The sequence below is a fragment of the Cinclus cinclus genome, unplaced genomic scaffold, assembly GCF_963662255.1.
Source record: "Cinclus cinclus unplaced genomic scaffold, bCinCin1.1 SCAFFOLD_36, whole genome shotgun sequence".
Classification (NCBI taxonomy): Eukaryota; Metazoa; Chordata; class Aves; order Passeriformes; family Cinclidae; genus Cinclus; species Cinclus cinclus.
Genome location: NW_026912055.1, coordinates 1847989 through 1992167, shown reverse-complemented (window position 1 = coordinate 1992167; position 144179 = coordinate 1847989).

Below are 144179 nucleotides of genomic sequence, written 5' to 3'. Positions count from 1 at the left end.
CAAAGCTGCCCCTTTCTCCAAACCTGGCTGCCATTGGAGTGCCAAACGTGCCCTAAAATGACATCTGCCAAGTGGGCGCTGGACTTTTCCTTCCGGTGAAAATTGCCACCTTACAGAGCCAACTTGCCTGTGACCTGACCGGGGATTTTACACACAAAAATTCCAGATGGTCGAGGATTTCTCCCAGACCAAAGACGCCTCTTTCTCCAAACCTGGCTGCCATTGGAGTGCCAAACGTGCCCTCCAAAATGACATCTGCCAAGTTGGGTCCTGACTTTGTGTTCCTGTGCAAAAGTGCCACCATGCACAGCCAATTTGCCTGTGGCCTGACCAGGGATTTTACACACAAAAATTCCAGATGGTCGAGGATTTCTCCCAGACCAAAGCTGCCCCTTTCTCCAAACCTGGCTGCCATTTGAGTGCTAAACGTGCCCTCCAAAATGACATCTGCCAAGTGGGCGCTGGACTTTTCCTTCCGGTGAAAATTGCCACCTTACAGAGCCAACTTGCCTGTGGCCTGACCGGGGATTTTACACACAAAAATTCCAGATGGTCGAGGATTTCTCCCAGACCAAAGACGCCTCTTTCTCCAAACCTGGCTGCCATTTGATTGCCAAACGTGCCCTCCAAAATGACATCTGCCAAGTGGGCGCTGGACTTTTCCTTCCTGTGCAAATTCCCACCTTACAGAGCCAACTTGCCTGTGGCATGACCGGGGATTTTACACACAAAAATTCCAGATGGTCGAGGATTTCTCCCAGACCAAAGCTGCCCCTTTCTCCAAACCTGGCTGCCATTGGAGTGCCAAACGTGCCCTCCAAAATGACATCTGCCAAGTGGGCACTGGACATCTGCTTCCTGTGAAAATTGCCACATTACAGAGCCAACTTGCCTGTGACGTGACCGGGGATTTTACACACAAAAATTCCAGATGGTCGAGGATTTCTCCCAGACGAAAGACGCCTCTTTCTCTAAACCTGGCTGCCATTTGAGTGCCAAACGTGCCCTCCAAAATGACATCTGGCAAGTGGGCGCTGGAATTTTTCTTCCTGTGCAAAAGTGCCACCTTACAGAGCCAACTTGCCTGTGGCCTGACCGGGGTATTATACACAAAAATTCCAGATGGTCGAGGATTTCTCCCAGACCAAAGCTGCCCCTTTCTCCAAACCTGGCTGCCATTGGAGTGCCAAACGTGCCCTCCAAAATGACATCTGCCAAGTGGGCGCTGGACTTTTCCTTCCTGTGAAAATTGCCACCTTACAGAGACAACTTGCCTGTGACCTGTCCGGGGATTTTACACACAAAAATTCCAGATGGTCGAGGATTTCTCCCAGAACAAAGATGCCCCTTTCTCCAAACCTGGCTGCCATTTGAGTGCCAAACGTGCCCTCCAAAATGACATCTGCCAAGTGGGCACTGGACTTCTGCTTCCTGTGAAAATTGCCACCTTACAGAGCCAACTTGCCTGTGACCTGACCGGGGATTTTACACACAAAAATTCCAGATGGTCGAGGATTTCTCCCAGACCAAAGACGCCTCTTTCTCCAAACCTGGCTGCCATTTGAGTGCCAAACGTGCCCTCCAAAATGACATCTGCCAAGTGGGCGCTGGACTTTTCCTTCCTGTGCAAAAGTGTCACCATACACAGCCAATTTGCCTGTGGCCTGACCGGGGATTTTACACACAAAAATTCCAGATGGTCGTGGATTTCTCCCAGACCAAAACTGCCCCTTTCTCCAAACCTGGCTGCCATTAGAGTGCCAAACGTGCCCTCTAAAATGACATCTGGCAAGTGGGCGCTGCAATTTTTATTCCTGTGCAAAAGTGCCACCTTACAGCGCCAACTTGCCTGTGGCCTGACCGGGATATTATACACAAAAATTCCAGATGGTCGAGGATTTCTCCCAGACCAAAGACGCCTCTTTCTCCAAACCTGGCTGCCATTGGAGTGCCAAACGTGCCCTCCAAAATGACATCTGCCAAGTGGGCGCTGGAATTTTCCTTCCTGTGAAAATTGCCACCTTACAGATCCAACTTGCCTGTTGCCTGACCGGGGATTTCACACACAAAAATTCCAGATGGTCGAGGATTTCTCCCAGACCAAAGCTGCCCCTTTCTCCAAACCTGGCTGCCATTGGAGTGCCAAACGTGCCCTCCAAAATGACATCTGCCAAGTTGGGTCCTGACTTTGTGTTCCTGTGCAAAAGTGCCACCATGCACTGCCAATTTGCCTGTGGCCTGACCAGGGATTTTACATACAAAAATTCCAGATGGTCGAGGATTTCTCCCAGACCAAAGCTGCCCCTTTCTCCAAACCTGGCTGCCATTCGAGTGCCAAACGTGCCCTCCAAAATGACATCTGGCAAGTTGGGTCTTGACTTTGTCTTCCTGTGCAAAAGTGCCACCTTACAGAGCCAACTTGCCTGTGGCCTGACCAGGGATTTTACACACAAAAATTCCAGATGGTCGAGGATTTCTCCCAGACCAAAGCTGCCCCTTTCTCCAAACCTGGCTGCCATTGGAGTGCCAAACGTGCCCTAAAATGACATCTGCCAAGTGGGCGCTGGACTTTTCCTTCCGGTGAAAATTGCCACCTTACAGAGCCAACTTGCCTGTGACCTGACCGGGGATTTTACACACAAAAATTCCAGATGGTCGAGGATTTCTCCCAGACCAAAGACGCCTCTTTCTCCAAACCTGGCTGCCATTGGAGTGCCAAACGTGCCCTCCAAAATGACATCTGCCAAGTTGGGTCCTGACTTTGTGTTCCTGTGCAAAAGTGCCACCATGCACAGCCAATTTGCCTGTGGCCTGACCAGGGATTTTACACACAAAAATTCCAGATGGTCGAGGATTTCTCCCAGACCAAAGCTGCCCCTTTCTCCAAACCTGGCTGCCATTTGAGTGCTAAACGTGCCCTCCAAAATGACATCTGCCAAGTGGGCGCTGGACTTTTCCTTCCGGTGAAAATTGCCACCTTACAGAGCCAACTTGCCTGTGGCCTGACCGGGGATTTTACACACAAAAATTCCAGATGGTCGAGGATTTCTCCCAGACCAAAGACGCCTCTTTCTCCAAACCTGGCTGCCATTTGATTGCCAAACGTGCCCTCCAAAATGACATCTGCCAAGTGGGCGCTGGACTTTTCCTTGCTGTGCAAATTGCCACCTTACAGAGCCAACTTGCCTGTGGCCTGACCGGCGATTTTACACACAAAAATTCCAGATGGTCGAGGATTTCTCACAGAACAAAGATGCCTCTTTCTTCACACCTGGCTGCCATTGGAGTGCCAAACGTGCCCTCCAAAATGACATCTGCCAAGTGGGCGCTGGACTTTTCCTTCCTGTGCACAAATTGCCACCTTACAGAGACAACTTGCCTGTGGCCTGACCGGGGAATTTACACACAAAAATTCCAGATGGTCGAGGATTTCTCCCAGACCAAAGCTGCCTCTTTCTCCAAACGTGGCTGCCATTTGAGTGCCAAACGTGCCCTCCAAAATGACATCTGCCAAGTGGGCACTGGACTTCTGCTTCCTGTGAAAATTGCCACCTTACAGAGCCAACTTGCCTGTGACCTGACCGGGGATTTTACACACAAAAATTCCAGATGGTCGAGGATTTCTCCCAGACGAAAGACGCCTCTTTCTCTAAACCTGGCTGCCATTTGAGTGCCAAACGTGCCCTCCAAAATGACATCTGGCAAGTGGGCGCTGGAATTTTTCTTCCTGTGCAAAAGTGCCACCTTACAGAGCCAACTTGCCTGTGGCCTGACCGGGGATTTTACACACAAAAATTCCAGATGGTCGAGGATTTCTCCCAGACCAAAGCTGCCCCTTTCTCCAAACCTGGCTGCCATTGGAGTGCCAAACGTGCCCTCCAAAATGACATCACCCAAGTGGGCGCTGGACTTTTCCTTCCGGTGAAAATTGCCACCTTATAGAGCCAACTTGCCAGTGACCTGACCGGGGATTTTACACACAAAAATTCCAGATGGTCGAGGATATCTCCCAGACCAAAGCTGCCCCTTTCACCAAACCTGGCTGCCATTTGAGTGCCAAACCTGCCCTCCAAAATGACATCTGGCAAGTGGACGCTGGACTTTTCCTTCCTGTGCAAATGGCCACCTTACAGAGCCAACTTGCCTGTGGCCTGACCGGGGATTTTACACACAAAAATTCCAGATGGTCGAGGATTTCTCCCAGACCAAAGATGCCTATTTCTCCACACCTGGCTGCCATTTGAGTGCCAAACGTGCCCTCCAAAATGACATCTGCCAAGTTGGGTCTTGACTTTGTCTTCCTGTGCACAAATTGCCACCTTACAGAGCCAACTTGCCTGTGGCCTGACCGGGGATTTTACACACAAAAATTCCAGATGGTCGAGGATTTCTCCCAGAACAAAGCTGCCCCTTTCTCCAAACCTGGCTGCCATTGGAGTGCCAAACGTGCCCTCCAAAATGATATCTGGCAAGTGGACGCTGGACTTTTCCTTCCTGTGCAAATTGCCACCTTACAGAGCCAACTTGCCTGTGACCTGACCGGGGATTTTACACACAAAAATTCCAGATGGTCGAGGATTTCTCCCAGACCAAAGATGCCTCTTTCTCCAAACCTGGCTGCCATTTGAGTGCCAAACGTGCCCTCCAAAATGACATCTGGCAAGTGGGTGCTGGACTTTTCCTTCCTGTGCACAAATTGCCACCTTACAGAGCCAACTTGCCTGTGGCCTGACCGGGGATTTTACACACAAAAATTCCAGATGGTCGAGGATTTCTCCCAGACCAAAGCTGCCCCTTTCTCCAAACCTGGCTGCCATTTGAGTGCCAAACGTGCCCTCCAAAATGACATCTGCCAAGTGGGCTCTGGACTTTTTCCTTCCTGTGCAGAAGTGCCACCTTACAGAGCCATCTTGCATGTGGCCTGACCGGGATATTATACACAAAAATTCCAGATGGTCGAGGATTTCTCCCAGACCAAAGCTGCCCCTTTCTCCAAACCTGGCTGCCATTTGAGTGCCAAACGTGCCCTCTAAATTGACATCTGCCAAGTGGGCGCTGGACTTTTCCTTCCTGTGAAAATTGCCACCTTACAGAGCCTACTTGCCTCTGACCTGACCGGGGATTTTACACACAAAAATTCCAGATGGTCGAGGATTTCTCCCAGACGAAAGACGCCTCTTTCTCCAAACCTGGCTGCCATTTGAGTGCCAAACGTGCCCTCCAAAATGACATCTGGCAAGTGGGCGATGGAATTTTTCTTCCTGTGCAAAAGTGCCACCTTACAGAGCCAACTTGCCTGTGGCCTGACCGGGGATTTTACACACAAAAATTCCAGATGGTCGAGGATTTCTCCCAGACCTAAGCTGCCCCTTTCTCCAAACCTGGCTGCCATTGGAGTGCCAAACGTGCCCTCCAAAATGACATCTGCCAAGTCGGCGCTGGACTTTTCCTTCCTGTGAAAATTGCCACCTTAAAGAGCCAACTTGCCTGTGACCTGACCGGGGATTTTACACACAAAAATTCCAGATGGTCGAGGATTTCTCCCAGACCAAAGCTGCCCCTTTCTCCAAACCTGGCTGCCATTTGAGTGCCAAACGTTCCCTCCAAAATGACATCTGCCAAGTGGGCGCTGGACTTTTCCTTCCGGTGAAAATTGCCACCTTATAGAGCCAACTTGCCTGTGACCTGACCGGGGATTTTACACACAAAAATTCCAGATGGTCGAGGATTTCTCCCAGACCAAAGATGCCTCTTTCTCCAAACCTGGCTGCCATTTGAGTGCCAAACGTGCCCTCCAAAATGACATCTGGTAAGTTGGGTCTTGACTTTGTGTTCCTGTGCAAAAGTGCCACCTTACAGAGCCAACTTGCCTGTGGCCTGACCAGGGATTTTACACACAAAAATTCCAGATGGTCAAGGATTTCTCCCAGACCAAAGCTGCCCCTTTCTCCAAACCTGGCTGCCATTTGAGTGCCAAACGTGCCCTCCAAAATGACATCTGCCAGGTGGGCGCTGGACTTTTCCTTCCTGTGCAAATTGCCACCTTACAGAGACAACTTGCCTGTGACCTGACCGGGGATTTTACACACAAAAATTCCAGATGGTCGAAGATTTCTCCCAGACCAAAGCTGCCCCTTTCTCCAAACCTGGCTGCCATTTGAGTGCCAAACGTGCCCTCCAAAATGACATCTGGCAAGTGGGCGCTGGACTTTTCCTTCCGGTGAAAATTGCCACCTTACAGAGCCTACTTGCCTCTGACCTGACCGGGGATTTTACACACAAAAATTCAAGATGGTCGAGGATTTCTCCCAGACGAAAGACGCCTCTTTCTCCAAACCTGGCTGCCATTTGAGTGCCAAATGTGCCCTCCAAAATGACATCTGGCAAGTGGGCGATGGAATTTTTCTTCCTGTGCAAAAGTGCCACCTTACAGAGCCAACTTGCCTGTGGCCTGACCGGGGATTTTACACACAAAAATTCCAGATGGTCGAGGATTTCTCCCAGACCTAAGCTGCCCCTTTCTCCAAACCTGGCTGCCATTGGAGTGCCAAACGTGCCCTCCAAAATGACATCTGCCAAGTGGGCGCTGGACTTTTCCTTCCTGTGAAAATTGCCACCTTAAAGAGCCAACTTGCCTGTGACCTGACCGGGGATTTTACACACAAAAATTCCAGATGGTCGAGGATTTCTCCCAGACCAAAGCTGCCCCTTTCTCCATACCTGGCTGCCATTTGAGTGCCAAACGTTCCCTCCAAAATGACATCTGGCAAGTGGGCGCTGGACTTCTGCTTCCTGTGAAAATTGCCACCTTACAGAGCCAACTTGCCTGTGGCCTGACCGGGGATTTTACACAATAAAATTCCAGATGGTCGAGGATTTCTCCCACACCAAAGCTGCCCCTTTCTCCAAACCTGGCTGCCATTTGAGTGCCAAACGTGCCCTCCAAAATGACATCTGCCAAGTTGGGTCCCGACTTTGTGTTCCTGTGCAAAAGTGCCACCTTACAGAGCCAACTTGCCTGTGGCCTGACCGGGGATTTTACACACAAAAATTCCAGATGGTCGAGGATTTCTCCCAGACCAAAGCTGCCCCTTTCTCCAAACCTGGCTGCCATTTGAGTGCCAAACGTGCCCTCCAAAATGACATCTGCCAAGTGGGCGCTGGAATTTTCCTTCCTGAGAAAATTGCCACCTTACAGAGCCAACTTGCCTGTGGCCTGACCGGGGATTTTACACACAAAAATTCCAGATGGTCGAGGATTTCTCCCAGACCAAAGATGCCTCTTTGGCCACACCTGGCTGCCATTTGAGTGCCAAACGTGCCCTCCAAAATGACATCTGTCAAGTGGGCGCTGGACTTTTCCTTCCTGTGAAAATTCCCACCTTACAGAGCCAACTTCCCTGTGACCTGACCGGGGATTTTACACACAAAAATTCCAGATGGTCGAGGATTTCTCCCAGACCAAAGACGTCTTTTTCTCCAAACCTGGCTGCCATTTGAGTGCCAAACGTGCCCTCCAAAATGACATCTGCCAAGTTGGGTCTTGACTTTGTCTTCCTGTGCAAATTGCCACCTTACAGAGACAACTTGCCTGTGACCTGACCGGGGATTTTACACACAAAAATTCCAGATGGTCGAGGATTTCTCCCACAACAAAGCTGCCCCTTTCTCCAAACCTGGCTGCCATTTGAGTGCCAAACGTTCCCTCCAAAATGACATCTGGCAAGTTGGGTCTTGACTTTGTCTTCCTGTGCAAAAGTGCCACCTTACAGAGCCAACTTGCCTGAGGCCTGACTGGGGATTTTACACACAAAAATTCCAGATGGTCGAGGATTTCTCCCAGACCAAAGACGCCTCTTTCTCCAAACATAGCTGCCATTTGAGTGCCAAACGTGCCCTCCAAAATGACATCTGCCAAGTGGGCGCTGGAATTTTTATTCCTGTGCAAAAGTGCCACATTACAGAGCCAACTTGCCTGTGGCCTGACGGGGATATTATACACAAAAATTCCAGATGGTCGAGGATTTCTCCCAGACCAAAGATGCCCCTTTCTCCAAACCTGGCTGCCATTGGAGTGCCAAACGTGCCCTCCAAAATGACATCTGGCAAGTGGGCGCTGGACTTTTCCTTCCTGTGAAAATTGCCACCTTACAGAGCCAACTTGCCTGTTGCCTGACCGGGGATTTCACACACAAAAATTCCAGATGGTCGAGGATTTCTCCCAGACCAAAGATGCCCCTTTCTCCAAACCTGGCTGCCATTTGAGTGCCAAACGTTCCCTCCAAAATGACATCTGCCAAGTGGGCGCTGGACTTTTCCTTCCTGTGCAAATTCCCACCTTACAGAGCCAACTTGCCTGTGACCTGACCGGGGATTTTACACACAAAAATTCCAGATGGTCGAGGATTTCTCCCAGACCAAAGCTGCCCCTTTCTCCAAACCTGGCTGCCATTGGAGTGCCAAACGTGCCCTCTAAAATGACATCTGGCAAGTGGGCGCTGGACTTTTCCTTCCTGTGAAAATTGCCACCTTATAGAGCCAACTTGCCTGTGACCTGACCGGGGATTTTACACACAAAAATTCCAGATGGTCGAGGATTTCTCCCAGACCAAACCTGCCCCTTTCTCCAAACCTGGCTGCCATTTGAGTGCCAAACGTGCCCTCTAAAATGACATCTGCCAAGTGGGCGCTGGACTTTTCCTTCCGGTGAAAATTGCCACCTTACAGAGACAACTTGATTGTGGCCTGACCGGGGATTTTACACACAAAAATTCCAGATGGTCGAGGATTTCTCCCAGACCAAAGACGCCTCTTTCTCCAAACCTGGCTGCCATTTGAGTGCCAAACGTGCCCTCCAAAATGACATCTGCCAAGTGGGCACTGGACTTCTGCTTCCTGTGAAAAGTGCCACCTTACAGAGCCAACTTGCCTGTGGCCTGACCGGGGATTTTACACACAAAAATTCCAGATGGTCGAGGATTTCTCCCAGACCAAAGCTGCCCGTTCCTCCAAACCTAGCTGCTATTTGAGTGCCAAACGTGCCCTCCAAAATGACATCTGCCAAGTGGGCGCTGGACATTGCCTTCCTGTGAAAATTTCCACCTTACAGAGACAACTTGACTGTGGCCTGACCGGGGATTTTACACACAAAAATTCCAGATGGTCGAGGATTTCTCCCAGACCAAAGATGCCTTTTTCGCCACACCTGGCTGCCATTTGAGTGCCAAACGTGCCCTCCAAAATGACATCTGCCAAGTGGGCGCTGGAATTTTTATTCCTGTGCAAAAGTGCCACCTTACAGAGCCAAATTGCCTGTGGCCTGACCGGGATATTATACACAAAAATTCCAGATGGTCGAGGATTTCTCCCAGACCAAAGATGCCCCTTTCTCCAAACCTGGCTGCCATTGGAGTGCCAAACGTGCCCTCCAAAATGACATCTGCCAAGTGGGCGCTGGACTTTTCCTTCCGGTGAAAATTGCCACCTTACTGAGCCAACTTGCCTGTTGCCTGACCGGGGATTTCACACACAAAAATTCCAGATGGTCGAGGATTTCTCCCAGACCAAAGCTGCCCCTTTCTCCAAACCTGGCTGCCATTTGAGTGCCAAACGTGCCCTCCAAAATGACATCTGCCAAGTGGGCGCTGGACTTCTGCTTCCTGTGAAAATTGCCACCTTAACAGAGCCAACTTGCCTGTGGCCTGACCGGGGATTTTACACAATAAAATTCCAGATGGTCGAGGATTTCTCCCAGACCAAAGCTGCCCCTTTCTCCAAACCTGGCTGCCATTGGAGTGCCAAACGTGCCCTCCAAAATGACATCTGCCAAGTTGGGTCCTGACTTTGTGTTCCTGTGCAAAAGTGCCACCATGCACAGCCAATTTGCCTGTGGCCTGACCAGGGGTTTTACACAAAAAAATTCCAGATGGTCGAGGATTTCTCCCAGACCAAAGCTGCCCCTTTCTCCAAACCTGGCTGCCATTGGAGTGCCAAACGTGCCCTCCAAAATGACATCTGCCAAGTGGGCGCTGGACTTTTCCTTCCTGTGAAAATTCCCACCTTACAGAGCCAACTTGCCTGTGACCTGACCGGGGATTTCACACACAAAAATTCCAGATGGTCGAGGATTTCTCCCAGACCAAACCTGCCCCTTTCTCCAAACCTGGCTGCCATTTGAGTGCCAAACGTGCCCTCTAAAATGACATCTGCCAAGTGGGCGCTGGACTTTTCCTTCCGGTGAAAATTGCCACCTTACAGAGACAACTTGATTGTGGCCTGACCGGGGATTTTACACACAAAAATTCCAGATGGTCGAGGATTTCTCCCAGACCAAAGCTGCCCCTTTCTCCAAACCTGGCTGCCATTTGAGTGCCAAACGTTCCCTCCAAAATGACATCTGCCAAGTTGGGGCTGGAATTTTTATTCCTGTGCAAAAGTGCCACATTACAGAGCCAACTTGCCTGTGGCCTGACCGGGATATTATACACAAAAATTCCAGATGGTCGAGGATTTCTCCCAGACCAAAGCTGCCCCTTTCTCCAAACCTGGCTGCCATTGGAGTGCCAAACGTGCCCTCCAAAATGACATCTGCCAAGTGGGCGCTGGACTTTTCCTTCCTGTGAAAATTGCCACCTTACAGAGCCAACTTGCCTGTTGCCTGACCGGGGATTTCACACACAAAAATTCCAGATGGTCGAGGATTTCTCCCAGACCAAAGATGCCCCTTTCTCCAAACCTGGCTGCCATTGGAGTGCCAAACGTGCCCTCCAAAATGACATCTGCCAAGTGGGCGCTGGACTTTTCCTTCCTGTGAAAATTGCCACCTTAACAGAGCCAACTTGCCTGTGGCCTGACCGGGGATTTTACACAATAAAATTCCAGATGGTCGAGGATTTCTCCCAGACCAAAGCTGCCCCTTTCTCCAAACCTGGCTGCCATTGGAGTGCCAAACGTGCCCTCCAAAATGACATCTGCCAAGTTGGGTCCTGACTTTGTGTTCCTGTGCAAAAGTGCCACCATGCACAGCCAATTTGCCTGTGGCCTGACCAGGGGTTTTACACACAAAAATTTCAGATGGTCAAGGATTTCTCCCAGACCAAAGCTGCCCCTTTCTCCAAACCTGGCTGCCATTGGAGTGCCAAACGTGCCCTCCAAAATGACATCTGCCAAGTGGGCGCTGGACTTTTCCTTCCTGTGAAAATTCCCACCTTACAGAGCCAACTTGCCTGTGACCTGACCGGGGATTTCACACACAAAAATTCCAGATGGTCGAGGATTTCTCCCAGACCAAAGATGCCCCTTTCTCCAAACCTGGCTGCCATTTGAGTGCCAAACGTGCCCTCCAAAATGACATCTGCCAAGTGGGCGCTGGACTTTTCCTTCCTGTGAAAATTGCCACCTTACAGAGCCAACTTGCCTGTGACCTGACCAGGGATTTCACACACAAAAATTCCAGATGGTCGAGGATTTCTCCCAGACCAAACCTGCCCCTTTCTCCAAACCTGGCTGCCATTTGAGTGCCAAACGTGCCCTCTAAAATGACATCTGCCAAGTGGGCGCTGGAGTTTTCCTTCCGGTGAAAATTGCCACCTTACAGAGACAACTTGATTGTGGCCTGACCGGGGATTTTACACACAAAAATTCCAGATGGTCAAGGATTTCTCCCAGACCAAAGCTGCCCCTTTCTCCAAACCTGGCTGCCATTTGAGTGCCAAGTGTGCCCTCCAAAATGACATCTGGCAAGTGGGCGCTGGAATTTTTATTCCTGTGCAAAAGTGCCACATTACAGAGCCAACTTGCCTGTGGCCTGACCGGGATATTATACACAAAAATTCCAGATGGTCGAGGATTTCTCCCAGACCAAAGCTGCCCCTTTCTCCAAACCTGGCTGCCATTTGAGGGCCAAACGTGCCCTCCAAAATGACATCTGCCAAGTGGGCGCTGGACTTTTCCTTCCTGTGAAAATTGCCACCTTACAGAGCCAACTTGCCTGTTGCCTGACCGGGGATTTCACACACAAAAATTCCAGATGGTCGAGGATTTCTCCCAGACCAAAGATGCCCCTTTCTCCAAACCTGGCTGCCATTGGAGTGCCAAACGTGCCCTCCAAAATGACATCTGCCAAGTGGGCGCTGGACTTTTCCTTCCTGTGAAAATTGCCACCTTAACAGAGCCAACTTGCCTGTGGCCTGACCGGGGATTTTACACAATAAAATTCCAGATGGTCGAGGATTTCTCCCACACCAAAGCTGCCCCTTTCTCCAAACCTGGCTGCCATTGGAGTGCCAAACGTGCCCTCCAAAATGACATCTGCCAAGTTGGGTCCTGACTTTGTGTTCCTGTGCAGAAGTGCCACCATGCACAGCCAATTTGCCTGTGGCCAGACCAGGGGTTTTACACACAAAAATTTCAGATGGTCAAGGATTTCTCCCAGACCAAAGCTGCCCCTTTCTCCAAACCTGGCTGCCATTAGAGTGCCAAACGTGCCCTCTAAAATGACATCTGGCAAGTTGGGTCTTGACTTTGTCTTCCTGTGCAAAAGTGCCACCTTACAGAGCCAACTTGTCTGAGGCCTGACTGGGGATTTTACACACAAAAATTCCAGATGGTCGAGGATTTCTCCCAGACCAAAGATGCCTCTTTCTCCACACCTGGCTGCCATTTGAGTGCCAAACGTGCCCTCCAAAATGACATCTGGCAAGTTGGGTCTTGACTTTGTCTTCCTGTGCACAAATTGCCACCTTACAGAGCCAACTTGCCTGAGACCTGACCGGGGATTTTACACACAAAAATTCCAGATGGTCGAGGATTTCTCCCAGACCAAAGCTGCCTCTTTCTCCAAACCTGGCTGCCAGTTGAGTGCCAAACGTGCCCTCCAAAATGACATCTGCCAAGTGGGCACTGGACTTCTGCTTCCTGTGAAAATTGCCACCTTACAGAGCCAACTTGCCTGTGACCTGACCGGGGATTTTACACACAAAAATTCCAGATGGTCGAGGATTTCTCCCAGACCAAAGACGCCTCTTTCTCCAAACCTGGCTGCCATTTGAGTGCCAAACGTGCCCTCCAAAATGACATCTGCCAAGTGGGCGCTGGACTTTTCCTTCCTGTGAAAATTTCCACCTTACAGAGACAACTTGCCTGTGGCCTTACCAGTGATTTTACACACAAAATTGCCAGATGGTCGAGGATTTCTCCCAGACCAAAGCTGCCCCTTTCGCCAAACCTGGCTGCCATTTGAGTGCCAAACGTGCCCTCCAAAATGACATCTGGCAAGTTGGGTCTTGACTTTGTCTTCCTGTGCACAAATTGCCACCTTACAGAGCCAACTTGCCTGTGGCCTGACCGGGGATTTTACACACAAAAATTCCAGATGGTCGAGGATTTCTCCCAGACCAAAGCTGCCCGTTCCTCCAAACCTAGCTGCTATTTCAGTGCCAAACGTGCCCTCCAAAATGACATCTGCCAAGTGGGCGCTGGACATTGCCTTCCTGTGAAAATTTCCACCTTACAGAGACAACTTCACTGTGGCCTGACCGGGGATTTTACACACAAAAATTCCAGATGGTCGAGGATTTCTCCCAGACCAAAGATGCCTTTTTCGCCACACCTGGCTGCCATTTGAGTGCCAAACGTGCCCTCCAAAATGACATCTAGCAATTTGGGTGTTGACTTTTTCTTCCGGTGCAAAAGTGCCACAATGCAACGCCAATTTGCCTGTGGCCTGACCAGGGATTTTACACACAAAAATTCCAGATGGTCAAGGATTTCTCCCAGACCAAAGCTGCCCCTTTCTCCAAACCTGGCTGCCATTTGAGTGCCAGATGTGCCCTCCAAAATGACATCTGGCAAGTGGGCGCTGGACTTTTCCTTCCTGTGCAAATTGCCACCTTACAGAGACAACTTGCCTGTGACCTGACCGGGGATTTTACACACAAAAATTCCAGATGGTCGAGGATTTCTCCCAGACCAAAGCTGCCCCTTTCTCCAAACCTGGCTGCCATTTGAGTGCCAAATGTGCCCTCCAAAATGACATCTGGCAAGTGGGCGCTGGACTTTTCCATCCGGTGAAAATTGCCACCTTACAGAGACAACTTGCCTGTGGCCTGACCGGGGATTTTACACACAAAAATTCCAGATGGTCGAGGATTTCTCCCAGACCAAAGCTGCCCCTTTCTCCACACCTGGCTGCCATTTGAGTGCCAAACGTGCCCTCCAAAATGACATCTGCCAAGTGGGCGCTGGACTTTTCCTTCCTGTGCAAATTCCCACCTTACAGAGGCAACTTGCCTGTGGCCTGACCGGGGATTTTACACACAAAAATTCCAGATGGTCGAGGATTTCTCCCAGACCAAAGCTGCCCCTTTCTCCAAACCTGGCTGCCATTTGAGTGCCAAACGTTCCCTCCAAAATGACATCTGCCAAGTGGGCGCTGGAATTTTCCTTCCTGTGCAAATTGCCACCATACAGAGCCAATTTGCCTGTGGCCTGACCAGGGATTTTACACACAAAAATTTCAGATGGTCGAGGATTTCTCCAAGACGAAAGCTGCCTCTTTCTCCAAACCTGGCTGCCATTGGAGTGCCAAACGTGCCCTCCAAAATGACATCTGCCAAGTGGGGGCGGGAATTTGTATTCCTGTGCAAAAGTGCCACCTTACAGAGCCAACTTGCCTGTGGCCTGACCGGGATATTATACACAAAAATTCCAGATGGTCGAGGATTTCTCCCAGACCAAAGCTGCCCCTTTCTCCAAACCTGGCTGCCATTTGAGGGCCAAACGTGCCCTCCAAAATGACATCTGCCAAGTGGGCGCTGGAATTTTCCTTCCTGTGAAAATTGCCACCTTACAGAGCCAACTTGCCTGTTGCCTGACCGGGGATTTCACACACAAAAATTCCAGATGGTCGAGGATTTCTCCCAGACCAAACCTGCCCCTTTCTCCAAACCTAGCTGCCATTTGAGTGCCAAACGTGCCCTCTAAAATGATATCTGGCAAGTTGGGTCTTGACTTTGTCTTCCTGTGCAAAAGTGCCACCTTACAGAGCCAACTTGCCTGAGGCCTGACTGGGGATTTTACACACAAAAATTCCAGATGGTCGAGGATTTCTCCCAGACCAAAGCTGCCCCTTTCTCCAAACCTGGCTGCCATTGGAGTGCCAAACGTGCCCTCCAAAATGACATCTGCCAAGTGGGCGCTGGACTTTTCCTTCCTGTGCAAATTCCCACCTTACAGAGCCAACTTGCCTGTGACCTGACCGGGGATTTTACACACAAAAATTCCAGATGGTCGAGGATTTCTCCCAGACCAAAGCTGCCCCTTTCTCCAAACCTGGCTGCCATTTGAGTGCCAAACGTGCCCTCTAAAATGACATCTGCCAAGTGGGCGCTGGACTTCTGCTTCCTGTGAAAATTGCCACCTTAACAGAGCCAACTTGCCTGTGGCCTGACCGGGGATTTTACACACAAAAATTCCAGATGGTCGAGGATTTCTCCCACACCAAAGCTGCCCCTTTCTCCAAACCTGGCTGCCATTGGAGTGCCAAACGTGCCCTCCAAAATGACATCTGCCAAGTTGGGTCCTGACTTTGTGTTCCTGTGCAAAAGTGCCACCATGCACAGCCAATTTGCCTGTGGCCTGACCAGGGATTTTACACACAAAAATTTCAGATGGTCAAGGATTTCTCCCAGACCAAAGCTGCCCCTTTCTCCAAACCTGGCTGCCATTTGAGTGCCAAACGTGCCCTCCAAAATGACATCTGCCAAGTGGGCGCTGGAATTTTTATTCCTGTGCAAAAGTGCCACCTTACAGAGCCAACTTGCCTGTGGCCTGACCGGGGATTTTACACACAAAAATTCCAGATGGTCGAGGATTTCTCCCAGACCAAAGCTGCCCCTTTCTCCAAACCTGGCTGCCATTGGAGTGCCAAACGTGCCCTCCAAAATGACATCTGCCAAGTGGGCGCTGGAATTTTCCTTCCTGTGAAAATTGCCACCTTACAGAGCCAACTTGCCTGTTGCCTGACCGGGGATTTCACACACAAAAATTCCAGATGGTCGAGGATTTCTCCCAGACCAAAGCTGCCCCTTTCTCCAAACCTGGCTGTCATTGGAGTGCCAAACGTTCCCTCCAAAATGACATCTGGCAAGTTGGGTTTTGACTTTGTCTTCCTGTGCAAAAATGCCACCTTACAGAGCCAACTTGCCTGAGGCCTGACTGGGGATTTTACACACAAAAATTCCAGATGGTCGAGGATTTCTCCCAGACCAAAGCTGCCCCTTTCTCCAAACCTGGCTGCCATTTGAGTGCCAAACGTGCCCTCCAAAATGACATCTGGCAAGTGGGCGCTGGACTTTTCCTTCCTGTGCAAATTCCCACCTTACAGAGCCAACTTGCCTGTGACCTGACCGGGGATTTTACACACAAAAATTCCAGATGGTCGAGGATTTCTCCCAGACCAAAGCTGCCCCTTTCTCCAAACCTGGCTGTCATTTGAGTGCCAAACGTGCCCTCCAAAATGACATCTGCCAATGGGCACTGGACTTCTGCTTCCTGTGAAAATTGCCACCTTACAGAGCCAACTTGCCTGTGGCCTGACTGGGGATTTTACACACAAAAATTCCAGATGGTCAAGGATTTCTCCCAGACCAAAGCTGCCCGTTCCTCCAAACCTAGCTGCCATTGGAGTGCCAAACGTGCCCTCCAAAATGACATCAACCAAGTGGGCGCTGGACTTTTCCTTGCTGTGAAAATTGCCACCTTACAGAGCCAACTTGCCTGTGACCTGACCGGGGATTTTACACACAAAAATTCCAGATGGTCGAGGATTTCTCCCAGACCAAACCTGCCCCTTTCTCCAAACCTGGCTGCCATTTGAGTGCCAAACGTGCCCTCCAAAATAACATCTGCCAAGTGGACTCAGGACTTTTTATTCCTGGGCAAAAGTGCCACCTTACAGAGCCAACTTGCCTGTGGCCTGACCAGGGATTTTACACCAAAAATTTAAGATGGTCGAGGATTTCTCCCAGACCAAAGCTGCCCCTTTCTCCAAACCTGGCTGTCATTTGAGTGCCAAACGTGCCCTCCAAAATGACATCTGGCAAGTGGGCGCTGGACTTTTTCTTCCTGTGCAAATTGCCACCTTACAGAGCCAACTTGCCTGTGGCCTGACCAGGGATTTTACACACAAAAATTCCAGATGGTCGAGGATTTCTCCCAGACCAAAGCTGCCCCTTTCTCCAAACCTGGCTGCCATTGGAGTGCCAAACCTGCCCTCCAAAATGACATCTGCCAAGTGGGCGCTGGACTTTTCCTTGCTGTGAAAATTGCCACCTTACAGAGCCAACTTGCCTGTGGCCTGACCAGGGATTTCACACACAAAAATTCCAGATGGTCGAGGATTTCTCCCAGACCAAAGATGCCTATTTCTCCACACCTGGCTGTCATTTGAGTGCAAAACGTGCCCTCCAAAATGACATCTGGCAAGTTGGGTCTTGACTTTGTCTTCCTGTGCAAAAGTGCCACCTTACAGAGCCAACTTGCCTGTGGCCTGACCGGGGATTTTATACACAAAAATTCCAGATGGTCGAGGATTTCTCCCAGACCAAAGCTGCCCCTTTCTCCAAACCTGGCTGCCATTTGAGTGCCAAACGTGCCCTCCAAAATGACATCTGGCAAGTTGGGTCTTGACTTTGTCTTCCTGTGCAAAAGTGCCACCTTACAGAGCCAACTTGCCTGAGGCCTGACTGGGGATTTTACACACAAAAATTTCAGATGGTCGAGGATTTCTCCCAGACCAAAGCTGCCCCTTTCTCCAAACCTGGCTGCCATTTGAGTGCCAAACGTGCCCTCCAAAATGACATCTGCCAAGTGGGCGCTGGACTTTTCCTTCCTGTGCAAATTCCCACCTTACAGAGCCAACTTGCCTGTGACCTGACCGGGGATTTTACACACAAAAATTCCAGATGGTCAAGGATTTCTCCCAGACCAAAGCTGCCCCTTTCTCCAAACCTGGCTGCCATTTGAGTGCCAAACGTGCCCTCCAAAATGACATCTGCCAAGTGGGCGCTGGACTTTTCCTTGCTGTGAAAATTGCCACCTTACAGAGCCAACTTGCCTGTGGCCTGACCAGGGATTTCACACACAAAAATTCCAGATGGTCGAGGATTTCTCCCAGACCAAAGATGCCTATTTCTCCACACCTGGCTGTCATTTGAGTGCCAAACGTGCCCTCCAAAATGACATCTGGCAAGTTGGGTCTTGACTTTGTCTTCCTGTGCAAAAGTGCCACCTTACAGAGCCAACTTGTCTGTTGCCTGACCGGGGATTTCACACACAAAAATTCCAGATGGTCGAGGATTTCTCCCAGACCAAAGCTGCCCCTTTCTCCAAACCTGGCTGCCATTGGAGTGCCAAACGTGCCCTCCAAAATGACATCTGCCAAGTGGGCGCTGGAATTTTCCTTCCTGTGAAAATTGCCACCTTACAGAGCCAACTTGCCTGTTGCCTGACCGGGGATTTCACACACAAAAATTCCAGATGGTCGAGGATTTCTCCCAGACCAAAGCTGCCCCTTTCTCCAAACCTGGCTGCCATTGGAGTGCCAAACGTTCCCTCCAAAATGACATCTGGCAAGTTGGGTTTTGACTTTGTCTTCCTGGGCAAAAATGCCACCTTACAGAGCCAACTTGCCTGAGGCCTGACTGGGGATTTTACACACAAAAATTCCAGATGGTCGAGGATTTCTCCCAGACCAAAGATGCCCCTTTCTCCAAACCTGGCTGCCATTTGAGTGCCAAACGTGCCCTCCAAAATGACATCTGGCAAGTGGGCGCTGGACTTTTCCTTCCTGTGCAAATTCCCACCTTACAGAGCCAACTTGCCTGTGACCTGACCGGGGATTTTACACACAAAAATTCCAGATGGTCGAGGATTTCTCCCAGACCAAAGCTGCCCCTTTCTCCAAACCTGGCTGCCATTTGAGTGCCAAACGTGCCCTCCAAAATGACATCTGCCAAGTGGGCGCTGGAATTTTCCTTCCTGTGAAAATTGCCACCTTACAGAGTCAACTTGCCTGTGACCTGACCGGGGATTTTAAACACAAGAATGCCAGATGGTCGAGGATTTCTCCCAGACCAAAGCTGCCCCTTTCTCCAAACCTGGCTGCCATTTGAGTGCCAAACGTGCCCTCCAAAATGACATCTGCCAAGTGGGCGCTGGACTTTTCCTTCCGGTGAAAATTGCCACCTTATAGAGCCAACTTGCCTGTGGCCTGGCCGGGGATTTTATACACAAAAATTCCAGATGGTCGAGGATTTCTCCCAGACCAAAGCTGCCCGTTCCTCCAAACCTAGCTGCCATTTGAGTGCCAAACGTGCCCTCCAAAATGACATCTGGCAAGTGGGCGCTGGACTTTTCCTTCCGGTGAAAATTGCCACCTTACAGAGCCAACTTGCCTGTGGCCTCACCGGGGATTTCACACACAAAAATTCCAGATGGTGGAGGATTTCTCCCAGACCAAAGCTGCCCCTTTCTCCAAACCTGGCTGCCATTTGAGTGCCAAACGTGCCCTCCAAAATGACATCTGGCAAGTGGGCTCTGGACTTTGTCTTCCTGTGCAAATTGCCACCTTACAGAGCCAACTTGCCTGTGACCTGAGCGGGGATTTCACACACAAAAATTCCAGATGGTCGAGGATTTCTCCCAGACCAAAGCTGCCCCTTTCTCCAAACCTGGCTGCCATTTGAGTGCCAAACGTGCCCTCTAAAATGACATCTGCTAAGTGGGCGCTGGAATTTTCCTTCCTGTGCAAATTCCCACCTTACAGAGCCAACTTGCCTGTGGCCTGACCAGGGATATTATACACAAAAATTCCAGATGGTCGAGGATTTCTCCCAGACCAAAGCTGCCCCTTTCTCCAAACCTGGCTGTCATTTGAGTGCCAAACGTGCCCTCCAAAATGACATCTGCCAATGGGCACTGGACTTCTGCTTCCTGTGAAAATTGCCACCTTACAGAGCCAACTTGCCTGTGGCCTGACCGGGGATTTTACACACAAAAATTCCAGATGGTCGAGGATTTCTCCCAGACCAAAGCTGCCCGTTCCTCCAAACCTAGCTGCTATTTGAGTGCCAAACGTGCCCTCCAAAATGACATCTGCCAAGTTGGGTCTTGACTTCTCCTTCCTGTGCAAAAGTGTCACCATACACAGCCAATTTGCCTGTGGCATGACCAGGGATTTTACACACAAAAATTCCAGATGGTCGAGGATTTCTCCCAGACCAAAGCTGCCCGTTCCTCCAAACCTAGCTGCCATTTGAGTGCCAAACGTGCCCTCTAAAATGACATCTGCCAAGTGGGCGCTGGACTTTTCCTTCCGGTGAAAATTGCCACCTTACAGAGCCAACTTGCCTGTGGCCTGACCGGGGATTTTACACACAAAAATTCCAGATGGTCGAGGATTTCTCCCAGACCAAAGCTGCCCCTTTCTCCAAACCTGGCTGCCATTTGAGTGCCAAACGTGCCCTCCAAAATGACATCTGCCAAGTGGGCGCTGGAATTTTCCTTCCTGTGGAAATTGCCACCTTACAGAGCCAACTTGCCTGTGGCCTGACCGGGGATTTCACACAATAAAATTCCAGATGGTCGAGGATTTCTCCCAGACCAAAGCTGCCCCTTTCTCCAAACCTGGCTGCCATTTGAGTGCCAAACGTGCCCTCCAAAATGACATCTGCCAAGTTGGGTCCTGACTTTGTGTTCCTGTGCAAAAATGCCACCATGCACAGCCAATTTGCCTGTGGCCTGACCAGGGATTTTACACACAAAAATTCCAGATGGTCGAGGATTTCTCCCAGACCAAAGCTGCCCCTTTCTCCAAACCTGGCTGCCATTTGAGTGCCAAACGTGCCCTCCAAAATGACATCTGCCAAGTGGGCGCTGGACTTTTCCTTCCTGTGCAAATTCCCACCTTACAGAGCCAACTTGCCTGTGACCTGACCGGGGATTTTACACACAAAAATTCCAGATGGTCGAGGATTTCTCCCAGACCAAAGCTGCCCCTTTCTCCAAACCTGGCTGCCATTGGAGTGCCAAACGTTCCCTCCAAAATGACATCTGGCAAGTTGGGTTTTGACTTTGTCTTCCTGTGCAAAAATGCCACCTTACAGAGCCAACTTGCCTGAGGCCTGACTGGGGATTTTACACACAAAAATTCCAGATGGTCGAGGATTTCTCCCAGACCAAAGCTGCCCCTTTCTCCAAACCTGGCTGCCATTTGAGTGCCAAACGTGCCCTCCAAAATGACATCTGGCAAGTGGGCGCTGGACTTTTCCTTCCTGTGCAAATTCCCACCTTACAGAGCCAACTTGCCTGTGACCTGACCGGGGATTTTACACACAAAAATTCCAGATGGTCGAGGATTTCTCCCAGACCAAAGCTGCCCCTTTCTCCAAACCTGGCTGCCATTTGAGTGCCAAACGTGCCCTCTAAAATGACATCTGCCAAGTGGGCGCTGGACTTTTCCTTCCGGTGAAAATTGCCACCTTATAAAGCCAACTTGCCTGTGGCCTGACCGGGGATTTTACACACAAAAATTCCAGATGGTCGAGGATTTCTCCCAGACCAAAGACGCCCCTTTCTCCAAACCTGGCTGCCATTTGAGTGCCAAACGTGCCCTCCAAAATGACATCTGCCAAGTGGGCGCTGGACTTTTCCTTCCTGTGCAAATTGCCACCTTACAGAACCAACTTGCCTGTGGCCTGACCAGGGATTTTACACACAAAAATTCCAGATGGTCGAGGATTTCTCCCAGAACAAAGATGCCTCTTTCTCCACACCTGGCTGCCATTGGAGTGCCAAACGTGCCCTCCAAAATGACATCTGCCAAGTTGGGTCCTGACTTTGTGTTCCTGTGCAAAAGTGCCACCTTACAGAGCCAACTAGCCTGTGGCCTGACCGGGGATTTTACACACAAAAATTCCAGATGGTCGAGGATTTCTCCCAGACCAAAGCTGCCTCTTTCTCCAAACCTGGCTGCCATTGGAGTGCCAAACGTGCCCTCCAAAATGACATCTGCCAAGTGGGCGCTGGACTTTTCCTTGCTGTGAAAATTGCCACCTTACAGAGCCAACTTGCCTGTGACCTGACCGGGGATTTTACACACAAAAATTCCAGATGGTCGAGGATTTCTCCCAGACCAAACCTGCCCCTTTCTCCAAACCTGGCTGCCATTTGAGTGCCAAACGTGCCCTCCAAAATAACATCTGCCAAGTGGACTCAGGACTTTTTATTCCTGGGCAAAAGTGCCACCTTACAGAGCCAACTTGCCTGTGGCCTGACCAGGGATTTTACACCAAAAATTTAAGATGGTCGAGGATTTCTCCCAGACCAAAGCTGCCCCTTTCTCCAAACCTGGCTGTCATTTGAGTGCCAAACGTGCCCTCCAAAATGACATCTGGCAAGTGGGCGCTGGACTTCTGCTTCCTGTGCAAATTGCCACCTTACAGAGCCAACTTGCCTGTGGCCTGACCGGGGATTTTACACACAAAAATTCCAGATGGTCGAGGATTTCTCCCAGACCAAAGCTGCCCCTTTCTCCAAACCTGGCTGCCATTTGAGTGCCAAACGTGCCCTCCAAAATGACATCTGCCAAGTGGGCGCTGGACTTTTCCTTCCTGTGCAAATTGCCACCTTACAGAGTCAACTTGCCTGTGACCTGACCGGGGATTTTAAACACAAGAATGCCAGATGGTCAAGGATTTCTCCCAGACCAAAGCTGCCCCTTTCTCCAAACCTGGCTGCCATTTGAGTGCCAAACGTGCCCTCCAAAATGACATCTGCCAAGTGGGCGCTGGACTTTTCCTTCCGGTTAAAATTGCCACCTTATAGAGCCAACTTGCCTGTGGCCTGACCGGGGATTTTATACACAAAAATTCCAGATGGTCGAGGATTTCTCCCAGACCAAAGCTGCCCGTTCCTCCAAACCTGGCTGCCATTTGAGTGCCAAACGTGCCCTCCAAAATGACATCTGCCAAGTGGGCGCTGGAATTTTCCTTCCTGTGGAAATTGCCACCTTACAGAGCCAACTTGCCTGTGGCCTGACCGGGGATTTCACACAATAAAATTCCAGATGGTCGAGGATTTCTCCCAGACCAAAGCTGCCCCTTTCTCCAAACCTGGCTGCCATTGGAGTGCCAAACGTGCCCTCCAAAATGACATCTGCCAAGTTGGGTCCTGACTTTGTGTTCCTGTGCAAAAGTGCCACCATGCACAGCCAATTTGCCTGTGGCCTGACCAGGGATTTTACACACAAAAATTCCAGATGGTCGAGGATTTCTCCCAGACCAAAGCTGCCCCTTTCTCCAAACCTGGCTGCCATTTGAGTGCCAAACGTGCCCTCCAAAATGACATCTGCCAAGTGGGCGCTGGACTTTTCCTTCCTGTGCAAATTGCCACCTTACAGAGCCAACTTGCCTGTGACCTGACCGGGGATTTTACACACAAAAATTCCAGATGGTCGAGGATTTCTCCCAGACCAAAGACGCCTCTTTCTCCAAACCTGGCTGCCATTTGAGTGCCAAACGTGCCCTCCAAAATGACATCTGCCAAGTGGGCGCTGGACTTTTCCTTCCTGTGCACAAATTGCCACCTTACAGAGCCAACTTGCCTGTGGCCTGACCAGGGATTTTACACACAAAAATTCCAGATGGTCGAGGATTTCTCCCAGACCAAAGCTGCCCGTTCCTCCATACCTAGCTGCCATTTGAGTGCCAAACCTGCCCTCCAAAATGACATCTGGCAAGTGGGCGCTGGACTTTTCCTTCCTGTGAAAATTGCCACCTTACAGAGCCAACTTGCCTGTGGCCTGACCGGGGATTTTACACACAAAAATTCCAGATGGTCGAGGATTTCTCCCAGACCAAAGCTGCCCCTTTCTCCAAACCTGGCTGCCATTTGAGTGCCAAACGTGCCCTCCAAAATGACATCTGCCAAGTGGGCGCTGGAATTTTCCTTCCTGTGGAAATTGCCACCTTACAGAGCCAACTTGCCTGTGGCCTGACCGGGGATTTCACACAATAAAATTCCAGATGGTCGAGGATTTCTCCCAGACCAAAGCTGCCCCTTTCTCCAAACCTGGCTGCCATTGGAGTGCCAAACGTGCCCTCCAAAATGACATCTGCCAAGTTGGGTCCTGACTTTGTGTTCCTGTGCAAAACTGCCACCATGCACAGCCAATTTGCCTGTGGCCTGACCAGGGATTTTACACACAAAAATTCCAGATGGTCGAGGATTTCTCCCAGACCAAAGCTGCCCCTTTCTCCAAACCTGGCTGCCATTTGAGTGCCAAACGTGCCCTCCAAAATGACATCTGCCAAGTGGGCGCTGGACTTTTCCTTCCTGTGCAAATTGCCACCTTACAGAGCCAACTTGCCTGTGACCTGACCGGGGATTTTACACACAAAAATTCCAGATGGTCGAGGATTTCTCCCAGACCAAAGACGCCTCTTTCTCCAAACCTGGCTGCCATTTGAGTGCCAAACGTGCCCTCCAAAATGACATCTGCCAAGTGGGCGCTGGACTTTTCCTTCCTGTGCACAAATTGCCACCTTACAGAGCCAACTTGCCTGTGGCCTGACCAGGGATTTTACACACAAAAATTCCAGATGGTCGAGGATTTCTCCCAGACCAAAGCTGCCCGTTCCTCCATACCTAGCTGCCATTGGAGTGCCAAACCTGCCCTCCAAAATGACATCTGGCAAGTGGGCGCTGGACTTTTCCTTCCTGTGAAAATTGCCACCTTACAGAGACAACTTGACTGTGGCCTGACCGGGGATTTTACACACAAAAATTCCAGATGGTCGAGGATTTCTCCCAGACCAAAGCTGCCCCTTTCTCCAAACCTGGCTGCCATTTGAGTGCCAAACGTGCCCTCCACAATGACATCTGCCAAGTGGGCGCTGGACTTTTCCTTCCTGTGCAAATTCCCACCTTACAGAGCCAACTTGCCTGTGACCTGACCGGGGATTTTACACACAAAAATTCCAGATGGTCGAGGATTTCTCCCAGACCAAAGCAGCCCGTTCCTCCATACCTAGCTGCCATTTGAGTGCCAAACCTGCCCTCCAAAATGATATCTGGCAAGTGGGCGCTGGACTTTTCCTTCCTGTGCAAATGGCCAACTTACAGAGACAACTTGCCTGTGGCCTGACCGGGGATTTTACACACAAAAATTCCAGATGGTCGAGGATTTCTCCCAGACCAAAGACGCCTCTTTCTCCAAACCTGGCTGCCATTTGAGTGCCAAAAATGCCCTCCAAAATGATATCTGGCAAGTGGGCGCTGGACTTTTCCTTCCTGTGCAAAAGTGCCACATTACAGAGACAACTTGGCTGTGGCCTGACCGGGGATTTTACACACAAAAATTCCAGATGGTCGAGGATTTCTCCCAGACCAAAGATGCCTCTTTCGCCACACCTGGCAGCCATTTGAGTGCCAAACGTGCCCTCCAAAATGACATCTGGCAAGTGGGCGCTGGACTTTTCCTTCCTGTGAAAATTGCCACCTTACAGAGACAACTTGACTGTGGCCTGACCGGGGATTTTACACACAAAAATTCCAGATGGTCGAGGATTTCTCCCAGACCATAGATGCCTTTTTCGCCACACCTGGCTGCCATTTGAGTGCCAAACGTGCCCTCCAAAAGGACATCTGCCAAGTGGGCGCTGGAGTTTTCCTTCCTGTGAAAATTGCCACCTTACAGAGCCAACTTGCCTGTGGCCTGACCGGGGATTTTACACACAAAAATTCCAGATGGTCGAGGATTTCTCCCAGACCAAAGACGCCCCTTTCTCCAAACCTGGCTGCCATTGGAGTGCCAAACGTGCCCTCCAAAATGACATCTGCCAAGTGGGCGCTGGAATTTTCCTTCCTGTGAAAATTGCCACCTTACAGAGCCAACTTGCCGGTTGCCTGATCGGGGATTTCACACACAAAAATTCCAGATGGTCGAGGATTTCTCCCAGACCAAAGCTGCCCCTTTCTCCAAACCTGGCTGCCATTGGAGTGCCAAACGTGCCCTCCAAAATGACATCTGCCAAGTGGGCGCTGGACTTTTCCTTCCTGTGAAAATTGCCACCTTAACAGAGCCAACTTGCCTGTGGCCTGACCGGGGATTTTACACACAAAAATGCCAGATGGTCGAGGATTTCTCCCAGAACAAAGATGCCTCTTTCTCCACACCTGGCATACATTGGAGTGCCAAACGTGCCCTCCAAAATGACATCTGCCAAGTTGGGTCCTGACTTTGTGTTCCTGTGCAAAAGTGCCACCTTACAGAGCCAACTAGCCTGTGGCCTGACCGGGGATTTTACACACAAAAATTCCAGATGGTCGAGGATTTCTCCCAGACCAAAGCTGCCTCTTTCTCCAAACCTGGCTGCCATTTGAGTGCCAAACGTGCCCTCCAAAATGACATCTGCCAAGTGGGCACTGGACTTCTGCTTCCTGTGAAAATTGCCACCTTACAGAGCCAACTTGCCTGTGGCCTGACTGGGGATTTTACACACAAAAATTCCAGATGGTCAAGGATTTCTCCCAGACCAAAGCTGCCCGTTCCTCCAAACCTAGCTGCCATTGGAGTGCCAAACGTGCCCTCCAAAATGACATCTGCCAAGTGGGCGCTGGACTTTTCCTTGCTGTGAAAATTGCCACCTTACAGAGCCAACTTGCCTGTGACCTGACCGGGGATTTTACACACAAAAATTCCAGATGGTCGAGGATTTCTCCCAGACCAAACCTGCCCCTTTCTCCAAACCTGGCTGCCATTTGAGTGCCAAACGTGCCCTCCAAAATAACATCTGCCAAGTGGACTCAGGACTTTTTATTCCTGGGCAAAAGTGCCACCTTACAGAGCCAACTTGCCTGTGGCCTGACCAGGGATTTTACACCAAAAATTTAAGATGGTCGAGGATTTCTCCCAGACCAAAGCTGCCCCTTTCTCCAAACCTGGCTGTCATTTGAGTGCCAAACGTGCCCTCCAAAATGACATCTGGCAAGTGGGCGCTGGACTTCTGCTTCCTGTGCAAATTGCCACCTTACAGAGCCAACTTGCCTATGGCCTGACGAGGGATTTTACACACAAAAATTCCAGATGGTCGAGGATTTCTCCCAGACCAAAGCTGCCCCTTTCTCCAAACCTGGCTGCCATTGGAGTGCCAAACGTGCCCTCCAAAATGACATCTGCCAAGTGGGCGCTGGACTTTTCCTTGCTGTGAAAATTGCCACCTTACAGAGCCAACTTGCCTGTGGCCTGACCAGGGATTTCACACACAAAAATTCCAGATGGTCGAGGATTTCTCCCAGACCAAAGATGCCTATTTCTCCACTCCTGGCTGTCATTTGAGTGCAAAACGTGCCCTCCAAAATGACATCTGGCAAGTTGGGTCTTGACTTTGTCTTCCTGTGCAAAAGTGCCACCTTACAGAGCCAACTTGCCTGTGGCCTGACCGGGGATTTTATACACAAAAATTCCAGATGGTCGAGGATTTCTCCCAGACCAAAGCTGCCCCTTTCTCCAAACCTGGCTGCCATTTGAGTGCCAAACGTGCCCTCCAAAATGACATCTGGCAAGTTGGGTCTTGACTTTGTCTTCCTGTGCAAAAGTGCCACCTTACAGAGCCAACTTGCCTGAGGCCTGACTGAGGATTTTACACACAAAAATTTCAGATGGTCGAGGATTTCTCCCAGACCAAAGCTGCCCCTTTCTCCAAACCTGGCTGCCATTTGAGTGCCAAACGTGCCCTCCAAAATGACATCTGCCAAGTGGGCGCTGGACTTTTCCTTCCTGTGCAAATTCCCACCTTACAGAGCCAACTTGCCTGTGACCTGACCGGGGATTTTACACACAAAAATTCCAGATGGTCGAGGATTTCTCCCAGACCAAAGCTGCCCCTTTCTCCAAACCTGGCTGCCATTTGAGTGCCAAACGTGCCCTCCAAAATGACATCTGCCAAGTGGGCGCTGGACTTTTCCTTGCTGTGAAAATTGCCACCTTACAGAGCCAACTTGCCTGTGGCCTGACCAGGGATTTCACACACAAAAATTCCAGATGGTCGAGGATTTCTCCCAGACCAAAGCTGCCCCTTTCTCCAAACCTGGCTGCCATTGGAGTGCCAAACGTGCCCTCCAAAATGACATCTGCCAAGTGGGCGCTGGAATTTTCCTTCCTGTGAAAATTGCCACCTTACAGAGCCAACTTGCCTGTTGCCTGACCGGGGATTTCACACACAAAAATTCCAGATGGTCGAGGATTTCTCCCAGACCAAAGCTGCCCCTTTCTCCAAACCTGGCTGCCATTGGAGTGCCAAACGTTCCCTCCAAAATGACATCTGGCAAGTTGGGTTTTGACTTTGTCTTCCTGTGCAAAAATGCCACCTTACAGAGCCAACTTGCCTGAGGCCTGACTGGGGATTTTACACACAAAAATTCCAGATGGTCGAGGATTTCTCCCAGACCAAAGCTGCCCCTTTCTCCAAACCTGGCTGCCATTTGAGTGCCAAACGTGCCCTCCAAAATGACATCTGGCAAGTGGGCGCTGGACTTTTCCTTCCTGTGCAAATTGCCACCTTACAGAACCAACTTGCCTGTGACCTGACCGGGGATTTTACACACAAAAATTCCAGATGGTCGAGGATTTCTCCCAGACCAAAGCTGCCCCTTTCTCCAAACCTGGCTGCCATTTGAGTGCCAAACGTGCCCTCCAAAATGACATCTGCCAAGTGGGCGCTGGAATTTTCCTTCCTGTGAAAATTGCCACCTTACAGAGCCAACTTGCCTGTGGCCTGACCGGGGATTTTACACAATAAAATTCCAGATGGTCGAGGATTTCTCCCAGACCAAAGCTGCCCCTTTCTCCAAACCTGGCTGCCATTGGAGTGCCAAACGTGCCCTCCAAAATGACATCTGCCAAGTTGGGTCCTGACTTTGTGTTCCTGTGCAAAACTGCCACCATGCACAGCCAATTTGCCTGTGGCCTGACCGGGGATTTTACACACAAAAATTTGAGATGGTCAAGGATTTCTCCCAGACCAAAGCTGCCCCTTTCTCCAAACCTGGCTGCCATTTGAGTGCCAAACGTGCCCTCCAAAATGACATCTGCCAAGTGGGCGCTGGACTTTTCCTTCCTGTGCAAATTGCCACCTTACAGAGTCAACTTGCCTGTGACCTGACCGGGGATTTTAAACACAAGAATGCCAGATGGTCGAGGATTTCTCCCAGACCAAAGCTGCCCCTTTCTCCAAACCTGGCTGCCATTTGAGTGCCAAACGTGCCCTCCAAAATGACATCTGCCAAGTGGGCGCTGGACTTTTCCTTCCGGTGAAAATTGCCACCTTATAGAGCCAACTTGCCTGTGGCCTGACCGGGGATTTTATACACAAAAATTCCAGATGGTCGAGGATTTCTCCCAGACCAAAGCTGCCCGTTCCTCCAAACCTAGCTGCCATTTGAGTGCCAAACGTGCCCTCCAAAATGACATCTGGCAAGTGGGCGCTGGACTTTTCCTTCCGGTGAAAATGGCCACCTTACAGAGCCAACTTGCCTGTGGCCTGACCGGGGATTTTACACACAAAAATTCCAGATGGTCGAGGATTTCTCCCAGACCAAAGATGCCTCTTTCGCCACACCTGGCAGCCATTTGAGTGCCAAACGTGCCCTCCAAAATGACATCTGGCAAGTGGGAGCTGGACTTTTCCTTCCTGTGCACAAATTGCCACCTTACAGAGCCAACTTGCCTGTGGCCTCACCGGGGATTTCACACACAAAAATTCCAGATGGTCGAGGATTTCTCCCAGACCAAAGCTGCCCCTTTCTCCAAACCTGGCTGTCATTTGAGTGCCAAACGTGCCCTCCAAAATGACATCTGGCAAGTGGGCTCTGGACTTTGTCTTCCTGTACAAATTGCCACCTTACAGAGCCAACTTGCCTGTGACCTGAGCGGGGATTTTACACACAAAAATTCCAGATGGTCGAGGATTTCTCCCAGACCAAAGCTGCCCCTTTCTCCAAACCTGGCTGCCATTTGAGTGCCAAACGTGCCCTCTAAAATGACATCTGCTAAGTGGGCGCTGGAATTTTCCTTCCTGTGCAAATTCCCACCTTACAGAGCCAACTTGCCTGTGGCCTGACCGGGATATTATACACAAAAATTCCAGATAGTCGAGGATTTCTCCCAGACCAAAGCTGCCCCTTTCTCCAAACCTGGCTGTCATTTGAGTGCCAAACGTGCCCTCCAAAATGACATCTGCCAATGGGCACTGGACTTCTGCTTCCTGTGAAAATTGCCACCTTACAGAGCCAACTTGCCTGTGGCCTGACCGGGGATTTTACACACAAAAATTCCAGATGGTCGAGGATTTCTCCCAGACCAAAGCTGCCCCTTTCTCCAAACCTGGCTGCCATTTGAGTGCCAAACGTGCCCTCTAAATTGACATCTGCCAAGTGGGCGCTGGACTTTTCCTTCCTGTGAAAATTGCCACCTTACAGAGCCAACTTGCCTGTTGCCTGACCGGGGATTTTACACACAAAAATTCCAGATGGTCGAGGATTTCTCCCAGACCAAAGCTGCCCCTTTCTCCAAACCTGGCTGCCATTTGAGTGCCAAACGTGCCCTCTAAAATGACATCTGCCAAGTGGGCGCTGGACTTTTCCTTCCGGTGAAAATTGCCACCTTATAAAGCCAACTTGCCTGTTGCCTGACCGGGGATTTTACACACAAAAATTCCAGATGGTCGAGGATTTCTCCCAGACCAAAGACGCCCCTTTCTCCAAACCTGGCTGCCATTTGAGTGCCAAACGTGCCCTCCAAAATGACATCTGCCAAGTGGGCGCTGGACTTTTCCTTCCTGTGAAAATTGCCACCTTACAGAACCAACTTGCCTGTGGCCTGACCGGGGATTTTACACACAAAAATGCCAGATGGTCGAGGATTTCTCCCAGAACAAAGATGCCTCTTTCTCCACACCTGGCTGCCATTGGAGTGCCAAACGTGCCCTCCAAAATGACATCTGCCAAGTTGGGTCCTGACTTTGTGTTCCTGTGCAAAAGTGCCACCTTACAGAGCCAACTAGCCTGTGGCCTGACCGGGGATTTTACACACAAAAATTCCAGATGGTCGAGGATTTCTCCCAGACCAAAGCTGCCTCTTTCTCCAAACCTGGCTGCCATTTGAGTGCCAAACGTGCCCTCCAAAATGACATCTGCCAAGTGGGCACTGGACTTCTGCTTCCTGTGAAAATTGCCACCTTACAGAGCCAACTTGCCTGTGGCCTGACCGGGGATTTTACACACAAAAATTCCAGATGGTCAAGGATTTCTCCCAGACCAAAGCTGCCCGTTCCTCCAAACCTAGCTGCCATTGGAGTGCCAAACGTGCCCTCCAAAATGACATCTGCCAAGTGGGCGCTGGACTTTTCCTTCCTGTGAAAATTGCCACCTTATAAAGCCAACTTGCCTGTGACCTGACCGGGGATTTTACACACAAAAATTCCAGATGGTCGAGGATTTCTCCCAGACCAAACCTGCCCCTTTCTCCAAACCTGGCTGCCATTTGAGTGCCAAACGTGCCCTCCAAAATAACATCTGCCAAGTGGACTCAGGACTTTTTATTCCTGGGCAAAAGTGCCACCTTACAGAGCCAACTTGCCTGTGGCCTGACCAGGGATTTTACACCAAAAATTTAAGATGGTCGAGGATTTCTCCCAGACCAAAGCTGCCCCTTTCTCCAAACCTGGCTGTCATTTGAGTGCCAAACGTGCCCTCCAAAATGACATCTGGCAAGTGGGCGCTGGACTTCTGCTTCCTGTGCAAATTGCCACCTTACAGAGCCAACTTGCCTGTGGCCTGACCAGGGATTTTACACACAAAAATTCCAGATGGTCGAGGATTTCTCCCAGACCAAAGCTGCCCCTTTCTCCAAACCTGGCTGCCATTGGAGTGCCAAATCTGCCCTCCAAAATGACATCTGCCAAGTGGGCGCTGGACTTTTCCTTGCTGTGAAAATTGCCACCTTACAGAGCCAACTTGCCTGTGGCCTGACCAGGGATTTCACACACAAAAATTCCAGATGGTCGAGGATTTCTCCCAGACCAAAGATGCCTATTTCTCCACACCTGGCTGCCATTTGAGTGCAAAACGTGCCCTCCAAAATGACATCTGGCAAGTTGGGTCTTGACTTTGTCTTCCTGTGCAAAAGTGCCACCTTACAGAGCCAACTTGCCTGAGGCCTGACTGGGGATTTTACACACAAAAATTCCAGATGGTCGAGGATTTCTCCCAGACCAAAGCTGCCCCTTTCTCCAAACCTGGCTGCCATTTGAGTGCCAAACGTGCCCTCCAAAATGACATCTGGCAAGTGGGCGCTGGACTTTTCCTTCCTGTGCAAATTCCCACCTTACAGAGCCAACTTGCCTGTGACCTGACCGGGGATTTTACACACAAAAATTCCAGATGGTCGAGGATTTCTCCCAGACCAAAGCTGCCCCTTTCTCCAAACCTGGCTGCCATTTGAGTGCCAAACGTGCCCTCCAAAATGACATCTGCCAAGTGGGCGCTGGACTTTTCCTTCCTGTGCAAATTCCCACCTTACAGAGCCAACTTGCCTGTGACCTGACCGGGGATTTTACACACAAAAATTCCAGATGGTCGAGGATTTCTCCCAGACCAAAGCTGCCCCTTTCTCCAAACCTGGCTGCCATTTGAGTGCCAAACGTGCCCTCCAAAATGACATCTGCCAAGTGGGCGCTGGACTTTTCCTTGCTGTGAAAATTGCCACCTTACAGAGCCAACTTGCCTGTGGCCTGACCAGGGATTTCACACACAAAAATTCCAGATGGTCGAGGATTTCTCCCAGACCAAAGCTGCCCCTTTCTCCAAACCTGGCTGCCATTGGAGTGCCAAACGTGCCCTCCAAAATGACATCTGCCAAGTGGGCGCTGGAATTTTCCTTCCTGTGAAAATTGCCACCTTACAGAGCCAACTTGCCTGTTGCCTGACCGGGGATTTCACACACAAAAATTCCAGATGGTCGAGGATTTCTCCCAGACCAAAGCTGCCCCTTTCTCCAAACCTGGCTGCCATTGGAGTGCCAAACGTTCCCTCCAAAATGACATCTGGCAAGTTGGGTTTTGACTTTGTCTTCCTGTGCAAAAATGCCACCTTACAGAGCCAACTTGCCTGAGGCCTGACTGGGGATTTTACACACAAAAATTCCAGATGGTCGAGGATTTCTCCCAGACCAAAGCTGCCCCTTTCTCCAAACCTGGCTGCCATTTGAGTGCCAAACGTGCCCTCCAAAATGACATCTGGCAAGTGGGCGCTGGACTTTTCCTTCCTGTGCAAATTGCCACCTTACAGAACCAACTTGCCTGTGACCTGACCGGGGATTTTACACACAAAAATTCCAGATGGTCGAGGATTTCTCCCAGACCAAAGCTGCCCCTTTCTCCAAACCTGGCTGCCATTTGAGTGCCAAACGTGCCCTCCAAAATGACATCTGCCAAGTGGGCGCTGGAATTTTCCTTCCTGTGAAAATTGCCACCTTACAGAGCCAACTTGCCTGTGGCCTGACCGGGGATTTTACACAATAAAATTCCAGATGGTCGAGGATTTCTCCCAGACCAAAGCTGCCCCTTTCTCCAAACCTGGCTGCCATTGGAGTGCCAAACGTGCCCTCCAAAATGACATCTGCCAAGTTGGGTCCTGACTTTGTGTTCCTGTGCAAAACTGCCACCATGCACAGCCAATTTGCCTGTGGCCTGACCGGGGATTTTACACACAAAAATTTGAGATGGTCAAGGATTTCTCCCAGACCAAAGCTGCCCCTTTCTCCAAACCTGGCTGCCATTTGAGTGCCAAACGTGCCCTCCAAAATGACATCTGCCAAGTGGGCGCTGGACTTTTCCTTCCTGTGCAAATTGCCACCTTACAGAGTCAACTTGCCTGTGACCTGACCGGGGATTTTAAACACAAGAATGCCAGATGGTCGAGGATTTCTCCCAGACCAAAGCTGCCCCTTTCTCCAAACCTGGCTGCCATTTGAGTGCCAAACGTGCCCTCCAAAATGACATCTGCCAAGTGGGCGCTGGACTTTTCCTTCCGGTGAAAATTGCCACCTTATAGAGCCAACTTGCCTGTGGCCTGACCGGGGATTTTATACACAAAAATTCCAGATGGTCGAGGATTTCTCCCAGACCAAAGCTGCCCGTTCCTCCAAACCTAGCTGCCATTTGAGTGCCAAACGTGCCCTCCAAAATGACATCTGGCAAGTGGGCGCTGGACTTTTCCTTCCGGTGAAAATGGCCACCTTACAGAGCCAACTTGCCTGTGGCCTGACCGGGGATTTTACACACAAAAATTCCAGATGGTCGAGGATTTCTCCCAGACCAAAGATGCCTCTTTCGCCACACCTGGCAGCCATTTGAGTGCCAAACGTGCCCTCCAAAATGACATCTGGCAAGTGGGAGCTGGACTTTTCCTTCCTGTGCACAAATTGCCACCTTACAGAGCCAACTTGCCTGTGGCCTCACCGGGGATTTCACACACAAAAATTCCAGATGGTCGAGGATTTCTCCCAGACCAAAGCTGCCCCTTTCTCCAAACCTGGCTGTCATTTGAGTGCCAAACGTGCCCTCCAAAATGACATCTGGCAAGTGGGCTCTGGACTTTGTCTTCCTGTACAAATTGCCACCTTACAGAGCCAACTTGCCTGTGACCTGAGCGGGGATTTTACACACAAAAATTCCAGATGGTCGAGGATTTCTCCCAGACCAAAGCTGCCCCTTTCTCCAAACCTGGCTGCCATTTGAGTGCCAAACGTGCCCTCTAAAATGACATCTGCTAAGTGGGCGCTGGAATTTTCCTTCCTGTGCAAATTCCCACCTTACAGAGCCAACTTGCCTGTGGCCTGACCGGGATATTATACACAAAAATTCCAGATAGTCGAGGATTTCTCCCAGACCAAAGCTGCCCCTTTCTCCAAACCTGGCTGTCATTTGAGTGCCAAACGTGCCCTCCAAAATGACATCTGCCAATGGGCACTGGACTTCTGCTTCCTGTGAAAATTGCCACCTTACAGAGCCAACTTGCCTGTGGCCTGACCGGGGATTTTACACACAAAAATTCCAGATGGTCGAGGATTTCTCCCAGACCAAAGCTGCCCCTTTCTCCAAACCTGGCTGCCATTTGAGTGCCAAACGTGCCCTCTAAATTGACATCTGCCAAGTGGGCGCTGGACTTTTCCTTCCTGTGAAAATTGCCACCTTACAGAGCCAACTTGCCTGTTGCCTGACCGGGGATTTTACACACAAAAATTCCAGATGGTCGAGGATTTCTCCCAGACCAAAGCTGCCCCTTTCTCCAAACCTGGCTGCCATTTGAGTGCCAAACGTGCCCTCTAAAATGACATCTGCCAAGTGGGCGCTGGACTTTTCCTTCCGGTGAAAATTGCCACCTTATAAAGCCAACTTGCCTGTTGCCTGACCGGGGATTTTACACACAAAAATTCCAGATGGTCGAGGATTTCTCCCAGACCAAAGACGCCCCTTTCTCCAAACCTGGCTGCCATTTGAGTGCCAAACGTGCCCTCCAAAATGACATCTGCCAAGTGGGCGCTGGACTTTTCCTTCCTGTGAAAATTGCCACCTTACAGAACCAACTTGCCTGTGGCCTGACCGGGGATTTTACACACAAAAATGCCAGATGGTCGAGGATTTCTCCCAGAACAAAGATGCCTCTTTCTCCACACCTGGCTGCCATTGGAGTGCCAAACGTGCCCTCCAAAATGACATCTGCCAAGTTGGGTCCTGACTTTGTGTTCCTGTGCAAAAGTGCCACCTTACAGAGCCAACTAGCCTGTGGCCTGACCGGGGATTTTACACACAAAAATTCCAGATGGTCGAGGATTTCTCCCAGACCAAAGCTGCCTCTTTCTCCAAACCTGGCTGCCATTTGAGTGCCAAACGTGCCCTCCAAAATGACATCTGCCAAGTGGGCACTGGACTTCTGCTTCCTGTGAAAATTGCCACCTTACAGAGCCAACTTGCCTGTGGCCTGACCGGGGATTTTACACACAAAAATTCCAGATGGTCAAGGATTTCTCCCAGACCAAAGCTGCCCGTTCCTCCAAACCTAGCTGCCATTGGAGTGCCAAACGTGCCCTCCAAAATGACATCTGCCAAGTGGGCGCTGGACTTTTCCTTCCTGTGAAAATTGCCACCTTATAAAGCCAACTTGCCTGTGACCTGACCGGGGATTTTACACACAAAAATTCCAGATGGTCGAGGATTTCTCCCAGACCAAACCTGCCCCTTTCTCCAAACCTGGCTGCCATTTGAGTGCCAAACGTGCCCTCCAAAATAACATCTGCCAAGTGGACTCAGGACTTTTTATTCCTGGGCAAAAGTGCCACCTTACAGAGCCAACTTGCCTGTGGCCTGACCAGGGATTTTACACCAAAAATTTAAGATGGTCGAGGATTTCTCCCAGACCAAAGCTGCCCCTTTCTCCAAACCTGGCTGTCATTTGAGTGCCAAACGTGCCCTCCAAAATGACATCTGGCAAGTGGGCGCTGGACTTCTGCTTCCTGTGCAAATTGCCACCTTACAGAGCCAACTTGCCTGTGGCCTGACCAGGGATTTTACACACAAAAATTCCAGATGGTCGAGGATTTCTCCCAGACCAAAGCTGCCCCTTTCTCCAAACCTGGCTGCCATTGGAGTGCCAAATCTGCCCTCCAAAATGACATCTGCCAAGTGGGCGCTGGACTTTTCCTTGCTGTGAAAATTGCCACCTTACAGAGCCAACTTGCCTGTGGCCTGACCAGGGATTTCACACACAAAAATTCCAGATGGTCGAGGATTTCTCCCAGACCAAAGATGCCTATTTCTCCACACCTGGCTGCCATTTGAGTGCAAAACGTGCCCTCCAAAATGACATCTGGCAAGTTGGGTCTTGACTTTGTCTTCCTGTGCAAAAGTGCCACCTTACAGAGCCAACTTGCCTGAGGCCTGACTGGGGATTTTACACACAAAAATTCCAGATGGTCGAGGATTTCTCCCAGACCAAAGCTGCCCCTTTCTCCAAACCTGGCTGCCATTTGAGTGCCAAACGTGCCCTCCAAAATGACATCTGGCAAGTGGGCGCTGGACTTTTCCTTCCTGTGCAAATTCCCACCTTACAGAGCCAACTTGCCTGTGACCTGACCGGGGATTTTACACACAAAAATTCCAGATGGTCGAGGATTTCTCCCAGACCAAAGCTGCCCCTTTCTCCAAACCTGGCTGCCATTTGAGTGCCAAACGTGCCCTCCAAAATGACATCTGCCAAGTGGGCGCTGGAATTTTCCTTCCTGTGAAAATTGCCACCTTACAGAGCCAACTTGCCTGTGGCCTGACCGGGGATTTCACACACAAAAATTCCAGATGGTCGAGGATTTCTCCCAGACCAAAGCTGCCCCTTTCTCCAAACCTGGCTGCCATTGGAGTGCCAAACGTGCCCTCCAAAATGACATCTGCCAAGTTGGGTCCTGACTTTGTGTTCCTGTGCAAAACTGCCACCTTACAGAGCCAATTTGCCTGTGGCCTGACCGGGGATTTTACACACAAAAATTTGAGATGGTCAAGGATTTCTCCCAGACCAAAGCTGCCCCTTTCTCCAAACCTGGCTGCCATTGGAGTGCCAAACGTGCCCTCCAAAATGACATCTGGCAAGTTGGGTTTTGACTTTGTCTTCCTGTGCAAAAATGCCACCTTACAGAGCCAACTTGCCTGAGGCCTGACTGGGGATTTTACACACAAAAATTCCAGATGGTCGAGGATTTCTCCCAGACCAAAGCTGCCCCTTTCTCCAAACCTGGCTGCCATTTGAGTGCCAAACGTGCCCTCCAAAATGACATCTGGCAAGTGGGCGCTGGACTTTTCCTTCCTGTGCAAATTCCCACCTTACAGAGCCAACTTGCCTGTGACCTGACCGGGGATTTTACACACAAAAATTCCAGATGGTCGAGGATTTCTCCCAGACCAAAGCTGCCCCTTTCTCCAAACCTGGCTGCCATTTGAGTGCCAAACGTGCCCTCTAAATTGACATCTGCCAAGTGGGCGCTGGACTTTTCCTTCCTGTGAAAATTGCCACCTTACAGAGCCAACTTGCCTGTTGCCTGACCGGGGATTTTACACACAAAAATTCCAGATGGTCGAGGATTTCTCCCAGACCAAAGCTGCCCCTTTCTCCAAACCTGGCTGCCATTTGAGTGCCAAACGTGCCCTCTAAAATGACATCTGCCAAGTGGGCGCTGGACTTTTCCTTCCGGTGAAAATTGCCACCTTATAAAGCCAACTTGCCTGTTGCCTGACCGGGGATTTTACACACAAAAATTCCAGATGGTCGAGGATTTCTCCCAGACCAAAGACGCCCCTTTCTCCAAACCTGGCTGCCATTTGAGTGCCAAACGTGCCCTCCAAAATGACATCTGCCAAGTGGGCGCTGGACTTTTCCTTCCTGTGAAAATTGCCACCTTACAGAACCAACTTGCCTGTGGCCTGACCGGGGATTTTACACACAAAAATGCCAGATGGTCGAGGATTTCTCCCAGAACAAAGATGCCTCTTTCTCCACACCTGGCTGCCATTGGAGTGCCAAACGTGCCCTCCAAAATGACATCTGCCAAGTTGGGTCCTGACTTTGTGTTCCTGTGCAAAAGTGCCACCTTACAGAGCCAACTAGCCTGTGGCCTGACCGGGGATTTTACACACAAAAATTCCAGATGGTCGAGGATTTCTCCCAGACCAAAGCTGCCTCTTTCTCCAAACCTGGCTGCCATTTGAGTGCCAAACGTGCCCTCCAAAATGACATCTGCCAAGTGGGCACTGGACTTCTGCTTCCTGTGAAAATTGCCACCTTACAGAGCCAACTTGCCTGTGGCCTGACCGGGGATTTTACACACAAAAATTCCAGATGGTCAAGGATTTCTCCCAGACCAAAGCTGCCCGTTCCTCCAAACCTAGCTGCCATTGGAGTGCCAAACGTGCCCTCCAAAATGACATCTGCCAAGTGGGCGCTGGACTTTTCCTTCCTGTGAAAATTGCCACCTTATAAAGCCAACTTGCCTGTGACCTGACCGGGGATTTTACACACAAAAATTCCAGATGGTCGAGGATTTCTCCCAGACCAAACCTGCCCCTTTCTCCAAACCTGGCTGCCATTTGAGTGCCAAACGTGCCCTCCAAAATAACATCTGCCAAGTGGACTCAGGACTTTTTATTCCTGGGCAAAAGTGCCACCTTACAGAGCCAACTTGCCTGTGGCCTGACCAGGGATTTTACACCAAAAATTTAAGATGGTCGAGGATTTCTCCCAGACCAAAGCTGCCCCTTTCTCCAAACCTGGCTGTCATTTGAGTGCCAAACGTGCCCTCCAAAATGACATCTGGCAAGTGGGCGCTGGACTTCTGCTTCCTGTGCAAATTGCCACCTTACAGAGCCAACTTGCCTGTGGCCTGACCAGGGATTTTACACACAAAAATTCCAGATGGTCGAGGATTTCTCCCAGACCAAAGCTGCCCCTTTCTCCAAACCTGGCTGCCATTGGAGTGCCAAATCTGCCCTCCAAAATGACATCTGCCAAGTGGGCGCTGGACTTTTCCTTGCTGTGAAAATTGCCACCTTACAGAGCCAACTTGCCTGTGGCCTGACCAGGGATTTCACACACAAAAATTCCAGATGGTCGAGGATTTCTCCCAGACCAAAGATGCCTATTTCTCCACACCTGGCTGCCATTTGAGTGCAAAACGTGCCCTCCAAAATGACATCTGGCAAGTAGGGTCTTGACTTTGTCTTCCTGTGCAAAAGTGCCACCTTACAGAGCCAACTTGCCTGAGGCCTGACTGGGGATTTTACACACAAAAATTCCAGATGGTCGAGGATTTCTCCCAGACCAAAGCTGCCCCTTTCTCCAAACCTGGCTGCCATTTGAGTGCCAAACGTGCCCTCCAAAATGACATCTGGCAAGTGGGCGCTGGACTTTTCCTTCCTGTGCAAATTCCCACCTTACAGAGCCAACTTGCCTGTGACCTGACCGGGGATTTTACACACAAAAATTCCAGATGGTCGAGGATTTCTCCCAGACCAAAGCTGCCCCTTTCTCCAAACCTGGCTGCCATTTGAGTGCCAAACGTGCCCTCCAAAATGACATCTGCCAAGTGGGCGCTGGAATTTTCCTTCCTGTGAAAATTGCCACCTTACAGAGCCAACTTGCCTGTGGCCTGACCGGGGATTTCACACACAAAAATTCCAGATGGTCGAGGATTTCTCCCAGACCAAAGCTGCCCCTTTCTCCAAACCTGGCTGCCATTGGAGTGCCAAACGTGCCCTCCAAAATGACATCTGCCAAGTTGGGTCCTGACTTTGTGTTCCTGTGCAAAACTGCCACCTTACAGAGCCAATTTGCCTGTGGCCTGACCGGGGATTTTACACACAAAAATTTGAGATGGTCAAGGATTTCTCCCAGACCAAAGCTGCCCCTTTCTCCAAACCTGGCTGTCATTTGAGTGCCAAACGTGCCCTCCAAAATGACATCTGCCAATGGGCACTGGACTTCTGCTTCCTGTGAAAATTGCCACCTTACAGAGCCAACTTGCCTGTGGCCTGACCGGGGATTTTACACACAAAAATTCCAGATGGTCGAGGATTTCTCCCAGACCAAAGCTGCCCGTTCCTCCAAACCTAGCTGCTATTTGAGTGCCAAACGTGCCCTCCAAAATGACATCTGCCAAGTTGGGTCTTGACTTCTCCTTCCTGTGCAAAAGTGTCAACATACACAGCCAATTTGCCTGTGGCATGACCAGGGATTTTACACACAAAAATTCCAGATGGTCGAGGATTTCTCCCAGACCAAAGCTGCCCGTTCCTCCAAACCTGGCTGCCATTTGAGTGCCAAACGTGCCCTCCAAAATGACATCTGGCAAGTGGGCGCTGGACTTTTCCTTCCTGTGCAAATTGCCACCTTACAGAGCCAACTTGCCTGTGACCTGACCGGGGATTTTACACACAAAAATTCCAGATGGTCGAGGATTTCTCCCAGACCAAAGACGCCTCTTTCTCCAAACCTGGCTGCCATTTGAGTGCCAAACGTGCCCTCCAAAATGACATCTGCCAAGTGGGCGCTGGACTTTTCCTTCCTGTGCACAAATTGCCACCTTACAGAGCCAACTTGCCTGTGGCCTGACCAGGGATTTTACACACAAAAATTCCAGATGGTCGAGGATTTCTCCCAGACCAAAGCTGCCCGTTCCTCCATACCTAGCTGCCATTTGAGTGCCAAACCTGCCCTCCAAAATGACATCTGGCAAGTGGGCGCTGGACTTTTCCTTCCTGTGAAAATTGCCACCTTACAGAGCCAACTTGCCTGTGGCCTGACCGGGGATTTTACACACAAAAATTCCAGATGGTCGAGGATTTCTCCCAGACCAAAGCTGCCCCTTTCTCCAAACCTGGCTGCCATTTGAGTGCCAAACGTGCCCTCCAAAATGACATCTGCCAAGTGGGCGCTGGAATTTTCCTTCCTGTGGAAATTGCCACCTTACAGAGCCAACTTGCCTGTGGCCTGACCGGGGATTTCACACAATAAAATTCCAGATGGTCGAGGATTTCTCCCAGACCAAAGCTGCCCCTTTCTCCAAACCTGGCTGCCATTGGAGTGCCAAACGTGCCCTCCAAAATGACATCTGCCAAGTTGGGTCCTGACTTTGTGTTCCTGTGCAAAAGTGCCACCATGCACAGCCAATTTGCCTGTGGCCTGACCAGGGATTTTACACACAAAAATTCCAGATGGTCGAGGATTTCTCCCAGACCAAAGCTGCCCCTTTCTCCAAACCTGGCTGCCATTTGAGTGCCAAACGTGCCCTCCAAAATGACATCTGCCAAGTGGGCGCTGGACTTTTCCTTCCTGTGCAAATTGCCACCTTACAGAGCCAACTTGCCTGTGACCTGACCGGGGATTTTACACACAAAAATTCCAGATGGTCGAGGATTTCTCCCAGACCAAAGACGCCTCTTTCTCCAAACCTGGCTGCCATTTGAGTGCCAAACGTGCCCTCCAAAATGACATCTGCCAAGTGGGCGCTGGACTTTTCCTTCCTGTGCACAAATTGCCACCTTACAGAGCCAACTTGCCTGTGGCCTGACCGGGGATTTTACACACAAAAATTCCAGATGGTCGAGGATTTCTCCCAGACCAAAGCTGCCCGTTCCTCCATACCTAGCTGCCATTTGAGTGCCAAACCTGCCCTCCAAAATGACATCTGGCAAGTGGGCGCTGGACTTTTCCTTCCTGTGAAAATTGCCACCTTACAGAGACAACTTGACTGTGGCCTGACCGGGGATTTTACACACCAAAATTCCAGATGGTCGAGGATTTCTCCCAGACCAAAGCTGCCCCTTTCTCCAAACCTGGCTGCCATTTGAGTGCCAAACGTGCCCTCCACAATGACATCTGCCAAGTGGGCGCTGGACTTTTCCTTCCTGTGCAAATTCCCACCTTACAGAGCCAACTTGCCTGTGACCTGACCGGGGATTTTACACACAAAAATTCCAGATGGTCGAGGATTTCTCCCAGACCAAAGCAGCCCGTTCCTCCATACCTAGCTGCCATTTGAGTGCCAAACCTGCCCTCCAAAATGATATCTGGCAAGTGGGCGCTGGACTTTTCCTTCCTGTGCAAATGGCCAACTTACAGAGACAACTTGCCTGTGGCCTGACCGGGGATTTTACACACAAAAATTCCAGATGGTCGAGGATTTCTCCCAGACCAAAGACGCCTCTTTCTCCAAACCTGGCTGCCATTTGAGTGCCAAACGTGCCCTCCAAAATGACATCTGGCAAGTGGGCGCTGGACTTTTCCTTCCTGTGCAAAAGTGCCACATTACAGAGACAACTTGGCTGTGGCCTGACCGGGGATTTTACACACAAAAATTCCAGATGGTCGAGGATTTCTCCCAGACCAAAGATGCCTCTTTCGCCACACCTGGCAGCCATTTGAGTGCCAAACGTGCCCTCCAAAATGACATCTGGCAAGTGGGCGCTGGACTTTTCCTTCCTGTGAAAATTGCCACCTTACAGAGACAACTTGACTGTGGCCTGACCGGGGATTTCACACACAAAAATTCCAGATGGTCGAGGATTTCTCCCAGACCATAGATGCCTTTTTCGCCACACCTGGCTGCCATTTGAGTGCCAAACGTGCCCTCCAAAATGACATCTGCCAAGTGGGCGCTGGAGTTTTCCTTCCTGTGAAAATTGCCACCTTACAGAGCCAACTTGCCTGTGGCCTGACCGGGGATTTTACACACAAAAATTCCAGATGGTCGAGGATTTCTCCCAGACCAAAGACGCCCCTTTCTCCAAACCTGGCTGCCATTGGAGTGCCAAACGTGCCCTCCAAAATGACATCTGCCAAGTGGGCGCTGGAATTTTCCTTCCTGTGAAAATTGCCACCTTACAGAGCCAACTTGCCGGTTGCCTGACCGGGGATTTCACACACAAAAATTCCAGATGGTCGAGGATTTCTCCCAGACCAAAGCTGCCCCATTCTCCAAACCTGGCTGCCATTGGAGTGCCAAACGTGCCCTCCAAAATGACATCTGCCAAGTGGGCGCTGGACTTTTCCTTCCTGTGAAAATTGCCACCTTAACAGAGCCAACTTGCCTGTGGCCTGACCAGGGATTTTACACACAAAAATTCCAGATGGTCGAGGATTTCTCCCAGACCAAAGCTGCCCCTTTCTCCAAACCTGGCTGCCATTTGAGTGCCAAACGTGCCCTCCAAAATGACATCTGCCAAGTTGGGTCTTGACTTTGTCTTCCAGTGCAAAAGTGCCACCTTACAGAGCCAACTTGCCTGAGGCCTGACCAGGGATTTTACACACAAAAATTCCAGATGGTCGAGGATTTCTCCCACACCAAAGCTGCCCGTTCCTCCAAACCTGGCTGCATTCCGAATGCCCAACGTGCCCTCTAAAATGACAACTGCTAAGTGTGCTCTGGACTTTTCCTTTCTGTGCAAATGGCCACCTTACAGAGACAACTTGCCTGTGGCCTGACCGGGGATTTTACACACAAAAATTCCAGATGGTCGAGGATTTCTCCCAGACCAAAGACGCCTCTTTCTCCAAACCTGGCTGCCATTTGAGTGCCAAACGTGCCCTCCAAAATGACATCTGGCAAGTTGGGTCTTGACTTTGTCTTCCTGTGCAAAAGTGCCACCTTACAGAGCCAACTTGCCTGAGGCCTGACTGGGGATTTTACACACAAAAATTCCAGATGGTCGAGGATTTCTCCCAGACCAAAGACGCCTCTTTCTCCAAACCTAGCTGCCATTGGAGTGCCAAACGTGCCCTCCAAAATGACATCTGCCAAGTGGGCGCTGGACTTTTCCTTGCTGTGAAAATTGCCACCTTACAGAGCCAACTTGCCTGTGACCTGACCGGGGATTTTACACACAAAAATTCCAGATGGTCGAGGGTTTCTCCCAGACCAAACCTGCCCCTTTCTCCAAACCTGGCTGCCATTTGAGTGCCAAACGTGCTCTCCAAAATAACATCTGCCAAGTGGACTCAGGACTTTTTATTCCTGGGCAAAAGTGCCACCTTACAGAGCCAACTTGCCTGTGGCCTGACCAGGGATTTTACACCAAAAATTTAAGATGGTCGAGGATTTCTCCCAGACCAAAGCTGCCCCTTTCTCCAAACCTGGCTGTCATTTGAGTGCCAAACCTGCCCTCCAAAATGACATCTGCCAAGTGGGCGCTGGACTTCTGCTTCCTGTGCAAATTGCCACCTTACAGAGCCAACTTGCCTGTGGCCTGACCAGGGATTTTACACACAAAAATTCCAGATGGTCGAGGATTTCTCCCAGACCAAAGCTGCCCCTTTCTCCAAACCTGGCTGCCATTGGAGTGCCAAATCTGCCCTCCAAAATGACATCTGCCAAGTGGGCGCTGGACTTTTCCTTGCTGTGAAAATTGCCACCTTACAGAGCCAACTTGCCTGTGGCCTGACCAGGGATTTCACACACAAAAATTCCAGATGGTCGAGGATTTCTCCCAGACCAAAGATGCCTATTTCTCCACACCTGGCTGCCATTTGAGTGCAAAACGTGCCCTCCAAAATGACATCTGGCAAGTTGGGTCTTGACTTTGTCTTCCTGTGCAAAAGTGCCACCTTACAGAGCCAACTTGCCTGTGGCCTGACCGGGGATTTTATACACAAAAATTCCAGATGGTCGAGGATTTCTCCCAGACCAAAGCTGCCCGTTCCTCCATACCTAGCTGCCATTTGAGTGCCAAACCTGCCCTCCAAAATGACATCTGGCAAGTTGGGTCTTGACTTTGTCTTCCTGTGCAAAAGTGCCACCTTACAGAGCCAACTTGCCTGAGGCCTGACTGGGGATTTTACACACAAAAATTCCAGATGGTCGAGGATTTCTCCCAGACCAAAGCTGCCCCTTTCTCCAAACCTGGCTGCCATTTGAGTGCCAAACGTGCCCTCCAAAATGACATCTGGCAAGTGGGCGCTGGACTTTTCCTTCCTGTGCAAATTCCCACCTTACAGAGCCAACTTGCCTGTGACCTGACCGGGGATTTTACACACAAAAATTCCAGATGGTCGAGGATTTCTCCCAGACCAAAGCTGCCCCTTTCTCCAAACCTGGCTGCCATTTGAGTGCCAAACGTGCCCTCCAAAATGACATCTGCCAAGTGGGCGCTGGAATTTTCGTTCCTGTGAAAATTGCCACCTTACAGAGCCAACTTGCCTGTGGCCTGACCGGGGATTTCACACACAAAAATTCCAGATGGTCGAGGATTTCTCCCAGACCAAAGCTGCCCCTTTCTCCAAACCTGGCTGCCATTGGAGTGCCAAACGTGCCCTCCAAAATGACATCTGCCAAGTTGGGTCCTGACTTTGTGTTCCTGTGCAAAACTGCCACCTTACAGAGCCAATTTGCCTGTGGCCTGACCGGGGATTTTACACACAAAAATTTGAGATGGTCAAGGATTTCTCCCAGACCAAAGCTGCCCCTTTCTCCAAACCTGGCTGCCATTTGAGTGCCAAACGTGCCCTCCAAAATGACATCTGCCAAGTGGGCGCTGGACTTTTCCTTCCTGTGCAAATTGCCACCTTACAGAGTCAACTTGCCTGTGACCTGACCGGGGATTTTAAACACAAGAATGCCCGATGGTCGAGGATTTCTCCCAGACCAAAGCTGCCCCTTTCTCCAAACCTGGCTGCCATTTGAGTGCCAAACGTGCCCTCTAAAATGACATCTGCTAAGTGGGCGCTGGAATTTTCCTTCCTGTGCAAATTCCCACCTTACAGAGCCAACTTGCCTGTGGCCTGACCGGGATATTATACACAAAAATTCCAGATGGTCGAGGATTTCTCCCAGACCAAAGCTGCCCCTTTCTCCAAACCTGGCTGTCATTTGAGTGCCAAACGTGCCCTCCAAAATGACATCTGCCAATGGGCACTGGACTTCTGCTTCCTGTGAAAATTGCCACCTTACAGAGCCAACTTGCCTGTGGCCTGACCGGGGATTTTACACACAAAAATTCCAGATGGTCGAGGATTTCTCCCAGACCAAAGCTGCCCGTTCCTCCAAACCTAGCTGCTATTTGAGTGCCAAACGTGCCCTCCAAAATGACATCTGGCAAGTTGGGTCTTGACTTCTCCTTCCTGTGCAAAAGTGTCAACGTACACAGCCAATTTGCCTGTGGCATGACCAGGGATTTTACACACAAAAATTCCAGATGGTCGAGGATTTCTCCCAGACCAAAGCTGCCCGTTCCTCCAAACCTAGCTGCCATTTGAGTGCCAAACGTGCCCTCTAAAATGACATCTGCCAAGTGGGCGCTGGACTTTTCCTTCCTGTGCAAATTGCCACCTTACAGAGCCAACTTGCCTGTGGCCTGACCAGGGATTTTACACACAAAAATTCCAGATGGTCGAGGATTTCTCCCAGACCAAAGCTGCCCGTTCCTCCATACCTAGCTGCCATTTGAGTGCCAAACCTGCCCTCCAAAATGACATCTGGCAAGTGGGCGCTGGACTTTTCCTTCCTGTGAAAATTGCCACCTTACAGAGCCAACTTGCCTGTGGCCTGACCGGGGATTTTACACACAAAAATTCCAGATGGTCGAGGATTTCTCCCAGACCAAAGCTGCCCCTTTCTCCAAACCTGGCTGCCATTTGAGTGCCAAACGTGCCCTCCAAAATGACATCTGCCAAGTGGGCGCTGGAATTTTCCTTCCTGTGGAAATTGCCACCTTACAGAGCCAACTTGCCTGTGGCCTGACCGGGGATTTCACACAATAAAATTCCAGATGGTCGAGGATTTCTCCCAGACCAAAGCTGCCCCTTTCTCCAAACCTGGCTGCCATTGGAGTGCCAAACGTGCCCTCCAAAATGACATCTGCCAAGTTGGGTCCTGACTTTGTGTTCCTGTGCAAAAGTGCCACCATGCACAGCCAATTTGCCTGTGGCCTGACCAGGGATTTTACACACAAAAATTCCAGATGGTCGAGGATTTCTCCCAGACCAAAGCTGCCCCTTTCTCCAAACCTGGCTGCCATTTGAGTGCCAAACGTGCCCTCCAAAATGACATCTGCCAAGTGGGCGCTGGACTTTTCCTTCCTGTGCAAATTGCCACCTTACAGAGCCAACTTGCCTGTGACCTGACCGGGGATTTTACACACAAAAATTCCAGATGGTCGAGGATTTCTCCCAGACCAAAGACGCCTCTTTCTCCAAACCTGGCTGCCATTTGAGTGCCAAACGTGCCCTCCAAAATGACATCTGCCAAGTGGGCGCTGGACTTTTCCTTCCTGTGCACAAATTGCCACCTTACAGAGCCAACTTGCCTGTGGCCTGACCAGGGATTTTACACACAAAAATTCCAGATGGTCGAGGATTTCTCCCAGACCAAAGCTGCCCGTTCCTCCATACCTAGCTGCCATTTGAGTGCCAAACCTGCCCTCCAAAATGACATCTGGAAAGTGGGCGCTGGACTTTTCCTTCCTGTGAAAATTGCCACCTTACAGAGACAACTTGACTGTGGCCTGACCGGGGATTTTACACACCAAAATTCCAGATGGTCGAGGATTTCTCCCAGACCAAAGCTGCCCCTTTCTCCAAACCTGGCTGCCATTTGAGTGCCAAACGTGCCCTCCACAATGACATCTGCCAAGTGGGCGCTGGACTTTTCCTTCCTGTGCAAATTGCCACCTTACAGAGCCAACTTGCCTGTGACCTGACCGGGGATTTTACACACAAAAATTCCAGATGGTCGAGGATTTCTCCCAGACCAAAGCAGCCCGTTCCTCCATACCTAGCTGCCATTTGAGTGCCAAACCTGCCCTCCAAAATGATATCTGGCAAGTGGGCGCTGGACTTTTCCTTCCTGTGCAAATGGCCAACTTACAGAGACAACTTGCCTGTGGCCTGACCGGGGATTTTACACACAAAAATTCAAGATGGTCGAGGATTTCTCCCAGACCAAAGACGCCTCTTTCTCCAAACCTGGCTGCCATTTGAGTGCCAAACGTGCCCTCCAAAATGACATCTGGCAAGTTGGGTCTTGACTTTGTCTTCCTGTGCAAAAGTGCCACCTTACAGAGCCAACTTGCCTGAGGCCTGACTGGGGATTTTACACACAAAAATTCCAGATGGTCGAGGATTTCTCCCAGACCAAAGACGCCTCTTTCTCCAAACCTAGCTGCCATTGGAGTGCCAAACGTGCCCTCCAAAATGACATCTGCCAAGTGGGCGCTGGACTTTTCCTTCCTGTGAAAATTGCCACCTTACAGAGCCAACTTGCCTGTGACCTGACCGGGGATTTTACACACAAAAATTCCAGATGGTCGAGGATTTCTCCCAGACCAAACCTGCCCCTTTCTCCAAACCTGGCTGCCATTTGAGTGCCAAACGTGCCCTCCAAAATAACATCTGCCAAGTGGACTCAGGACTTTTTATTCCTGGGCAAAAGTGCCACCTTACAGAGCCAACTTGCCTGTGGCCTGACCAGGGATTTTACACCAAAAATTTAAGATGGTCGAGGATTTCTCCCAGACCAAAGCTGCCCCTTTCTCCAAACCTGGCTGTCATTTGAGTGCCAAACGTGCCCTCCAAAATGACATCTGCCAAGTGGGCGCTGGACTTCTGCTTCCTGTGCAAATTGCCACCTTACAGAGCCAACTTGCCTGTGGCCTGACCAGGGATTTTACACACAAAAATTCCAGATGGTCGAGGATTTCTCCCAGACCAAAGCTGCCCCTTTCTCCAAACCTGGCTGCCATTGGAGTGCCAAATCTGCCCTCCAAAATGACATCTGCCAAGTGGGCGCTGGACTTTTCCTTGCTGTGAAAATTGCCACCTTACAGAGCCAACTTGCCTGTGGCCTGACCAGGGATTTCACACACAAAAATTCCAGATGGTCGAGGATTTCTCCCAGACCAAAGATGCCTATTTCTCCACACCTGGCTGCCATTTGAGTGCAAAACGTGCCCTCCAAAATGACATCTGGCAAGTTGGGTCTTGACTTTGTCTTCCTGTGCAAAAGTGCCACCTTACAGAGCCAACTTGCCTGTGGCCTGACCGGGGATTTTATACACAAAAATTCCAGATGGTCGAGGATTTCTCCCAGACCAAAGCTGCCCCTTTCTCCAAACCTGGCTGCCATTTGAGTGCCAAACGTGCCCTCCAAAATGACATCTGGCAAGTTGGGTCTTGACTTTGTCTTCCTGTGCAAAAGTGCCACCTTACAGAGCCAACTTGCCTGAGGCCTGACTGGGGATTTTACACACAAAAATTCCAGATGGTCGAGGATTTCTCCCAGACCAAAGCTGCCCCTTTCTCCAAACCTGGCTGCCATTTGAGTGCCAAACGTGCCCTCCAAAATGACATCTGGCAAGTGGGCGCTGGACTTTTCCTTCCTGTGCAAATTCCCACCTTACAGAGCCAACTTGCCTGTGACCTGACCGGGGATTTTACACACAAAAATTCCAGATGGTCGAGGATTTCTCCCAGACCAAAGCTGCCCCTTTCTCCAAACCTGGCTGCCATTTGAGTGCCAAACGTGCCCTCCAAAATGACATCTGCCAAGTGGGCGCTGGAATTTTCCTTCCTGTGAAAATTGCCACCTTACAGAGCCAACTTGCCTGTGGCCTGACCGGGGATTTCACACACAAAAATTCCAGATGGTCGAGGATTTCTCCCAGACCAAAGCTGCCCCTTTCTCCAAACCTGGCTGCCATTGGAGTGCCAAACGTGCCCTCCAAAATGACATCTGCCAAGTTGGGTCCTGACTTTGTGTTCCTGTGCAAAACTGCCACCTTACAGAGCCAATTTGCCTGTGGCCTGACCGGGGATTTTACACACAAAAATTTGAGATGGTCAAGGATTTCTCCCAGACCAAAGCTGCCCCTTTCTCCAAACCTGGCTGCCATTTGAGTGCCAAACGTGCCCTCCAAAATGACATCTGCCAAGTGGGCGCTGGACTTTTCCTTCCTGTGCAAATTGCCACCTTACAGAGTCAACTTGCCTGTGACCTGACCGGGGATTTTAAACACAAGAATGCCAGATGGTCGAGGATTTCTCCCAGACCAAAGCTGCCCCTTTCTCCAAACCTGGCTGCCATTTGAGTGCCAAACGTGCCCTCTAAAATGACATCTGCTAAGTGGGCGCTGGAATTTTCCTTCCTGTGCAAATTCCCACCTTACAGAGCCAACTTGCCTGTGGCCTGACCGGGATATTATACACAAAAATTCCAGATGGTCGAGGATTTCTCCCAGACCAAAGCTGCCCCTTTCTCCAAACCTGGCTGTCATTTGAGTGCCAAACGTGCCCTCCAAAATGACATCTGCCAATGGGCACTGGACTTCTGCTTCCTGTGAAAATTGCCACCTTACAGAGCCAACTTGCCTGTGGCCTGACCGGGGATTTTACACACAAAAATTCCAGATGGTCGAGGATTTCTCCCAGACCAAAGCTGCCCGTTCCTCCAAACCTAGCTGCTATTTGAGTGCCAAACGTGCCCTCCAAAATGACATCTGCCAAGTTGGGTCTTGACTTCTCCTTCCTGTGCAAAAGTGTCAACATACACAGCCAATTTGCCTGTGGCATGACCAGGGATTTTACACACAAAAATTCCAGATGGTCGAGGATTTCTCCCAGACCAAAGCTGCCCGTTCCTCCAAACCTAGCTGCCATTTGAGTGCCAAACGTGCCCTCTAAAATGACATCTGCCAAGTGGGCGCTGGACTTTTCCTTCCTGTGCAAATTGCCACCTTACAGAGCCAACTTGCCTGTGGCCTGACCGGGGATTTTACACACAAAAATTCCAGATGGTCGAGGATTTCTCCCAGACCAAAGATGCCTCTTTCGCCACACCTGGCAGCCATTTGAGTGCCAAACGTGCCCTCCAAAATGACATCTGGCAAGTGGGCGCTGGACTTTTCCTTCCTGTGAAAATTGCCACCTTACAGAGACAACTTGACTGTGGCCTGACCGGGGATTTCACACACAAAAATTCCAGATGGTCGAGGATTTCTCCCAGACCATAGATGCCTTTTTCGCCACACCTGGCTGCCATTTGAGTGCCAAACGTGCCCTCCAAAATGACATCTGGCAAGTGGGCGCTGGAGTTTTCCTTCCTGTGAAAATTGCCACCTTACAGAGCCAACTTGCCTGTGGCCTGACCGGGGATTTTACACACAAAAATTCCAGATGGTCGAGGATTTCTCCCAGACCAAAGCTGCCCCTTTCTCCAAACCTGGCTGTCATTTGAGTGCCAAACGTGCCCTCCAAAATGACATCTGCCAATGGGCACTGGACTTCTGCTTCCTGTGAAAATTGCCACCTTACAGAGCCAACTTGCCTGTGGCCTGACCGGGGATTTTACACACAAAAATTCCAGATGGTCGAGGATTTCTCCCAGACCAAAGCTGCCCGTTCCTCCATACCTAGCTGCCATTTGAGTGCCAAACCTGCCCTCCAAAATGACATCTGGCAAGTGGGCGCTGGACTTTTCCTTCCTGTGAAAATTGCCACCTTACAGAGCCAACTTGCCTGTGGCCTGACCGGGGATTTTACACACAAAAATTCCAGATGGTCGAGGATTTCTCCCAGACCAAAGCTGCCCCTTTCTCCAAACCTGGCTGCCATTTGAGTGCCAAACGTGCCCTCCAAAATGACATCTGCCAAGTGGGCGCTGGAATTTTCCTTCCTGTGGAAATTGCCACCTTACAGAGCCAACTTGCCTGTGGCCTGACCGGGGATTTCACACAATAAAATTCCAGATGGTCGAGGATTTCTCCCAGACCAAAGCTGCCCCTTTCTCCAAACCTGGCTGCCATTGGAGTGCCAAACGTGCCCTCCAAAATGACATCTGCCAAGTTGGGTCCTGACTTTGTGTTCCTGTGCAAAAGTGCCACCATGCACAGCCAATTTGCCTGTGGCCTGACCAGGGATTTTACACACAAAAATTCCAGATGGTCGAGGATTTCTCCCAGACCAAAGCTGCCCCTTTCTCCAAACCTGGCTGCCATTTGAGTGCCAAACGTGCCCTCCAAAATGACATCTGCCAAGTGGGCGCTGGACTTTTCCTTCCTGTGAAAATTGCCACCTTACAGAGACAACTTGACTGTGCCCTGACCGGGGATTTTACACACCAAAATTCCAGATGGTCGAGGATTTCTCCCAGACCAAAGCTGCCCCTTTCTCCAAACCTGGCTGCCATTTGAGTGCCAAACGTGCCCTCCACAATGACATCTGCCAAGTGGGCGCTGGACTTTTCCTTCCTGTGCAAATTCCCACCTTACAGAGCCAACTTGCCTGTGACCTGACCGGGGATTTTACACACAAAAATTCCAGATGGTCGAGGATTTCTCCCAGACCAAAGCAGCCCGTTCCTCCATACCTAGCTGCCATTTGAGTGCCAAACCTGCCCTCCAAAATGATATCTGGCAAGTGGGCGCTGGACTTTTCCTTCCTGTGCAAATGGCCAACTTACAGAGACAACTTGCCTGTGGCCTGACCGGGGATTTTACACACAAAAATTCCAGATGGTCGAGGATTTCTCCCAGACCAAAGACGCCTATTTCTCCAAACCGGCCTGCCATTTGAGTGCCAAACGTGCCCTCCAAAATGATATCTGGCAAGTGGGCGCTGGACTTTTCCTTCCTGTGCAAAAGTGCCACATTACAGAGACAACTTGGCTGTGGCCTGACCGGGGATTTTACACACAAAAATTCCAGATGGTCGAGGATTTCTCCCAGACCAAAGATGCCTCTTTCGCCACACCTGGCAGCCATTTGAGTGCCAAACGTGCCCTCCAAAATGACATCTGCCAAGTGGGCGCTGGACTTTTCCTTCCTGTGAAAATTGCCACCTTACAGAGCCAACTTGCCTGTGGCCTGACCGGGGATTTTACACACAAAAATTCCAGATGGTCGAGGATTTCTCCCAGACCAAAGACGCCCCTTTCTCCAAACCTGGCTGCCATTGGAGTGCCAAACGTGCCCTCCAAAATGACATCTGCCAAGTGGGCGCTGGAATTTTCCTTCCTGTGAAAATTGCCACCTTACAGAGCCAACTTGCCGGTTGCCTGACCGGGGATTTCACACACAAAAATTCCAGATGGTCGAGGATTTCTCCCAGACCAAAGCTGCCCCATTCTCCAAACCTGGCTGCCATTGGAGTGCCAAACGTGCCCTCCAAAATGACATCTGCCAAGTTGGGTCTTGACTTTGTCTTCCAGTGCAAAAGTGCCACCTTACAGAGCCAACTTGCCTGAGGCCTGACCAGGGATTTTACACACAAAAATTCCAGATGGTCGAGGATTTCTCCCACACCAAAGCTGCCCGTTCCTCCAAACCTGGCTTCATTCCGAATGCCAAACGTGCCCTCAAAAATGACAACTGCTAAGTGTGCTCTGGACTTTTCCTTTCTGTGCAAATTGCCACCTTAAAGAGCCAACTTGCCTGTGGCCTGACTGGGGATTTTACACACAAAAATTCCAGATGGTCGAGGATTTCTCCCAGACCAAAGATGCCTCTTTCTCCAAACCTGGCTGCCATTGGAGAGCCAAATGTGCCCTCCAAAATGACATCTGCCAAGTGGGCGCTGGACTTTTCCTTCCTGTGCAAATGGCCACCTTACAGAGCCAACTTGCCTGTGGCCTGACTGGGGATTTTACACACAAAAATTCCAGATGGTCGAGGATTTCTCCCAGACCAAAGACGCCTCTTTCTCCAAACCTGGCTGCCATTTGAGTGCCAAACGTGCCCTCCAAAATGACATCTGGCAAGTTGGGTCTTGACTTTGTCTTCCTGTGCAAAAGTGCCACCATATAGAGCCAACTTGCCTGAGGCCTGACTGGGGATTTTACACACAAAAATTGCAGATGGTCGAGGATTTCTCCCAGACCAAAGACGCCTCTTTCTCCAAACCTGGCTGCCATTTGAGTGCCAAACGTGCCCTCCAAAATGACATCTGCCAAGTGGGCACTGGACTTCTGCTTCCTGTGAAAATTGCCACCTTACAGAGCCAACTTGCCTGTGGCCTGACCGGGGATTTTACACACAAAAATTCCAGATGGTCGAGGATTTCTCCCACACCAAAGCTGCCCGTTCCTCCAAACCTAGCTGCTATTTGAGTGCCAAACGTGCCCTCCAAAATGACATCTGCCAAGTGGGCACTGGAATTTTCCTTCCTGTGAAAATTGCCACCTTAACAGAGCCAACTTGCCTGTGGCCTGACCGGGGATTTTACACACAAAAATTCCAGATGGTCGAGGATTTCTCCCAGACCAAAGCTGCCCCTTTCTCCAAACCTGGCTGCCATTTGAGTGCCAAACGTTCCCTCCAAAATGACATCTGGCAAGTTGGGTCTTGACTTTGTCTTCCTGTGCAAAAGTGCCACCTTACAGAGCCAACTTGCCTGAGGCCTGACTGGGGATTTTACACACAAAAATTCCAGATGGTCGAGGATTTCTCCCAGACCAAAGCTGCCCCTTTCTCCAAACCTGGCTGCCATTTGAGTGCCAAACGTGCCCTCCAAAATGACATCTGCCAAGTTGGGTCTTGACTTTGTCTTCCAGTGCAAAAGTGCCACCTTACAGAGCCAACTTGCCTGAGGCCTGACCAGGGATTTTACACACAAAAATTCCAGATGGTCGAGGATTTCTCCCACACCAAAGCTGCCCGTTCCTCCAAACCTGGCTGCATTCCGAATGCCAAACGTGCCCTCCAAAATGACAACTGCTAAGTGTGCTCTGGACTTTTCCTTTCTGTGCAAATTGCCACCTTAAAGAGCCAACTTGCCTGTGGCCTGACTGGGGATTTTACACACAAAAATTCCAGATGGTCGAGGATTTCTCCCAGACCAAAGACGCCTCTTTCTCCAAACCTGGCTGCCATTTGAGTGCCAAACGTGCCCTCCAAAATGACATCTGGCAAGTTGGGTCTTGACTTTGTCTTCCTGTGCAAAAGTGCCACCTTACAGAGCCAACTTGCCTGAGGCCTGACTGGGGATTTTACACACAAAAATTCCAGATGGTCGAGGATTTCTCCCAGACCAAAGACGCCTCTTTCTCCAAACCTGGCTGCCATTTGAGTGCCGAACGTGCCCTCCAAAATGACATCTGCCAAGTGGGCACTGGACTTCTGCTTCCTGTGAAAATTGCCACCTTACAGAGCCAACTTGCCTGTGGCCTGACCGGGGATTTTACACACAAAAATTCCAGATGGTCGAGGATTTCTCCCAGACCAAAGACGCCTCTTTCTCCAAACCTGGCTGCCATTGGAGTGCCAAACGTGCCCTCCAAAATGATATCTGGCAAGTGGGCGCTGGACTTTTCCTTCCTGTGCAAAAGTGCCACCTTACAGAGACAACTTGCCTGTGGCCTGACCGGGGATTTTACACACAAAAATTCCAGATGGTCGAGGATTTCTCCCAGACCAAAGATGCCTCTTTCGCCACACCTGGCTGCCATTTGAGCGCCAAACGTGCCCTCCAAAATGACATCTGGCAAGTGGGCGCTGGACTTTTCCTTCCTGTGAAAATTGCCACCTTACAGAGCCAACTTGCCTGTGGCCTGACCGGGGATTTTACACACAAAAATTCCAGATGGTCGAGGATTTCTCCCAGACCAAAGCTGCCCCTTTCTCCAAACCTGGCTGCCATTTGAGTGCCAAACGTGCCCTCCAAAATGACATCTGGCAAGTTGGGTCTTGACTTTGTCTTCCTGTGCAAAAGTGCCACCTTACAGAGCCAACTTGCCTGAGGCCTGACTGGGGATTTTACACACAAAAATTCCAGATGGTCGAGGATTTCTCCCAGACCAAAGCTGCCCCTTTCTCCAAACCTGGCTGCCATTTGAGTGCCAAACGTGCCCTCCAAAATGACATCGGCCAAGTTGGGTCTTGACTTTGTCTTCCAGTGCAAAAGTGCCACCTTACAGAGCCAACTTGCCTGAGGCCTGACCAGGGATTTTACACACAAAAATTCCAGATGGTCGAGGATTTCTCCCACACCAAAGCAGCCCGTTCCTCCAAACCTGGCTGCATTCCGAATGCCAAACGTGCCCTCCAAAATGACAACTGCTAAGTGTGCTCTGGACTTTTCCTTTCTGTGCAAATTGCCACCTTAAAGAGCCAACTTGCCTGTGGCCTGACTGGGGATTTTACACACAAAAATTCCAGATGGTCGAGGATTTCTCCCAGACCAAAGACGCCTCTTTCTCCAAACCTGGCTGCCATTGGAGTGCCAAATGTGCCCTCCAAAATGATATCTGGCAAGTGGGCGCTGGACTTTTCCTTCCTGTGCAAATGGCCACCTTACAGAGACAACTTGCCTGTGGCCTGACCGGGGATTTTACACACAAAAATTCCAGATGGTCGAGGATTTCTCCCAGACCAAAGACGCCTCTTTCTCCAAACCTGGCTGCCATTTGAGTGCCAAACGTGCCCTCCAAAATGACATCTGGCAAGTTGGGTCTTGACTTTGTCTTCCTGTGCAAAAGTGCCACCTTATAGAGCCAACTTGCCTGAGGCCTGACTGGGGATTTTACACACAAAAATTGCAGATGGTCGAGGATTTCTCCCAGACCAAAGATGCCTCTTTCTCCAAACCTGGCTGCCATTTGAGTGCCGAACGTGCCCTCCAAAATGACATCTGCCAAGTGGGCACTGGACTTCTGCTTCCTGTGAAAATTGCCACCTTACAGAGCCAACTTGCCTGTGGCCTGACCGGGGATTTTACACACAAAAATTCCAGATGGTCGAGGATTTCTCCCAGACCAAAGCTGCCCGTTCCTCCAAACCTAGCTGCTATTTGAGTGCCAAACGTGCCCTCCAAAATGACATCTGCCAAGTTGGGTCTTGACTTCTCCTTCCTGTGCAAAATTGCCACCTTACAGAGCCAACTTGCCTGTGGCCTGACCGGGGATTTTACACACAAAAATTCCAGATGGTCGAGGATTTCTCCCAGAACAAAGATGCCTCTTTCGCCACACCTGGCTGCCATTTGAGTGCCAAACGTGCCCTCCAAAATGACATCTGCCAAGTGGTCTCTGGAATTTTCCTTCCTGTGAAAATTGCCACCTTAACAGAGCCAACTTGCCTGTTGCCTGACCGGGGATTTCACACACAAAAATTCCAGATGGTCGAGGATTTCTCGCAGACCAAAGCTGCCCCATTCTCCAAACCTGGCTGCTATTGGAGTGCCAAACGTGCCCTCCAAAATGACATCTGCCAAGTGGGCGCTGGAGTTTTCCTTCCTGTGAAAATTGCCCCCTTATAGAGCCAACTTGCCTGTGACCTGACCGGGGATTTTACACACAAAAATTCCAGATGGTCGAGGATTTCTCCCAGACCAAAGACGCCTCTTTCTCCAAACCTGGCTGCCATTGGAGTGCCAAATGTGCCCTCCAAAATGATATCTGGCAAGTGGGCGCTGGACTTTTCCTTCCTGTGCAAATGGCCACCTTACAGAGACAACTTGCCTGTGGCCTGACCGGGGATTTTACACACAAAAATTCCAGATGGTCGAGGATTTCTCCCAGACCAAAGACGCCTCTTTCTCCAAACCTGGCTGCCATTTGAGTGCCAAACGTGCCCTCCAAAATGACATCTGGCAAGTTGGGTCTTGACTTTGTCTTCCTGTGCAAAAGTGCCACCTTATAGAGCCAACTTGCCTGAGGCCTGACTGGGGATTTTACACACAAAAATTGCAGATGGTCGAGGATTTCTCCCAGACCAAAGATGCCTCTTTCTCCAAACCTGGCTGCCATTTGAGTGCCGAACGTGCCCTCCAAAATGACATCTGCCAAGTGGGCACTGGACTTCTGCTTCCTGTGAAAATTGCCACCTTACAGAGCCAACTTGCCTGTGGCCTGACCGGGGATTTTACACACAAAAATTCCAGATGGTCGAGGATTTCTCCCAGACCAAAGCTGCCCGTTCCTCCAAACCTAGCTGCTATTTGAGTGCCAAACGTGCCCTCCAAAATGACATCTGCCAAGTTGGGTCTTGACTTCTCCTTCCTGTGCAAAATTGCCACCTTACAGAGCCAACTTGCCTGTGGCCTGACCGGGGATTTTACACACAAAAATTCCAGATGGTCGAGGATTTCTCCCAGAACAAAGATGCCTCTTTCGCCACACCTGGCTGCCATTTGAGTGCCAAACGTGCCCTCCAAAATGACATCTGCCAAGTGGTCTCTGGAATTTTCCTTCCTGTGAAAATTGCCACCTTAACAGAGCCAACTTGCCTGTTGCCTGACCGGGGATTTCACACACAAAAATTCCAGATGGTCGAGGATTTCTCGCAGACCAAAGCTGCCCCATTCTCCAAACCTGGCTGCTATTGGAGTGCCAAACGTGCCCTCCAAAATGACATCTGCCAAGTGGGCGCTGGAGTTTTCCTTCCTGTGAAAATTGCCCCCTTATAGAGCCAACTTGCCTGTGACCTGACCGGGGATTTTACACACAAAAATTCCAGATGGTCGAGGATTTCTCCCAGACCAAAGCTGCCCCTTTCTCCAAACCTGGCTGCCATTTGAGTGCCAAACGTGCCCTCCAAAATGACATCTGGCAAGTGGGCGCTGGACTTTTCCTTCCTGTGAAAATTGCCACCTTAACAGAGCCAACTTGCCTGTGGCCTGACCAGGGATTTTACACACAAAAATTCCAGATGGTCGAGGATTTTTCCCAGACCAAAGCTGCCCCTTTCTCCAAACCTGGCTGCCATTGGAGTGCCAAAAGTGCCCTCCAAAATGACATCTGCCAAGTGGGCGCTGGACTTTTCCTTCCTGTGCAAATTGCCACCTTACAGAGCCAACTTGCCTGTGGCCTGACCGGGGATTTTACACACAAAAAAAATTCCAGATGGTCGAGGATTTCTCCCAGACCAAAGCTGCCCCTTTCTCCAAACCTGGCTGCCATTTGAGTGCCAAACGTGCCCTCCAAAATGACATCTGCCAAGTGGGCGCTGGAATTTTCCTTCCTGTGAAAATTGCCACCTTACAGAGCCAACTTGCCTGTGGCCTGACCGGGGATTTCACACACAAAAATTCCAGATGGTCGAGGATTTCTCCCAGACCAAAGCTGCCCCTTTCTCCAAACCTGGCTGCCATTGGAGTGCCAAACGTGCCCTCCAAAATGACATCTGCCAAGTTGGGTCCTGACTTTGTGTTCCTGTGCAAAAGTGCCACCATTCACAGCCAATTTGCCTGTGGCCTGACCAGGCATTTTACACACAAAAATTTGAGATGGTCAAGGATTTCTCCCAGACCAAAGCTGCCCCTTTCTCCAAACCTGGCTGCCATTTGAGTGCCAAACGTGCCCTCCAAAATGACATCTGCCAAGTGGGCGCTGGACTTTTCCTTCCGGTGAAAATTGCCACCTTACAGAGCCAACTTGCGTGTGGCCTGACCGGGATATTATACACAAAAATTCCAGATGGTCGAGGATTTCTCCCAGACCAAAGCAGCCCGTTCCTCCATACCTAGCAGCCATTTGAGTGCCAAACCTGCCCTCCAAAATGACATCTGCCAAGTGGGCGCTGGACTTTTCCTTCCTGTGCACAAATTGCCACCTTACAGAGCCAAATTTCCTGTGGCCTGACCGGGGATTTTACACACAAAAATTCCAGATGGTCGAGGATTTCTGCCAGACCAAAGCTGCCCCTTTCTCCAAACCTGGCTGCCATTTGAGTGCCAAACGTGCCCTCCAAAATGACATCTGGCAAGTGGGCGCTGGACTTTTCCTTCCTGTGCAAATTGCCACCTTATAAAGCCAACTTGACTGTGGCCTGACCGGGGATTTTACACACAAAAATTCCAGATGGTCAAGGATTTCTCCCAGACCAAAGATGCCTCTTTCGCCACACCTGGTTGCCATTTGAGTGCCAAACGTGCCCTCCAAAATGACATCTGGCAAATGGGCGCTGGAGTTTTCCTTCCTGTGAAAATTGCCACCTTACAGAGCCAACTTGCCTGTGGCCTGACCGGGGATTTTACACACAAAAATTCCAGATGGTCGAGGATTTCTCCCAGACCAAAGATGCCTTTTTCGCCACACCTGACTGCCATTTGAGTGCCAAACGTGCCCTCCAAAATGACATCTGCCAAGTGGGCGCTGGAGTTTTCCTTCCTGTGAAAATTGCCACCTTACAGAGCCAACTTGCCTGTGGCCTGACCGGGGATTTTACACACAAAAATTCCAGATGGTCGAGGATTTCTCCCAGACCAAAGCTGCCCCTTTCTCCAAACCTGGCTGCCATTTGAGTGCCAAACGTGCCCTCCAAAATGACATCTGCCAAGTGGGCGCTGCAATTTTCCTTCCTGTGAAAATTGCCACCTTACAGAGCCAACTTGCCTGTTGCCTGACCGGGGATTTCACACACAAAAATTCCAGATGGTCGAGGATTTCTCCCAGACCAAAGCTGCCCCATTCTCCAAACCTGGCTGCCATTGGAGTGCCAAACGTGCCCTCCAAAATGACATCTGCCAAGTGGGCTTGGACATTTTCTTCCTGTGCAAAAGTGCCACCTTACAGAGCCGGCTTGCCTGTGACCTGACAGGGGATTTTACACACAAAAATTCCAGATGGTCGAGGATTTCTCCCAGACCAAAGCTGCCCCTTTCTCCAAACCTGGCTGTCATTTGAGTGCCAAACGTGCCCTCCAAAATGACATCTGCCAATGGGCACTGGACTTCTGCTTCCTGTGAAAATTGCCACCTTACAGAGCCAACTTGCCTGTGGCCTGACCGGGGATTTTACACACAAAAATTCCAGATGGTCGAGGATTTCTCCCAGACCAAAGCTGCCCGTTCCTCCAAACCTAGCTGCTATTTGAGTGCCAAACGTGCCCTCCAAAATGACATCTGCCAAGTTGGGTCTTGACTTCTCCTTCCTGTGCAAAAGTGTCACCATACACAGCCAATTTGCCTGTGGCATGACCAGGGATTTTACACACAAAAATTCCAGATGGTCGAGGATTTCTCCCAGACCAAATCTGCCCGTTCCTCCAAACCTAGCTGCCATTTGAGTGCCAAACGTGCCCTCTAAAATGACATCTGCCAAGTGGGCGCTGGACTTTTCCTTCCGGTGAAAATTGCCACCTTACAGAGCCAACTTGCCTGTGGCCTGACCGGGGATTTTACACACAAAAATTCCAGATGGTCGAGGATTTCTCCCAGACCAAAGCTGCCCCTTTCTCCAAACCTGGCTGCCATTTGAGTGCCAAACGTGCCCTCCAAAATGACATCTGCCAAGTGGGCGCTGGAATTTTCCTTCCTGTGGAAATTGCCACCTTACAGAGCCAACTTGCCTGTGGCCTGACCGGGGATTTCACACAATAAAATTCCAGATGGTCGAGGATTTCTCCCAGACCAAAGCTGCCCCTTTCTCCAAACCTGGCTGCCATTGGAGTGCCAAACGTGCCCTCCAAAATGACAACTGCCAAGTTGGGTCCTGACTTTGTGTTCCTGTGCAAAAGTGCCACCATGCACAGCCAATTTGCCTGTGGCCCGACCAGGGATTTTACACACAAAAATTCCAGATGGTCGAGGATTTCTCCCAGACCAAAGCTGCCCCTTTCTCCAAACCTGGCTGCCATTTGAGTGCCAAACGTGCCCTCCAAAATGACATCTGCCAAGTGGGCGCTGGACTTTTCCTTCCTGTGCAAATTGCCACCTTACAGAGCCAACTTGCCTGTGACCTGACCGGGGATTTTACACACAAAAATTGCAGATGGTCGAGGATTTCTCCCAGACCAAAGACGCCTCTTTCTCCAAACCTGGCTGCCATTTGAGTGCCAAACGTGCCCTCCAAAATGACATCTGCCAAGTGGGCACAGGACTTTTCCTTCCTGTGCACAAATTGCCACCTTACAGAGCCAACTTGCCTGTGACCTGACCCGGGATTTTACACACAAAAATTCCAGATGTTCGAGGATTTCTCCCAGACCAAAGCTGCCCCTTTCTCCAAACCTGGCTGCCATTGGAGTGCCAAACGTGCCCTCCAAAATGACATCTGCCAAGTGGGCGCTGGAATTTTCCTTCCTGTGAAAATTGCCACCTTACAGAGCCAACTTGCCTGTTGCCTGACCGGGGATTTCACACACAAAAATTCCAGATGGTCGAGGATTTCTCCCAGACCAAAGCTGCCCCTTTCTCCAAACCTGGCTGCCATTGGAGTGCCAAACGTTCCCTCCAAAATGACATCTGGCAAGTTGGGTTTTGACTTTGTCTTCCTGTGCAAAAATGCCACCTTACAGAGCCAACTTGCCTGAGGCCTGACCAGGGATTTTACACACAAAAATTCCAGATGGTCGAGGATTTCTCCCAGACCAAAGCTGCCCCTTTCTCCAAACCTGGCTGCCATTGGAGTGCCAAACGTGCCCTCCAAAATGACATCTGGCAAGTGGGCGCTGGACTTTTCCTTCCTGTGCAAATTCCCACCTTACAGAGCCAACTTGCCTGTGACCTGACCGGGGATTTTACACACAAAAATTCCAGATGGTCGAGGATTTCTCCCAGACCAAAGACGCCCCTTTCTCCAAACCTGGCTGCCATTTGAGTGCCAAACGTGCCCTCCAAAATGACATCTGCCAAGTGGGCGCTGGACTTTTCCTTCCTGTGAAAATTGCCCCCTTACAGAACCAACTTGCCTGTGGCCTGACCGGGGATTTTACACACAAAAATGCCAGATGGTCGAGGATTTCTCCCAGAACAAAGATGCCTCTTTCTCCACACCTGGCTGCCATTGGAGTGCCAAACGTGCCCTCCAAAATGACATCTGCCAAGTTGGGTCCTGACTTTGTGTTCCTGTGCAAAAGTGCCACCTTACAGAGCCAACTAGCCTGTGGCCTGACCGGGGATTTTACACACAATAATTCCAGATGGTCGAGGATTTCTCCCAGACCAAAGCTGCCTCTTTCTCCAAACCTGGCTGCCATTTGAGTGCCAAACGTGCCCTCCAAAATGACATCTGCCAAGTGGGCACTGGACTTCTGCTTCCTGTGAAAATTGCCACCTTACAGAGCCAACTTGCCTGTGGCCTGACCGGGGATTTTACACACAAAAATTCCAGATGGTCAAGGATTTCTCCCAGACCAAAGCTGCCCGTTCCTCCAAACCTAGCTGCCATTGGAGTGCCAAACGTGCCCTCCAAAATGACATCTGCCAAGTGGGCGCTGGACTTTTCCTTGCTGTGAAAATTGCCACCTTACAGAGCCAACTTGCCTGTGACCTGACCGGGGATTTTACACACAAAAATTCCAGATGGTCGAGGATTTCTCCCAGACCAAACCTGCCCCTTTCTCCAAACCTGGCTGCCATTTGAGTGCCAAACGTGCCCTCCAAAATAACATCTGCCAAGTGGACTCAGGACTTTTTATTCCTGGGCAAAAGTGCCACCTTACAGAGCCAACTTGCCTGTGGCCTGACCAGGGATTTTACACCAAAAATTTAAGATGGTCGAGGATTTCTCCCAGACCAAAGCTGCCCCTTTCTCCAAACCTGGCTGTCATTTGAGTGCCAAACGTGCCCTCCAAAATGACATCTGGCAAGTGGGCGCTGGACTTCTGCTTCCTGTGCAAATTGCCACCTTACAGAGCCAACTTGCCTGTGGCCTGACCAGGGATTTTACACACAAAAATTCCAGATGGTCGAGGATTTCTCCCAGACCAAAGCTGCCCCTTTCTCCAAACCTGGCTGCCATTGGAGTGCCAAACCTGCCCTCCAAAATGACATCTGTCAAGTGGGCGCTGGACTTTTCCTTGCTGTGAAAATTGCCACCTTACAGAGCCAACTTGCCTGTGGCCTGACCAGGGATTTCACACACAAAAATTCCAGATGGTCGAGGATTTCTCCCAGACCAAAGATGCCTATTTCTCCACACCTGGCTGTCATTTGAGTGCAAAACGTGCCCTCCAAAATGACATCTGGCAAGTTGGGTCTTGACTTTGTCTTCCTGTGCAAAAGTGCCACCTTACAGAGCCAACTTGCCTGTGGCCTGACCGGGGATTTTATACACAAAAATTCCAGATGGTCGAGGATTTCTCCCAGACCAAAGCTGCCCCTTTCTCCAAACCTGGCTGCCATTTGAGTGCCAAACGTGCCCTCCAAAATGACATCAGGCAAGTTGGGTCTTGACTTTGTCTTCCTGTGCAAAAGTGCCACCTTACAGAGCCAACTTGTCTGTTGCCTGACCGGGGATTTCACACACAAAAATTCCAGATGGTCGAGGATTTCTCCCAGACCAAAGCTGCCCCTTTCTCCAAACCTGGCTGCCATTGGAGTGCCAAACGTGCCCTCCAAAATGACATCTGCCAAGTGGGCGCTGGAATTTTCCTTCCTGTGAAAATTGCCACCTTACAGAGCCAACTTGCCTGTTGCCTGACCGGGGATTTCACACACAAAAATTCCAGATGGTCGAGGATTTCTCCCAGACCAAAGCTGCCCCTTTCTCCAAACCTGGCTGCCATTGGAGTGCCAAACGTTCCCTCCAAAATGACATCTGGCAAGTTGGGTTTTGACTTTGTCTTCCTGTGCAAAAATGCCACCTTACAGAGCCAACTTGCCTGAGGCCTGACTGGGGATTTTACACACAAAAATTCCAGATGGTCGAGGATTTCTCCCAGACCAAAGCTGCCCCTTTCTCCAAACCTGGCTGCCATTTGAGTGCCAAACGTGCCCTCCAAAATGACATCTGGCAAGTGGGCGCTGGACTTTTCCTTCCTGTGCAAATTCCCACCTTACAGAGCCAACTTGCCTGTGACCTGACCGGGGATTTTACACACAAAAATTCCAGATGGTCGAGGATTTCTCCCAGACCAAAGCTGCCCCTTTCTCCAAACCTGGCTGCCATTTGAGTGCCAAACGTGCCCTCCAAAATGACATCTGCCAAGTGGGCGCTGGAATTTTCCTTCCTGTGAAAATTGCCACCTTACAGAGCCAACTTGCCTGTGGCCTGACCGGGGATTTCACACACAAAAATTCCAGATGGTCGAGGATTTCTCCCAGACCAAAGCTGCCCCTTTCTCCAAACCTGGCTGCCATTGGAGTGCCAAACGTGCCCTCCAAAATGACATCTGCCAAGTTGGGTCCTGACTTTGTGTTCCTGTGCAAAACTGCCACCATGCACAGCCAATTTGCCTGTGGCCTGACCGGGGATTTTACACACAAAAATTTGAGATGGTCAAGGATTTCTCCCAGACCAAAGCTGCCCCTTTCTCCAAACCTGGCTGCCATTTGAGTGCCAAACGTGCCCTCCAAAATGACATCTGGCAAGTGGGCGCTGGACTTTTCCTTCCTGTGAAAATTGCCACCTTACAGAGTCAACTTGCCTGTGACCTGACCGGGGATTTTAAACACAAGAATGCCAGATGGTTGAGGATTTCTCCCAGACCAAAGCTGCCCCTTTCTCCAAACCTGGCTGCCATTTGAGTGCCAAACGTGCCCTCCAAAATGACATCTGCCAAGTGGGCGCTGGACTTTTCCTTCCGGTGAAAATTGCCACCTTATAGAGCCAACTTGCCTGTGGCCTGACCGGGGATTTTATACACAAAAATTCCAGATGGTCGAGGATTTCTCCCAGACCAAAGCTGCCCGTTCCTCCAAACCTAGCTGCCATTTGAGTGCCAAACGTGCCCTCCAAAATGACATCTGGCAAGTGGGCGCTGGACTTTTCCTTCCGGTGAAAATGGCCACCTTACAGAGCCAACTTGCCTGTGGCCTGACCGGGGATTTTACACACAAAAATTCCAGATGGTCGAGGATTTCTCCCAGACCAAAGATGCCTCTTTCGCCACACCTGGCAGCCATTTGAGTGCCAAACGTGCCCTCCAAAATGACATCTGGCAAGTGGGAGCTGGACTTTTCCTTCCTGTGCACAAATTGCCACCTTACAGAGCCAACTTGCCTGTGGCCTCACCGGGGATTTCACACACAAAAATTCCAGATGGTCGAGGATTTCTCCCAGACCAAAGCTGCCCCTTTCTCCAAACCTGGCTGTCATTTGAGTGCCAAACGTGCCCTCCAAAATGACATCTGGCAAGTGGGCGCTGGAATTTTCCTTCCTGTGCAAATTCCCACCTTACAGAGCCAACTTGCCTGTGGCCTGATCGGGATATTATACACAAAAATTCCAGATGGTCGAGGATTTCTCCCAGACCAAAGCTGCCCCTTTCTCCAAACCTGGCTGTCATTTGAGTGCCAAACGTGCCCTCCAAAATGACATCTGCCAATGGGCACTGGACTTCTGCTTCCTGTGAAAATTGCCACCTTACAGAGCCAACTTGCCTGTGGCCTGACCGGGGATTTTACACACAAAAATTCCAGATGGTCGAGGATTTCTCCCAGACCAAAGCTGCCCCTTTCTCCAAACCTGGCTGCCATTTGAGTGCCAAACGTGCCCTCCAAAATGACATCTGCCAAGTGGGCGCTGGAATTTTCCTTCCTGTGAAAATTGCCACCTTACAGAGCCAACTTGCCTGTGGCCTGACCGGGGATTTCACACACAAAAATTCCAGATGGTCGAGGATTTCTCCCAGACCAAAGCTGCCCCTTTCTCCAAACCTGGCTGCCATTGGAGTGCCAAACGTGCCCTCCAAAATGACATCTGCCAAGTTGGGTCCTGACTTTGTGTTCCTGTGCAAAAGTGCCACCATTCACAGCCAATTTGCCTGTGGCCTGACCAGGCATTTTACACACAAAAATTTGAGATGGTCAAGGATTTCTCCCAGACCAAAGCTGCCCCTTTCTCCAAACCTGGCTGCCATTTGAGTGCCAAACGTGCCCTCCAAAATGACATCTGCCAAGTGGGCGCTGGACTTTTCCTTCCGGTGAAAATTGCCACCTTACAGAGCCAACTTGCGTGTGGCCTGACCGGGATATTATACACAAAAATTCCAGATGGTCGAGGATTTCTCCCAGACCAAAGCAGCCCGTTCCTCCATACCTAGCAGCCATTTGAGTGCCAAACCTGCCCTCCAAAATGACATCTGCCAAGTGGGCGCTGGACTTTTCCTTCCTGTGCACAAATTGCCACCTTACAGAGCCAAATTTCCTGTGGCCTGACCGGGGATTTTACACACAAAAATTCCAGATGGTCGAGGATTTCTGCCAGACCAAAGCTGCCCCTTTCTCCAAACCTGGCTGCCATTTGAGTGCCAAACGTGCCCTCCAAAATGACATCTGGCAAGTGGGCGCTGGACTTTTCCTTCCTGTGCAAATTGCCACCTTATAAAGCCAACTTGACTGTGGCCTGACCGGGGATTTTACACACAAAAATTCCAGATGGTCAAGGATTTCTCCCAGACCAAAGATGCCTCTTTCGCCACACCTGGTTGCCATTTGAGTGCCAAACGTGCCCTCCAAAATGACATCTGGCAAATGGGCGCTGGAGTTTTCCTTCCTGTGAAAATTGCCACCTTACAGAGCCAACTTGCCTGTGGCCTGACCGGGGATTTTACACACAAAAATTCCAGATGGTCGAGGATTTCTCCCAGACCAAAGATGCCTTTTTCGCCACACCTGACTGCCATTTGAGTGCCAAACGTGCCCTCCAAAATGACATCTGCCAAGTGGGCGCTGGAGTTTTCCTTCCTGTGAAAATTGCCACCTTACAGAGCCAACTTGCCTGTGGCCTGACCGGGGATTTTACACACAAAAATTCCAGATGGTCGAGGATTTCTCCCAGACCAAAGCTGCCCCTTTCTCCAAACCTGGCTGCCATTTGAGTGCCAAACGTGCCCTCCAAAATGACATCTGCCAAGTGGGCGCTGCAATTTTCCTTCCTGTGAAAATTGCCACCTTACAGAGCCAACTTGCCTGTTGCCTGACCGGGGATTTCACACACAAAAATTCCAGATGGTCGAGGATTTCTCCCAGACCAAAGCTGCCCCATTCTCCAAACCTGGCTGCCATTGGAGTGCCAAACGTGCCCTCCAAAATGACATCTGCCAAGTGGGCTTGGACATTTTCTTCCTGTGCAAAAGTGCCACCTTACAGAGCCGGCTTGCCTGTGACCTGACAGGGGATTTTACACACAAAAATTCCAGATGGTCGAGGATTTCTCCCAGACCAAAGCTGCCCCTTTCTCCAAACCTGGCTGTCATTTGAGTGCCAAACGTGCCCTCCAAAATGACATCTGCCAATGGGCACTGGACTTCTGCTTCCTGTGAAAATTGCCACCTTACAGAGCCAACTTGCCTGTGGCCTGACCGGGGATTTTACACACAAAAATTCCAGATGGTCGAGGATTTCTCCCAGACCAAAGCTGCCCGTTCCTCCAAACCTAGCTGCTATTTGAGTGCCAAACGTGCCCTCCAAAATGACATCTGCCAAGTTGGGTCTTGACTTCTCCTTCCTGTGCAAAAGTGTCACCATACACAGCCAATTTGCCTGTGGCATGACCAGGGATTTTACACACAAAAATTCCAGATGGTCGAGGATTTCTCCCAGACCAAATCTGCCCGTTCCTCCAAACCTAGCTGCCATTTGAGTGCCAAACGTGCCCTCTAAAATGACATCTGCCAAGTGGGCGCTGGACTTTTCCTTCCGGTGAAAATTGCCACCTTACAGAGCCAACTTGCCTGTGGCCTGACCGGGGATTTTACACACAAAAATTCCAGATGGTCGAGGATTTCTCCCAGACCAAAGCTGCCCCTTTCTCCAAACCTGGCTGCCATTTGAGTGCCAAACGTGCCCTCCAAAATGACATCTGCCAAGTGGGCGCTGGAATTTTCCTTCCTGTGGAAATTGCCACCTTACAGAGCCAACTTGCCTGTGGCCTGACCGGGGATTTCACACAATAAAATTCCAGATGGTCGAGGATTTCTCCCAGACCAAAGCTGCCCCTTTCTCCAAACCTGGCTGCCATTGGAGTGCCAAACGTGCCCTCCAAAATGACAACTGCCAAGTTGGGTCCTGACTTTGTGTTCCTGTGCAAAAGTGCCACCATGCACAGCCAATTTGCCTGTGGCCCGACCAGGGATTTTACACACAAAAATTCCAGATGGTCGAGGATTTCTCCCAGACCAAAGCTGCCCCTTTCTCCAAACCTGGCTGCCATTTGAGTGCCAAACGTGCCCTCCAAAATGACATCTGCCAAGTGGGCGCTGGACTTTTCCTTCCTGTGCAAATTGCCACCTTACAGAGCCAACTTGCCTGTGACCTGACCGGGGATTTTACACACAAAAATTGCAGATGGTCGAGGATTTCTCCCAGACCAAAGACGCCTCTTTCTCCAAACCTGGCTGCCATTTGAGTGCCAAACGTGCCCTCCAAAATGACATCTGCCAAGTGGGCACAGGACTTTTCCTTCCTGTGCACAAATTGCCACCTTACAGAGCCAACTTGCCTGTGACCTGACCCGGGATTTTACACACAAAAATTCCAGATGTTCGAGGATTTCTCCCAGACCAAAGCTGCCCCTTTCTCCAAACCTGGCTGCCATTGGAGTGCCAAACGTGCCCTCCAAAATGACATCTGCCAAGTGGGCGCTGGAATTTTCCTTCCTGTGAAAATTGCCACCTTACAGAGCCAACTTGCCTGTTGCCTGACCGGGGATTTCACACACAAAAATTCCAGATGGTCGAGGATTTCTCCCAGACCAAAGCTGCCCCTTTCTCCAAACCTGGCTGCCATTGGAGTGCCAAACGTTCCCTCCAAAATGACATCTGGCAAGTTGGGTTTTGACTTTGTCTTCCTGTGCAAAAATGCCACCTTACAGAGCCAACTTGCCTGAGGCCTGACCAGGGATTTTACACACAAAAATTCCAGATGGTCGAGGATTTCTCCCAGACCAAAGCTGCCCCTTTCTCCAAACCTGGCTGCCATTGGAGTGCCAAACGTGCCCTCCAAAATGACATCTGGCAAGTGGGCGCTGGACTTTTCCTTCCTGTGCAAATTCCCACCTTACAGAGCCAACTTGCCTGTGACCTGACCGGGGATTTTACACACAAAAATTCCAGATGGTCGAGGATTTCTCCCAGACCAAAGACGCCCCTTTCTCCAAACCTGGCTGCCATTTGAGTGCCAAACGTGCCCTCCAAAATGACATCTGCCAAGTGGGCGCTGGACTTTTCCTTCCTGTGAAAATTGCCCCCTTACAGAACCAACTTGCCTGTGGCCTGACCGGGGATTTTACACACAAAAATGCCAGATGGTCGAGGATTTCTCCCAGAACAAAGATGCCTCTTTCTCCACACCTGGCTGCCATTGGAGTGCCAAACGTGCCCTCCAAAATGACATCTGCCAAGTTGGGTCCTGACTTTGTGTTCCTGTGCAAAAGTGCCACCTTACAGAGCCAACTAGCCTGTGGCCTGACCGGGGATTTTACACACAATAATTCCAGATGGTCGAGGATTTCTCCCAGACCAAAGCTGCCTCTTTCTCCAAACCTGGCTGCCATTTGAGTGCCAAACGTGCCCTCCAAAATGACATCTGCCAAGTGGGCACTGGACTTCTGCTTCCTGTGAAAATTGCCACCTTACAGAGCCAACTTGCCTGTGGCCTGACCGGGGATTTTACACACAAAAATTCCAGATGGTCAAGGATTTCTCCCAGACCAAAGCTGCCCGTTCCTCCAAACCTAGCTGCCATTGGAGTGCCAAACGTGCCCTCCAAAATGACATCTGCCAAGTGGGCGCTGGACTTTTCCTTGCTGTGAAAATTGCCACCTTACAGAGCCAACTTGCCTGTGACCTGACCGGGGATTTTACACACAAAAATTCCAGATGGTCGAGGATTTCTCCCAGACCAAACCTGCCCCTTTCTCCAAACCTGGCTGCCATTTGAGTGCCAAACGTGCCCTCCAAAATAACATCTGCCAAGTGGACTCAGGACTTTTTATTCCTGGGCAAAAGTGCCACCTTACAGAGCCAACTTGCCTGTGGCCTGACCAGGGATTTTACACCAAAAATTTAAGATGGTCGAGGATTTCTCCCAGACCAAAGCTGCCCCTTTCTCCAAACCTGGCTGTCATTTGAGTGCCAAACGTGCCCTCCAAAATGACATCTGGCAAGTGGGCGCTGGACTTCTGCTTCCTGTGCAAATTGCCACCTTACAGAGCCAACTTGCCTGTGGCCTGACCAGGGATTTTACACACAAAAATTCCAGATGGTCGAGGATTTCTCCCAGACCAAAGCTGCCCCTTTCTCCAAACCTGGCTGCCATTGGAGTGCCAAACCTGCCCTCCAAAATGACATCTGTCAAGTGGGCGCTGGACTTTTCCTTGCTGTGAAAATTGCCACCTTACAGAGCCAACTTGCCTGTGGCCTGACCAGGGATTTCACACACAAAAATTCCAGATGGTCGAGGATTTCTCCCAGACCAAAGATGCCTATTTCTCCACACCTGGCTGTCATTTGAGTGCAAAACGTGCCCTCCAAAATGACATCTGGCAAGTTGGGTCTTGACTTTGTCTTCCTGTGCAAAAGTGCCACCTTACAGAGCCAACTTGCCTGTGGCCTGACCGGGGATTTTATACACAAAAATTCCAGATGGTCGAGGATTTCTCCCAGACCAAAGCTGCCCCTTTCTCCAAACCTGGCTGCCATTTGAGTGCCAAACGTGCCCTCCAAAATGACATCAGGCAAGTTGGGTCTTGACTTTGTCTTCCTGTGCAAAAGTGCCACCTTACAGAGCCAACTTGTCTGTTGCCTGACCGGGGATTTCACACACAAAAATTCCAGATGGTCGAGGATTTCTCCCAGACCAAAGCTGCCCCTTTCTCCAAACCTGGCTGCCATTGGAGTGCCAAACGTGCCCTCCAAAATGACATCTGCCAAGTGGGCGCTGGAATTTTCCTTCCTGTGAAAATTGCCACCTTACAGAGCCAACTTGCCTGTTGCCTGACCGGGGATTTCACACACAAAAATTCCAGATGGTCGAGGATTTCTCCCAGACCAAAGCTGCCCCTTTCTCCAAACCTGGCTGCCATTGGAGTGCCAAACGTTCCCTCCAAAATGACATCTGGCAAGTTGGGTTTTGACTTTGTCTTCCTGTGCAAAAATGCCACCTTACAGAGCCAACTTGCCTGAGGCCTGACTGGGGATTTTACACACAAAAATTCCAGATGGTCGAGGATTTCTCCCAGACCAAAGCTGCCCCTTTCTCCAAACCTGGCTGCCATTTGAGTGCCAAACGTGCCCTCCAAAATGACATCTGGCAAGTGGGCGCTGGACTTTTCCTTCCTGTGCAAATTCCCACCTTACAGAGCCAACTTGCCTGTGACCTGACCGGGGATTTTACACACAAAAATTCCAGATGGTCGAGGATTTCTCCCAGACCAAAGCTGCCCCTTTCTCCAAACCTGGCTGCCATTTGAGTGCCAAACGTGCCCTCCAAAATGACATCTGCCAAGTGGGCGCTGGAATTTTCCTTCCTGTGAAAATTGCCACCTTACAGAGCCAACTTGCCTGTGGCCTGACCGGGGATTTCACACACAAAAATTCCAGATGGTCGAGGATTTCTCCCAGACCAAAGCTGCCCCTTTCTCCAAACCTGGCTGCCATTGGAGTGCCAAACGTGCCCTCCAAAATGACATCTGCCAAGTTGGGTCCTGACTTTGTGTTCCTGTGCAAAACTGCCACCATGCACAGCCAATTTGCCTGTGGCCTGACCGGGGATTTTACACACAAAAATTTGAGATGGTCAAGGATTTCTCCCAGACCAAAGCTGCCCCTTTCTCCAAACCTGGCTGCCATTTGAGTGCCAAACGTGCCCTCCAAAATGACATCTGGCAAGTGGGCGCTGGACTTTTCCTTCCTGTGAAAATTGCCACCTTACAGAGTCAACTTGCCTGTGACCTGACCGGGGATTTTAAACACAAGAATGCCAGATGGTTGAGGATTTCTCCCAGACCAAAGCTGCCCCTTTCTCCAAACCTGGCTGCCATTTGAGTGCCAAACGTGCCCTCCAAAATGACATCTGCCAAGTGGGCGCTGGACTTTTCCTTCCGGTGAAAATTGCCACCTTATAGAGCCAACTTGCCTGTGGCCTGACCGGGGATTTTATACACAAAAATTCCAGATGGTCGAGGATTTCTCCCAGACCAAAGCTGCCCGTTCCTCCAAACCTAGCTGCCATTTGAGTGCCAAACGTGCCCTCCAAAATGACATCTGGCAAGTGGGCGCTGGACTTTTCCTTCCGGTGAAAATGGCCACCTTACAGAGCCAACTTGCCTGTGGCCTGACCGGGGATTTTACACACAAAAATTCCAGATGGTCGAGGATTTCTCCCAGACCAAAGATGCCTCTTTCGCCACACCTGGCAGCCATTTGAGTGCCAAACGTGCCCTCCAAAATGACATCTGGCAAGTGGGAGCTGGACTTTTCCTTCCTGTGCACAAATTGCCACCTTACAGAGCCAACTTGCCTGTGGCCTCACCGGGGATTTCACACACAAAAATTCCAGATGGTCGAGGATTTCTCCCAGACCAAAGCTGCCCCTTTCTCCAAACCTGGCTGTCATTTGAGTGCCAAACGTGCCCTCCAAAATGACATCTGGCAAGTGGGCGCTGGAATTTTCCTTCCTGTGCAAATTCCCACCTTACAGAGCCAACTTGCCTGTGGCCTGATCGGGATATTATACACAAAAATTCCAGATGGTCGAGGATTTCTCCCAGACCAAAGCTGCCCCTTTCTCCAAACCTGGCTGTCATTTGAGTGCCAAACGTGCCCTCCAAAATGACATCTGCCAATGGGCACTGGACTTCTGCTTCCTGTGAAAATTGCCACCTTACAGAGCCAACTTGCCTGTGGCCTGACCGGGGATTTTACACACAAAAATTCCAGATGGTCGAGGATTTCTCCCAGACCAATGCTGCCCGTTCCTCCAAACCTAGCTGCTATTTGAGTGCCAAACGTGCCCTCCAAAATGACATCTGCCAAGTTGGGTCTTGACTTCTCCTTCCTGTGCAAAAGTGTCACCATACACAGCCAATTTGCCTGTGGCATGACCAGGGATTTTACACACAAAAATTCCAGATGGTCGAGGATTTCTCCCAGACCAAAGCTGCCCGTTCCTCCAAACCTAGCTGCCATTTGAGTGCCAAACGTGCCCTCTAAAATGACATCTGCCAAGTGGGCGCTGGACTTTTCCTTCCGGTGAAAATTGCCACCTTACAGAGCCAACTTGCCTGTGGCCTGACCGGGGATTTTACACACAAAAATTCCAGATGGTCGAGGATTTCTCCCAGACCAAAGCTGCCCCTTTCTCCAAACCTGGCTGCCATTTGAGTGCCAAACGTGCCCTCCAAAATGACATCTGCCAAGTGGGCGCTGGAATTTTCCTTCCTGTGCAAATTGCCACCTTACAGAGCCAACTTGCCTGTGGCCTGACCGGGGATTTCACACAATAAAATTCCAGATGGTCGAGGATTTCTCCCAGACCAAAGCTGCCCCTTTCTCCAAACCTGGCTGCCATTGGAGTGCCAAACGTGCCCTCCAAAATGACATCTGCCAAGTTGGGTCCTGACTTTGTGTTCCTGTGCAAAACTGCCACCATGCACAGCCAATTTGCCTGTGGCCTGACCAGGGATTTTACACACAAAAATTCCAGATGGTCGAGGATTTCTCCCAGACCAAAGCTGCCCCTTTCTCCAAACCTGGCTGCCATTTGAGTGCCAAACGTGCCCTCCAAAATGACATCTGCCAAGTGGGCGCTGGACTTTTCCTTGCTGTGCAAATTGCCACCTTACAGAGCCAACTTGCCTGTGACCTGACCGGGGATTTTACACACAAAAATTCCAGATGGTCGAGGATTTCTCCCAGACCAAAGACGCCTCTTTCTCCAAACCTGGCTGCCATTTGAGTGCCAAACGTGCCCTCCAAAATGACATCTGCCAAGTGGGCGCTGGACTTTTCCTTCCTGTGCACAAATTGCCACCTTACAGAGCCAACTTGCCTGTGGCCTGACCAGGGATTTTACACACAAAAATTCCAGATGGTCGAGGATTTCTCCCAGACCAAAGCTGCCCGTTCCTCCATACCTAGCTGCCATTTGAGTGCCAAACCTGCCCTCCAAAATGACATCTGGCAAGTGGGCGCTGGACTTTTCCTTCCTGTGAAAATTGCCACCTTACAGAGCCAACTTGCCTGTGGCCTGACCGGGGATTTTACACACAAAAATTCCAGATGGTCGAGGATTTCTCCCAGACCAAAGCTGCCCCTTTTTCCAAACCTGGCTGCCATTTGAGTGCCAAACGTGCCCTCCAAAATGACATCTGCCAAGTGGGCGCTGGAATTTTCCTTCCTGTGGAAATTGCCACCTTACAGAGCCAACTTGCCTGTGGCCTGACCGGGGATTTCACACAATAAAATTCCAGATGGTCGAGGATTTCTCCCAGACCAAAGCTGCCCCTTTCTCCAAACCTGGCTGCCATTGGAGTGCCAAACGTGCCCTCCAAAATGACATCTGCCAAGTTGGGTCCTGACTTTGTGTTCCTGTGCAAAAGTGCCACCATGCACAGCCAATTTGCCTGTGGCCTGACCAGGGATTTTACACACAAAAATTCCAGATGGTCGAGGATTTCTCCCAGACCAAAGCTGCCCCTTTCTCCAAACCTGGCTGCCATTTGAGTGCCAAACGTGCCCTCCAAAATGACATCTGCCAAGTGGGCGCTGGACTTTTCCTTCCTGTGCAAATTGCCACCTTACAGAGCCAACTTGCCTGTGACCTGACCGGGGATTTTACACACAAAAATTCCAGATGGTCGAGGATTTCTCCCAGACCAAAGCTGCCCGTTCCTCCATACCTAGCTGCCATTTGAGTGCCAAACCTGCCCTCCAAAATGACATCTGGCAAGTGGGCGCTGGACTTTTCCTTCCTGTGAAAATTGCCACCTTACAGAGACAACTTGACTGTGGCCTGACCGGGGATTTTACACACAAAAATTCCAGATGGTCGAGGATTTCTCCCAGACCAAAGCTGCCCCTTTCTCCAAACCTGGCTGCCATTTGAGTGCCAAACGTGCCCTCCACAATGACATCTGCCAAGTGGGCGCTGGACTTTTCCTTCCTGTGCAAATTCCCACCTTACAGAGCCAACTTGCCTGTGACCTGACCGGGGATTTTACACACAAAAATTCCAGATGGTCGAGGATTTCTCCCAGACCAAAGCAGCCCGTTCCTCCATACCTAGCTGCCATTTGAGTGCCAAACCTGCCCTCCAAAATGATATCTGGCAAGTGGGCGCTGGACTTTTCCTTCCTGTGCAAATGGCCAACTTACAGAGACAACTTGCCTGTGGCCTGACCAGGGATTTTACACACAAAAATTCCAGATGGTCGAGGATTTCTCCCAGACCAAAGACGCCTCTTTCTCCAAACCTGGCTGCCATTTGAGTGCCAAACGTGCCCTCCAAAATGATATCTGGCAAGTGGGCGCTGGACTTTTCCTTCCTGTGCAAAAGTGCCACATTACAGAGACAACTTGGCTGTGGCCTGACCGGGGATTTTACACACAAAAATTCCAGATGGTCGAGGATTTCTCCCAGACCAAAGATGCCTCTTTCGCCACACCTGGCAGCCATTTGAGTGCCAAACGTGCCCTCCAAAATGACATCTGGCAAGTGGGCGCTGGACTTTTCCTTCCTGTGAAAATTGCCACCTTACAGAGACAACTTGACTGTGGCCTGACCGGGGATTTCACACACAAAAATTCCAGATGGTCGAGGATTCCTCCCAGACCATAGATGCCTTTTTCGCCACACCTGGCTGCCATTTCAGTGCCAAACGTGCCCTCCAAAATGACATCTGCCAAGTGGGCGCTGGAGTTTTCCTTCCTGTGAAAATTGCCACCTTACAGAGCCAACTTGCCTGTGGCCTGACCGGGGATTTTACACACAAAAATTCCAGATGGTCGAGGATTTCTCCCAGACCAATGCTGCCCGTTCCTCCAAACCTAGCTGCTATTTGAGTGCCAAACGTGCCCTCCAAAATGACATCTGCCAAGTTGGGTCTTGACTTCTCCTTCCTGTGCAAAAGTGTCACCATACACAGCCAATTTGCCTGTGGCATGACCAGGGATTTTACACACAAAAATTCCAGATGGTCGAGGATTTCTCCCAGACCAAAGCTGCCCGTTCCTCCAAACCTAGCTGCCATTTGAGTGCCAAACGTGCCCTCTAAAATGACATCTGCCAAGTGGGCGCTGGACTTTTCCTTCCGGTGAAAATTGCCACCTTACAGAGCCAACTTGCCTGTGGCCTGACCGGGGATTTTACACACAAAAATTCCAGATGGTCGAGGATTTCTCCCAGACCAAAGCTGCCCCTTTCTCCAAACCTGGCTGCCATTTGAGTGCCAAACGTGCCCTCCAAAATGACATCTGCCAAGTGGGCGCTGGAATTTTCCTTCCTGTGGAAATTGCCACCTTACAGAGCCAACTTGCCTGTGGCCTGACCGGGGATTTCACACAATAAAATTCCAGATGGTCGAGGATTTCTCCCAGACCAAAGCTGCCCCTTTCTCCAAACCTGGCTGCCATTGGAGTGCCAAACGTGCCCTCCAAAATGACATCTGCCAAGTTGGGTCCTGACTTTGTGTTCCTGTGCAAAAGTGCCACCATGCACAGCCAATTTGCCTGTGGCCTGACCAGGGATTTTACACACAAAAATTCCAGATGGTCGAGGATTTCTCCCAGACCAAAGCTGCCCCTTTCTCCAAACCTGGCTGCCATTTGAGTGCCAAACGTGCCCTCCAAAATGACATCTGCCAAGTGGGCGCTGGACTTTTCCTTGCTGTGCAAATTGCCACCTTACAGAGCCAACTTGCCTGTGACCTGACCGGGGATTTTACACACAAAAATTCCAGATGGTCGAGGATTTCTCCCAGACCAAAGACGCCTCTTCCTCCATACCTAGCTGCCATTTGAGTGCCAAACCTGCCCTCCAAAATGACATCTGGCAAGTGGGCGCTGGACTTTTCCTTCCTGTGAAAATTGCCACCTTACAGAGCCAACTTGCCTGTGGCCTGACCGGGGATTTTACACACAAAAATTCCAGATGGTCGAGGATTTCTCCCAGACCAAAGCTGCCCCTTTTTCCAAACCTGGCTGCCATTTGAGTGCCAAACGTGCCCTCCAAAATGACATCTGCCAAGTGGGCGCTGGAATTTTCCTTCCTGTGGAAATTGCCACCTTACAGAGCCAACTTGCCTGTGGCCTGACCGGGGATTTCACACAATAAAATTCCAGATGGTCGAGGATTTCTCCCAGACCAAAGCTGCCCCTTTCTCCAAACCTGGCTGCCATTGGAGTGCCAAACGTGCCCTCCAAAATGACATCTGCCAAGTTGGGTCCTGACTTTGTGTTCCTGTGCAAAAGTGCCACCATGCACAGCCAATTTGCCTGTGGCCTGACCAGGGATTTTACACACAAAAATTCCAGATGGTCGAGGATTTCTCCCAGACCAAAGCTGCCCCTTTCTCCAAACCTGGCTGCCATTTGAGTGCCAAACGTGCCCTCCAAAATGACATCTGCCAAGTGGGCGCTGGACTTTTCCTTCCTGTGAAAATTGCCACCTTACAGAGCCAACTTGCCTGTGACCTGACCGGGGATTTTACACACAAAAATTCCAGATGGTCGAGGATTTCTCCCAGACCAAAGCTGCCCGTTCCTCCATACCTAGCTGCCATTTGAGTGCCAAACCTGCCCTCCAAAATGACATCTGCCAAGTGGGCGCTGGACTTTTCCTTCCTGTGAAAATTGCCACCTTACAGAGACAACTTGACTGTGGCCTGACCGGGGATTTTACACACAAAAATTCCAGATGGTCGAGGATTTCTCCCAGACCAAAGCTGCCCCTTTCTCCAAACCTGGCTGCCATTTGAGTGCCAAACGTGCCCTCCACAATGACATCTGCCAAGTGGGCGCTGGACTTTTCCTTCCTGTGCAAATTCCCACCTTACAGAGCCAACTTGCCTGTGACCTGACCGGGGATTTTACACACAAAAATTCCAGATGGTCGAGGATTTCTCCCAGACCAAAGCAGCCCGTTCCTCCATACCTAGCTGCCATTTGAGTGCCAAACCTGCCCTCCAAAATGATATCTGGCAAGTGGGCGCTGGACTTTTCCTTCCTGTGCAAATGGCCAACTTACAGAGACAACTTGCCTGTGGCCTGACCAGGGATTTTACACACAAAAATTCCAGATGGTCGAGGATTTCTCCCAGACCAAAGACGCCTCTTTCTCCAAACCTGGCTGCCATTTGAGTGCCAAACGTGCCCTCCAAAATGATATCTGGCAAGTGGGCGCTGGACTTTTCCTTCCTGTGCAAAAGTGCCACATTACAGAGACAACTTGGCTGTGGCCTGACCGGGGATTTTACACACAAAAATTCCAGATGGTCGAGGATTTCTCCCAGACCAAAGATGCCTCTTTCGCCACACCTGGCAGCCATTTGAGTGCCAAACGTGCCCTCCAAAATGACATCTGGCAAGTGGGCGCTGGACTTTTCCTTCCTGTGAAAATTGCCACCTTACAGAGACAACTTGACTGTGGCCTGACCGGGGATTTCACACACAAAAATTCCAGATGGTCGAGGATTTCTCCCAGACCATAGATGCCTTTTTCGCCACACCTGGCTGCCATTTGAGTGCCAAACGTGCCCTCCAAAATGACATCTGCCAAGTGGGCGCTGGACTTTTCCTTCCTGTGCAAATTGCCACCTTACAGAGCCAACTTGCCTGTGGCCTGACCGGGGATTTTACACACAAAAATTCCAGATGGTCGAGGATTTCTCCCAGACCAAAGACGCCCCTTTCTCCAAACCTGGCTGCCATTGGAGTGCCAAACGTGCCCTCCAAAATGACATCTGCCAAGTGGGCGCTGGAATTTTCCTTCCTGTGAAAATTGCCACCTTACAGAGCCAACTTGCCGGTTGCCTGACCGGGGATTTCACACACAAAAATTCCAGATGGTCGAGGATTTCTCCCAGACCAAAGCTGCCCCATTCTCCAAACCTGGCTGTCATTTGAGTGCCAAACGTGCCCTCCAAAATGACATCTGCCAAGTGGGCGCTGGACTTTTCCTTCCTGTGAAAATTGCCACCTTAACAGAGCCAACTTGCCTGTGGCCTGACCAGGGATTTTACACACAAAAATTCCAGATGGTCGAGGATTTCTCCCAGACCAAAGCTGCCCCTTTCTCCAAACCTGGCTGCCATTTGAGTGCCAAACGTGCCCTCCAAAATGACATCTGCCAAGTTGGGTCTTGACTTTGTCTTCCAGTGCAAAAGTGCCACCTTACAGAGCCAACTTGCCTGAGGCCTGACCAGGGATTTTACACACAAAAATTCCAGATGGTCGAGGATTTCTCCCACACCAAAGCTGCCCGTTCCTCCAAACCTGGCTGCATTCCGAATGCCAAACGTGCCCTCCAAAATGACAACTGCTAAGTGTGCTCTGGACTTTTCCTTTCTGTGCAAATTGCCACCTTAAAGAGCCAACTTGCCTGTGGCCTGACTGGGGATTTTACACACAAAAATTCCAGATGGTCGAGGATTTCTCCCAGACCAAAGACGCCTCTTTCTCCAAACCTGGCTGCCATTGGAGTGCCAAATGTGCCCTCCAAAATGACATCTGCCAAGTGGGCGCTGGACTTTTCCTTCCTGTGCAAATGGCCACCTTACAGAGACAACTTGCCTGTGGCCTGACCGGGGATTTTACACACAAAAATTCCAGATGGTCGAGGATTTCTCCCAGACCAAAGACGCCTCTTTCTCCAAACCTGGCTGCCATTTGAGTGCCAAACGTGCCCTCCAAAATGACATCTGGCAAGTTGGGTCTTGACTTTGTCTTCCTGTGCAAAAGTGCCACCTTACAGAGCCAACTTGCCTGAGGCCTGACTGGGGATTTTACACACAAAAATTCCAGATGGTCGAGGATTTCTCCCAGACCAAAGCTGCCTCTTTCTCCAAACCTGGCTGCCATTTGAGTGCCGAACGTGCCCTCCAAAATGACATCTGCCAAGTGGGCACTGGACTTCTGCTTCCTGTGAAAATTGCCACCTTACAGAGCCAACTTGCCTGTGGCCTGACCGGGGATTTTACACACAAAAATTCCAGATGGTCGAGGATTTCTCCCAGACCAAAGACGCCACTTTCTCCAAACCTGGCTGCCATTGGAGTGCCAAACGTGCCCTCCAAAATGATATCTGGCAAGTGGGCGCTGGACTTTTCCTTCCTGTGCAAAAGTGCCACCTTACAGAGACAACTTGCCTGTGGCCTGACCGGGGATTTTACACACAAAAATTCCAGATGGTCGAGGATTTCTCCCAGACCAAAGATGCCTCTTTCGCCACACCTGGCTGCCATTTGAGCGCCAAACGTGCCCTCCAAAATGACATCTGGCAAGTGGGCGCTGGAATTTTCCTTCCTGTGAAAATTGCCACCTTACAGAGACAACTTGACTGTGGCCTGACCGGGGATTTTACACACAAAAATTCCAGATGGTCGAGGATTTCTCCCAGACCAAAGCTGCCCCTTTCTCCAAACCTGGCTGCCATTTGAGTGCCAAACGTTCCCTCCAAAATGACATCTGGCAAGTTGGGTCTTGACTTTGTCTTCCTGTGCAAAAGTGCCACCTTACAGAGCCAACTTGCCTGAGGCCTGACTGGGGATTTTACACACAAAAATTCCAGATGGTCGAGGATTTCTCCCAGACCAAAGCTGCCCCTTTCTCCAAACCTGGCTGCCATTTGAGTGCCAAACGTGCCCTCCAAAATGACATCTGCCAAGTTGGGTCTTGACTTTGTCTTCCAGTGCAAAAGTGCCACCTTACAGAGCCAACTTGCCTGAGGCCTGACCAGGGATTTTACACACAAAAATTCCAGATGGTCGAGGATTTCTCCCACACCAAAGCTGCCCGTTCCTCCAAACCTGGCTGCATTCCGAATGCCAAACGTGCCCTCCAAAATGACAACTGCTAAGTGTGCTCTGGACTTTTCCTTTCTGTGCAAATTGCCACCTTAAAGAGCCAACTTGCCTGTGGCCTGACTGGGGATTTTACACACAAAAATTCCAGATGGTCGAGGATTTCTCCCAGACCAAAGACGCCTCTTTCTCCAAACCTGGCTGCCATTTGAGTGCCGAACGTGCCCTCCAAAATGACATCTGCCAAGTGGGCACTGGACTTCTGCTTCCTGTGAAAATTGCCACCTTACAGAGCCAACTTGCCTGTGGCCTGACCGGGGATTTTACACACAAAAATTCCAGATGGTCGAGGATTTCTCCCAGACCATAGATGCCTTTTTCGCCACACCTGGCTGCCATTTGAGTGCCAAACGTGCCCTCCAAAATGACATCTGGCAAGTTGGGTCTTGACTTTGTCTTCCTGTGCAAAAGTGCCACCTTACAGAGCCAACTTGCCTGAGGCCTGACTGGGGATTTTACACACAAAAATTCCAGATGGTCGAGGATTTCTCCCAGACCAAAGCTGCCCCTTTCTCCAAACCTGGCTGCCATTTGAGTGCCAAACGTGCCCTCCAAAATGACATCGGCCAAGTTGGGTCTTGACTTTGTCTTCCAGTGCAAAAGTGCCACCTTACAGAGCCAACTTGCCTGAGGCCTGACCAGGGATTTTACACACAAAAATTCCAGATGGTCGAGGATTTCTCCCACACCAAAGCAGCCCGTTCCTCCAAACCTGGCTGCATTCCGAATGCCAAACGTACCCTCCAAAATGACAACTGCTAAGTGTGCTCTGGACTTTTCCTTTCTGTGCAAATTGCCACCTTAAAGAGCCAACTTGCCTGTGGCCTGACTGGGGATTTTACACACAAAAATTCCAGATGGTCGAGGATTTCTCCCAGACCAAAGACGCCTCTTTCTCCAAACCTGGCTGCCATTGGAGTGCCAAATGTGCCCTCCAAAATGATATCTGGCAAGTGGGCGCTGGACTTTTCCTTCCTGTGCAAATGGCCACCTTACAGAGACAACTTGCCTGTGGCCTGACCGGGGATTTTACACACAAAAATTCCAGATGGTCGAGGATTTCTCCCAGACCAAAGACGCCTCTTTCTCCAAACCTGGCTGCCATTTGAGTGCCAAACGTGCCCTCCAAAATGACATCTGGCAAGTTGGGTCTTGACTTTGTCTTCCTGTGCAAAAGTGCCACCTTATAGAGCCAACTTGCCTGAGGCCTGACTGGGGATTTTACACACAAAAATTGCAGATGGTCGAGGATTTCTCCCAGACCAAAGACGCCTCTTTCTCCAAACCTGGCTGCCATTTGAGTGCCGAACGTGCCCTCCAAAATGACATCTGCCAAGTGGGCACTGGACTTCTGCTTCCTGTGAAAATTGCCACCTTACAGAGCCAACTTGCCTGTGGCCTGACCAGGGATTTTACACACAAAAATTCCAGATGGTCGAGGATTTCTCCCAGACCAAAGCTGCCCGTTCCTCCAAACCTAGCTGCTATTTGAGTGCCAAACGTGCCCTCCAAAATGACATCTGCCAAGTTGGGTCTTGACTTCTCCTTCCTGTGCAAAATTGCCACCTTACAGAGCCAACTTGCCTGTGGCCTGACCGGGGATTTTACACACAAAAATTCCAGATGGTCGAGGATTTCTCCCAGACCAAAGCTGCCTCTTTCGCCACACCTGGCTGCAATTTGAGTGCCAAACGTGCCCTCCAAAATGACATCTGCCAAGTGGGCGCTGGAATTTTCCTTCCTGTGAAAATTTCCACCTTACAGAGCCAACTTGCCTGTTGCCTGACCGGGGATTTCACACACAAAAATTCCAGATGGTTGAGGATTTCTCCCAGACCAAAGACGCCCCTTTCTCCAAACCTGGCTGCCATTTGAGTGCCAAACGTGCCCTCCAAAATGACATCTGCCAAGTGGTCTCTGGAATTTTCCTTCCTGTGAAAATTGCCACCTTAACAGAACCAACTTGCCTGTTGCCTGACCGGGGATTTCACACACAAAAATTCCAGATGGTCGAGGATTTCTCCCAGACCAAAGCTGCCCCATTCTCCAAACCTGGCTGCTATTGGAGTGCCAAACGTGCCCTCCAAAATGACATCTGCCAAGTGGGCGCTGGAGTTTTCCTTCCTGTGAAAATTGCCCCCTTATAGAGCCAACTTGCCTGTGACCTGACCGGGGATTTTACACACAAAAATTCCAGATGGTCGAGGATTTCTCCCAGACCAAAGCTGCCCCTTTCTCCAAACCTGGCTGCCATTTGAGTGCCAAACGTGCCCTCCAAAATGACATCTGGCAAGTTGGGTCTTGACTTTGTCTTCCTGTGCAAAAGTGCCACCTTACAGAGCCAACTTGCCTGAGGCCTGACTGGGGATTTTACACACAAAAATTCCAGATGGTCGAGGATTTCTCCCAGACCAAAGCTGCCCCTTTCTCCAAACCTGGCTGCCATTTGAGTGCCAAACGTGCCCTCCAAAATGACATCGGCCAAGTTGGGTCTTGACTTTGTCTTCCAGTGCAAAAGTGCCACCTTACAGAGCCAACTTGCCTGAGGCCTGACCAGGGATTTTACACACAAAAATTCCAGATGGTCGAGGATTTCTCCCACACCAAAGCAGCCCGTTCCTCCAAACCTGGCTGCATTCCGAATGCCAAACGTACCCTCCAAAATGACAACTGCTAAGTGTGCTCTGGACTTTTCCTTTCTGTGCAAATTGCCACCTTAAAGAGCCAACTTGCCTGTGGCCTGACTGGGGATTTTACACACAAAAATTCCAGATGGTCGAGGATTTCTCCCAGACCAAAGACGCCTCTTTCTCCAAACCTGGCTGCCATTGGAGTGCCAAATGTGCCCTCCAAAATGATATCTGGCAAGTGGGCGCTGGACTTTTCCTTCCTGTGCAAATGGCCACCTTACAGAGACAACTTGCCTGTGGCCTGACCGGGGATTTTACACACAAAAATTCCAGATGGTCGAGGATTTCTCCCAGACCAAAGACGCCTCTTTCTCCAAACCTGGCTGCCATTTGAGTGCCAAACGTGCCCTCCAAAATGACATCTGGCAAGTTGGGTCTTGACTTTGTCTTCCTGTGCAAAAGTGCCACCTTATAGAGCCAACTTGCCTGAGGCCTGACTGGGGATTTTACACACAAAAATTGCAGATGGTCGAGGATTTCTCCCAGACCAAAGACGCCTCTTTCTCCAAACCTGGCTGCCATTTGAGTGCCGAACGTGCCCTCCAAAATGACATCTGCCAAGTGGGCACTGGACTTCTGCTTCCTGTGAAAATTGCCACCTTACAGAGCCAACTTGCCTGTGGCCTGACCGGGGATTTTACACACAAAAATTCCAGATGGTCGAGGATTTCTCCCAGACCAAAGCTGCCCGTTCCTCCAAACCTAGCTGCTATTTGAGTGCCAAACGTGCCCTCCAAAATGACATCTGCCAAGTTGGGTCTTGACTTCTCCTTCCTGTGCAAAATTGCCACCTTACAGAGCCAACTTGCCTGTGGCCTGACCGGGGATTTTACACACAAAAATTCCAGATGGTCGAGGATTTCTCCCAGACCAAAGCTGCCTCTTTCGCCACACCTGGCTGCAATTTGAGTGCCAAACGTGCCCTCCAAAATGACATCTGCCAAGTGGGCGCTGGAATTTTCCTTCCTGTGAAAATTTCCACCTTACAGAGCCAACTTGCCTGTTGCCTGACCGGGGATTTCACACACAAAAATTCCAGATGGTTGAGGATTTCTCCCAGACCAAAGACGCCCCTTTCTCCAAACCTGGCTGCCATTTGAGTGCCAAACGTGCCCTCCAAAATGACATCTGCCAAGTGGTCTCTGGAATTTTCCTTCCTGTGAAAATTGCCACCTTAACAGAACCAACTTGCCTGTGGCCTGACCGGGGATTTCACACACAAAAATTCCAGATGGTCGAGGATTTCTCCCAGACCAAAGCTGCCCCATTCTCCAAACCTGGCTGCTATTGGAGTGCCAAACGTGCCCTCCAAAATGACATCTGCCAAGTGGGCGCTGGAGTTTTCCTTCCTGTGAAAATTGCCCCCTTATAGAGCCAACTTGCCTGTGACCTGACCGGGGATTTTACACACAAAAATTCCAGATGGTCGAGGATTTCTCCCAGACCAAAGCTGCCCCTTTCTCCAAACCTGGCTGCCATTTGAGTGCCAAACGTGCCCTCCAAAATGACATCTGGCAAGTGGGCGCTGGACTTTTCCTTCCTGTGAAAATTGCCACCTTAACAGAGCCAACTTGCCTGTGGCCTGACCGGGGATTTTACACACAAAAATTCCAGATGGTCGAGGATTTCTCCCAGACCAAAGCTGCCCCTTTCTCCAAACCTGGCTGCCATTGGAGTGCCAAAAGTGCCCTCCAAAATGACATCTGCCAAGTGGGCGCTGGACTTTTCCTTCCTGTGCAAATTGCCACCTTACAGAGCCAACTTGCCTGTGGCCTGACCGGGGATTTTACACACAAAAAAATTCCAGATGGTCGAGGATTTCTCCCAGACCAAAGCTGCCCCTTTCTCCAAACCTGGCTGCCATTGGAGTGCCAAACGTGCCCTCCAAAATGACATCTGCCAAGTGGGCGCTGGAATTTTCCTTCCTGTGAAAATTGCCACCTTACAGAGCCAACTTGCCTGTGGCCTGACCGGGGATTTCACACACAAAAATTCCAGATGGTCGAGGATTTCTCCCAGACCAAAGCTGCCCCTTTCTCCAAACCTGGCTGCCATTGGAGTGCCAAACGTGCCCTCCAAAATGACATCTGCCAAGTTGGGTCCTGACTTTGTGTTCCTGTGCAAAAGTGCCACCATTCACAGCCAATTTGCCTGTGGCCTGACCAGGCATTTTACACACAAAAATTTGAGATGGTCAAGGATTTCTCCCAGACCAAAGCAGCCCGTTCCTCCATACCTAGCTGCCATTTGAGTGCCAAACCTGCCCTCCAAAATGACATCTGCCAAGTTGGCGCTGGACTTTTCCTTCCTGTGCACAAATTGCCACCTTACAGAGCCAAATTGCCTGTGGCCTGACCGGGGATTTTACACACAAAAATTCCAGATGGTCGAGGATTTCTCCCAGACCAAAGCTGCCCCTTTCTCCAAACCTGGCTGCCATTTGAGTGCCAAACGTGCCCTCTAAAATGATATCTGCCAAGTGGGCGCTGGACTTTTCCTTCCTGTGCAAATTGCCACCTTATAAAGCCAACTTGACTGTGGCCTGACCGGGGATTTTACACACAAAAATTCCAGATGGTCAAGGATTTCTCCCAGACCAAAGATGCCTTTTTCGCCACACCTGACTGCCATTTGAGTGCCAAACGTGCCCTCCAAAATGACATCTGCCAAGTGGGCGCTGGAGTTTTCCTTCCTGTGAAAATTGCCACCTTACAGAGCCAACTTGCCTGTGGCCTGACCGGGGATTTTACACACAAAAATTCCAGATGGTCGAGGATTTCTCCCAGACCAAAGCTGCCCCTTTCTCCAAACCTGGCTGCCATTTGAGTGCCAAACGTGCCCTCCAAAATGACATCTGCCAAGTGGGCGCTGCAATTTTCCTTCCTGTGAAAATTGCCACCTTACAGAGCCAACTTGCCTGTTGCCTGACCGGGGATTTCACACACAAAAATTCCAGATGGTCGAGGATTTCTCCCAGACCAAAGCTGCCCCATTCTCCAAACCTGGCTGCCATTGGAGTGCCAAACGTGCCCTCCAAAATGACATCTGCCAAGTGGGCTTGGACATTTTCTTCCTGTGCAAAAGTGCCACCTTACAGAGCCGGCTTGCCTGTGACCTGACCGGGGATGTTACACACAAAAATTCCAGATGGTCGAGGATTTCTCCCAGACCAAAGCTGCCCCTTTCTCCAAACCTGGCTGCCATTTGAGTGCCAAACGTGCCCTCCAAAATGACATCTGGCAAGTGGGCGCTGGACTTTTCCTTCCTGTGCAAATTGCCACCTTACAGAGCCAACTTACCTGTGGCCTGACCGGGGATTTTACACACAAAAATTCCAGATGGTCGAGGATTTCTCCCAGACCAAAGCTGCCCCTTTCTCCAAACCTGGCTGCCATTTGAGTGCCAAACGTGCCCTCCAAAATGACATCGGCCAAGTTGGGTCTTGACTTTGTCTTCCAGTGCAAAAGTGCCACCTTACAGAGCCAACTTGCCTGAGGCCTGACCAGGGATTTTACACACAAAAATTCCAGATGGTCGAGGATTTCTCCCACACCAAAGCTGCCCGTTCCTCCAAACCTGGCTGCATTCCGAATGCCAAACGTGCCCTCCAAAATGACAACTGCTAAGTGTGCTCTGGACTTTTCCTTTCTGTGCAAATTGCCACCTTAAAGAGCCAACTTGCCTGTGGCCTGACTGGGGATTTTACACACAAAAATTCCAGATGGTCGAGGATTTCTCCCAGACCAAAGACGCCTCTTTCTCCAAACGTGGCTGCCATTTGAGTGCCAAACGTGCCCTCCAAAATGACATCTGCCAAGTTGGGTCTTGACTTTGTCTTCCTGTGCAAAAGTGCCACCTTACAGAGCCAACTTGCCTGAGGCCTGACTGGTGATTTTACACACAAAAATTCCAGATGGTCGAGGATTTCTCCCAGACCAAAGACGCCTCTTTCTCCAAACCTGGCTGCCATTTGAGTGCCGAACGTGCCCTCCAAAATGACATCTGCCAAGTGGGCACTGGACTTCTGCTTCCTGTGAAAATTGCCACCTTACAGAGCCAACTTGCCTGTGGCCTGACCGGGGATTTTACACACAAAAATTCCAGATGGTCGAGGATTTCTCCCAGACCAAAGACGCCTCTTTCTCCAAACCTGGCTGCCATTTGAGTGCCAAATGTGCCCTCCAAAATGACATCTGCCAAGTGGGCGCTGGAGTTTTCCTTCCTGTGAAAATTGCCACCTTACAGAGCCAACTTGCCTGTGGCCTGACCGGGGATTTTACACACAAAAATTCCAGATGGTCGAGGATTTCTCCCAGACCAAAGCTGCCCCTTTCTCCAAACCTGGCTGCCATTTGAGTGCCAAACGTGCCCTCCAAAATGACATCTGGCAAGTTGGGTCTTGACTTTGTCTTCCTGTGCAAAAGTGCCACCTTACAGAGCCAACTTGCCTGAGGCCTGACTGGGGATTTTACACACAAAAATTCCAGATGGTCGAGGATTTCTCCCAGACCAAAGCTGCCCCTTTCTCCAAACCTGGCTGCCATTTGAGTGCCAAACGTGCCCTCCAAAATGACATCGGCCAAGTTGGGTCTTGACTTTGTCTTCCAGTGCAAAAGTGCCACCTTACAGAGCCAACTTGCCTGAGGCCTGACCAGGGATTTTACACACAAAAATTCCAGATGGTCGAGGATTTCTCCCACACCAAAGCAGCCCGTTCCTCCAAACCTGGCTGCATTCCGAATGCCAAACGTGCCCTCCAAAATGACAACTGCTAAGTGTGCTCTGGACTTTTCCTTTCTGTGCAAATTGCCACCTTAAAGAGCCAACTTGCCTGTGGCCTGACTGGGGATTTTACACACAAAAATTCCAGATGGTCGAGGATTTCTCCCAGACCAAAGACGCCTCTTTCTCCAAACCTGGCTGCCATTGGAGTGCCAAATGTGCCCTCCAAAATGATATCTGGCAAGTGGGCGCTGGACTTTTCCTTCCTGTGCAAATGGCCACCTTACAGAGACAACTTGCCTGTGGCCTGACCGGGGATTTTACACACAAAAATTCCAGATGGTCGAGGATTTCTCCCAGACCAAAGACGCCTCTTTCTCCAAACCTGGCTGCCATTTGAGTGCCAAACGTGCCCTCCAAAATGACATCTGGCAAGTTGGGTCTTGACTTTGTCTTCCTGTGCAAAAGTGCCACCTTATAGAGCCAACTTGCCTGAGGCCTGACTGGGGATTTTACACACAAAAATTGCAGATGGTCGAGGATTTCTCCCAGACCAAAGACGCCTCTTTCTCCAAACCTGGCTGCCATTTGAGTGCCGAACGTGCCCTCCAAAATGACATCTGCCAAGTGGGCACTGGACTTCTGCTTCCTGTGAAAATTGCCACCTTACAGAGCCAACTTGCCTGTGGCCTGACCGGGGATTTTACACACAAAAATTCCAGATGGTCGAGGATTTCTCCCAGACCAAAGCTGCCCGTTCCTCCAAACCTAGCTGCTATTTGAGTGCCAAACGTGCCCTCCAAAATGACATCTGCGAAGTTGGGTCTTGACTTCTCCTTCCTGTGCAAAATTGCCACCTTACAGAGCCAACTTGCCTGTGGCCTGACCGGGGATTTTACACACAAAAATTCCAGATGGTCGAGGATTTCTCCCAGAACAAAGATGCCTCTTTCGCCACACCTGGCTGCAATTTGAGTGCCAAACGTGCCCTCCAAAATGACATCTGCCAAGTGGGCGCTGGAATTTTCCTTCCTGTGAAAATTTCCACCTTACAGAGCCAACTTGCCTGTTGCCTGACCGGGGATTTCACACACAAAAATTCCAGATGGTTGAGGATTTCTCCCAGACCAAAGCTGCCCCTTTCTCCAAACCTGGCTGCCATTGGAGTGCCAAACGTGCCCTCCAAAATGACATCTGCCAAGTGGTCTCTGGAATTTTCCTTCCTGTGAAAATTGCCACCTTAACAGAGCCAACTTGCCTGTTGCCTGACCGGGGATTTCACACACAAAAATTCCAGATGGTCGAGGATTTCTCCCAGACCAAAGCTGCCCCATTCTCCAAACCTGGCTGCTATTGGAGTGCCAAACGTGCCCTCCAAAATGACATCTGGCAAGTGGGCGCTGGACTTTTCCTTCCTGTGAAAATTGCCACCTTAACAGAGCCAACTTGCCTGTGGCCTGACTGGGGATTTTACACACAAAAATTCCAGATGGTCGAGGATTTCTCCCAGACCAAAGCTGCCCCTTTCTCCAAACCTGGCTGCCATTGGAGTGCCAAAAGTGCCCTCCAAAATGACATCTGCCAAGTGGGCGCTGGACTTTTCCTTCCTGTGCAAATTGCCACCTTACAGAGCCAACTTGCCTGTGGCCTGACCGGGGATTTTACACACAAAAAAATTCCAGATGGTCGAGGATTTCTCCCAGACCAAAGCTGCCCCTTTCTCCAAACCTGGCTGCCATTGGAGTGCCAAACGTGCCCTCCAAAATGACATCTGCCAAGTGGGCGCTGGAATTTTCCTTCCTGTGAAAATTGCCACCTTACAGAGCCAACTTGCCTGTGGCCTGACCAGGGATTTCACACACAAAAATTCCAGATGGTCGAGGATTTCTCCCAGACCAAAGCTGCCCCTTTCTCCAAACCTGGCTGCCATTGGAGTGCCAAACGTGCCCTCCAAAATGACATCTGCCAAGTTGGGTCCTGACTTTGTGTTCCTGTGCAAAAGTGCCACCATTCACAGCCAATTTGCCTGTGGCCTGACCAGGCATTTTACACACAAAAATTTGAGATGGTCAAGGATTTCTCCCAGACCAAAGCTGCCCCTTTCTCCAAACCTGGCTGCCATTTGAGTGCCAAACGTGCCCTCCAAAATGACATCTGCCAAGTGGGCGCTGGACTTTTCCTTCCGGTGAAAATTGCCACCTTATAGAGCCAACTTGCGTGTGGCCTGACCGGGATATTATACACAAAAATTCCAGATGGTCGAGGATTTCTCCCAGACCAAAGCAGCCCGTTCCTCCATACCTAGCTGCCATTTGAGTGCCAAACCTGCCCTCCAAAATGACATCTGCCAAGTGGGCGCTGGACTTTTCCTTCCTGTGCACAAATTGCCACCTTACAGAGCCAAATTGCCTGTGGCCTGACCGGGGATTTTACACACAAAAATTCCAGATGGTCGAGGATTTCTCCCAGACCAAAGCTGCCCCTTTCTCCAAACCTGGCTGCCATTTGAGTGCCAAACGTGCCCTCTAAAATGATATCTGCCAAGTGGGCGCTGGACTTTTCCTTCCTGTGCAAATTGCCACCTTATAAAGCCAACTTGACTGTGGCCTGACCGGGGATTTTACACACAAAAATTCCAGATGGTCAAGGATTTCTCCCAGACCAAAGATGCCTCTTTCGCCACACCTGGTTGCCATTTGAGTGCCAAACGTGCCCTCCAAAATGACATCTGGCAAATGGGCGCTGGAGTTTTCCTTCCTGTGAAAATTGCCACCTTACAGAGCCAACTTGCCTGTGGCCTGACCGGGGATTTTACACACAAAAATTCCAGATGGTCGAGGATTTCTCCCAGACCAAAGATGCCTTTTTCGCCACACCTGACTGCCATTTGAGTGCCAAACGTGCCCTCCAAAATGACATCTGCCAAGTGGGCGCTGGAGTTTTCCTTCCTGTGAAAATTGCCACCTTACAGAGCCAACTTGCCTGTGGCCTGACCGGGGATTTTACACACAAAAATTCCAGATGGTCGAGGATTTCTCCCAGACCAAAGCTGCCCCTTTCTCCAAACCTGGCTGCCATTTGAGTGCCAAACGTGCCCTCCAAAATGACATCTGCCAAGTGGGCGCTGCAATTTTCCTTCCTGTGAAAATTGCCACCTTACAGAGCCAACTTGCCTGTTGCCTGACCGGGGATTTTACACACAAAAATTCCAGATGGTTGAGGATTTCTCCCAGACCAAAGCTGCCCCATTCTCCAAACCTGGCTGCCATTGGAGTGCCAAACGTGCCCTCCAAAATGACATCTGCCAAGTGGGCTTGGACATTTTCTTCCTGTGCAAAAGTGCCACCTTACAGAGCCGGCTTGCCTGTGACCTGACAGGGGATTTTACACACAAAAATTCCAGATGGTCGAGGATTTCTCCCAGACCAAAGCTGCCCCTTTCTCCAAACCTGGCTGCCATTTGAGTGCCAAACGTGCCCTCCAAAATGACATCTGCCAAGTGGGCGCTGGACTTTTCCTTCCTGTGAAAAGTGCCACCTTACAGAGCCAACTTGCCTGTGGCCTGACCGGGGATTTTACACACAAAAATTCCAGATGGTCGAGGATTTCTCCCAGACCAAAGCTGCCCCTTTCTCCAAACCTGGCTGCCATTTGAGTGCCAAACGTGCCCTCCAAAATGACATCTGGCAAGTGGGCTCTGGACTTTGTCTTCCTGTGCAAATTGCCAACTTACAGAGCCAACTTGCCTGTGGCCTGACCGGGGATTTCACACACAAAAATTCCAGATGGTCGAGGATTTCTCCCACACCAAAGATGCCTCTTTCTCCAAACCTGGCTGCCATTTGAGTGCCAAACGTGCCCTCCAAAATGACATCTGGCAAGATGGGTCTTCACTTTTTCTTCCTGTGCAAAAGTGCCACCTTACAGAGCCAACTTGCCTGTGGCCTGACCGGGGATTTTACACACAAAAATTCCAGATGGTCGAGGATTTCTCCCACACCAAAGCAGCCCGTTCCTCCAAACCTGGCTGCATTCCGAATGCCAAACGTGCCCTCCAAAATGACAACTGCTAAGTGTGCTCTGGACTTTTCCTTTCTGTGCAAATTGCCACCTTAAAGAGCCAACTTGCCTGTGGCCTGACTGGGGATTTTACACACAAAAATTCCAGATGGTCGAGGATTTCTCCCAGACCAAAGACGCCTCTTTCTCCAAACCTGGCTGCCATTTGAGTGCCAAACGTGCCCTCCAAAATGACATCTGGCAAGTTGGGTCTTGACTTTGTCTTCCTGTGCAAAAGTGCCACCTTATAGAGCCAACTTGCCTGAGGCCTGACTGGGGATTTTACACACAAAAATTGCAGATGGTCGAGGATTTCTCCCAGACCAAAGACGCCTCTTTCTCCAAACCTGGCTGCCATTTGAGTGCCGAACGTGCCCTCCAAAATGACATCTGCCAAGTGGGCACTGGACTTCTGCTTCCTGTGAAAATTGCCACCTTACAGAGCCAACTTGCCTGTGGCCTGACCGGGGATTTTACACACAAAAATTCCAGATGGTCGAGGATTTCTCCCAGACCAAAGCTGCCCGTTCCTCCAAACCTAGCTGCTATTTGAGTGCCAAACGTGCCCTCCAAAATGACATCTGCCAAGTTGGGTCTTGACTTTTCCTTCCTGTGCAAAATTGCCACCTTACAGAGCCAACTTGCCTGTGGCCTGACCGGGGATTTTACACACAAAAATTCCAGATGGTCGAGGATTTCTCCCAGAACAAAGATGCCTCTTTCGCCACACCTGGCTGCAATTTGAGTGCCAAACGTGCCCTCCAAAATGACATCTGCCAAGTGGGCGCTGGAATTTTCCTTCCTGTGAAAATTTCCACCTTACAGAGCCAACTTGCCTGTTGCCTGACCGGGGATTTCACACACAAAAATTCCAGATGGTTGAGGATTTCTCCCAGACCAAAGCTGCCCCTTTCTCCAAACCTGGCTGCCATTGGAGTGCCAAACGTTCCCTCCAAAATGACATCTGCCAAGTGGTCTCTGGAATTTTCCTTCCTGTGAAAATTGCCACCTTAACAGAGCCAACTTGCCTGTTGCCTGACCGGGGATTTTACACACAAAAATTCCAGATGGTCGAGGATTTCTCGCAGACCAAAGCTGCCCCATTCTCCAAACCTGGCTGCTATTGGAGTGCCAAACGTGCCCTCCAAAATGACATCTGGCAAGTGGGCGCTGGACTTTTCCTTCCTGTGAAAATTGCCACCTTAACAGAGCCAACTTGCCTGTGGCCTGACCGGGGATTTTACACACAAAAATTCCAGATGGTCGAGGATTTCTCCCAGACCAAAGCTGCCCCTTTCTCCAAACCTGGCTGCCATTGGAGTGCCAAAAGTGCCCTCCAAAATGACATCTGCCAAGTGGGCGCTGGACTTTTCCTTCCTGTGCAAATTGCCACCTTACAGAGCCAACTTGCCTGTGGCCTGACCGGGGATTTTACACACAAAAAAATTCCAGATGGTCGAGGATTTCTCCCAGACCAAAGCTGCCTCTTTCTCCAAACCTGGCTGCCATTGGAGTGCCAAACGTGCCCTCCAAAATGACATCTGCCAAGTGGGCGCTGGAATTTTCCTTCCTGTGAAAATTGCCACCTTACAGAGCCAACTTGCCTGTGGCCTGACCAGGGATTTCACACACAAAAATTCCAGATGGTCGAGGATTTCTCCCAGACCAAAGCTGCCCCTTTCTCCAAACCTGGCTGCCATTGGAGTGCCAAACGTGCCCTCCAAAATGACATCTGCCAAGTTGGGTCCTGACTTTGTATTCCTGTGCAAAAGTGCCACCATTCACAGCCAATTTGCCTGTGGCCTGACCAGGCATTTTACACACAAAAATTTGAGATGGTCAAGGATTTCTCCCAGACCAAAGCTGCCCCTTTCTCCAAACCTGGCTGCCATTTGAGTGCCAAACGTGCCCTCCAAAATGACATCTGCCAAGTGGGCGCTGGACTTTTCCTTCCGGTGAAAATTGCCACCTTATAGAGCCAACTTGCGTGTGGCCTGACCGGGATATTATACACAAAAATTCCAGATGGTCGAGGATTTCTCCCAGACCAAAGCAGCCCGTTCCTCCATACCTAGCTGCCATTTGAGTGCCAAACCTGCCCTCCAAAATGACATCTGCCAAGTGGGCGCTGGACTTTTCCTTCCTGTGCACAAATTGCCACCTTACAGAGCCAAATTGCCTGTGGCCTGACCGGGGATTTTACACACAAAAATTCCAGATGGTCGAGGATTTCTCCCAGACCAAAGCTGCCCCTTTCTCCAAACCTGGCTGCCATTTGAGTGCCAAACGTGCCCTCTAAAATGATATCTGCCAAGTGGGCGCTGGACTTTTCCTTCCTGTGCAAATTGCCACCTTACAGAGCCAACTTGCCTGTGGCCTGACCGGGGATTTTACACACAAAAATTCCAGATGGTCGAGGATTTCTCCCAGACCAAAGATGCCTTTTTCGCCACACCTGACTGCCATTTGAGTGCCAAACGTGCCCTCCAAAATGACATCTGCCAAGTGGGCGCTGGAGTTTTCCTTCCTGTGAAAATTGCCACCTTACAGAGCCAACTTGCCTGTGGCCTGACCGGGGATTTTACACACAAAAATTCCAGATGGTCGAGGATTTCTCCCAGACCAAAGCTGCCCCTTTCTCCAAACCTGGCTGCCATTTGAGTGCCAAACGTGCCCTCCAAAATGACATCTGCCAAGTGGGCGCTGCAATTTTCCTTCCTGTGAAAATTGCCACCTTACAGAGCCAACTTGCCTGTTGCCTGACCGGGGATTTTACACACAAAAATTCCAGATGGTTGAGGATTTCTCCCAGACCAAAGCTGCCCCATTCTCCAAACCTGGCTGCCATTGGAGTGCCAAACGTGCCCTCCAAAATGACATCTGCCAAGTGGGCTTGGACATTTTCTTCCTGTGCAAAAGTGCCACCTTACAGAGCCGGCTTGCCTGTGACCTGACAGGGGATTTTACACACAAAAATTCCAGATGGTCGAGGATTTCTCCCAGACCAAAGCTGCCCCTTTCTCCAAACCTGGCTGCCATTTGAGTGCCAAACGTGCCCTCCAAAATGACATCTGCCAAGTGGGCGCTGGACTTTTCCTTCCTGTGAAAAGTGCCACCTTACAGAGCCAACTTGCCTGTGGCCTGACCGGGGATTTTACACACAAAAATTCCAGATGGTCGAGGATTTCTCCCAGACCAAAGCTGCCCCTTTCTCCAAACCTGGCTGCCATTTGAGTGCCAAACGTGCCCTCCAAAATGACATCTGGCAAGTGGGCACTGGACTTTGTCTTCCTGTGCAAATTGCCAACTTACAGAGCCAACTTGCCTGTGGCCTGACCGGGGATTTCACACACAAAAATTCCAGATGGTCGAGGATTTCTCCCACACCAAAGATGCCTCTTTCTCCAAACCTGGCTGCCATTTGAGTGCCAAACGTGCCCTCCAAAATGACATCTGGCAAGATGGGTCTTCACTTTTTCTTCCTGTGCAAAAGTGCCACCTTACAGAGCCAACTTGCCTGTGGCCTGACCGGGGATTTCACACACAAAAATTCCAGATGGTCGAGGATTTCTCCCAGAACAAAGATGCCTCTTTCTCCAAACCTGGCTGCCATTTGAGTGCCAAACGTGCCCTCCAAAATGACATCTGCCAGGTTGGGTCTTGACTTGGTCTTCCTGTGCAAAAGTGCCACCTTACAGAGCCATCTTGCCTGTGGCCTGACCGGGGATTACAAACACAAAATTCCAGATGGTCGAGGATTTCTCCCAGACCAAAGATGCCCCTTTCTCCAAACCTGGCTGCCATTTGAGTGCCAAACGTGCCCTCCAAAATGACATCTGGCAAGTTGGGTCTTGACTTTGTCTTCCTGTGCAAAAGTGCCACCTTACAGAGCCAACTTGCCTGTGGCCTGACCAGGGATTTTACACACAAAAATTCCAGATGGTCGAGGATTTCTCCCAGACCAAAGATGCCTCTTTCTCCAAACCTGGCTGCCATTGGAGTGCCAAACGTGCCCTCCAAAATGACATCTGCCAAGTTGGGTCTTGACTTTGTCTTCCTGTGCAAAAGTGCCACCTTACAGAGCCAACTTGCCTGTGGCCTGACCGGGATATTATACACAAAAATTCCAGATGGTCGAGGATTTCTCCCAGACCAAAGCAGCCCGTTCCTCCATACCTAGCTGCCATTTGAGTGCCAAACGTGCCCTCCAAAATGACATCTGCCAAGTGGGCGCTGGACTTTTCCTTCCTGTGCAAATGGCCAACTTACAGAGCCAACTTGCCTGTGGCCTGACCGGGGATTTTACACACAAAAATTCCAGATGGTCAAGTATTTCTCCCAGACCAAAGATGCCTCTTTCGCCACACCTGGTTGCCATTTGAGTGCCAAACGTGCCCTCCAAAATGACATCTGGCAAATGGGCGCTGGAGTTTTCCTTCCTGTGAAAATTGCCACCTTACAGAGCCAACTTGCCTGTGGCCTGACCGGGGATTTTACACACAAAAATTCCAGATGGTCGAGGATTTCTCCCAGACCAAAGATGCCTATTTCGCCACACCTGACTGCCATTTGAGTGCCAAACGTGCCCTCCAAAATGACATCTGCCAAGTGGGCGCTGGAGTTTTCCTTCCTGTGAAAATTGCCACCTTACAGAGCCAACTTGCCTGTGGCCTGACCGGGGATTTTACACACAAAAATTCCAGATGGTCGAGGATTTCTCCCAGACCAAAGCTGCCCCTTTCTCCAAACCTGGCTGCCATTTGAGTGCCAAACGTGCCCTCCAAAATGACATCTGCCAAGTGGGCGCTGCAATTTTCCTTCCTGTGAAAATTGCCACCTTACAGAGCCAACTTGCCTGTTGCCTGACCGGGGATTTCACACACAAAAATTCCAGATGGTTGAGGATTTCTCCCAGACCAAAGCTGCCCCATTCTCCAAACCTGGCTGCCATTGGAGTGCCAAACGTGCCCTCCAAAATGACATCTGCCAAGTGGGCTTGGACATTTTCTTCCTGTGCAAAAGTGCCACCTTACAGAGCCGGCTTGCCTGTTACCTGACAGGGGATTTTACACACAAAAATTCCAGATGGTCGAGGATTTCTCCCAGACCAAAGCTGCCCCTTTCTCCAAACCTGGCTGCCATTTGAGTGCCAAACGTGCCCTCCAAAATGACATCGGCCAAGTTGGGTCTTCACTTTGTCTTCCAGTGCAAAAGTGCCACCTTACAGAGCCAACTTGCCTGAGGCCTGACCAGGGATTTTACACACAAAAATTCCAGATGGTCGAGGATTTCTCCCACACCAAAGCAGCCCGTTCCTCCAAACCTGGCTGCATTCCGAATGCCAAACGTGCCCTCCAAAATGACAACTGCTAAGTGTGCTCTGGACTTTTCCTTTCTGTGCAAATTGCCACCTTAAAGAGCCAACTTGCCTGTGGCCTGACTGGGGATTTTACACACAAAAATTCCAGATGGTCGAGGATTTCTCCCAGACCAAAGACGCCTCTTTCTCCAAACCTGGCTGCCATTGGAGTGCCAAATGTGCCCTCCAAAATGACATCTGCCAAGTGGGCGCTGGACTTTTCCTTCCTGTGCAAATGGCCACCTTACAGAGACAACTTGCCTGTGGCCTGACCGGGGATTTTACACACAAAAATTCCAGATGGTCGAGGATTTCTCCCAGACCAAAGACGCCTCTTTCTCCAAACGTGGCTGCCATTTGAGTGCCAAACGTGCCCTCCAAAATGACATCTGGCAAGTTGGGTCTTGACTTTGTCTTCCTGTGCAAAAGTGCCACCTTACAGAGCCAACTTGCCTGAGGCCTGACTGGGGATTTTACACACAAAAATTCCAGATGGTCGAGGATTTCTCCCAGACCAAAGACGCCTCTTTCTCCAAACCTGGCTGCCATTTGAGTGCCGAACGTGCCCTCCAAAATGACATCTGCCAAGTGGGCACTGGACTTCTGCTTCCTGTGAAAATTGCCACCTTACAGAGCCAACTTGCCTGTGGCCTGACCGGGGATTTTACACACAAAAATTCCAGATGGTCGAGGATTTCTCCCAGACCAAAGACGCCCCTTTCTCCAAACCTGGCTGCCATTTGAGCGCCAAACGTGCCCTCCAAAATGACATCTGGCAAGTGGGCGCTGGACTTTTCCTTCCTGTGCAAATGGCCACCTTACAGAGACAACTTGCCTGTGGCCTGACCGGGGATTTCACACACAAAAATTCCAGATGGTCGAGGATTTCTCCCAGACCGTAGATGCCTTTTTCGCCACACCTGGCTGCCATTTGAGTGCCAAACGTGCCCTCCAAAATGACATCTGGCAAGTGGGCGCTGGACTTTTCCTTCCTGTGAAAATTGCCACCTTACAGAGACAACTTGACTGTGGCCTGACCGGGGATTTCACACACAAAAATTCCAGATGGTCGAGGATTTCTCCCAGACCATAGATGCCTTTTTCGCCACACCTGGCTGCCATTTGAGTGCCAAACGTGCCCTCCAAAATGACATCTGCCAAGTGGGCGCTGGAGTTTTCCTTCCTGTGAAAATTGCCACCTTACAGAGCCAACTTGCCTGTGGCCTGACCGGGGATTTTACACACAAAAATTCCAGATGGTCGAGGATTTCTCCCAGACCAAAGCTGCCCCTTTCTCCAAACCTGGCTGCCATTTGAGTGCCAAACGTGCCCTCCAAAATGACATCGGCCAAGTTGGGTCTTGACTTTGTCTTCCAGTGCAAAAGTGCCACCTTACAGAGCCAACTTGCCTGAGGCCTGACCAGGGATTTTACACACAAAAATTCCAGATGGTCGAGGATTTCTCCCACACCAAAGCAGCCCGTTCCTCCAAACCTGGCTGCATTCCGAATGCCAAACGTGCCCTCCAAAATGACAACTGCTAAGTGTGCTCTGGACTTTTCCTTTCAGTGCAAATTGCCACCTTAAAGAGCCAACTTGCCTGTGGCCTGACTGGGGATTTTACACACAAAAATTCCAGATGGTCGAGGATTTCTCCCAGACCAAAGACGCCTCTTGCTCCAAACCTGGCTGCCATTGGAGTGCCAAATGTGCCCTCCAAAATGATATCTGGCAAGTGGGCGCTGGACTTTTCCTTCCTGTGCAAATGGCCACCTTACAGAGACAACTTGCCTGTGGCCTGACCGGGGATTTTACAGACAAAAATTCCAGATGGTCGAGGATTTCTCCCAGACCAAAGACGCCTCTTTCTCCAAACCTGGCTGCCATTTGAGTGCCAAACGTGCCCTCCAAAATGACATCTGGCAAGTTGGGTCTTGACTTTGTCTTCCTGTGCAAAAGTGCCACCTTATAGAGCCAACTTGCCTGAGGCCTGACTGGGGATTTTACACACAAAAATTGCAGATGGTCGAGGATTTCTCCCAGACCAAAGACGCCTCTTTCTCCAAACCTGGCTGCCATTTGAGTGCCGAACGTGCCCTCCAAAATGACATCTGCCAAGTGGGCACTGGACTTCTGCTTCCTGTGAAAATTGCCACCTTACAGAGCCAACTTGCCTGTGGCCTGACCGGGGATTTTACACACAAAAATTCCAGATGGTCGAGGATTTCTCCCAGAACAAAGATGCCTCTTTCGCCACACCTGGCTGCCATTTGAGTGCCAAACGTGCCCTCCAAAATGACATCTGCCAAGTGGGCGCTGGAATTTTCCTTCCTGTGAAAATTGCCACCTTAACAGAGCCAACTTGCCTGTGACCTGACCGGGGATTTTACACACAAAAATTCCAGATGGTCGAGGATTTCTCCCAGACCAAAGCTGCCCCTTTCTCCAAACCTGGCTGCCATTTGAGTGCCAAACGTTCCCTCCAAAATGACATCTGGCAAGTTGGGTCTTGACTTTGTCTTCCTGTGCAAAAGTGCCACCTTACAGAGCCAACTTGCCTGAGGCCTGACTGGGGATTTTACACACAAAAATTCCAGATGGTCGAGGATTTCTCCCAGACCAAAGCTGCCCCTTTCTCCAAACCTGGCTGCCATTTGAGTGCCAAACGTGCCCTCCAAAATGACATCTGCCAAGTTGGGTCTTGACTTTGTCTTCCAGTGCAAAAGTGCCACCTTACAGAGCCAACTTGCCTGAGGCCTGACCAGGGATTTTACACACAAAAATTCCAGATGGTCGAGGATTTCTCCCAGACCAAAGCTGCCCGTTCCTCCAAACCTGGCTGCATTCCGAATGCCAAACGTGCCCTCCAAAATGACAACTGCTAAGTGTGCTCTGGACTTTTCCTTTCTGTGCAAATTGCCACCTTAAAGAGCCAACTTGCCTGTGGCCTGACTGGGGATTTTACACACAAAAATTCCAGATGGTCGAGGATTTCTCCCAGACCAAAGACGCCTCTTTCTCCAAACCTGGCTGCCATTTGAGTGCCAAACGTGCCCTCCAAAATGACATCTGGCAAGTTGGGTCTTGACTTTGTCTTCCTGTGCAAAAGTGCCACCTTACAGAGCCAACTTGCCTGAGGCCTGACTGGGGATTTTACACACAAAAATTCCAGATGGTCGAGGATTTCTCCCAGACCAAAGACGCCTCTTTCTCCAAACCTGGCTGCCATTTGAGTGCCGAACGTGCCCTCCAAAATGACATCTGCCAAGTGGGCACTGGACTTCTGCTTCCTGTGAAAATTGCCACCTTACAGAGCCAACTTGCCTGTGGCCTGACCGGGGATTTTACACACAAAAATTCCAGATGGTCGAGGATTTCTCCCAGACCAAAGACGCCTCTTTCTCCAAACCTGGCTGCCATTGGAGTGCCAAACGTGCCCTCCAAAATGACATCTGCCAAGTGGGCGCTGGAGTTTTCCTTCCTGTGAAAATTGCCACCTTACAGAGCCAACTTGCCTGTGGCCTGACCGGGGATTTTACACACAAAAATTCCAGATGGTCGAGGATTTCTCCCAGACCAAAGCTGCCCCTTTCTCCAAACCTGGCTGCCATTTGAGTGCCAAACGTGCCCTCCAAAATGACATCTGGCAAGTTGGGTCTTGACTTTGTCTTCCTGTGCAAAAGTGCCACCTTACAGAGCCAACTTGCCTGAGGCCTGACTGGGGATTTTACACACAAAAATTCCAGATGGTCGAGGATTTCTCCCAGACCAAAGCTGCCCCTTTCTCCAAACCTGGCTGCCATTTGAGTGCCAAACGTGCCCTCCAAAATGACATCGGCCAAGTTGGGTCTTGACTTTGTCTTCCTGTGCAAAAGTGCCACCTTACAGAGCCAACTTGCCTGAGGCCTGACCAGGGATTTTACACACAAAAATTCCAGATGGTCGAGGATTTCTCCCACACCAAAGCAGCCCGTTCCTCCAAACCTGGCTGCATTCCGAATGCCAAACGTGCCCTCCAAAATGACAACTGCTAAGTGTGCTCTGGACTTTTCCTTTCTGTGCAAATTGCCACCTTAAAGAGCCAACTTGCCTGTGGCCTGACTGGGGATTTTACACACAAAAATTCCAGATGGTCGAGGATTTCTCCCAGACCAAAGACGCCTCTTTCTCCAAACCTGGCTGCCATTGGAGTGCCAAATGTGCCCTCCAAAATGATAACTGGCAAGTGGGCGCTGGACTTTTCCTTCCTGTGCAAATGGCCACCTTACAGAGACAACTTGCCTGTGGCCTGACCGGGGATTTTACACACAAAAATTCCAGATGGTCGAGGATTTCTCCCAGACCAAAGACGCCTCTTTCTCCAAACCTGGCTGCCATTTGAGTGCCAAACGTGCCCTCCAAAATGACATCTGGCAAGTTGGGTCTTGACTTTGTCTTCCTGTGCAAAAGTGCCACCTTATAGAGCCAACTTGCCTGAGGCCTGACTGGGGATTTTACACACAAAAATTGCAGATGGTCGAGGATTTCTCCCAGACCAAAGACGCCTCTTTCTCCAAACCTGGCTGCCATTTGAGTGCCGAACGTGCCCTCCAAAATGACATCTGCCAAGTGGGCACTGGACTTCTGCTTCCTGTGAAAATTGCCACCTTACAGAGCCAACTTGCCTGTGGCCTGACCGGGGATTTTACACACAAAAATTCCAGATGGTCGAGGATTTCTCCCAGACCAAAGCTGCCCGTTCCTCCAAACCTAGCTGCTATTTGAGTGCCAAACGTGCCCTCCAAAATGACATCTGCCAAGTTGGGTCTTGACTTCTCCTTCCTGTGCAAAATTGCCACCTTACAGAGCCAACTTGCCTGTGGCCTGACCGGGGATTTTACACACAAAAATTCCAGATGGTCGAGGATTTCTCCCAGAACAAAGATGCCTCTTTCGCCACACCTGGCTGCAATTTGAGTGCCAAACGTGCCCTCCAAAATGACATCTGCCAAGTGGGCGCTGGAATTTTCCTTCCTGTGAAAATTTCCACCTTACAGAGCCAACTTGCCTGTTGCCTGACCGGGGATTTCACACACAAAAATTCCAGATGGTTGAGGATTTCTCCCAGACCAAAGCTGCCCCTTTCTCCAAACCTGGCTGCCATTGGAGTGCCAAACGTGCCCTCCAAAATGACATCTGCCAAGTGGTCTCTGGAATTTTCCTTCCTGTGAAAATTGCCACCTTAACAGAGCCAACTTGCCTGTTGCCTGACCGGGGATTTCACACACAAAAATTCCAGATGGTCGAGGATTTCTCCCAGACCAAAGCTGCCCCATTCTCCAAACCTGGCTGCTATTGGAGTGCCAAACGTGCCCTCCAAAATGACATCTGGCAAGTGGGCGCTGGACTTTTCCTTCCTGTGAAAATTGCCACCTTAACAGAGCCAACTTGCCTGTGGCCTGACCGGGGATTTTACACACAAAAATTCCAGATGGTCGAGGATTTCTCCCAGACCAAAGCTGCCCCTTTCTCCAAACCTGGCTGCCATTGGAGTGCCAAAAGTGCCCTCCAAAATGACATCTGCCAAGTGGGCGCTGGACTTTTCCTTCCTGTGCAAATTGCCACCTTACAGAGCCAACTTGCCTGTGGCCTGACCGGGGATTTTACACACAAAAAAATTCCAGATGGTCGAGGATTTCTCCCAGACCAAAGCTGCCCCTTTCTCCAAACCTGGCTGCCATTGGAGTGCCAAACGTGCCCTCCAAAATGACATCTGCCAAGTGGGCGCTGGAATTTTCCTTCCTGTGAAAATTGCCACCTTACAGAGCCAACTTGCCTGTGGCCTGACCAGGGATTTCACACACAAAAATTCCAGATGGTCGAGGATTTCTCCCAGACCAAAGCTGCCCCTTTCTCCAAACCTGGCTGCCATTGGAGTGCCAAACGTGCCCTCCAAAATGACATCTGGCAAGTTGGGTCCTGACTTTGTGTTCCTGTGCAAAAGTGCCACCATTCACAGCCAATTTGCCTGTGGCCTGACCAGGCATTTTACACACAAAAATTTGAGATGGTCAAGGATTTCTCCCAGACCAAAGCTGCCCCTTTCTCCAAACCTGGCTGCCATTTGAGTGCCAAACGTGCCCTCCAAAATGACATCTGCCAAGTGGGCGCTGGACTTTTCCTTCCGGTGAAAATTGCCACCTTATAGAGCCAACTTGCGTGTGGCCTGACCGGGATATTATACACAAAAATTCCAGATGGTCGAGGATTTCTCCCAGACCAAAGCAGCCCGTTCCTCCATACCTAGCTGCCATTTGAGTGCCAAACCTGCCCTCCAAAATGACATCTGCCAAGTGGGCGCTGGACTTTTCCTTCCTGTGCACAAATTGCCACCTTACAGAGCCAAATTGCCTGTGGCCTGACCGGGGATTTTACACACAAAAATTCCAGATGGTCGAGGATTTCTCCCAGACCAAAGCTGCCCCTTTCTCCAAACCTGGCTGCCATTTGAGTGCCAAACGTGCCCTCTAAAATGATATCTGCCAAGTGGGCGCTGGACTTTTCCTTCCTGTGCAAATTGCCACCTTATAAAGCCAACTTGACTGTGGCCTGACCGGGGATTTTACACACAAAAATTCCAGATGGTCAAGGATTTCTCCCAGACCAAACCTGCCCCTTTCTCCAAACCTGGCTGCCATTTGAGTGCCAAACGTGCCCTCCAAAATGACATCTGGCAAATGGGCGCTGGAGTTTTCCTTCCTGTGAAAATTGCCACCTTACAGAGCCAACTTGCCTGTGGCCTGACCGGGGATTTTACACACAAAAATTCCAGATGGTCGAGGATTTCTCCCAGACCAAAGATGCCTTTTTCGCCACACCTGACTGCCATTTGAGTGCCAAACGTGCCCTCCAAAATGACATCTGCCAAGTGGGCGCTGGAGTTTTCCTTCCTGTGAAAATTGCCACCTTACAGAGCCAACTTGCCTGTGGCCTGACCGGGGATTTTACACACAAAAATTCCAGATGGTCGAGGATTTCTCCCAGACCAAAGCTGCCCCTTTCTCCAAACCTGGCTGCCATTTGAGTGCCAAACGTGCCCTCCAAAATGACATCTGCCAAGTGGGCGCTGCAATTTTCCTTCCTGTGAAAATTGCCACCTTACAGAGCCAACTTGCCTGTTGCCTGACCGGGGATTTTACACACAAAAATTCCAGATGGTTGAGGATTTCTCCCAGACCAAAGCTGCCCCATTCTCCAAACCTGGCTGCCATTGGAGTGCCAAACGTGCCCTCCAAAATGACATCTGCCAAGTGGGCTTGGACATTTTCTTCCTGTGCAAAAGTGCCACCTTACAGAGCCGGCTTGCCTGTGACCTGACAGGGGATTTTACACACAAAAATTCCAGATGGTCGAGGATTTCTCCCAGACCAAAGCTGCCCCTTTCTCCAAACCTGGCTGCCATTTGAGTGCCAAACGTGCCCTCCAAAATGACATCTGCCAAGTGGGTGCTGGACTTTTCCTTCCTGTGCACAAATTGCCACCTTACAGAGCCAAATTGCCTGTGGCCTGACCGGGGATTTTACACACAAAAATTCCAGATGGTCGAGGATTTCTCCCAGACCAAAGCTGCCCCTTTCTCCAAACCTGGCTGCCATTTGAGTGCCAAACGTGCCCTCCAAAATGACATCTGGCAAGGTGGGTCTCGACTTTTTCTTCCTGTGAAAAAGTGCCACCTTACAGAGCCAACTTGCCTGTGGCCTGACCAGGGATTTCACACACAAAAATTCCAGATGGTCGAGGATTTCTCCCAGACCAAAGATGCCCCTTTCTCCAAACCTGGCTGCCATTTGAGTGCCAAACGTGCCCGTCAAAATAACATCTGCCAAGTTGAGTCTTGACTTTGTCTTCCTGTGCAAAAGTGCCACCTTACAGAGCCAACTTGCCTGTGGCCTGACCAGGGATTTTACACACAAAAATTCCAGATGGTCGAGGATTTCTCCCAGACCAAAGCTGCCCCTTTCTCCAAACCTGGTTGCCATTTGAGTGCCAAACGTGCCCGTCAAAATAACATCTGCCAAGTTGAGTCTTGACTTTGTCTTCCTGTGCAAAAGTGCCACCTTACAGAGCCAACTTGCCTGTGCCCTGACCGGGGATTACACACACAAAAATTCCAGATGGTCGAGGATTTCTCCCAGACCAAAGATGCCCCTTTCTCCAAACCTGGCTGCCATTGGAGTGCCAAACGTGCCCTCCAAAATGACATCAGACAAGATGGGTCTTGACTTTTTCTTCCTGTGCAAAAGTGCCACCTTACAGAGCCAACTTGCCTGTGGCCTGACCGGGGATTTCACACACAAAAATTCCAGATGGTCGAGGATTTCTCCTAGACCAAAGCTGCCCCTTTCTCCAAACCTGGCTGCCATTTGAGTGCCAAACGTGCCCTCCAAAATGACATCTGCCAAGTTGGGTCTTGACTTTGTCTTCCTGTGCAAAAGTGCCACCTTACAGAGCCAACTTGCCTGTGGCCTGACCGGGGATTTTACACACAAAAATTCCAGATGGTCGAGGATTTCTCCCAGACCAAAGATGCCTCTTTCTCCAAACCAGGCTGCCATTTGAGTGCCAAACGTGCCCTCCAAAATGACATCTGCCAGGTTGGGTCTTGACTTTGTCTTCCTGTGCAAAAGTGCCACCTTACAGAGCCAACTTGCCTGTGGCCTGACCGGGGATTTTACACACAAAAATTCCAGATGGTCGAGGATTTCTCCCACACCAAAGATGCCCCTTTCTCCAAACCTGGCTGCCATTGGAGTGCCAAACGTGCCCTCCAAAATGACATGTGGCAAGATGGGTCTTGACTTTTTCTTCCTGGGCAAAAGTGCCACCTTACAGAGCCAACTTGCCTGTGGCCTGACCAGGGATTTTACACACAAAAATTCCAGATGGTCGAGGATTTCTCCCAGACCAAAGCTGCCCCTTTCTCCAAACCTGGCTGCCATTTGAGTGCCAAACGTGCCCGTCAAAATAACATCTGCCAAGTAGAGTCTTGACTTTGTCTTCCTGTGCAAAAGTGCCACCTTACAGAGCCAACTTGCCTGTGGCCTGACCAGGGATTTTACACACAAAAATTCCAGATGGTCGAGGATTTCTCCCACACCAAAGATGCCTCTTTCTCCAAACCTGGCTGCCATTTGAGTGCCAAACGTGCCCTCCAAAATGACATCTGGCAAGATGGGTCTTGACTTTTTCTTCCTGTGCAAAAGTGCCACCTTACAGAGCCAACTTGCCTGTGGCCTGACCAGGGATTTTACACACAAAAATTCCAGATGGTCGAGGATTTCTCCCAGACCAAAGCTGCCCCTTTCTCCAAACCTGGCTGCCATTTGAGTGCCAAACGTGCCCGTCAAAATAACATCTGCCAAGTTGGGTCTTGACTTTGTCTTCCTGTGCAAAAGTGCCACCATACATAGCCATCTTGCCTGTGGCCTGACCGGGGATTACACACACAAAAATTCCAGATGGTCGAGTATTTCTCCCACACCAAAGATGCCCCTTTCTCCAAACCTGGCTGCCATTTGAGTGCCAAACGTGCCCTCCAAAATGACATCTGGCAAGTTGGGTTTTCACTTAGTCTTCCTGCGCAAAAGTGCCACCTTACAGAGCCAACTTGCCTGTGGCCTGACCGGGGATTACACACACAAAAATTCCAGATGGTCGAGGATTTCTCCCAGACCAAAGATGCCCCTTTCTCCAAACCTGGCTGCCATTTGAGTGCCAAATGTGCCCTCCAAAATGACATCTGGCAAGTGGGCGCTGGACTTTTCCTTCCCGTGCAAATTGCCACCTTACAGAGCCAACTTGCCTGTGACCTGACCGGGGATTTTACACACAAAAATTCCAGATGGCCGAGGATTTCTCCCACACCCAAGATGCCCCTTTCTCCAAACCTGGCTGCCATTTGAGTGCCAAACGTGCCCTCCAAAATTACATCTGGCAAGTTGGGCCTTTACTTTTTCTTCCGGTGCAAAAATGTCACCTTACAGAGCCAACTTGCCTGTGGCCTGACCAGGGATTTTACACACAAAAATTCCAGATGGTCGAGGATTTCTCCCAGACCAAAGCTGCCCCTTTCTCCAAACCTGGTTGCCATTTGAGTGCCAAACGTGCCCGTCAAAATAACATCTGCCAAGTTGAGTCTTGACTTTGTCTTTCTGTGCAAAAGTGCCACCTTACAGAGCCAACTTGCCTGTGGCCTGACCGGGGATTTTACACACACAAAAATTCCAGATGGTCGAGGATTTCTCCCAGACCAAAGATGCCCCTTTCTCCAAACCTGGCTGCCATTTGAGTGCCAAACGTGCCCTCCAAAATGACAGCTGCCAAGTGGGCGCTCGACTTTTTCTTCCTGTGCAAATTGCCACCTTACAGAGCCAACTTGCCTGTGGCCTGACCGGGGATTTTACACACAAAAATTCCAGATGGTCGAGGATTTCTCCCAGACCAAAGATGCCCCTTTCTCCAAACCTGGCTGCCATTTGAGTGCCAAACGTGCCCTCCAAAATGACATCTGCCAAGTGGGCTCTGGACTTTGTCTTCCTGTGCAAATTGCCACCTTACAGAGCCAACTTGCCTGTGGCCTGACCAGGATTTCACCTCCCAAATTTCCACATGGTCGTGGATTTCTCCCAGACCAAAGCTGCCCCTTTCTCCAAACCTGGCAACCATCTGAGTGCCAAACATGCCCTCCAAAATGACATCTGCCAAGTGGGCGCTGGACTTCTGCTTCCTGTGAAAATTGCCACCTTAACAGAGCCAACTTGCCTGTGGCCTGACCGGGGATTTTACACACAAAAATTCCAGATGGTCGAGGATTTCTCCCAGACCAAAGCTGCCCCTTTCTCCAAACCTGGCTGCCATTTGAGTGCCAAACGTGCCCTCCAAAATGACAGCTGCCAAGTGGGCGCTGGACTTTTCCTTTCTGTGCAAAAGTGCCACCTTACAGAGCCAACTTGCCTGTGGCCTGACCGGTGGTTACACACACAAAAATTCAAGATGGTCGAGGATTTCTCCCAGACCAAAGCTGCCCCTTTCTCCAAACCTGGCTGCCATTGGAGTGCCAAACGTGCCCTCCAAAATGACATCGGCCAAGTTGGGTCTTGACATTGTCTTCCTGTGCAAAAGTGCCACCTTACAGAGCCAACTTGCCTGAGGCCTGACCGGGGATTTTACACACAAAAATTCCAGATGGTCGAGGATTTCTCCCAGACCAAAGCTGCCCCTTTCTCCAAACCTGGCTGCCATTTGAGTGCCAAACGTGGCCACCAAAATGACATCTGCCAATTTGGGTCTTCACTTCGTCTTCCTGCGCAAAACTGCCACCATGCACAGCCAATTTGCCTGTGGCCTGACCAGGGATTTTACACACAAAAATTCCAGATGGTTGAGGATTTCTCCCAGACCTAATCTGCCCCTTTCTCCAAACCTGGCTGCCATTTGAGTGCCAAACGTGCCCTCCAAAATGACATCTGCCAAGTTGGGTCTTGACTTCGTCTTCCTGCGCAAAAGCGCCACCATACAGAGCCAACTTGCCTGTGGCCTGACCAGGGATTTTAGACACAAAAATTCCAGATGGTCGAGGATTTCTCCCAGACCAAATATGCCCCTTTCTCCAAACCTGGCTGCCATTTGAGTGCCAAACGTGCCCTCCAAAATGACAGCTGCCAAGTGGGCGCTCGACTTTTTCTTCCTGTGCAAATTGCCACCTTACAGAGCCAACTTGCCTGTGGCCTGACCGGGGATTTCACACACAAAAATTCCAGATGGTCGAGGATTTCTCCCAGACCAAAGCTGCCCCTTTCTCCAAACCTGGCTGCCATTTGAGTGCCAAACGTGCCCTCCAAAATGACATCTGCCAAGTTGGGTCTAGACTTTGTCTTCCTGTGCAAAAGTGCCACCTTACAGAGCCAACTTGCCTGTGGCCTGACCAGACATTTTACACACAAAAATTCCAGATGGTCGAGGATTTCTCCCAGACCAAAGCTGCCCCTTTCTCCAAACCTGGCTGCCATTTGAGTGCCAAACGTGCCCTCCAAAATGACATCTGCCAAGTGGGCTCTGGACTTTTTCCTTCCTGTGCAGAAGTGCCACCTTACAGAGCCTACTTGGCCGTGGCCTGACCAGCGATTTCACACACAAAAATTCCAGATGGTCGAGGATTTCTCCCACACCAAAGATGCCCCTTTCTCCAAACCTGGCTGCCATTTGAGTGCCAAACGTGCCCTCCAAAATGACATCTGCCAAGTTGGGTCTTGACTTTGTCTTCCTGTGCAAAAGTGCCACCTTACAGAGCCAACTTGCCTGTGGCCTGACCAGGGATTTTACACACAAAAATTCCAGATGGTTGAGGATTTCTCCCAGACCTAATCTGCCCCTTTCTCCAAACCTGGCTGCCATTTGAGTGCCAAACGTGCCCTCCAAAATGACATCTGGCAAGATGGGTCTTGACTTTGTCTTCCTGTGCAAAAGTGCCACCTTACAGAGCCAACTTGCCTGTGGCCTGACCAGGGATTTTACACACAAAAATTCCAGATGGTCGAGGATTTCTCCCAGACCAAAGCTGCCCCTTTCTCCAAACCTGGCTGCCATTTGAGTGCCAAACGTGCCCTCCAAAATGACATCTGCCAAGTGGGCTCTGGACTTTTTCTTCCTGTGCAAAAGTGCCATCTTACAGAGCCAACTTGCCTGTGGCCTGACCGGGGATTTTACACACAAAAATTTCAGATGGTCGAGGATATCTCCCAGACCAAAGCTGCCCCCTTCTCCAACCCTGGCTGCCATTGGAGTGCCAAACGTGCCCTCCAAAATGACATCTGCCAAGTTGGGTCTTGACTTTGTCTTCCTGTGCAAAAGTGCCACCTTACAGAGCCAACTTGCCTGTGGCCTGACCAGGGATTTTACACACAAAAATTCCAGATGGTTGAGGATTTCTCCCAGACCTAATCTGCCCCTTTCTCCAAACCTGGCTGCCATTTGAGTGCCAAACGTGCCCTCCAAAATGACATCAGCCAAGTCTGATCTGGACGTTGTTTTCCTGTGCAAAAGTGCCACCTTACAGAGCCAACTTGCCTGTGGCCTGACCAGGGATTTTACACACAAAAATTCCAGATGGTCGAGGATTTCTCCCAGACCAAAGCTGCCCCTTTCTCCAAACCTGGCTGCCATTTGAGTGCCAAACGTGCCCTCCAAAATGACATCTGCCAAGTGGGCTCTGGACTTTTTCTTCCTGTGCAAAAGTGCCATCTTACAGAGCCAACTTGCCTGTGGCCTGACCAGGGATTTTACACACAAAAATTCCAGATGGTCGAGGATTTCTCCCAGACCAAAGCTGCCCCTTTCTCCAAACCTGGCTGCCATTTGAGTGCCAAACGTGTCCTCCAAAATGACATCTGGCAAGTGGGCTCTGGACTTTGTCTTCCTGTGCAAATTGCCACCTTACAGAGCCAACTTGCCTGTGGCCTGACCGGGGATTTTACACACAAAAATTCCAGATGGTCGAGGATTTCTCCCAGACCAAAGCTGCCCCTTTCTCCAAACCTGGCTGCCATTTGAGTGCCAAACGTGCCCTCCAAAATGACATCGGCCAAGTTGGGTCATGATTTTTTCTTCCTGCGCAAAAGTGCCACCAGACAGAGCCAACTTGCCTGTGGCCTGACCAGGGATTTTACACACAAAAATTCCAGATGGTCGAGGATTTCTCCCACACCAAAGATGCCCCTTTCTCCAAACCTGGCTGGCATTTGAGTGCCAAACGTGCCCTCCAAAATGACATCTGGCAAGATGGGTCTTGACTTTGTCTTCCTGTGCAAAAGTGCCACCTTACAGAGCCAACTTGCCTGTTTCCTGACCGGGATATTATACACAAAAATTCCAGATGGTCGAGGATTTCTCCCAGACCAAAGCAGCCCGTTACTCCATACCTAGCTGCCATTTGAGTGCCAAACCTGCCCTCCAAAATGGTATCCGGCAAGCGGGCTCTGGACTTTTTCTTCCTGTGCAAAAGTGCCACCTTACAGAGCCAACTTGCCTGTGGCCTGACCGGGGATTACACACACAAAAATTCCAGATGGTCGAGGATTTCTCCCAGACCAAAGATGCCCCTTTCTCCAAACCTGGCTGCCATTTGAGTGCCAAATGTGCCCTCCAAAATGACATCTGCCAAGTGGGCACTGGACTTTTCCTTCCGGTGAAAATTGCCACCTTACAGATCCAACTTGCCTGTCACCTGACCGGGGATTTTACACACAAAAATTCCAGATGGTCGAGGATTTCTCCCACACCAAAGATGCCCCTTTCTCCAAACCTGGCTGCCATTTGAGTGCCAAACGTGCCCTCCAAAATGACATCTGGCAAGGTGGGTCTCGACTTTTTCTTCCTGTGAAAAAGTGCCACCTTACAGAGCCAACTTGCCTGTGGCCTGACCGGGGATTTCACACACAAAAATTCCAGATGGTCGAGGATTTCTCCCAGACCAAAGATGCCTCTTTCTCCAAACCTGGCTGCCATTTGAGTGCCAAACGTGCCCTCCAAAATGACATCTGCCAGGTTGGGTCTTGACTTTGTCTTCCTGTGCAAAAGTGCCACCTTACAGAGCCAACTTGCCTGTGGCCTGACCGGGGATTACACACACAAAAATTCCAGATGGTCGAGGATTTCTCCCAGACCAAAGATGCCCCTTTCTCCAAACCTGGCTGCCATTTGAGTGCCAAATGTGCCCTCCAAAATGACATCTGGCAAGTGGGCGCTGGACTTTTCCTTCCCGTGCAAATTGCCACCTTACAGAGCCAACTTGCCTGTGACCTGACCGGGGATTTTACACACAAAAATTCCAGATGGCCGAGGATTTCTCCCACACCCAAGATGCCCCTTTCTCCAAACCTGGCTGCCATTTGAGTGCCAAACGTGCCCTCCAAAATTACATCTGGAAAGTTGGGCCTTTACTTTTTCTTCCGGTGCAAAAATGTCACCTTACAGAGCCAACTTGCCTGTGGCCTGACCAGGGATTTTACACACAAAAATTCCAGATGGTCGAGGATTTCTCCCAGACCAAAGCTGCCCCTTTCTCCAAACCTGGTTGCCATTTGAGTGCCAAACGTGCCCGTCAAAATAACATCTGCCAAGTTGAGTCTTGACTTTGTCTTTCTGTGCAAAAGTGCCACCTTACAGAGCCAACTTGCCTGTGGCCTGACCGGGGATTTTACACACACAAAAATTCCAGATGGTCGAGGATTTCTCCCAGACCAAAGATGCCCCTTTCTCCAAACCTGGCTGCCATTTGAGTGCCAAACGTGCCCTCCAAAATGACAGCTGCCAAGTGGGCGCTCGACTTTTTCTTCCTGTGCAAATTGCCACCTTACAGAGCCAACTTGCCTGTGGCCTGACCGGGGATTTTACACACAAAAATTCCAGATGGTCGAGGATTTCTCCCAGACCAAAGATGCCCCTTTCTCCAAACCTGGCTGCCATTTGAGTGCCAAACGTGCCCTCCAAAATGACATCTGCCAAGTGGGCTCTGGACTTTGTCTTCCTGTGCAAATTGCCACCTTACAGAGCCAACTTGCCTGTGGCCTGACCAGGATTTCACCTCCCAAATTTCCACATGGTCGTGGATTTCTCCCAGACCAAAGCTGCCCCTTTCTCCAAACCTGGCAACCATCTGAGTGCCAAACATGCCCTCCAAAATGACATCTGCCAAGTGGGCGCTGGACTTCTGCTTCCTGTGAAAATTGCCACCTTAACAGAGCCAACTTGCCTGTGGCCTGACCAGGGATTTCACACACAAAAATTCCAGATGGTCGAGGATTTCTCCCACACCAAAGCTGCCCCTTTCTCCAAACCTGGCTGCCATTGGAGTGCCAAACGTGCCCACCAAAATGACATCTGCCAAGTTGGGTCTTGACTTTGTCTTCCTGTGCAAAAGTGCCACCTTACAGAGCCATCTTGCCTGTGGCCTGACCGGGGATTTTACACACAAAAATTCCAGATGGTCGAGGATTTCTCCCAGACCAAAGCTGCCCCTTTCTCCAAACCTGGCTGCCATTTGAGTGCCAAACGTGCCCTCCAAAATGACAGCTGCCAAGTGGGCGCAGGACTTTTCCTTCCTGCGCAAAAGTGCCACCTTACAGAGCCAACTTGCCTGTGGCCTGACCAGGGATTTTACACACAAAAATTCCAGATGGTCGAGGATTTCTCCCAGACCAAAGCTGCCCCTTTCTCCAAACCTGGCTGCCATTTGAGTGCCAAACGTGCCCTCCAAAATGACAGCTGCCAAGTGGGCGCTGGACTTTTCCTTTCTGTGCAAAAGTGCCACCTTACAGAGCCAACTTGCCTGTGGCCTGACCGGTGGTTACACACACAAAAATTCAAGATGGTCGAGGATTTCTCCCAGACCAAAGCTGCCCCTTTCTCCAAACCTGGCTGCCATTGGAGTGCCAAACGTGCCCTCCAAAATGACATCGGCCAAGTTGGGTCTTGACATTGTCTTCCTGTGCAAAAGTGCCACCTTACAGAGCCAACTTGCCTGAGGCCTGACCGGGGATTTTACACACAAAAATTCCAGATGGTCGAGGATTTCTCCCAGACCAAAGCTGCCCCTTTCTCCAAACCTGGCTGCCATTTGAGTGCCAAACGTGGCCACCAAAATGACATCTGCCAATTTGGGTCTTCACTTCGTCTTCCTGCGCAAAACTGCCACCATGCACAGCCAATTTGCCTGTGGCCTGACCAGGGATTTTACACACAAAAATTCCAGATGGTTGAGGGTTTCTCCCAGACCTAATCTGCCCCTTTCTCCAAACCTGGCTGCCATTTGAGTGCCAAACGTGCCCTCCAAAATGACATCTGCCAAGTTGGGTCTTGACTTCGTCTTCCTGCGCAAAAGCGCCACCATTCAGAGCCAACTTGCCTGTGGCCTGACCAGGGATTTTAGACACAAAAATTCCAGATGGTCGAGGATTTCTCCCAGACCAAATATGCCCCTTTCTCCAAACCTGGCTGCCATTTGAGTGCCAAACGTGCCCTCCAAAATGACAGCTGCCAAGTGGGCGCTCGACTTTTTCTTCCTGTGCAAATTGCCACCTTACAGAGCCAACTTGCCTGTGGCCTGACCGGGGATTTCACACACAAAAATTCCAGATGGTCGAGGATTTCTCCCAGACCAAAGCTGCCCCTTTCTCCAAACCTGGCTGCCATTTGAGTGCCAAACGTGCCCTCCAAAATGACATCTGCCAAGTTGGGTCTAGACTTTGTCTTCCTGTGCAAAAGTGCCACCTTACAGAGCCAACTTGCCTGTGGCCTGACCAGACATTTTACACACAAAAATTCCAGATGGTCGAGGATTTCTCCCAGACCAAAGCTGCCCCTTTCTCCAAACCTGGCTGCCATTTGAGTGCCAAACGTGCCCTCCAAAATGACATCTGCCAAGTGGGCTCTGGACTTTTTCCTTCCTGTGCAGAAGTGCCACCTTACAGAGCCTACTTGGCCGTGGCCTGACCAGCGATTTCACACACAAAAATTCCAGATGGTCGAGGATTTCTCCCAGACCCAACCTGCCCCTTTCTCCAAACCTGGCTGCCATTTGAGTGCCAAACGTGCCCTCCAAAATGACATCTGCCAAGTTGGGTCTTGACTTTGTCTTCCTGTGCAAAAGTGCCACCTTACAGAGCCAACTTGCCTGTGGCCTGACCGGGGATTTTACACACAAAAATTCCAGATGGTCGAGGATATCTCCCAGACCAAAGCTGCCCCCTTCTCCAACCCTGGCTGCCATTGGAGTGCCAAACGTGCCCTCCAAAATGACATCTGCCAAGTTGGGTCTTGACTTTGTCTTCCTGTGCAAAAGTGCCACCTGACAGAGCCAACTTGCCTGTGGCCTGACCAGGGATTTTACACACAAAAATTCCAGATGGTTGAGGATTTCTCCCAGACCTAATCTGCCCCTTTCTCCAAACCTGGCTGCCATTTGAGTGCCAAACGTGCCCTCCAAAATGACATCTGGCAAGATGGGTCTTGACTTTGTCTTCCTGTGCAAAAGTGCCACCTTACAGAGCCAACTTGCCTGTGGCCTGACCAGGGATTTTACACACAAAAATTCCAGATGGTCGAGGATTTCTCCCAGACCAAAGCTGCCCCTTTCTCCAAACCTGGCTGCCATTTGAGTGCCAAACGTGCCCTCCAAAATGACATCTGCCAAGTGGGCTCTGGACTTTTTCTTCCTGTGCAAAAGTGCCATCTTACAGAGCCAACTTGCCTGTGGCCTGACCGGGGATTTTACACACAAAAATTTCAGATGGTCGAGGATATCTCCCAGACCAAAGCTGCCCCCTTCTCCAACCCTGGCTGCCATTGGAGTGCCAAACGTGCCCTCCAAAATGACATCTGCCAAGTTGGGTCTTGACTTTGTCTTCCTGTGCAAAAGTGCCACCTTACAGAGCCAACTTGCCTGTGGCCTGACCAGGGATTTTACACACAAAAATTCCAGATGGTTGAGGATTTCTCCCAGACCTAATCTGCCCCTTTCTCCAAACCTGGCTGCCATTTGAGTGCCAAACGTGCCCTCCAAAATGACATCAGCCAAGTCTGATCTGGACGTTGTTTTCCTGTGCAAAAGTGCCACCTTACAGAGCCAACTTGCCTGTGGCCTGACCAGGGATTTTACACACAAAAATTCCAGATGGTCGAGGATTTCTCCCAGACCAAAGCTGCCCCTTTCTCCAAACCTGGCTGCCATTTGAGTGCCAAACGTGCCCTCCAAAATGACATCTGCCAAGTGGGCTCTGGACTTTTTCTTCCTGTGCAAAAGTGCCATCTTACAGAGCCAACTTGCCTGTGGCCTGACCAGGGATTTTACACACAAAAATTCCAGATGGTCGAGGATTTCTCCCAGACCAAAGCTGCCCCTTTCTCCAAACCTGGCTGCCATTTGAGTGCCAAACGTGTCCTCCAAAATGACATCTGGCAAGTGGGCTCTGGACTTTGTCTTCCTGTGCAAATTGCCACCTTACAGAGCCAACTTGCCTGTGGCCTGACCGGGGATTTTACACACAAAAATTCCAGATGGTCGAGGATTTCTCCCAGACCAAAGCTGCCCCTTTCTCCAAACCTGGCTGCCATTTGAGTGCCAAACGTGCCCTCCAAAATGACATCGGCCAAGTTGGGTCATGATTTTTTCTTCCTGCGCAAAAGTGCCACCAGACAGAGCCAACTTGCCTGTGGCCTGACCAGGGATTTTACACACAAAAATTCCAGATGGTCGAGGATTTCTCCCACACCAAAGATGCCCCTTTCTCCAAACCTGGCTGGCATTTGAGTGCCAAACGTGCCCTCCAAAATGACATCTGGCAAGATGGGTCTTGACTTTGTCTTCCTGTGGAAAAGTGCCACCTTACAGAGCCAACTTGCCTGTTTCCTGACCGGGATATTATACACAAAAATTCCAGATGGTCGAGGATTTCTCCCAGACCAAAGCAGCCCGTTACTCCATACCTGGCTGCCATTTGAGTGCCAAACCTGCCCTCCAAAATGGTATCCGGCAAGCGGGCTCTGGACTTTTTCTTCCTGTGCAAAAGTGCCACCTTACAGAGCCAACTTGCCTGTGGCCTGACCGGGGATTTCACACACAAAAATTCCAGATGGTCGAGGATTTCTCCCAGACCAAAGATGCCTCTTTCTCCAAACCTGGCTGCCATTTGAGTGCCAAACGTGCCCTCCAAAATGACATCTGCCAGGTTGGGTCTTGACTTTGTCTTCCTGTGCAAAAGTGCCACCTTACAGAGCCAACTTGCCTGTGGCCTGACCGGGGATTACACACACAAAAATTCCAGATGGTCGAGGATTTCTCCCAGACCAAAGATGCCCCTTTCTCCAAACCTGGCTGCCATTTGAGTGCCAAATGTGCCCTCCAAAATGACATCTGCCAAGTGGGCACTGGACTTTTCCTTCCGGTGAAAATTGCCACCTTACAGATCCAACTTGCCTGTCACCTGACCGGGGATTTTACACACAAAAATTCCAGATGGTCGAGGATTTCTCCCACACCAAAGATGCCCCTTTCTCCAAACCTGGCTGCCATTTGAGTGCCAAACGTGCCCTCCAAAATGACATCTGCCAAGTTGGGTCTTGACTTTGTCTTCCTGTGCAAAAGTGCCACCTTACAGAGCCAACTTGCCTGTGGCCTGACCAGGGATTTTACACACAAAAATTCCAGATGGTCGAGGATTTCTCCCAGACCTAATCTGCCCCTTTCTCCAAACCTGGCTGCCATTTGAGTGCCAAACGTGCCCTCCAAAATGACATCAGCCAAGTCTGATCTGGACGTTGTTTTCCTGTGCAAAAGTGCCACCTTACAGAGCCAACTTGCCTGTGGCCTGACTGGGGATTTTAAACACAAAAATTCCAGATGGTCGAGGATTTCTCCCAGACCAAAGCTGCCCCTTTCTCCAAACCTGGCTGCCATTTGAGTGCCAAACGTGCCCTCCAAAATGACATCTGCCAAGTTGGGTCTTGACTTTTTCTTCCTGTGCAAAAGTGCCACCTTACAGAGACAACTTGCCTGTGGCCTGACCAGGGATTTTACACACAAAAATTCCAGATGGTCGAGGATTTTTCCCACACCAAAGATGCCCCTTTCTCCAAACCTGGCTGGCATTTGAGTGCCAAACGTGCCCTCCAAAATGACATCTGGCAAGTTGGGTCTTGACTTTGTCTTCCTGTGCAAAAGTGCCACCTTACAGAGCCAACTTGCCTGTTTCCTGACCGGGATATTATACACAAAAATTCCAGATGGTCGAGGATTTCTCCCAGACCAAAGCAGCCCGTTACTCCATACCTAGCTGCCATTTGAGTGCCAAACCTGCCCTCCAAAATGGTATCCGGCAAGCGGGCTCTGGACTTTTTCTTCCTGTGCAAAAGTGCCACCTTACAGAGCCAACTTGCCTGTGGCCTGACCGGGGATTTCACACACAAAAATTCCAGATGGTCGAGGATTTCTCCCAGACCAAAGATGCCTCTTTCTCCAAACCTGGCTGCCATTTGAGTGCCAAACGTGCCCTCCAAAATGACATCTGCCAGGTTGGGTCTTGACTTTGTCTTCCTGTGCAAAAGTGCCACCTTACAGAGCCAACTTGCCTGTGGCCTGACCGGGGATTACACACACAAAAATTCCAGATGGTCGAGGATTTCTCCCAGACCAAAGATGCCCCTTTCTCCAAACCTGGCTGCCATTTGAGTGCCAAATGTGCCCTCCAAAATGACATCTGCCAAGTGGGCACTGGACTTTTCCTTCCGGTGAAAATTGCCACCTTACAGATCCAACTTGCCTGTCACCTGACCGGGGATTTTACACACAAAAATTCCAGATGGTCGAGGATTTCTCCCACACCAAAGATGCCCCTTTCTCCAAACCTGGCTGCCATTTGAGTGCCAAACGTGCCCTCCAAAATGACATCTGGCAAGGTGGGTCTCGACTTTTTCTTCCTGTGAAAAAGTGCCACCTTACAGAGCCAACTTGCCTGTGGCCTGACCAGGGATTTTACACACAAAAATTCCAGATGGTCGAGGATTTCTCCCAGACCAAAGCTGCCCCTTTCTCCAAACCTGGTTGCCATTTGAGTGCCAAACGTGCCCGTCAAAATAACATCTGCCAAGTTGAGTCTTGACTTTGTCTTCCTGTGCAAAAGTGCCACCTTACAGAGCCATCTTGCCTGTGGCCTGACCGGGGATTACACACAAAAAAATTCCAGATGGTCGAGGATTTCTCCCAGACCAAAGATGCCCCTTTCTCCAAACCTGGCTGCCATTTGAGTGCCAAACGTGCCCTCCAAAATGACATCTGCCAAGATGGGCGCTGGACTTTTTCTTCCTGTGCAAAAGTGCCACCTTACAGAGCCAAATTGCCTGTGGCCTGACCGGGGATTTCACACACAAAAATTCCAGATGGTCGAGGATTTCTCCCAGACCAAAGCTGCCTCTTTCTCCAAACCTGGCTGCCATTTGAGTGCCAAACGTGCCCTCCAAAATGACATCTGCCAAGTGGGCTCTGGACTTTTTCTTCCTGTGCAAAAGTGCCATCTTACAGAGCCAACTTGCCTGTGGCCTGACCGGGGATTTTACACACAAAAATTCCAGATGGTCGAGGATATCTCCCAGACCAAAGCTGCCCCCTTCTCCAACCCTGGCTGCCATTGGAGTGCCAAACGTGCCCTCCAAAATGACATCTGCCAAGTTGGGTCTTGACTTTGTCTTCCTGTGCAAAAGTGCCACCTTACAGAGCCAACTTGCCTGTGGCCTGACCAGGGATTTTACACACAAAAATTCCAGATGGTCGAGTATTTCTCCCAGACCAAAGATGCCCCTTTCTCCAAACCTGGCTGCCATTTGAGTGCCAAACGTGCCCTCCAAAATGACATCAGCCAAGTCTGATCTGGACGTTGTTTTCCTGTGCAAAAGTGCCACCTTACAGAGCCAACTTGCCTGTGGCCTGACTGGGGATTTTAAACACAAAAATTCCAGATGGTCGAGGATTTCTCCCAGACCAAAGCTGCCCCTTTCTCCAAACCTGGCTGCCATTTGAGAGCCAAACGTGCCCTCCAAAATGACATCTGCCAAGTTGGGTCTTGACTTTTTCTTCCTGTGCAAAAGTGCCACCTTACAGAGACAACTTGCCTGTGGCCTGACCAGGGATTTTACACACAAAAATTCCAGATGGTCGAGGATTTTTCCCACACCAAAGATGCCCCTTTCTCCAAACCTGGCTGCCATTTGAGTGCCAAACGTGCCCTCCAAAATGACATCTGACAAGATGGGTCTTGACTTTTTCTTCCTGTGCAAAAGTGCCACCTTACAGAGCCAACTTGCCTGTGGCCTGACCGGGGATTTCACACACAAAAATTCCAGATGGTCGAGGATTTCTCCCAGACCAAAGATGCCCCTTTCTCCAAACCTGGCTGCCATTTGAGTGCCAAACGTGCCCTCCAAAATGACATCTGCCAGGTTGGGTCTTGACTTTGTCTTCCTGTGCAAAAGTGCCACCTTACAGAGCCAACTTGCCTGTGGCCTGACCGGGGATTACACACACAAAAATTCCAGATGGTCGAGGATTTCTCCCAGACCAAAGATGCCCCTTTCTCCAAACCTGGCTGCCATTTGAGTGCCAAATGTGCCCTCCAAAATGACATCTGCCAAGTGGGCACTGGACTTTTCCTTCCTGTGAAAATTGCCACCTTACAGATCCAACTTGCCTGTCACCTGACCGGGGATTTTACACACAAAAATTCCAGATGGTCGAGGATTTCTCCCACACCAAAGATGCCCCTTTCTCCAAACCTGGCTGCCATTTGAGTGCCAAACGTGCCCTCCAAAATGACATCTGGCAAGATGGGTCTTTACTTTTTCTTCCTGTGCAAAAGTGCCACCTTACAGAGCCAACTTGCCTGTGGCCTGACCAGGGATTTTACACACAAAAATTCCAGATGGTCGAGGATTTTTCCCAGACCAAAGCTGCCCCTTTCTCCAAACCTGGCTGCCATTTGAGTGCCAAACGTGCCCTCCAAAATGACATCTGACAAGATGGGTCTTGACTTTTTCTTCCTGTGCAAAAGTGCCACCTTACAGGGCCAACTTGCCTGTGACATGACCGGGGATTTCACACACAAAAATTCCAGATGGTCGAGGATTTCTCCCAGACCAAAGATGCCTCTTTCTCCAAACCTGGCTGCCATTTGAGTGCCAAACGTGCCCTCCAAAATGACATCTGCCAGGTTGGGTCTTGACTTTTTCTTCCTGTGCAAAAGTGCCACCTTACAGAGCCAACTTGCCTGTGGCCTGACCGGGGATTACACACACAAAAATTCCAGATGGTCGAGGATTTCTCCCAGAACAAAGATGCCCCTTTCTCCAAACCTGGCTGCCATTTGAGTGCCAAATGTGCCCTCCAAAATGACATCTGCCAAGTGGGCACTGGACTTTTCCTTCCTGTGCAAAAGTGCCACCTTACAGAGCCAACTTGCCTGTGGCCTGACCGGGGATTACACACACAAAAATTCCAGATGGTCGAGGATTTCTCCCACACCAAAGATGCCCCTTTCTCCAACCCTGGCTGCCATTTGAGTGCCAAACGTGCCCGTCAAAATAACATCTGCCAAGTTGAGTCTTGACTTTGTCTTCCTGTGCAAAAGTGCCACCTTACAGAGCCAACTTGCCTGTGGCCTGACCAGGGATTTTACACACAAAAATTCCAGATGGTCGAGGATTTCTCCCAGACCAAAGCTGCCCCTTTCTCCAAACCTGGTTGCCATTTGAGTGCCAAACGTGCCCGTCAAAATAACATCTGCCAAGTTGAGTCTTGACTTTGTCTTCCTGTGCAAAAGTGCCACATTACAGAGCCATCTTGCCTGTGGCCTGACCGGGGATTACACACACAAAAATTCCAGATGGTCGAGGATTTCTCCCACACCAAAGATGCCCCTTTCTCCAAACCTGGCTGCCATTTGAGTGCCAAACGTGCCCTCCAAAATGACATCTGCCAAGATGGGCGCTGGACTTTTTCTTCCTGTGCAAAAGTGCCACCTTACAGAGCCAACTTGCCTGTGGCCTGACCGGGGATTTCACACACAAAAATTCCAGATGGTCGAGGATTTCTCCTAGACCAAAGCTGCCCCTTTCTCCAAACCTGGCTGCCATTTGAGTGCCAAACGTGCCCTCCAAAATGACAGCTGCCAAGTTGGGTCTTGACTTTGTCTTCCTGTGCAAAAGTGCCACCTTACAGAGCCAACTTGCCTGTGGCCTGACCGGGGATTTTACACACAAATATTCCAGATGGTCGAGGATTTCTCCCAGACCAAAGATGCCTCTTTCTGCAAACCTGGCTGCCATTTGAGTGCCAAACGTGCCCTCCAAAATGACGTCTGGCAAGATGGGTCTTGACTTTGTCTTCCTGTGCAAAAGTGCCACCTTACAGAGCCAACTTGCCTGTGGCCTGACCGGGATATTATACACAAAAATTCCAGATGGTCGAGGATTTCTCCCAGACCAAAGCAGCCCATTCCTCCATACCTAGCTGCCATTTGAGTGCCAAACCTGCCCTCCAAAATGATATCTGGCAAGTGGGCGCTGGACTTTTCCTTCCTGTGCAAATGGCCACCTTACAGAGCCAACTTGCCTGTGGCCTGACCAGGGATTTTACACACAAAAATTCCAGATGGTCGAGGATTTCTCCCAGACCAAAGCTGCCCCTTTCTCCAAACCTGGTTGCCATTTGAGTGCCAAACGTGCCCGTCAAAATAACATCTGCCAAGTTGGGTCTTGACTTTGTCTTCCTGTGCAAAAGTGCCACCTTACAGAGCCATCTTGCCTGTGGCCTGACCGGGGATTACACACACAAAAATTCCAGATGGTCGAGGATTTCTCCCACACCAAAGCTGCCCCTTTCTCCAAACCTGGTTGCCATTTGAGTGCCAAACGTGCCCGTCAAAATAACATCTGCCAAGTTGGGTCTTGACTTTGTCTTCCTGTGCAAAAGTGCCACCTTACAGAGCCATCTTGCCTGTGGCCTGACCGGGGATTACACACACAAAAATTCCAGATGGTCGAGGATTTCTCCCAGACCAAAGCTGCCCCTTTCTCCAAACCTGGCTGCCATTTGAGTGCCAAACGTGCCCTCCAAAATGACATCTGCCAAGTTCGGTCTTTACTTTTTCTTCCGGTGCAAAAGTGTCACCTTACAGAGCCAACTTGCCTGTGGCCTGACCAGGGATTTTACACACAAAAATTCCAGATGGTCGAGGATTTCTCCCAGACCAAAGCTGCCCCTTTCTCCAAACCTGGCTGCCATTAGAGTGCCAAACGTGCCCTCCAAAATGACATCTGGCAAGATGGGTCTTGACTTTTCCTTCCTGTGAAAATTGCCACTTACAGAGCCAACTTGCCTGTGACCTGACCGGGGATTTTACACACAAAAATTCCAGATGGTCGAGGATTTCTCCCAGACCAAAGCTACCCGTTCCTCCAAACCCGGCTGCCATTTGAGTGCTAAACGTGCCCTCCAAAATGACATCTGCCAAGTGGGCGCTGGACTTTTCCTGCCTGTGAAAATTGCCACCTTACAGAGCCAACTTGCCGGTGGCCTGACCGGGGATTTTACACACAAAAATTACAGATGGTCGAGGATTTCTCCCAGACCAAAGATGCCCCTTTCTCCAAACCTGGCTGCCATTTGAGTGCCAAACGTGCCCTCCAAAATGACATCTGCCAAGTGGGCTCTGGACTTTTTCCTTCCTGTGCAAAAGTGCCACCTTACAGAGCCTACTTGGCGGTGGCCTGACCAGGGATTTCACACACAAAAATTCCAGATGGTCGAGGATTTCTCCCAGACCAAAGCTGCCCCTTTCTCCAAACCTGGCTGCCATTTGAGTGCCAAACGTGCCCTCCAAAATGACATCTGCCAAGTGGGCTCTGGACTTTTTCCTTCCAGTGCAAAAGTGCCACCTTACAGAGCCAACTTGCCTGTGGCCTGACCAGGGATTTTACACACAAAAATTCCAGATGGTCGAGGATTTCTCCCAGACCAAAGCTGCCCCTTTCTCCAAACCTGGCTGCCATTTGAGTGCCAAACGTGCCCTCCAAAATGACATCTGCCAAGTCGGATCTGGACGTTGTTTTCCTGTGCAAAAGTGCCACCTTACAGAGCCAACTTGCCTGTGGCCTGACCGGGGATTTCACACACAAAAATTCCAGATGGTCGAGGATTTCTCCCAGACCAAAGCTGCCCCCTTCTCCAACCCTGGCTGCCATTGGAGTGCCAAACGTGCCCTCCAAAATGACATCTGCCAAGTTGGGTCTTGACTTTGTCTTTCTGTGCAAAAGTGCCACCTTACAGAGCCAACTTGCCTGTGGCCTGACCGGGGATTTTACACACAAAAATTCCAGAGGGTCGAGGATTTCTCCCAGACCTAATCTGCCCCTTTCTCCAAACCTGGCTGCCATTTGAGTGCCAAACGTGCCCTCCAAAATGACATCTGCCAAGTTGGGTCTTCACTTCGTCTTCCTGCGCAAAAGCGCCACCATACAGAGCCACCTTTCCTGTGGCCTGACCAGGGATTTTACACACAAAAATTTCAGATGGTCGAGGATTTCTCCCAGACCAAAGCTGCCCCTTTCTCCAAACCTGGCAACCATCTGAATGCCAAACATGCCCTCCAAAATGACATCTGCCAAGTGGGCGCTGGACTTTTCCTGCCTGTGAAAATTGCCACCTTACAGAGCCAACTTGCCGGTGGCCTGACCGGGGATTTTACACACAAAAATTCCAGATGGTCGAGGATTTCTCCCAGACCAAAGCTGCCCCTTTCTCCAAACCTGGCTGACATTGGAGAGCCAAACGTGCCCTCCAAAATTACATCTGCCAAGTTGGGTCTTGACTTTGTCTTCCTGTGCAAAAGCGCCACATTACAGGGCCAACTTGCCTGTGGCCTGACCGGGGATTTTACACACAAAAATTCCAGATGGTCGAGGATTTCTCCCAGACCAAAGCTGCCTCTTTCTCCAAACCTGGCTGCCATTTGAGTGCCAAACGTGCCATCTAAAATGACATCAGCCAAGTGGGCGGTGGACTTCTGCTTCCTGTGAAAATTGCCACCTTAACAGAGCCAACTTGCCTGTGGCCTGACCAGGGATTTCACACACAAAAATTCCAGATGGTCGAGGATTTCTCCCAGACCAAAGATGCCCATTTCTCCAAACCTGGCTGCCATTTGAGTGCCAAACGTGGCCACAAAAATGACATCTGCCAAGTTGGGTCTTCACTTCGTCTTCCTGCGCAAAAGTGCCACCTTACAGAGCCAACTTGCCTGTGGCCTGACCAGGGATTTTACACACAAAAATTCCAGATGGTTGAGGATTTCTCCCAGACCTAATCTGCCCCTTTCTCCAAACCTGGCTGCCATTTGAGTGCCAAACGTGCCCTCCAAAATGACATCTGCCAAGATGGGCGCTGGACTTTTTCTTCCTGTGCAAAAGTGCCACCTTACAGAGCCAACTTGCCTGTGGCCTGACCGGGGATTTCACACACAAAAATTCCAGATGGTCGAGGATTTCTCCCAGACCAAAGCTGCCCCTTTCTCCAAACCTGGCTGCCATTTGAGTGCCAAACGTGCCCTCCAAAATGACATCAGACAAGATGGGTCTTGACTTTTTCTTCCTGTGCAAAAATGCCACCTTACAGAGCCAACTTGCCTGTGGCCTGACCGGGGATTTCACACACAAAAATTCCAGATGGTCGAGGATTTCTCCCAGACCAAAGATGCCTCTTTCTCCAAACCTGGCTGCCATTTGAGTGCCAAACGTGCCCTCCAAAATGACATCTGCCAGGTTGGGTCTTGACTTTGTCTTCCTGTGCAAAAGTGCCACCTTACAGAGCCAACTTGCCTGTGGCCTGACCGGGGATTTTACACACAAAAATTCCAGATGGTCGAGGATTTCTCCCAGACCAAAGATGCCCCTTTCTCCAAACCTGGCTGCCATTTGAGTGCCAAACGTGCCCTCCAAAATGACATCTGCCAAGTGGGCTCTGGACTTTTTCTTCCTGGGCAAAAGTGCCATCTTACAGAGCCAACTTGCCTGTGGCCTGACCGGGGATTTTACACACAAAAATTCCAGATGGTCGAGGATTTCTCCCAGACCAAAGCTGCCCCTTTCTCCAAACCTGGCTGCCATTGGAGTGCCAAACGTGCCCGTCAAAATAACATCTGCCAAGTAGAGTCTTGACTTTGTCTTCCTGTGCAAAAGTGCCACCTTACAGAGCCAACTTGCCTGTGGCCTGACCAGGGATTTTACACACAAAAATTCCAGATGGTCGAGGATTTTTCCCACACCAAAGATGCCCCTTTCTCCAAACCTGGCTGCCATTTGAGTGCCAAACGTGCCCTCCAAAATGACATCTGGCAAGATGGGTCTTGACTTTTTCTTCCTGTGCAAAAGTGCCACCTTACAGAGCCAACTTGCCTGTGGCCTGACCAGGGATTTTACACACAAAAATTCCAGATGGTCGAGGATTTTTCCCACACCAAAGATGCCCCTTTCTCCAAACCTGGCTGCCATTTGAGTGCCAAACGTGCCCTCCAAAATGACATCTTACAAGATGGGACTTGACTTTGTCTTCCTGTGCAAAAGTGCCACCTTACAGAGCCAACTTGCCTGTGGCCTGACCGGGGATTACACACACAAAAATTCCAGATGGTCGAGGATTTCTCCCAGACCAAAGATGCCCCTTTCTCCAAACCTGGCTGCCATTTGAGTGCCAAATGTGCCCTCCAAAATGACATCTGCCAAGTGGGCACTGGACTTTTCCTTCCTGTGAAAATTGCCACCTTACAGATCCAACTTGCCCGTCACCTGACCGGGGATTTTACACACAAAAATTCCAGATGGTCGACGATTTCTCCCACACCAAAGATGCCCCTTTCTCCAAACCTGGCTGCCATTTGAGTGCCAAACGTGCCCTCCAAAATGACATCTGGCAAGGTGGGTCTCGACTTTTTCTTCCTGTGAAAAAGTGCCACCTTACAGAGCCAACTTGCCTGTGGCCTGACCAGGGATTTTACACACAAAAATTCCAGATGGTCGAGGATTTCTCCCAGACCAAAGCTGCCCCTTTCTCCAAACCTGGCTGCCATTGGAGTGCCAAACGTGCCCGTCAAAATAACATCTGCCAAGTAGAGTCTTGACTTTGTCTTCCTGTGCAAAAGTGCCACCTTACAGAGCCAACTTGCCTGTGGCCTGACCAGGGATTTTACACACAAAAATTCCAGATGGTCGAGGATTTTTCCCACACCAAAGATGCCCCTTTCTCCAAACCTGGCTGCCATTTGAGTGCCAAACGTGCCCTCCAAAATGACATCTGGCAAGATGGGTCTTGACTTTTTCTTCCTGTGCAAAAGTGCCACCTTACAGAGCCAACTTGCCTGTGGCCTGACCAGGGATTTTACACACAAAAATTCCAGATGGTCGAGGATTTTTCCCACACCAAAGATGCCCCATTCTCCAAACCTGGCTGCCATTTGAGTGCCAAACGTGCCCTCCAAAATGACATCTTACAAGATGGGACTTGACTTTGTCTTCCTGTGCAAAAGTGCCACCTTACAGAGCCAACTTGCCTGTGGCCTGACCGGGGATTACACACACAAAAATTCCAGATGGTCGAGGATTTCTCCCAGACCAAAGATGCCCCTTTCTCCAAACCTGGCTGCCATTTGAGTGCCAAATGTGCCCTCCAAAATGACATCTGCCAAGTGGGCACTGGACTTTTCCTTCCTGTGAAAATTGCCACCTTACAGATCCAACTTGCCCGTCACCTGACCGGGGATTTTACACACAAAAATTCCAGATGGTCGACGATTTCTCCCACACCAAAGATGCCCCTTTCTCCAAACCTGGCTGCCATTTGAGTGCCAAACGTGCCCTCCAAAATGACATCTGGCAAGGTGGGTCTCGACTTTTTCTTCCTGTGAAAAAGTGCCACCTTACAGAGCCAACTTGCCTGTGGCCTGACCAGGGATTTTACACACAAAAATTCCAGATGGTCGAGGATTTCTCCCAGACCAAAGCTGCCCCTTTCTCCAAACCTGGCTGCCATTTGAGTGCCAAACGTGCCCGTCAAAATAACATCTGCCAAGTTGAGTCTTGACTTTGTCTTCCTGTGCAAAAGTGCCACCTTACAGAGCCAACTTGCCTGTGGCCTGACCAGGGATTTTACACACAAAAATTCCAGATGGTCGAGGATTTCTCCCAGACCAAAGCTGCCCCTTTCTCCAAACCTGGCTGCCATTTGAGTGCCAAACGTGCCCGTCAAAATAACATCTGCCAAGTTGAGTCTTGACTTTGTCTTCCTGTGCAAAAGTGCCACCTTACAGAGCCAACTTGCCTGTGGCCTGACCGGGGATTACACACACAAAAATTCCAGATGGTCGAGGATTTCTCCCAGACCAAAGATGCCCCTTTCTCCAAACCTGGCTGCCATTGGAGTGCCAAACGTGCCCTCCAAAATGACATCAGACAAGATGGGTCTTGACTTTTTCTTCCTGTGCAAAAGTGCCACCTTACAGAGCCAACTTGCCTGTGGCCTGACCGGGGATTTCACACACAAAAATTCCAGATGGTCGAGGATTTCTCCTAGACCAAAGCTGCCCCTTTCTCCAAACCTGGCTGCCATTTGAGTGCCAAACGTGCCCTCCAAAATGACATCTGCCAAGTTGGGTCTTGACTTTGTCTTCCTGTGCAAAAGTGCCACCTTACAGAGCCAACTTGCCTGTGGCCTGACCGGGGATTTTACACACAAAAATTCCAGATGGTCGAGGATTTCTCCCAGACCAAAGATGCCTCTTTCTCCAAACCAGGCTGCCATTTGAGTGCCAAACGTGCCCTCCAAAATGACATCTGCCAGGTTGGGTCTTGACTTTGTCTTCCTGTGCAAAAGTGCCACCTTACAGAGCCAACTTGCCTGTGGCCTGACCAGGGATTTTACACACAAAAATTCCAGATGGTCGAGGATTTCTCCCACACCAAAGATGCCCCTTTCTCCAAACCTGGCTGCCATTTGAGTGCCAAACGTGCCCTCCAAAATGACATCTGGCAAGTTGGGTTTTCACTTAGTCTTCCTGCGCAAAAGTGCCACCTTACAGAGCCAACTTGCCTGTGGCCTGACCAGGGATTACACACACAAAAATTCCAGATGGTCGAGGATTTCTCCCACACCAAAGATGCCCCTTTCTCCAAACCTGGCTGCCATTTGAGTGCCAAATGTGCCCTCCAAAATGACATCTGGCAAGTGGGCGCTGGACTTTTCCTTCCCGTGCAAATTGCCACCTTACAGAGACAACTTGCCTGTGACCTGACCGGGGATTTTACACACAAAAATTCCAGATGGCCGAGGATTTCTCCCACACCCAAGATGCCCCTTTCTCCAAACCTGGCTGCCATTTGAGTGCCAAACGTGCCCTCCAAAATTACATCTGGCAAGTTGGGTCTTTACTTTTTCTTCCGGTGCAAAAATGTCACCTTACAGAGCCAACTTGCCTGTGGCCTGACCAGGGATTTTACACACAAAAATTCCAGATGGTCGAGGATTTCTCCCAGACCAAAGCTGCCCCTTTCTCCAAACCTGGCTGCCATTGGAGTGCCAAACGTGCACTCTAAAATGACATCTGCCAAGTGGGCTCTGGACTTTGTCTTCCTGTGCAAAAGTGCCACCTTACAGAAACAACTTGTTTGTGGCTTGTCCAGGGATTTTACACACAAAAATTTTAGATGGTCAAGGATTTCTCCCAGACCAAAGCTGCCCCTTTCTCCAAACCTGGCTGCCATTTGAGTGCCAAACGTGCCCTCCAAAATGACATCTGGCAAGTGGGCGCTGGACTTTTCCTTCCTGTGAAAATTGCCACTTACAGAGCCAACTTGCCTGTGACCTGACCGGGGATTTTACACACAAAAATTCCAGATGGTCGAGGATTTCTCCCAGACCAAAGATGCCCCTTTCTCCAAACCTGGCTGCCATTTGAGTGCCAAACGTGCCCTCCAAAATGACAGCTGCCAAGTGGGCGCTCGACTTTTTCTTCCTGTGCAAATTGCCACCTTACAGAGCCAACTTGCCTGTGGCCTGACCGGGGATTTTACACACAAAAATTCCAGATGGTCGAGGATTTCTCCCAGACCAAAGATGCCCCTTTCTCCAAACCTGGCTGCCATTTGAGTGCCAAACGTGCCCTCCAAAATGACATCTGCCAAGTGGGCTCTGGACTTTGTCTTCCTGTGCAAATTGCCACCTTACAGAGCCAACTTGCCTGTGGCCTGACCAGGATTTCACCTCCCAAATTTCCACATGGTCGAGGATTTCTCCCAGACCAAAGCTGCCCCTTTCTCCAAACCTGGCAACCATCTGAGTGCCAAACATGCCCTCCAAAATGACATCTGCCAAGTGGGCGCTGGACTTCTGCTTCCTGTGAAAATTGCCACCTTAACAGAGCCAACTTGCCTGTGGCCTGACCAGGGATTTCACACACAAAAATTCCAGATGGTCGAGGATTTCTCCCACACCAAAGCTGCCCCTTTCTCCAAACCTGGCTGCCATTGGAGTGCCAAACGTGCCCACCAAAATGACATCTGCCAAGTTGGGTCTTGACTTTGTCTTCCTGTGCAAAAGTGCCACCTTACAGAGCCATCTTGCCTGAGGCCTGACCGGGGATTTTACACACAAAAATTCCAGATGGTCGAGGATTTCTCCCAGACCAAAGCTGCCCCTTTCTCCAAACCTGGCTGCCATTTGAGTGCCAAACGTGGCCACCAAAATGACATCTGCCAATTTGGGTCTTCACTTCGTCTTCCTGCGCAAAACTGCCACCATGCACAGCCAATTTGCCTGTGGCCTGACCAGGGATTTTACACACAAAAATTCCAGATGGTTGAGGATTTCTCCCAGACCTAATCTGCCCCTTTCTCCAAACCTGGCTGCCATTTGAGTGCCAAACGTGCCCTCCAAAATGACATCTGCCAAGTTGGGTCTTGACTTCGTCTTCCTGCGCAAAAGCGCCACCATACAGAGCCAACTTGCCTGTGGCCTGACCAGGGATTTTAGACACAAAAATTCCAGATGGTCGAGGATTTCTCCCAGACCAAATATGCCCCTTTCTCCAAACCTGGCTGCCATTTGAGTGCCAAACGTGCCCTCCAAAATGACAGCTGCCAAGTGGGCTCTCGACTTTTTCTTCCTGTGCAAATTGCCACCTTACAGAGCCAACTTGCCTGAGGCCTGACCAGGGATTTTACACACAAAAATTCCAGATGGTCGAGGATTTCTCCCACACCAAAGCTGCCCCTTTCTCCAAACCTGGCTGCCATTTGAGTGCCAAACGTGCCCTCCAAAATGACATCTGCCAAGTTGGGTCTAGACTTTGTCTTCCTGTGCAAAAGTGCCACCTTACAGAGCCAACTTGCCTGTGGCCTGACCAGGGATTTTACACACAAAAATTCCAGATGGTCGAGGATTTCTCCCACACCAAAGATGCCCCTTTCTCCAAACCTGGCTGCCATTTGAGTGCCAAACGTGCCCTCCAAAATGACATCTGCCAAGTGGGCTCTGGACTTTTTCCTTCCTGTGCAGAAGTGCCACCTTACAGAGCCTACTTGGCCGTGGCCTGACCAGCGATTTCACACACAAAAATTCCAGATGGTCGAGGATTTCTCCCAGACCAAAGCTGCCCCTTTCTCCAAACCTGGCTGCCATTGGAGTGCCAAACGTGCCCTCCAAAATGACATCTGCCAAGTTGGGTCTTGACTTTGTCTTCCTCTGCAAAAGTGCCACCTTACAGAGACAACTTGCCTGTGGCCTGACCAGGGATTTTACACTACAAAAATTCCAGATGGTCGAGGATTTCTCCCAGAGCAAAGCTGCCCCTTTCTCCAAACCTGGCTGCCATTCGAGTGCCAAACGTGCCCTCCAAAATGACATCTGCCAAGTGGGCGCTGGAATTTTTCTTCCTGTGAAAATTGCCAACTTAACAGGGCCAATTTGCCTGTGGCCTGACCGGGGATTTTACACACAAAAATTCCAGATGGTCGAGGATTTCTCCCAGACCAAAGCTGCCCCTTTCTCCAAACCTGGCTGCCATTTGAGTGCCAAACGTGCCCTCCAAAATGACATCTGCCAAGTTGGGTCTTGACTTTTTCTTCCTGTCCAAAAGTGCCACCTTACAGAGCCAACTTCCCTGTGGCCTGACCAGGGATTTGACACACAAAAATTCCAGATGGTCGAGGATTTCTCCCACACCAAAGCTGCCCCCTTCTCCAAACCTGGCTGCCATTGGAGTGCCAAACGTGCCCTCCAAAATGACATCTAGCAATTTGGGTGTTGACTTTTTCTTCCTGTGCAAAAGTGCCACCTTACAGAGACAACTTGCCTGTGCCCTGATCGGGGACATTACACACAAAAATTCCAGATGGTGGAGGATTTCTCCCACACCAAAGCTGCCCGTTCCTCCAAACCTGGCTGCCATTTGAGTGCCAAACGTGCCCTCCAAAATGACATCTGGCATGTTGGGTCTTGACTTTGTCATCCTGTGCAAAAGTGCCACCTTACAGAGCCAACTTGCCTGTGCCCTGACTGGGGATTTTACACACAAAAATTCCAGATGGTCAAGGATTTCTCCCAGAACAAAACTGCCCCTTTCTCCAAACCTGGCTGCCATTTGAGTGCCAAACGTGCCCTCCAAAATGACATCTGGCATGTTGGGTCTGTGTCTTCCTGTGCAAAAGTGCCACCTTACAGATCCAACTTGCCTGTGGCCTGACCAGGGATTTCACACACAAAAATTCCAGATGGTCGAGGATTTCTCCCACACCAAAGCTGCCCCCTTCTCCAAACCTGGCTGCCATTGGAGTGCCAAACGTGCCCTCCAAAATGACATCTAGCAATTTGGGTGTTGACTTTTTCTTCCTGTGCAAAAGTGCCACCTTACAGAGACAACTTGCCTGTGCCCTGATCGGGGACATTACACACAAAAATTCCAGATGGTGGAGGATTTCTCCCACACCAAAGCTGCCCGTTCCTCCAAACCTGGCTGCCATTTGAGTGCCAAACGTGCCCTCCAAAATGACATCTGGCATGTTGGGTCTTGACTTTGTCATCCTGTGCAAAAGTGCCACCTTACAGAGCCAACTTGCCTGTGCCCTGACTGGGGATTTTACACACAAAAATTCCAGATGGTCAAGGATTTCTCCCAGAACAAAACTGCCCCTTTCTCCAAACCTGGCTGCCATTTGAGTGCCAAACGTGCCCTCCAAAATGACATCTGGCATGTTGGGTCTGTGTCTTCCTGTGCAAAAGTGCCACCTTACAGATCCAACTTGCCTGTGGCCTGACCAGGGATTTCACACACAAAAATTCCAGATGGTCGAGGATTTCTCCCAGACCAAAGCTGCCCCTTTCTCCAAACCTGGCTGCCATTTGAGTGCCAAACGTGCCCTCCAAAATGACATCTGCCAAGTGGGCGCTGGACTTATTGTTCCTGTGCAAAAGTGCCACCTTACAGAGCCAACTTGCCTGTGGCCGGACCGGGGATTTCACATACAAAAATTCCAGATGGTCGAGGATTTCTCCCAGACCAAAGCTGCCTCTTTCTCCACACCTGGCTGCCATTTGAGTGTCAAACGTGCCCTCCAAAATGACATCTGGCAATTTGGGTCTTGACTTTGTCTTCCTGTCCAAAAGTGCCACCTTACAGAGATAACTTGCCTGTGCCCTGATCGGGGACTTTACACACAAAAATTCCAGATGGTCGAGGATTTCTCCCAGACCAAAGCTGCCCCTTTCTCCAAACCTGGCTGCCATTGGAGTGCCAAACGTGCCCTCCAAAATGACATCTCGCAAGTTGGGTCTTGAGTTTATCTTCCTGTGTAAAAGTGCCACCTTACAGGTCCAACTTGCCTGTGGCTTGTCCAGGGATATTGCACACAAAAATTCCAGATGGTCGAGGATTTCTCCCAGAACAAAGCTGCCTCTTTCTCCAAACCTGGCTGCCATTTGAGTGCCAAACGTGCCCTCCAAAATGACATCTGCCAAGTGGGCTCTGGATTTTTTCTTCCTGTGCAAAAGTGCCACCTTACAGAGAGAACTTGCTTGTGGCCTGACCAGGGATTTTACACACAAAAATTCCAGATGGTCGAGGATTTCTCCCAGACCAAAGCTGCCCCTTTCTCCAAACCTGGCTGCCATTTGAGTGCCAAACGTGCCCTCCAAAATGACATCTGGCAAGTTGGGTCTTGACTTTCTATTCCTGTGCAAAAGTGCGAGCTTATAGAGACTACTTGCCTGTGGCTTGTCCAGGGATTTTACACACAAAAATTCCAGATGGTCGAGGATTTCTCCCAGACCAAAGCTGCCCGTTCCTCCAAATCTGGCTGCCATTTGAGTGCCAAACGTGCCCTCCAAAATGACATCTGGCAATTGGGCGCTGGAGTTTGTCATCCTGTGCAAAAGTGCCACCTTACAGAGCCAACTTGCTTGTGGCCGGACCGGGGATTTTACACACAAAAATTCCAGATGGTCGAGGATTTCTCCCAGACCAAAGCTGCCCCTTTCTCCAAACCTGGCTGCCATTGGAGTGCCAAACGTGCCCTCCAAAATGACATCTGCCAAGTTGGGTCTTGACTTTGTCTTCCTCTGCAAAAGTGCCACCTTACAGAGACAACTTGCCTGTGGCCTGACCAGGGATTTTACACTACAAAAATTCCAGATGGTCGAGGATTTCTCCCAGAGCAAAGCTGCCCCTTTCTCCAAACCTGGCTGCCATTCGAGTGCCAAACGTGCCCTCCAAAATGACATCTGCCAAGTGGGCGCTGGAATTTTTCTTCCTGTGAAAATTGCCACCTTAACAGGGCCAATTTGCCTGTGGCCTGACCGGGGATTTTACACACAAAAATTCCAGATGGTCGAGGATTTCTCCCAGACCAAAGCTGCCCCTTTCTCCAAACCTGGCTGCCATTTGAGTGCCAAACGTGCCCTCCAAAATGACATCTGCCAAGTTGGGTCTTGACTTTTTCTTCCTGTCCAAAAGTGCCACCTTACAGAGCCAACTTCCCTGTGGCCTGACCAGGGATTTGACACACAAAAATTCCAGATGGTCGAGGATTTCTCCCACACCAAAGCTGCCCCCTTCTCCAAACCTGGCTGCCATTGGAGTGCCAAACGTGCCCTCCAAAATGACATCTAGCAATTTGGGTGTTGACTTTTTCTTCCTGTGCAAAAGTGCCACCTTACAGAGACAACTTGCCTGTGCCCTGATCGGGGACATTACACACAAAAATTCCAGATGGTGGAGGATTTCTCCCACACCAAAGCTGCCCGTTCCTCCAAACCTGGCTGCCATTTGAGTGCCAAACGTGCCCTCCAAAATGACATCTGGCATGTTGGGTCTTGACTTTGTCATCCTGTGCAAAAGTGCCACCTTACAGAGCCAACTTGCCTGTGCCCTGACTGGGGATTTTACACACAAAAATTCCAGATGGTCAAGGATTTCTCCCAGAACAAAACTGCCCCTTTCTCCAAACCTGGCTGCCATTTGAGTGCCAAACGTGCCCTCCAAAATGACATCTGCCAAGTGGGCTCTGGCCTTTGTCTTCCTGTGCAAAAGTGCCACCTTACAGAGCCAACTTGCTGGTGGCCGGACCGGGGATTTTACACACAAAAAATTCCAGATGGTTGAGGATTTCTCCCAGACCAAAACTGCCCCTTTCTCCAAACCTGGCTGCCATTTGAGTGCCAAACGTGCCCTCCAAAATGACATCTGGCATGTTGGGTCTGTGTCTTCCTGTGCAAAAGTGCCACCTTACAGATCCAACTTGCCTGTGGCCTGACCAGGGATTTCACACACAAAAATTCCAGATGGTCGAGGATTTCTCCCAGACCAAAGCTGCCCCTTTCTCCAAACCTGGCTGCCATTTGAGTGCCAAACGTGCCCTCCAAAATGACATCTGCCAAGTGGGCGCTGGACTTTTTGTTCCTGTGCAAAAGTGCCACCTTACAGAGCCAACTTGCCTGTGGCCGGACCGGGGATTTCACATACAAAAATTCCAGATGGTCGAGGATTTCTCCCAGACCAAAGCTGCCTCTTTCTCCACACCTGGCTGCCATTTGAGTGTCAAACGTGCCCTCCAAAATGACATCTGGCAATTTGGGTCTTGACTTTGTCTTCCTGTCCAAAAGTGCCACCTTACAGAGATAACTTGCCTGTGCCCTGATCGGGGACTTTACACACAAAAATTCCAGATGGTCGAGGATTTCTCCCACACCAAAGCTGCCCCTTTCTCCAAACCTGGCTGCCATTGGAGTGCCAAACGTGCCCTCCAAAATGACATCTCGCAAGTTGGGTCTTGAGTTTATCTTCCTGTGTAAAAGTGCCACCTTACAGGTCCAACTTGCCTGTGGCTTGTCCAGGGATATTGCACACAAAAATTCCAGATGGTCGAGGATTTCTCCCAGACCAAAGCTGCCCCTTTCTCCAAACCTGGCTGCCATTGGAGTGCCAAACGCGCCCTCCAAAATGACATCTGCCAAGTGGGCTCTGGACTTTGTCTTCCTGTGCAAAAGTGCCACCTTACAGAGACAACTTGCCTGTGGCTTGTCCAGGGATATTACACACAAAAATTCCAGATGGTCGAGGATTTCTCCCAGACCAAAGCTGCCCCTTTCTCCAAACCTGGCTGCCATGTGAGTGCCAAACGTGCCCTCCAAAATGACATCTAGCAATTTGGGTCTTGACTTTTTCTTCCTTTGCAAAAGTGCCACCTTACAGAGACAAAGTGCCTGCGCCCTGATCGGGGACTTTACACACAAAAATTCCAGATGGTCGAGGATTTCTCCCAGACCAAAGCTGCCCCTTTCTCCAAACCTGGCTGCCATTGGAGTGCCAAACGTGCCCTCCAAAATGACATCTGCCAAGTGGGAGCTGGACTTTTCCTTCCTGTGCAAATTGCCACCTTACAGAGCCAACTTCCCTGTGGCCTGACCAGGGATTTGACACACAAAAATTCCAGATGGTCGAGGATTTCTCCCAGACCAAAGCTGCCCCTTTCTCCAAACCTGGCTGCCATTTGACTGCCAAACGTGCCCTCCAAAATGACATCTGCCAAGTGGGCGCTGGACTTTTCCTTCCTGTGCAAATTCCCACCTTACAGAGCCAACTTGCCTCTGACCTGACCAGGGATTTTACACACAAAAATTCCAGATGGTCGAGGATTTCTCCCAGACCAAAGCTGCCCCTTTCTCCAAACCTGGCTGCCATTAGAGTGCCAAACGTGCCCTCCAAAATGACATCTGCCAAGTGGGCGCTGGACTTTTCCTTCCTGTGAAAATTGCCACCTTATAGAGCCAACTTGCCTGTGGCCTGACCGGGGATTTTACACACAAAAATTCCAGATGGTCGAGGATTTCTCCCAGACCAAAGCTGCCCCTTTCTCCAAACCTGGCTGCCATTTGAGTGCCAAACGTGCCCTCCAAAATTACATCTGGCAAGTTGGGTCTTGACTTTTTCTTCCTGTGCAAAAGTGCCACCATACAGATCCAACTTGCCTGTGACCTGACCATGGATTTTACACACAAAAATTCCAGATGGTCGAGGATTTCTCCCAGACCAAAGATGCCTCTTTCTCCACACCTGGCTGCCATTTGACTGCCAAATGTGCCCTCCAAAATGACATCTGCCAAGTGGGCGCTGGACTTTTCCTTCCTGTGAAATTTGCCACCTTACAGATCCAACTTGCCTGTGACCTGACCGGGGATTTTACACACAAAAATTCCAGATGGTCGAGGATTTCTCCCAGACCAAAGCTGCCCGTTCCTCCAAACCTGGCTGCCATGTGAGTGCCAAACGTGCCCTCCAAAATGACATCTGGCAAGTGGGCGCTGGACTTTTCCTTCCTGTGAAAATTGCCACCTTACAAAGCCATCTTGCCGGTGGCCTGACCGGGGAATTTACACACAAAAATTCCAGATGGTCGAGGATTTCTCCCAGACCAAAGCTGCCTCTTTCTCCAAACCTGGCTGCCATTTGAGTGCCAAACGTGCCCTCCAAAATGACATCTGGCAATTGGGCGCTGGACTTTGTCTTCCTGTGCAAAAGTGCCACCTTACAGAGCCAACTTGCTTGTGGCCGGACCGGGGATTTTACACACAAAAATTCCAGATGGTCGAGGATTTCTCCCAGACCAAAGCTGCCCCTTTCTCCAAACCTGGCTGCCATTGGAGTGCCAAACGTGCCCTCCAAAATGATATCTACCAAGTTGGGTCTTGACTTTGTCTTCCTCTGCAAAAGTGCCACCTTACCGAGACAACTTGCCTGTGGCCTGACCAGGGATTTTACACTACAAAAATTCCAGATGGTCGAGGATTTCTCCCAGACCAAAGCTGCCCCTTTCTCCAAACCTGGCTGCCATTGGAGTGCCAAACGTGCCCTCCAAAATGACATCTGCCAAGTGGGCGCTGGAATTTTTCTTCCTGTGAAAATTGCCACCTTAACAGGGCCAATTTGCCTGTGGCCTGACCGGGGATTTTACACACAAAAATTCCAGATGGTCGAGGATTTCTCCCAGACCAAAGCTGCCCCTTTCTCCAAACCTGGCTGCCATTGGAGTGCTAAACGTGCCCTCCAAAATGACATCTGGCAAGTTGGGTCTTGACTTTGTCTTCCTGTCCAAAAGTGCCACCTCACAGAGCCAACTTGCCTGTGCCCTGATCGGGGACATTACACACAAAAATTCCAGATGGTGGAGGATTTCTCCCACACCAAAGCTGCCCGTTCCTCCAAACCTGGCTGCCATTTGAGTGCCAAACGTGCCCTCCAAAATGACATCTGGCATGTTGGGTCTTGACTTTGTCATCCTGTGCAAAAGTGCCACCTTACAGAGCCAACTTGCCTGTGCCCTGACTGGGGATTTTACACACAAAAATTCCAGATGGTCAAGGATTTCTCCCAGAACAAAACTGCCCCTTTCTCCAAACCTGGCTGCCATTTGAGTGCCAAACGTGCCCTCCAAAATGACATCTGCCAAGTGGGCTCTGGCCTTTGTCTTCCTGTGCAAAAGTGCCACCTTACAGAGCCAACTTCCTTGTGGCCGGACGGGGGATTTTACACACAAAAAATTCCAGATGGTTGAGGATTTCTCCCAGACCAAAGCTGCCTCTTTCTCCACACCTGGCTGCCATTTGACTGCCAAACGTGCCCTCCAAAATGACATCTGCCAAGTGGGCGCTGGACTTTTTGTTCCTGTGCAAAAGTGCCACCTTACAGAGCCAACTTGCCTGTGGCCGGACCGGGGATTTCACACACAAAAATTCCAGATGGTCGAGGATTTCTCCCAGACCAAAGCTGCCCGTTCCTCCAAACCTGGCTGCCATGTGAGTGCCAAACGTGCCCTCCAAAATGACATCTGGCAAGTGGGCGCTGGACTTTTCCTTCCTGTGAAAATTGCCACCTTACAAAGCCATCTTGCCGGTGGCCTGACCGGGGAATTTGCACACAAAAATTCCAGATGGTCGAGGATTTCTCCCAGACCAAAGCTGCCTCTTTCTCCAAACCTGGCTGCCATTTGAGTGCCAAACGTGCCCTCCAAAATGACATCTGCCAAGTGGGCTCTGGATTTTTTCTTCCTGTGCAAAAGTGCCACCTTACAGAGAGAACTTGCTTGTGGCCTGACCAGGGATTTTACACACAAAAATTCCAGATGGTCGAGGATTTCTCCCAGACCAAAGCTGCCCCTTTCTCCAAACCTGGCTGCCATTTGAGTGCCAAACGTGCCCTCCAAAATGACATCTGGCAAGTTGGGTCTTGACTTTCTATTCCTGTGCAAAAGTGCGAGCTTATAGAGACTACTTGCCTGTGGCTTGTCCAGGGATTTTACACACAAAAATTCCAGATGGTCGAGGATTTCTCCCAGACCAAAGCTGCCCGTTCCTCCAAATCTGGCTGCCATTTGAGTGCCAAACGTGCCCTCCAAAATGACATCTGGCAATTGGGCGCTGGACTTTGTCTTCCTGTGCAAAAGTGCCACCTTACAGAGCCAACTTGCTTGTGGCCGGACCGGGGATTTTACACACAAAAATTCCAGATGGTCGAGGATTTCTCCCAGACCAAAGCTGCCCCTTTCTCCAAACCTGGCTGCCATTGGAGTGCCAAACGTGCCCTCCAAAATGACATCTGCCAAGTTGGGTCTTGACTTTGTCTTCCTCTGCAAAAGTGCCACCTTACAGAGACAACTTGCCTGTGGCCTGACCAGGGATTTTACACTACAAAAATTCCAGATGGTCGAGGATTTCTCCCAGAGCAAAGCTGCCCCTTTCTCCAAACCTGGCTGCCATTCGAGTGCCAAACGTGCCCTCCAAAATGACATCTGCCAAGTGGGCGTTGGAATTTTTCTTCCTGTGAAAATTGCCACCTTAACAGGGCCAATTTGCCTGTGGCCTGACCGGGGATTTTACACACAAAAATTCCAGATGGTCGAGGATTTCTCCCAGACCAAAGCTGCCCCTTTCTCCAAACCTGGCTGCCATTGGAGTGCCAAACGTGCCCTCCAAAATGACATCTGCCAAGTTGGGTCTTGACTTTTTCTTCCTGTCCAAAAGTGCCACCTTACAGAGCCAACTTCCCTGTGGCCTGACCAGGGATTTGACACACAAAAATTCCAGATGGTCGAGGATTTCTCCCAGACCAAAGCTGCCCCTTTCTCCAAACCTGGGTGCCATTTGACTGCCAAACGTGCCCTCCAAAATGACATCTGCCAAGTGGGCGCTGGACTTTTCCTTCCTGTGCAAATTCCCACCTTACAGAGCCAACTTGCCTCTGACCTGACCAGGGATTTTACACACAAAAATTCCAGATGGTCGAGGATTTCTCCCAGACCAAAGCTGCCCCTTTCTCCAAACCTGGCTGCCATTAGAGTGCCAAACGTGCCCTCCAAAATGACATCTGCCAAGTGGGCGCTGGACTTTTCCTTCCTGTGAAAATTGCCACCTTATAGAGCCAACTTGCCTGTGACCTGACCGGGGATTTTACACACAAAAATTCCAGATGGTCGAGGATTTCTCCCAGACCAAAGCTGCCCCTTTCTCCAAACCTGGCTGCCATTGGAGTGCCAAACGTGCCCTCCAAAATGACATCTGGCAAGTTGGGTCTTGACTTTGTGTTCCTGTGCAAAAGTGCCACCTTACAGAGCCAACTTGCCTGTGGCCTGACCAGGGATTTTACACACAAAAATTCCAGATGGTCAAGGATTTCTCCCAGACCAAAGCTGCCCCTTTCTCCAAACCTGGCTGCCATTGGAGTGCCAAACGTGCCCTCCAAAATGACATCTGCCAAGTGGGCTCTGGACTTTTCCTTCCTGTGAAAATTGCCACCTTACAGAGCCAACTTGCCTGTGACCTGACCGGGGATTTTACACACAAAAATTCCAGATGGTCGAGGATTTCTCCCAGACCAAAGCTGCCACTTTCTCCAAACCTGGCTGCCATTTGAGTGCCAAACGTGCCCTCCAAAATGACATCTGGCATGTTGGGTCTGTGTCTTCCTGTGCAAAAGTGCCACCTTACAGAGCCAACTTGCCTGTGCCATGACCGGAGATTTTACACACAAAAATTCCAGATGGTCGAGGATTTCTCCCAGACCAAAGCTGCCCCTTTCTCCAAACCTGGCTGCCATTGGAGTGCCAAACGCGCCCTCCAAAATGACATCTGCCAAGTGGGCTCTGGACTTTTTCTTCCTGTGCAAAAGTGCCACCTTACAGATCCAACTTGCCTGTGGCCTGACCAGGGATTTCACACACAAAAATTCCAGATTGTCGAGGATTTCTCCCAGACCAAAGATGCCTCTTTCTCCAAACCTGGCTGCCATTTGAGTGCCAAATGTGCCCTCCAAAATGACATCTGCCAAGTGGGCGCTGGACTTTTCCTTCCTGTGAAAATTGCCACCTTACAGAGCCAACTTGCCGGTGGCCTGACCAGGGATTTTACAGACAAAAATTCCAGATGGTCGAGGATTTCTCCCAGACCAAAGCTGCCCCTTTCTCCAAACCTGGCTGCCTTTTGAGTGCCAAACGTGCCCTCCAAAATGACATCTGCCAAGTTGGGTCTTGACTTTGTCTTCCTGTGCAAAAGTGCCACCTTACAGAGACACCTTGCCTGTGGCCTGACGGGGGATTGCACACACAAAAATTCCAGATGGTTGAGGATTTCTCCCAGACCAAAGCTGCCCCT